The sequence below is a fragment of the Lynx rufus genome, unplaced genomic scaffold (assembly GCF_022079265.1).
Source record: "Lynx rufus isolate CCGP_SWC_20201006 ecotype Redwood Valley unplaced genomic scaffold, mLynRuf1.p SCAF_2, whole genome shotgun sequence".
Lineage (NCBI taxonomy): Eukaryota > Metazoa > Chordata > Mammalia > Carnivora > Felidae > Lynx > Lynx rufus.
In genome coordinates this window covers 68,100,811-68,244,989 of record NW_025814834.1, presented here as the reverse complement: position 1 = coordinate 68,244,989, position 144,179 = coordinate 68,100,811, and the positions used below count along the sequence as shown (strand labels likewise).

The 144,179-nt window shown below is 37.8% G+C and overlaps 1 protein-coding gene across 2 annotated transcripts; it reads right to left on the bottom strand.

Annotated features, from left to right (window-relative positions):
- Window positions 1-26,228: 26,228 nt before the first annotated feature.
- Window positions 26,229-142,496, bottom strand: GRB14 (growth factor receptor bound protein 14). 2 transcript variants are annotated; one of them, XM_047085629.1, is made up of 14 exons: window positions 142,306-142,496; window positions 140,892-141,024; window positions 68,800-68,956; window positions 52,390-52,511; window positions 50,397-50,471; window positions 47,381-47,518; window positions 42,088-42,198; window positions 41,801-41,896; window positions 35,212-35,292; window positions 30,406-30,522; window positions 30,242-30,314; window positions 29,994-30,081; window positions 27,711-27,804; window positions 26,229-26,375 (listed from the first exon to the last, which is right to left on the bottom strand). In XM_047085629.1, the coding sequence occupies exons 1-14, from the start codon at window positions 142,494-142,496 to the stop codon at window positions 26,229-26,231; spliced, it is 1,623 nt and encodes a 540-aa protein (XP_046941585.1). The 2 variants fall into 2 exon arrangements, with proteins under 2 accessions (XP_046941585.1, XP_046941586.1); XM_047085630.1 differs by lacking the exons at window positions 140,892-141,024; window positions 142,306-142,496 and adding an exon at window positions 87,700-87,762.
- Between the last annotated feature and the right edge of the window lie 1,683 nt (window positions 142,497-144,179).

Genomic DNA, 144,179 nt, shown 5'->3' with positions numbered 1-144,179 from the left:
ATAACATGTAAGTACCCCGGGACACTGATGCTGGGAATATTGGGGAGTCCTTGTGCTTTGACACTGGAGCTGTAATGGGTTTCCTTGGGAACAACTTCATTCTGTTGAGAAGAGGTCATTCCTTTTTGGCTTGCTTGCTCGCATGTTTGTTTACATAGGTTCTAGTTATATAACTAAAGGTCATATTTTTTTTATTTTTTTAACGTTTATTTATTTTTGAGACAGGGAGAGACACAGCATGAACAGGGGAGGGTCAGAGAGAGGGAACCACAGAATCTGAAACAGGCTCTAGGCTCTGAGCTGTCAGCACAGAGCCCGACGCGGGGCTAGAACTCACGGACCGCGAGATCATGACCTGAGCCAAAGTCGGCCGCTTAACCGACTGAGCCACCCAGGTGACCTCTAAAGGTCATATTTTTAAAGGCAGAAACTTCAGAACTATGACTCCTACCTCCCACTGTAGTGCTAAGCCAGCTCTCCCAAACCTTATTGACAAAGATGCTGCGTGGGCCATATCTCTGCACACGCAGACACACACACAGACCCACTAGGGGTGATGGATGAAGGGAACCAAGAGTTTTGTAGTTTTGTTTTCCTTTTTTCTAGGGCAAAAGTAGAATAATACCTTGAAGGTCATGTAGCAACTCAGTGGCTCAGATCACCACTCTACAATAGCTCCTTCCCTCTGCTTCAGGAAGCTATTTAAAGGACTCAATTCTCTCGATGTCCATCCTTCCTTCAGTTCAGAAAATACCGGTGCATTAAAAAACATATCTATTCTCTGTGCCCTAAATAATATCCTAGGTAGCCTGACTTGATATGTGAACGGAGATATGACAAATGCATTACCAAGAAGGACCCTAAACTGAAGATATCAAAGCCCATACACCTTAAGAAGGGTTACTTCTCTGTATTGAAGGTTAAGCTCTGGAGTTCACAAAATAAATGTGTCACTAGTTGGTAAATTCAGAATACGGTCTGGCTCATTTGTACCCTCAAAGCCCTATTTATGCAACAAATATGCATCTACCACTATGATGGTGATAAATTTAGAAGACACAGCTAATAATTATCATAACAGCTCATCTATTTTGAGCAACTATGTGTTTAACATATTTAATCCTCCTAATGTATCATTATGACAAAGCAACTGTTATTATACCCATTTTACGGATTAGAAAAACTGAGTTCCAGTAGGTAAATAATTTGCCAAGGTCACATTTTGAGTAAGTGACAGACCTACAATTCAAATCCTGGTCTGTCCAATTCCAGGTCTAAACTCTCAATTCTATGTAATGCTATTTAGTGCCACTAAGAATCTCACAGTAGGACACCCAAAACAAAATCTATTAATATTCACCTTGGAAAGTGTTGTTTGTAGTGGTGCTGTGGGTACTCAGAAAAAAAGTAGAAATAGAGTTTTAAGAGTAAATGAAGTGTACCCTGAATCTGTGTTGCCAGTATAATACAGAGATTATAATATCATTCCCTGGAGATACATTGCCTGACTTTTAATCTGCTTCTTGTGTTCTTGTTTCAGTTATTTAAGATTTAAGTGCCTCGGTTTCCCCATCTGTTACATGGGGATGATAATACTACATACTTTATCAGGTCAGTAGGAGGGTTTAATGAGCAAAGTGGTTCCATGTGTTTAGGACAGCGTTGGACAAATAGTAAGCGTGCACCAAATGTTGCTAATTCTTACTTTTCTCAAAGAAAACATAGGAGGTTATCAGTGTGGTTCAGGTGGTGGAAGAGAGAGCATTTTAAGCTGAAGGAACATGTGCAAAGACCTATAATCAACAAAGACCTATAAGCAAAACAGTGTGACAGAGTCAAAGCATTTTGAGGGCTCTGTCGCTTAGAACTTCCATGTGTGCGGGAAGGAGGCATCATCACATGACAGGAGAGGGAGGAATGCGCCATGGCATTAAAATGATATTGCATGTAATATTTGAATGAGAGAAGAACTTGTATTCGGTTGTCTTCGGTAAAATGGAAGAATTTGACGAAATGTAACCCTTTGCAGCCATAATAATTACCAATTCTTACAATACCATTTTGAAGTTCTTGTGGAATTCATTCTTGCTTTTTTTTTTTAAATCTAGCTAGCCACCTGACATTCTTAAAACAGAATCCTTATCAGCTGGTGTAAATTCCTGACTTACGTTTAATGCCATCAAGTCAACTGGTGCCCATATCCCTGTAAATAGACAATCTTGAAATTTTGGTAATTTGTGTATTTTGGTCAAATTTTGGATTAATTTAAACTTCTTACCTAGATAGTATCAATCCTTTCATGGAATCTTTTTTTCTTTTCTTTTTTTTAATAAACAAGTCTATGAAAAAATATATAAATCTTCAGAAAGAATAACATAGAGAAACACTAGGGACACAAAATAGTAACATATGTTAATGCCATACAGTAATATTTATCTAACAAATGTATGCAGCGTGCTTGACATTTCCTATGATATCAATGTTTCTTACTTAGTTATTTTTTTTCACTTATGGTAGCATAAGTGCATTTGAGTAGTAAATATGTTTTGTGCCTAAAACGTCCACATTCCTAAAAACATATACATCTTGCTTTTTAATACCTTCTTGATACATTTTTGGAGATGGCTCCAGAGCCCAATATCCATCTAAAGGTCTGCTATTAGGGAAATCATTTGTTTCCAGTCAGTCCAATAGCTGCATAAATAGGAATTGCCATTGTTCTGTAGATCACAGCATTATGTTATTTATAAAGTGCTGCTGTGGAATAGAGTGTTACCATCCATCAGGATCCAATCAGCAAGGAAGCTGGCAGGGAGAAGTGAGGTGTGTAAGAATGCATTGGCACAGACTATTTAAACTGGCAGATTCTGGAGGTTGGACCTGGCAGTGGTTTTTGAAACTAATTTATTTGTTATTTGCGGGAAAGGGTTACCACTTTGAAACATACTCGAAAAGTTTCCAATTTCAGGATATGGAAGAGTCAAACACTGCAACTAGCATTCTCATGTGATTTCCTCCCAATAACCCCTTCCCCCCATCCACATAACTGATAAGATGTCATTTCATTCCTTGCCATGGTTACATTTTTTTGCTCATTCCCTATTTCTGTTTTTAAAATTGAATCCTCTCCGAATTCTTTTCCATTTTTAAACACCACCTGCTCTTCTTTCTAAAGTACCTCCAAAACAGGTTCACATCTCTTGAGAGTCCCATTACATTTGGAAGTGATATATACGTGCTGTTAGTGGCTCAGCATTAAAGGCTAGGGTAGGTACTAGTTCGTTATTCTCCTATATTAGTATTATGTAGACATAGTCAAAATGCCATGGGCATCTATAAATTCAATGCAATTCTGATCAAAAGCACAGTAGGATTTTTCATACACTTTGGCAAAATGATTTTTAAATTCATATACGGGAATCAAGCTCTAAAGCTAGCTAAACGTGTTTGGGGGAAAAAGCAAAGAACAAAGAGGTCTTGTTCAACTAAAAATAAATATTTTTATATAAAGTCATGGTAATTAATATAATGAGGTCACAGGGTAGAAAAGGGCAAATTGATCAATGGAACTGAATAAGAATCCCAGAATCAGAAGTGTGCATACAGGTGAATTTGTTAAATGGTAAAATATGCATTGAAAACACATCATCAAAAACAAACTATTCCAAAAAATGATATCTGGACATTAGCATCACTTATTAAACAATAATAAAAAAAAAATAAAATCAGACTCTTAACAAAAAAACATACTCAGACATAAATTCCAAGAGAATTAAAACTTACATAGAAAAAAATAGGATATAAAAAATAACATCTTGTGTCCTTAAGATGTTAAACAATCAGGAGTTATAAAAGAATAGATGAATTAGTTTTACCAGATCAAAATTAATACCTTTGTGTACTAAAGACATCATAAACAAAGGATAAAAAGAAACCAAACGCTGGGGGAAGACATTTGAAATACATATCAAAAGGCATGAGAATCCAGAAAATTAACAAAAAGAAAGAAGAAAAAAGAAAAAAAAAACACCTCTCACATGTGATAAAAACACAACCAAATAGTAAAATGAGCTAAAGATGTGAACAAATACCAAAAAAAGAGAACTTGAATTGCCAATTAACACAACCATTTGGAAAAATGTTGACACATACCAGTATTATTAAAATACTATTTCATACAATCAGTGTGGCAAAAACAAAAATTTAGTCTGTAACACTAAGTGTTGGTGAGGATTTAGGTAACCCATTAATTGCTGCTGGGGGTATAGATCAACAGGATCAATTATGAAAGCATTGTGACAGTACCTTGTAATAAAGAAAATGTACAACATTTAAAATCCTGCAGTTCAATTCCTGGGTATATATCTAACAACAACATAAAACACACAAACAAAACCCTCATAAGGGGACACAAATTAAAATATTTTTGCAGCATTATTTGTAATAGTGAAAACTTTGAAACAACCAAAAAAAATAACGTGTAGAGAAATGGATACATTTTGGTATAAACTTTAAAAGCAGTAAAAGTGAAATACACATACACATAGCTAGATAAAATGATATATACCATGATGATAGATAGATCAATAGATAGATTAACATGGATCGATCTCAAAATATAACGTGTAGGTGTTTTTTTTTTTTAAAGAAAGCTATAGAACAATATGTATAGGCTGATAGCATTGTGTAATTTTTTTCAAACACATAAGCTGAAAATAGCATATCTTGTTTATGATTATATATGCAGTAAAAGTATAAAAAATACATGTACAATTTGTGAATGTAATTACCTTTGGGGACAAAAGGGAGGGACTATAATGTTTTATTTATTTAAAAAGTATGAAGCAAATATGACAAAATATTATTCATTAATTCGGGATGGGAGTGTTGTCTGCCATGGAAAAATAAAGCTATAAGGAGGGGTATGTAATATTTCTGCTTCCTACACACTCAAAGAGTTAATGTCATATCTCATTTCACACAAGTTTACCTTCCTGAACTTGAGTTATGGTTATTTTTCACATTAATATTGGAATAAATTTTACTTTAAACAACTTAAAATATCTACATTTAAGAAGCAACTGGGGCGCCTGGGTGGCGCAGTCGGTTAAGCGTCCGACTTCAGCCAGGTCACGATCTCGCGGTCCGTGAGTTCGAGCCCCGCGTCAGGCTCTGGGCTGATGGCTCAGAGCCTGGAGCCTGTTTCCGATTCTGAGTCTCCCTCTCTCTCTGCTCCTCCCCCGTTCATGCTCTGTCTCTCTCTGTCCCAAAAATAAATAAACATTGAAAGAAGCAACTGACTCCTGAGCTTACACAGACATAAACTGGTGGGGAAGATTTAGGTATTTGGAATCACTAGCAGTTTTATTAGAACTGCAGGCAGAAATCAGGAGGGGCTCTCACTTGGAATCCTCCTTCCCCTCCCAGTCAGCCACAGAGCTCTGATATTCCACCAACCGTTATTTCCTCCTGACCATCCTCGTTCTTGTCCTCTCATTGCCTTCTTTTCTACTATCAAGGGGTAGCTATACCTATTAATATTTTAATATACATGGAATTTTTAACACCTTCCTAATCTAACAGGACATCCAGCTAAGATGCAGAAAGTTTTGATAAGAAGAATGGGAATGAGAAATACCCTGTGTCAGAGCATTTACTAATTAATTTGGACTAAGTTTGGATTAGTGGAGAACAACTCCAGAACAACTTCAAAAGTCTCGATAGTTCTTCGCTGAACTATCTGGAAGATGTTACCTTCTCGGTACCATTGTTGGGTCAACAGCAAATAAAGGCACACAAGCTTTTCACCGTCATACCATCTATTGTCCAGGAAAAGTTACAGGGTCCCGGAACCCCAGGGATTTGTTTTTCATTTGCCTGGATGGGGAGAAAATGGAATGTTGGTGACCACTTAGTAAAACCTACCAAGACGTAGGCCACCATTAAGGCTGGGGCCTAAAGAGGACAGTCAGAAAGGACAGTCAATGCAAGGTTGGAAGGAGGGATGAGAGGTACAGAGAAGTAGACTTCCCAATCCCTACCTAAAAGTATCTCTTAATAGATCCAAATAGTTGTTTGACATATAGAAATGGGGGGGGGGTAGTTTTAGCCTAATGCTTTTAATGTAGACGTGAGTGTAATATGTGCAAGATGCCCTGAATCAGAAACACAAGACGGGCTCATTCAGGACTTTTCTGTGTTTAGAGACAATTCAAGCAAGGTCTCTTCTATTTTGCTGATGCCTGCAATTGACAAATAGGTGCTAGGTCTTTAATGATTTAATATGCTTGTGAGAAAACACAATAAGCAAAGAGGAGTAGTTCATTCCCATTCTTTTACTTCTGTGGATTGGATCCAACATAAGAAAATGAAAATTTGTTGATGTTCCAGAAATACTTTGAGCTGATCTTTAAAAATGTTTTAAGGGCATTTTATTATCTTCAATGAAGCTAGAGCTTTGTGCAATTACACCTAAAATTAATCTCATTAGGATGAGTGTCTTTACCAAATTTATTTATTATACTATGGCCTCTCTAATATATTTGATTCTCTTCTGGCCATCATTTAATTGTAATTATCTGTGCTGGCAGTTCTCTAAGTGAAGTTGTATACTAGATATTTTTTTTATGTCCAAGGCAATTTAATGCCAAAATGTATCCATGTTCTGTAACAAGAAATTCTAAACAAATCTTACAGAGCTTGTCTGCTTCTTTTATCTTTTGTAAAAACTATCGGTAGTTGCAAAAAATAACATAATCTTCCTCAAGCATAGTATTTAATTATTGGCTCATAATATTATTAAGTTTCAATGCAGCAACTATAATGAGTTTGTGTTCAATTCTGCATTCAGAATCAAGATCTAGGGATTAAGTAATCTTCTTACATTCGTATTCATAACCAAAATCCAAAAGCACTATCTCCATTTGATAAGATGTAAAACCTCAAGGAAATTGCTATGGTCAGCCAGATCTGTAGTTCTAATTTTGATGGTAGAGATAATATGATAAACTTCTGTATGATTTTTTTTTTCTTTCAGTTCATTTAGACCTACTGCATTTCTTTGCAGGCATGTCTCTGATAGCAAAGCCAGAAGTTGTTTCCCCCCGCCATCTTTCCCTTTTTTTTTTGACAAAGAAAGAAAACAGAGTCAGCGAGTAATCCTTCTCTTAGAACAAGAGCAGCAGAGCCTTTTCAAGAACCTTCATTATTTTATGTAGTAAATGTTCACAGCTCTCAAATTTATTGGCATAGCTGTCAACATGTATATTCAGTTTGATAATAATGTTCCAGCTTAACGAGGCCTCTTGGAATTATTTATTATTAAATTTCATTACTTTCTGCAAATGTTCATGCTGATTAAGCCCACCCTTTCAGGCTCTACCACACTTAGACCAATCATAGTGTGACGAGAGCTAACGTGCTTTCCACAGGACCTGTCTTGTCGAATCTTTAAATATAATTTAATGAAATGTCTGTTGACGTAACTTTGGAAAGTGGAAAAACTCATTTATAAAATCAACCAACCATACCCGAAGAACATTTGCACTCTCTGACATGACAAGAATTCCTTCAACATTTTGGACTGTTTTTGAATGGAAAGAATTGCCAAGTGTGGCATTTGCCAAATATTCTGTCCATTGTACAGAATGCCACAAACGCAGCTCATCTTTCCTGGAGAACATCACTCCCAAGGCTCAGCTCCCCATAAAAAAAAAAGCTTTGAAAAGTGTACAATGACATAGAAATATATTATGATATTATCTTTACGGATGTTGACAGTCAGAATAGATCTTGCCAAACTCTTGATGATTTTGAAAGGTAATAGGTAAATGCCATAGGAATATATCATATATTATCAATACTGCCATAGGAGGAAGTCTAGAGAGTAATTTTATGCACAGAATGGAGGAGGCCTGCACATGAAATATACATGTGTCCACATACACACCCCCACAAACTTATGTGATATATGTAATTTCCAACATGGAATATGAAAATGTTCAATGCAATAAGAATGAGAGGTGTGGCAACAACAGAAAGAGTGTGGACCCATTAAAATCTTCATGGGCAAGCTGTGGGGTAAGAATATTCTATTTTGAAAAGAATGACAGTCCAAATCAGGTTGAACTTGGGGTGCTCCCATAGTACCTTTGACTTCTGTTTCTGCACGAACTACATCTTTATACTTATTCATTACTGATTTGTCCTTCTCACTTTTCATGAGTTCTTTGGGGTCAATGACCTTGCCTTTTTTCAGGTTTCATTTCCTTAGAACCTAGAAGAGTATCTAAAACATCAGAGGTGATCAGTAAATGTTAAGGAGATGAATTAAAAATATAGAAAACAATTATGGCCAAAAAACAACCTTGGAAATTTCCTTACATACAAATTCGTTTAAAATTATTTTTGTATTCCTAAAAATAAAGGCAGTACTGATGAAGATGGAGACAGAAATGTGTTTTCTAAAATCCTGAAAGATTATTTTATCATCTTTCTTTCTGATATGGTTTGGTTGGAAATGTATCCCTTATTCAAATCAGCAAATATTTGAATGTCTACCTTACTAGGTAGCATCAAGATGATAGAAAGTAATATATGAAATACATTCCCTACTCATGAGGACACATCATTTGTTTCAAATGCATGCTAATTTTACAAAGCCCATTTCAACATATCCTCAGAAGTGTAAAATTTTGAGAGAACTGCGTGCTGTGAGAATCGAATATTTTTCTCTTGGAAGAGTTCATGGAAAAGGCGTATTTCAAGTTGCGCTTTGAAGTGCAGCAAGATGGTGAATAAGTGAAGGAGGCCTTGGGCGAAAATAAAAGTCTGCTTCTAGGGGAGTAGATATGAAAAGGAGGCCATGAGAGCCTGCCCCAAACAAACAATGATCAGCAAAAGTAGAACCCAGAAAGGTTTTGGAGACAACAGTTTCCCATTTAAGACAATTTGGAACGTAGGACATTAGGAGATTATGATAAAGAATGAAATAATCAGGAAATGGGCTTCCAGGTGATTCAAACAATAACAGTCATTTATCCTTTCAACCAAACTTTACTGAATGATTTTTATGTTCACATAGAGAAGGGGAAAGAAAAGGATTTTAGAAATAGTATTTTTTTAAATGGCACTTGTTGAGCTATTTTGTGCCAGGCCCAGTGATTTGCATATATTATCTCAAGCTTTATGGTAATTCCTTTCGCAAAAGGAAAGTGAAGTACAGAGAAGTTATCTGTCCCAAAGTCACAGAGCTATTAAGTGAACTTGAATCTTTCTGTGCCAAATACCTATGGTCTTTTCATTCCCGATCCCCTGCCCCTTATAGTCTGACATAAAAGACAGAGAGAGAGAGAGAGAGACAGAGAGAGAGAGAGAGAGAGAGAAATAGGACCATTAAATAGCAAGTGAAAAAGCAAGACACAGAGGCAATTGCAAAATGGAAGAGTTTAATCAAACTCCTGGACAAAACAAGCACGCAAAAGAATGCTGGAGAAACAGGAAACAAACTATTTCACCAACAAACTTACACATCCATACATATGTCTACAAATCCAGAATCTCAATTTCTTAATCATTTAAGCTATTTTGAATCATCTGACAACTGCTATTTTATTCACCTACAATGTTTACCCACAGATATAATTGTGTCATGCTGAGTTTGGGATGATGTTAGAGCACATAACTCAGCGACAATTGGAGTTATGCGAGTAATCTTCAGAAAAATCTCTCCAACAGACGCAGGACTGATAATCGCCCTCAAACAGGTGGTGTCCAGGACCTACCATAAGAAGAACTGATCAATCCCAGAGTTAAATCCAGACTCTTGACATGGTCTTCAGCCTAATGTTTGCATTCACCATGATTTTTCCATCTCTAACTTAAGGTCCAAAATCTCTTCTTCAGTTTCCTGTCTTTTATGATAATGCACCAAAATTAAACAATAAACATGAATGTTCTATGGGAATCTGACTCCATAGTCTCCAAAAAGTAAGTAACTAGATTCAATCCTATGGGGCACTGGAAGAGGCTTGGCAGGTACTTTCTGCCGAGGAACATAGTACTTTCGCATCAGTGGTGTGTGTTCACACTGCCAGTCCTTTAATCAACCCGTGGAACATATTCGACGCAATGCCTGGGCAACGCCTGGCCTTAGAAAGCATGGCGGCAGGAGCATCTGCTGAAAGAGCCATGTTGAAAAAGATCTTAGGCCTCTGAATCAGATGCTCTATGATTTGAAAGCAAGTTCCAGTACTTTATTTCTCCTCCTTCTCTTCTGTGACATCAGACTAGCAGAAGTTCCCATCTGGGTTTTTTTCAATGATTTCAATGAGGTAAACCATGAAAGAGCTTATGATTGTACCTGATACTTAGCAGAGCCCCTGCAAATAATAGTTATTCCTGATAGTGTTTGATTTGCCTTGTAACATAGCTAAGAAAGCAGAAGCATGAAGAGTTTAAATGTCTTTTCTGCTATCATACAGTGAAAAGACCTGGACTGACTCCAAATTTGTGTTCATAGCTGAGAAGAATCTCTGATCTGGAGAAAAATGCATTTTAAAAACATGAATTTAGGGGTCAGAGTTGCTAGGGCAATTTCATAATTTTATAATTAACTAAAAATAGCTTTATTATATGCCAGGGGATCTCAACAGCAGTCCCAATTTGATCCGGACATCTACGCTTCACTGCTTATACTTCACAACAAACCTTCAAATTGGAAAATTCACTGAAGTAATTAAGATTTTTAATTGGAAGAAAAAGTATACAATTTGCAAAATGTATATAATTAGCCCTCAGACCACTTACTGATCCAACACATAATTTCCCAAACAATTGCACAATTCTATACATAGTCTTTGCTAAAAATGGAACCATATTATTAAAACAAAACAGTCAGAATTAACTTATAGGGTAAATGTGTCCTGCTCGAATTATATTCCTACTTCTTGGCATTTAACCCAATTCCCTTTAATGTTTCACTTCTTTCTTTAATGCTTTCAAGCTTGTTTTTTTATTAATTATACAAATCATTAGTATTAAAAGACAATATAATGGTTTCAAGAAGTAGCTTCACAGACTATCTGCATATTTAATCAACTGCCTCTAAATTTTTAATCATTTGAGTCCAGGTTCTTGTCTTGAAGCTTAACTTGGTAACAAACCTACCAACTGGTAGAACTAATTGGTACAGAATCAGTCAATAATTTATAAGGAAAGGAAAAAAAAATATTGGATGTTACGAAGGTATAAGACCACCAGCAGCAGTTATTTCTAAGAGGGGACAGCAAAAGAGCTCTTGGTTCCACAAATTCATGGTGCACTGGTGACATCCACTGGCTGTCCTTTGACATTGTCCAGATTCTTTGGATTTTTAGTCTAAGACTGGGGGTGAAAATCTGTGGGTTTTACATACTTATGCCTTTCTTTAGGGTTCACATTATTTGGATTAATATGTCCGTTACATTTAGGACATCATGGGTTTTATTTTTAAAAGCTTGAAATTCAATAATCCATGAGAATCACTCTGTATATTTTGAGTTAGAGGACACTGATGAAGCTCCTTACCTCTGTGAGTTTGAAAGAAGACAAACTAAAACATAGTGACAGGAGAAAATATCTTCACCTATTATATGATCGGTAAATATCAATATTGTCATTTTATACTGAAAAGAATTTGGTAAATTGCTTTGCTGTAATTTTGAAAGCAGTGAAACATTTGACAAAGATGAGCACTAGGGAGGAATGGTCAAGTGCAGTAACATAGAGGCTCTGAACGGGTAATAAGCATGAGAATCTGGATTGCTTATTACAGATGTAGATTTCTGGACTCCACTGCAGAACTGCATCAGAATCTTTGAGAAGTTTCTAATGCAGTTTGTTCAAAACTGCACTTTGAAGAACACTGCACTAAGAGAGAGACTGTCTTATTCCTAATGCTCCAATTCCATACAGCACGCAGATCATGTACTATTTTGGTCATCCTATCGGGGGCAACACGGAAAAGAAGTTCAACTTTGTCAGTGGAACAAATTCTTTTTTTTAATTATTTTTATTTTATAGAGAAAGAGAGAGCACGAGCAGAGTAGAGGGACAGAGGAAAAGAGAGAGAACCTTAAGCAGGCTCCACAAACAGTAGGGAGCCCAGCGCCGGGGCTTGACCCCACAACCCTGGGATCATGAACTGAGCCCAAATCAAGAGTCAGACACTCAACCAATCACCGAGGCACCCCTGAAACAAATTCTGTAAATATTTATTTTTGTATTGTTACTTTCTAAAATGTGATCATCAAACCATTAAAAAATTATTATTTTTTGATTTCTTCAAATTGTCAGGCAGGGCATATAAGACAGAAATCACTTATGATTATATACAAATAAAAGTCAGATGCCCAGAAAAAATGAGGTTAAATGGGTGGAGGATAACTAGTGTGAAACACTCAAAGGCAATGCATAATTTATCCTCACTATACATATCAATGTGTTAGCAGTACTATATTAGTGGTGGTAAAATTATAGGTGATTTTTCTCTTTTTTTCCCCTACTGTCGTCTGATTTTCCTTTAATGAAGATGTGTTATTTGTGATATTTCTTTTAAGTTTAGGTAAACATCCCTTACATGTTCTGGGGAAATTATGGTTGTGCAGGAAGGAGTCAGGGGCGAATTCAGCAGTCCTATGATATTTAATCCATCGTCCTCATCACCATTATTTTCATCATCGTCCCCCTAAGTCCCATGACTAAACCTTCAATCAATCAGAAGCTCTGAGGATGATTTTAAGAATTGAATTAGTGCACAAAGAGTTTGGCTATTTACTTGGAAGCTATGATTTAATAACTTTAAGTTAATAATTGTGACTTGGGGTAAAGAACAGTTTTGAGAAAGACCAAGAAGTTAAGAGATGTAAGGGCAAGAAAGGCGAAGGCTAAGCTGTTTTCTATGAAAACCCAGGAAAAGGTATTAGAGACACGGGGTTATAAAATGGTACGAGCAGGAGAGACAGCATCTCGTACTTAGCATCTAGTGCTAGCAGGAGAGACCGCATCTAGTACTTAGTTAAAAGGAAGAAAACTATTATTTTCCATTTGGGGAAGAGACTGAGAATTAACCAGGGAGCTTGCAATTCTGGGTAAGTTATTTCTTTTTACTGTAGTAAAATGTCACAATGTTACAATGCATAGCAACACCGAAAAAAGGAATGTCCTTTCAGAAAACATGCTCAACAACCTGCAGGCTCCCAAGGCCCTGGGTAGGATTCCTGTGTGTTTGGGATAATGTTGCTGTAAGAGGACTGAGAAGTTTCATGCTAAAGCTGCTTTGGAATCTTTACTAGTCCTTCAGGATAAAAGCTGAAAGTTAGCCTAGACTTGGAAGATACAAATAGGTCTCTTTTTAAAAAAAATTTTTAACGTTTATTTATTTTTGAGTGACAGAGAGAGAGAGAGGATGAGCAGAGGAAGGCCAGGGAATGGGAGACACAGAATCGGAAGCAGGCTCCAGGCTCTGAGCTGTCAGCACAGAGCCCGACGCAGGCTTTGAACCCACGAAATGTAAGATCATGACCTGAGCTGAAGTCAGACACTTGACCGACTGAGCCATCCAGGCACCCCCAAACAGGTCTCTTTTAATGAAAATTCTCTAGTTCTTTGAGTTACAAAGACCAGAGCCTACGGAGAGAGCCCAAATGCAGATTTCTCTTCTTTCCTTCAGAAATTGGCAGGCAGGCATCCCACATATTTTGACAGAAGAGTAACATGCTCAGATTGAAACACTGGATGGACATAACACCCAATTATCACACGTGTACCTTACTCTATAGACAAAAATGCCAGTTCACATTTAAGCAAACTGAAAAAAATAGTATAAAATGACATGCCTTTTTGACTCTAAAATTAAAAGAGATTTATCTTTCTTATTATAAAAAGTATACCCATGCATAAAAAAATTATAAAGAAAAAAAATAAAGCCAAATGTAAAGTCACCCCAAAATCTCACCAATGTTATATTGTAGGCAGAGCAGGGTCAACTACTTGCACTATCATTTTGTGAACTTCCTTCCAGCATGTGCACGTGCACGCACACACACACACACACTTTTTTTTCTCAAAAATTGTGGAGGTTTTTTTTCCATATCAGTGAATATAGATAAATGATCATTCATTGTGATCATTATGACCAATCCCTTAGGTATTTCTTGTTTCTAGATTTTCACAATTATAAATGATGCTGCAATAAACAATTACTCTTGCCCACCTTCCAAACCATTGTCTACATACCCTTAGAATAAAACCCAAATCCTTCTCCTTGGTTTCAAAGGGCCTGGATGGTCTAAACGGTACCTGTCTCTCTATCTCCCCCGTTACACACCATATTCAATCATTGTGCTCCTCAGCATGTTGTATTATATTTTGCTTTGGGCTTTCACACATATTCTTTTCACTGCTTGGAAAGCTCTTCTCCACAGGATTTTTACATGGTTACTTTTTAAACTGTTTGTCTCTTCTCAAGTGATACTTCCCTACAGAGATCTTCTCTACCTATCTTATTAAACGTACAGTACCCATCCTCTTGTTCTTGTTAGTAGCTCCTTCCAAGTATCTTGAAAACATTTTTAAAATTTGCTTTCCTGTTTTTGTCTGTATTCTCAAAGAGAAGAGACACTCGACAAGATCAGTGGTTGTGTCTTTCATGTACATCAATTCATAATCAAGCATATAGTAGACACTAACAAAGTATGTATCACATGAATGAATAAGTGAACAAATGGATTGATGAGTACATGTTGATGCTCTACTTGACAAATTTTCTCCTTAGAGTAAGTTTCTAGAAATAGAATTTCCAGATAAAGGGGAATGAACATTTTCTATTTTTTTATAAATATTGCAAAATATTATTCATCTATAAAAAGAGAAGGATATTTGTGACCACATGCGTGAACCTTGAGGACATTATGCTAAACAAAATAAGTCAGACAGAGAAAGACAAATACTGTATGATCTCACTTCTATGTGAAATCTAAAACACACACACACACACACACACACACACACACACACACAAACTGAACTCCTAGATACAGAGAACAGATTGATGATTGCCAGAGGTGGGGGGTGAGGGATGGGTGAAATGGGTAAAGGTGATCAAAAAGGTACAAACTTTCAGTTATAAAATATATGTAAGTCCTGAGAATGTAATGTACAGCATGGTGACTATAGTAATGAGTAGATCTTAAAAGTTCACATTACAAGAAAAAAATTGTAACTATGTGTGATGATGAATGTTAACTAAGGTAATCGTGATTATCATTTCACAAAATATAAATATAGCAAACCATGATGTTGTACACACGTAAAACTAATAAAATGCTCTATGTCAATTATTTCTCAATTTTTAAATCACAAAAATATATATATATCGCCTAACTCTTCTACCAAAGTATGGAGTCCTCGAAATTCCCACCAGTAACACGATAGGAATGTTTAACTTCCCCCACATCCTTGACAACACTCGATACCAATCTGTTAGGAAAAGAAATAACCGATTAAAATTTAAATTTTAGTTGCTGAATGCTAATGAGACTGAACATCTTTTTATATGTTTACTGGCTGTCTATTTTTCGTAACGACCACTTGACCATTCAATAAGAGAAGCAAAATTATTATTTTTTTATTCCAATATCCACATCCTTCACTTCTTAACTATATTAATCTCTAACACTGTGAAATTTATTTTTCTAAATGTTGTATTTTTCCTGTCTTTTTATATTTAATTTTTCATGACATTTTATATAATTTTCAAAATTTTATTTTTATTATTTTTTAAGTTTTTATTTAAATTCTAGTTAGTTAACATATAATGTAATATTTGTTGCAGGAGTAGAATTTAGTGATTCATCACTTACATATACCACCCAGAGCTCATCACAACAAGTGCCCCCCTTAATACACATCACCATTTAGCCCATCCCTTCCTTACCTCCCTAATAACATTCATATCATAGGAGTCCCAGAAGAAGAAGGGAGGGGAAAAGGGGAAAAAGTCTTATTTGAGCAAATTACAACTGAAAACTTCCCTAATCTGGGGAAGAAAACAGACATCCAAATCCCGGAGGCACACAGAACTCCCATCAAAATCAACAAAAGCAGATCAACACCAAGACATATCACAGTAAAAATTGCAAAATACAGAGATAAGGAAAGAATCCTGAAAGCAGCAAAGGAGAAGAAATCCCTAACCTACAAAGGAAAACAAGGTTAGCAGCAGCCCAGAAACTTGGCAGGCCAGAGGGAGAGGCAGGAAACATCGAATGTGCCCAATGGGAAAAATCTGCAGCCAAGAACCTTTAGCCAGCAAGTCTGTCGTTCAGAATAGAAGAGATAAAGACTTTCCCAGTAAACAAAAACTAAAGGAGTCCGTGACCACTAAACCAGCCCTGCCAGAAATATTAAAGGGGACTCATTGAGTGGAAAAGAAAGAGCGACAGCAACAAAGGCTAAAAAAGGAACTAGAAAAAATCTCCAGAAACACCAACTTTACAGGTAATACAATGGCACTAAATTCTTATCTATCAATAACAACTCTGAATGTAGATGGACTAAATGCTCCAGTCAAAAGACATAGGGTACCAGGATGCCTATTTGTTAACTGCCATTTCATTTCTTTGTTTTTTGTCCCATTGGAATGTATGTCTTACTTACTGATATATGACAATGGTATCGATATTTTATCCAAATTTTCTTTTGTTACCATGCCCTACATAGAGTGGTATCCTTTTCTTTTATATAGGTTTTCATTTTGTATGTGTCAGTGCCTTTTTTTTATTTCTGGCTTTAATATCATGATTAAATACAACCATGACTTTACAAAAATATTCCCCCATAATTTTTCTGATTTTTTATGATTTCATATTTTATGTTTAAAGGTTTTTGAACTATCTGAAATTTATTATGGCATAAAGAGAGCAGTAAGGAGCCATGAGATGCTAGTTGTCCCATTAAACCTAAAAAAGCAACTGTTCCCTCATTGATATCTGTTTCCATGCACATTCTTGATTCTTTTTTTGGTTTCTTATCAAAGAGATACAAATTTGCTCAATGATACTTGAGTGCAACAAACCTCATCTTCATAGAAATTCAAGGCATGGTTCTAGGCAATGAGGATTGTGGCTTGATCTGGTGGTTAGTGCCATTTGATCCTCTAGCTAAAAATGTTGCTGTGAAATGGATCTTCTGACATCAGAAAAAAGGCCCCTTGGCGCTCTGAGAAGTCTATTCCCAACTACAGGTTCTGCCACAAAAGCCGTCATCTCTGCTGTCAGAGGTAAAATGCTTCAGTCTAGTGTCCTAGGCATCCTCCACTCACCCACCCGTCAGTGGAGCTGTAAAAGGAACACACATTTCTGCTCCTCAAGGAAAACCCCAAACAATCATCTCCTTCCTAATTTAAGCTAACCTATATTTCTCTCTCCTTTGGTTAGGCCATTTCTACTTCTTGCAACATAGAAATTCCTTTTCTCCTCTTGGATAACCTATTTTTACTACCCTTCAATAGTCAAGATGTTAGCACCTTTTTTTTTTTTTTCCAGATGTGTAGGATACAATGTATAAGAGTAGCTTAGATGTTTACACTTACAAGGTTGGTCTCTGCTTCCTGAACTAATAATAGGAAAATTAGTAGCTTTCTTCTTCTCTGGTGAGGCTTCAGCAAAGACAACAAAAATAAGTGGGATTAACTAAATTATATAATGATCACATCGGTCTATTTAAAAATTATTCAATCACTGTTACTTTATGGTTTAATATCTGTTGTAGTAACTAACACCTCACCATTTTCTAAGTGTTCCTGGCTATTTCTTGTATGCTTATTCTTCCAGAGTTAAAGTAGATAGATGATAGATAGATAGATAGATAGATACAGATAGATACATATAGATATAGATAGATATAGATATGTAGATATATATCTATATCTATCTATATCTGTATATTTTTTTCAAAGGTCTGGAATCATTTTCTCATGATGTGTTACAGGAACTCAGGATCGTGATCTCATATTCAATTCCTCCTCATCATTGTACTGAGTTCATTCAACAAGTCTCTACTGAGCACTTAATATCAGCCTTAGACACTTTGCTAAATTCTGAGGCTACAACCAAGAGGAACATAGTCCTTCCTTGCCAGGAACTTACACTTAATAGGAAAAAAAAAATCAATGAATAATTCAACAGAGAGTGATGAGTGTTAAGATGGAAAAGTTGAAGGACTATATTGTTGGATAATTTAATCTAATCCATAGTCAAGAAAATTGTCCTGAAGAAAGTAATATTGTCACAGGAGCTCTAAAAGGGCAAAACAGTTACTTGAATTGGAGAGAATGGTAAAAGAATGTGTTTAACATAAAGGGAATGGTACGTGCAAAAACCTGAAGTTAAAGAGAACATTTCAGAATAGAGTCTATTTCAGGGAACAGACTGTCTGGAAAATAGAATGCAAGGGAGAGTGGCTAAAGATTATGCTAGAAATACAAAGGTGAAAATATGAGAGCCTCATAGTTATGTTAGGATTCTTTATCCAAGGGCAATAAGAAGCGATTGAAGCTTTTAAGTAGAAGAGTGCCAAGACCAGTATTTTTGAGAGATGACTGACAGTAGAGTGCAGAATGAACTTGGGGAGGGAGAGTAGGTGTGGAGAAAAATCAGAGGAAGAAACACGATTCAAGAGTCTGCTCTGGTAGTCTAGGAAAGAAAGTGGTCTAGATTTGTGTAATGGCAATGGAAGTGGAGAGAAATACACTTGGTGTTCTTTGGATGTGGAAGGTGACAGTTTCTCAATATCTTCTAGGTTATTGTTTGGGAAACTGAATGATGGCACCATGTTTACTGAGCTGTGAGGCTCTGGTAGGGACCAGGTCTTGGGGGAAGATAAAGAGATCCATGGAAATGTGGAGTTTGATGTAACTATGAGATGTGTAAAGGGAGATGTTGAAAGGGTAGCTGTGTAGCAGGATTCTTGCACAGAGAGTCATGACACTGAGGCTTTTCTTTCCAGGAAGCATCTTTATTCGTGCCAGCACCGCTCGGGTGGGTTCATACCTGAACAACTGGGTTTCTGAATGCCACGTGGTGTAGTTTTTAAATATGTTTCTCCTTCCTTGTCTTCCATATATGGCGACACACAAATACGTGGTCTGATTAAGTGGTCTCATGTTACAAGGTCATGAGGGATGTTGTCACGTACACGTATAGCCAGGTTGCCTTGAGGTTGTTTTTTTTTTTCCCTTTCCTTAAGGGAAGGGACCCTACCACAGCTGAATATATGGATCTAAAGTTCAGAAAGAAGGCACAGGTTTTAAAGCCACTTAGTATGTGAAGTCATGACATTAAAGGAAAGAGTCTTCAGGGACAGGGTAAAATAAGAAGGGAGGGGGTTAAGCCTAGGATCTAGCTAAGCATAGCAAAATTTAAGGGATGAGCAAAAAGGAAAATGAGTTGTAAAGAAGACCAAAAAGAGGTACCCAGAAGGATAGGAAGAATATAAGAATTCTGTGGACATGGAAACCAAAAGAAGGGAGTGATTCAAGGAGAGAGTGATAGCACCAATGTTGGTGAAAGAACACGTAAGAACGGCCTGAAAAGTTCCCCTTTCAGTGGTCCTGCAGTTTCAGCGAGGTAGAGAGAGGTCAGTGATTTTGAATAATAGCAAGTGAAGAAATGGTGATGTGCAAGAAGGTATGTTATAAAAGACAAGGCCAGGGAGTGAGTTAGGGTTCATACTAAAGCAACCAAGGGGTGACTTAAGAAAAGATTATAAAAAGTTCAAACTATCTGTTAGCTGAGGGTAGCCTGCCTTTTCATTTTTCTATAACAAACTACCTCCCCTCAAAAGGCCACCAATGCCCAACTCAAAGTTTCTGACATTCGGTCCTATAGTTTGAATTTCCTGTTTCTGCCCCAATTTTAGTGGTGGTCCACCTTTATAAGCCACCTAAAACTTGATGTGGAGTGTAGTCATTTCTCTGGACTTTCTACAACACTCTTCCAAGTCTATTGTATGTATGGAGACTTCACACCAGGTTTGGGAAGACGGAAGTTGTTAAATTGTAGATCCACAGAGCAAGCATCCTGGAAAATACGTACTCCGTATCCATGTTCTTAAGTTCTTTTTGCCACCTGGCCTCTGGACTTCCTCAGTGACCATTTTCCTCTTCAGCTTCCAGCCTCCCACTGTCCGTTAGGTCCCTGGATTCATTCTCTTACCACCTCCTGTCTTGGCTTTCATGCCCAAATTCTTAATTTCCTGAGCAAAATGAAGTTCTTGGCATTTAACTGTTTCCTTCAGCATCAAAGCTTCAGACCTACCTTCCTATAAAAGAAGAAGACAAATCCTTCTCTAAGAATTTTGATGACATCTGTTAAAATTATAACTTTTTCACCATCGTAATTGTCACCGTCTTCCTACTCTCCTCGGCCCTGAACCTACTAAGCATGTTTTGACTCCTCTCTTTACTTCTTCCCCATCCTTTTCATCCCATCACTGACATCGTTGATGATTCCTCCTCCATAAAATAATTTTTTTTCATGACCATGACTCTCGAGTAGGCTTTATGATTATTGCCAAGATCATTGCAAAGGGTCATCATTCTTTGGTACCCTGCCCCATCTTAGTCATCTTAAACACAGCTGCTCCTGTAATCCAGACATCATCAGGGCACTTCTATCCTCTAATTATTCATTTATCTAACAAACGTTTCTGGGAATTTCCAATACACAAGGCAAAGTAAAAGGATGAATGGAGCCCATTCCTGATTTCAACCAGGTAAAAATTTAATAGGGTGATACGTTGAGGTACCTGACTATACCTTTCTATAACTAAAATGTAAACCACTTTGCTGGGCACTGAAGCTCTCCTTAATGCTGTAACAGTTTGTCTTTCTAGTCCTATTTGCCATGACTTCCCTCTCGGTCACAATACTGTGTATACTTCAGTTACAACGAAGCTATCATTTGCTGAAAAACTTTTAAATTCAGGGGACCCTGGCTGGCTCAGTTGGTAGAACATGTGACCTTTGATCTTGGGTTTGTAAATTTGAGCCCCACTTTGGGTGTAGAGATTACAGAACAATAAAATCTTAACAAAAGACAAAAAGGAAAACTCTTAAATTCAATCTCATGCTGCCTGGCACGGCCATTCCCTCTTTGATGGCACCACACACTCCTTTCTCCAAGGTTTTGTAAATGTTAACTCCTGCAGCCTCAGGACCCATCTTACTCCTCCCATCTTCCGGCAAGTATAATCAATGTTTCTCTCCCAGTGTATTAACTGTATAATACTTACCCAGCCTGGCTTCCAGGATAGATGTTTGTCTATCTATACCCTACTCAGTTTTGCATCTCAAAAGTGTCTTTCACATAATAGGCACTCTGTACATACTGAAGTGAACTTGACAAGCACACGAGGTAAGAACACCGTTTTCAGCCTTTAATCAGATTGCTAACATGACAAGAGCTTCTGAGGGTAGCAGAATCCATGCGTGTACAAATAGGGACACATCCATTCGGTGAAACTTTATTAATCTCTCAAGGATGCACCAATGACCTAGGAATCTTTTCATCTTCCTCCACTCAGCTGTGCATTAGCCCATTTCCTGTGCTGTCCAGGCAGGACCTCTAAAGCAAGTTCTCCATCTTCTATACTTCCCACCCTACCAATCACTTTCATTTGAGAGAAGAGAGATGGAATATCACTTTATATTGTTAATCAGCCAAGTGGAAGAAAGCATGGGAATCTGTGAGTTCTGGTGCAGGCAGGGACAGCCCACAGAGTCCCTGTGGATGGACTGGTTACCCACACCCCCAATGTACTGTAACCATGGCTAGTTCCATTAACAAAGTCTCACATGAAGGACTAAAACCAGCGCAGAGGCACAATGTATAATATATGCATAATGTGCCTTCTTGGCAGGAAGGACAATCAAGTGGTAGCATAGCAAAGGCACTCAGTGGTGGAAAGAACAATACTCCAGGGAGGTAGAATACCTAAAAGTACAATCACTAATGTAATAAAAAATATATATCAATATCTTAGATAGAATTGGATAGCTATGCACTTTACATGAATGATTTTATTTAACCGCCCCAACAATTTAAGAAGTGGTGACAATAAGGGGCGCCTGGGCGGCTCAGTCAGTTGAACGTCTGACTTCAGCTCACGTCATGATCTCACCAGTTGACAAGTTCAAGCCCGGCGTTGGGCTCTGTGCTGACTGACGGCTCAGAGTCTGGAGCCTGCTTCAGATTCTATGTCTCCGTCTCTGCCCCTCCCCTGCTCATGCTCTCTGCCTCAAAAAATAAATAAACATTTAAAATTTTTTTTAAAAAAGTGGTGATTGGGGCGCCTGAGTGGCTCAGTTGGTTGAGCATCTGACTTCGGCTCAGGTCATGATCTCACAGCTCATGAGTTTGAGCCTCGCGTGGGGCTCTGTGCTGACAGCTCAGAGCCTGGAGCCTGCTTCCGATTCTGTGTCTCCCTCTCTCTCAGCCCCTAACCCACTCGCATTCTGTCTCTGTCTCTTTCAAAAATAAATAAACATTAAAAAATGTCTTTAAAAAGTGGTGATAATGATGATGGTGATCCCTTCTCTAGAAATGAAACTGATTTGACCAAGGCTACATAGCTACTATGAAAGGGGCTGGAATTCAAATCCAAAAAGTATGACTTCATGGCTATAATCTTAACTCTAGTTTCTAATGCCTTGTGTATTATGGGGGATTGAATTAAGAAGTGGTGATTGTTTGGGAGGAACTGAGTGGCTCAGTCAGTTAAGCATCTGACTCCTGGTTTCAGCTCAGGTCATGATCCCATGTTTGGTGGGATCTAGTCCTATGTCCAGCTCTGTGCTGACAGCACGTAGCCTGTTTGGGATTCTCTCTCTCTCTCTCTCTCTCTCTCCCCTTCTCTCTCTGCCCCTTCCTCGCTTGCTCTCTCAAAATAAACTTAAAAAAAAAAGAAGTGGTGAATTTTTTATAATTATAAAGGAAATTGACTTGGAAAGGGCTAGCCACCTGATACTCCAACTGCAGAAGCAAATACTGATGCTGGTTAGAAATTCTCTTGGATGCCCTTTCTCAAGGTGGGGGATCTCTGCCATGAACTTTGGGGTGAGTATAGTAATGTGCTTAGCCAAGAGTCTTGCTTTTCTCTGGTTCACATCTACAATTTGTGGCCTGTGGTATATGTGATTAAAGACAACACAAACAGTGTCTGGGTTCCAAGCATGCCTAATGTCACAGACAGCAAAAATCTGGGAGCAGGTCAGGCAGGAGTTGATCCATCCCACAAGAGGCAGAGGCAGGTATGACAGTTTGGCTGAATGTTCAATCAAAGTTACAACAACCCTGCATCTCAAGCAAATTATTCTATGCCTCCCCGGCGGGGGGGAGGGGGGGGTGCTGGGTAACACCGACTGAGAATCACCCACTATGTTCTCTAGAGAATACGAGACAGAAAACTGGAGACCTTCCATGAGCAGAAGTCAACAAAGCCAGAAGACACAGCAGGCCATACTACAGCACCGTTTCCAACTGGGGTACGTATAAAACTGTAGCTATGTTTCTATAATTAGTTTGCTTTGAAATTCTGTTTTATTTTATGCATGAAAAGACATTCTGGGAAGGGGGTCCATACGTTTCATCAGGCTGCTAGACAGATCCAAGGCATAGGAAATCTTAATAATGCTGGGCAACAGAGAGGACAGCTTTGTAAATAGAGGAGCCAGTTTGAACCACCAAGTTGTAACCATTACCAAGGACAAACTTTCCTTTTCAGAGAAGCCATAATCCAGGGAATAGTCTAATGTCATTATCATAATACAACTACCATGTAGAGTTGGCATTGTTGGTGATCAAAAGCCAGTGACCCCACAGGGACACTGATTAACTGATGTTGACCACCGTAATAAAGTTAACACAAAAATCTCCATCTAATATACTCAATCAGTCAGGGATTACACCATTATACAGGTGAAGCGAGTAGCTTTTCTGGGAAAGACTCCTAATAATTTTTATCTTGTTTCACTGGGTTTCCTGAATGCTTCACAATGATTACTTAGTTCTTCCATAAAAGAAAATAAAAACAACACAGTCTGCAGAGTTTCTTTCTAGGAGAGTAAAGCATACTCATTCCAACATATGAAAAGAAAAAAGAAGAAAATAGAGCTGATTTGTCCCAATCCTTATCCGAAATGGTGTAAGATAATAAAACTTGGCTGAATCAAATGAAAAATAATCCAAAGATAATTCACATTTCTCGTGGAAATCCATTTTAATACTGTACTAACTCTGAATGTGTCTGATATTTTTGGATTTAATTTCGTATTAGATTTACACACATGTACACACAAACATACACATTTAAAACCCTATTTATCAGAAGGAATCACGAAAGATAATGTCTACCTTTCCTCAGTAATTTTTCTGGACTCATGCTTTAAGATCAAAGTAAGCAATTACATACAACATCTGGGCTCCACAATAAATTTAGATTATGAATGAAGTCAGAGACACAAATAACAAAGACAAGCATAGATTGGTCAATTTCTGAGAGTCTAGTCTTTAAAATAGGACATTCTCTGAGACTGTAAATTTTAACTGGGTGCAAAATGAGAAAATGCATTTCAATTCAAAACACAAACTATTTTTATAAATTGGAAATAAGTCAGAAATACACAGGACTCTTCTGAAAGGTTGAAAGGGCCAGGGTGTTGACCTCTCACTCTTCCACGTAGAGATCCTGTGTGTCTTCTAAGCCCCGTGGACACCACCAGATGGCTATTTTATAACATCAGATTCATGTTCTAAGTTTCAGTGCTTTAAGAATTAGGTTTGCCTGGGCTGAAAGTAAACTGAGTATTTTCTATATTCCAGCATTTTTTTCAGTAATAATTGGCTTATTACCATTTCATAAATGTCTTCAGATGCTTTGTTGCCAAAAATATATAGCCTATATTTAAAACCAAAGTATGCATTTTTGAAATGTTTTAAAACAATCATCCTAACTTTCTTACAGTGTTGTTATAGGATCAGAGGAGATGGCACATTTTGAATGATTTTAACTTGGTGTTTTTCTTTTCTTTTCTTTTCATGAACAATGAATAGCCATCCACAAAAAGTGGGAAGAAAAGAATCACAGAATCCCAACAAAAACTTCCCAGATGGCCTCAGAGAGGCGATAAGGGAGGTAAGTGTTTCAAGTTTCCAAAGTCTTTGGTTTCCATAATGATGTTGCCAACTGAAAAGAGAGTAGACAGAGAATAGGACGAATTTGCCTATTAGGATCTTTATAGATTTTGAATCTTTGATCTCACCAGATTTGATGACAGGCCACAAAAGCATGTGCTAATTATATAAATCCTTTCCATATCCTGATCATTTTCTTTAAAAAGATAGCTCCAGTTAGTATTTAAGTGAATGAAATAAAACACAATCAATAATGTGCCACTAATAGGTACAATACCAGTGTTAAGTATTATAGGATAGTTAATGATTTAAAAACCTAATAAAAGTCATCCTGAAAAACCAACATACTTCAAAATAATTTTAAGCCGATACTTGAAAATATGATTTGATTTTAAGGTTACAATAAACTCAGAAAATATATAATTCAAAATACTTTTTAGTTTTATCAACAAGTTGTGGGTAGTTTCTTTCAATTGATAGCTCAAGATTTTATCATTCTTCTGAAGTTACAAAAAAAAGTAGTGTAATTGAAATTCAGTCTGCAAATAATTCATTCTGAACCCTCTCAGTTTTTTCATACTTTGTGTTTAAGAATTCAAATGCTACTCTAATAAATGAGGACAGAAAGATGTTTAAAATATGCATATTTGACGAAAATACTATAGTTATATAAAATCACACAAGAACACACCAAATCATTTTTTCTGAGGTTTAATTTTAACTAATGAATTTTAGATGATAAATGTAATGTCAATTCAAATCTTTGCTTATCTGCAATGCACAGCTATTTTTTGTAACTTGTAGGTGAAATAGATTCTTTTCACCATGGCAATGTTTTCTCCCTTATTTATGGTCTTTCCTTGCCTTTTCTTTCTTTTTCTTTCTTTCTTTCTTTCTTTCTTTCTTTCTTTCTTTCTTTCTTTCTTTCTCTTTTATTTTTATTTTTTTGTGTCGTGAGTCCTTTTTCTTCAACAGTTTAACAAGTCACTTCTGGTTTGGCTAAAGAGCAATCCTAGCACAATAATGTTTCAACTTGCAAGGAAGAACGCCCTTATTGAGTTGATAGAACTCCACCAGCTGGATTAGGTCTGTAAATCTCGTGTGGCCATCATCCAGAGTGTGGAACAATTCACCATCGTCTTCCACCTACAGGAGGGAAAACAGCAGACTGGTAAGATGGGCAAAATACCCTCAAGGGCAATCATATTCTATTGCACACTGTGTCTTTTTATACTAAAATGGAAAAGTGGATGAAACTAAAGGTTAATGAAAAGAATGTTATGATGCGCTGACTTTCTGTTTGTAACTTCACTTGTATTTAAAAGAAATGTCATCTGATCCTAGGATCCAGAGCGTGGCTGCTCTGCTTTCTACACCTCAAGTTCTCCTAACGTTCTATAGTTAGAATAGTACGACTATTGTGAATCAACAGTGAGAAGTCTGCACTATTCGGTGCAAAAGTAAACACAAGATTTTAATGCTCTCATCGACAGAAATTAATTTCCATACCTGAGTGTTGTCTACCTAACAGCTTCATCTATTATCTAGAAGCAAATATTCATATAATTTCTACCAGTAAATTGATTCTGAAGCAATCAAACATTATGTGAATGGAATGACAGCTGCTTCTTCTCTTCCTCCTCCTCCTCCTCGTCCTCCTCCTCTGGCAGTGACGTTAAACATTAAATTAAAGAGGTCTTGTGACATTAAACAATTCATACTCACCCAAGGACAGTGAAGTTGGGAAGATACTTCATATGGAATTTGGATAATTCCAAAAAGAGGCCATTCAAAAGGAAATACTAGCAACTTAGCAATCTTAGGTAAAACGTTCCTGAAAGTAGACTGAATCTCTACTCCACACTACCTGTTTCCAACATATAGATCGCATGCATATACACATGCACGCGAGCACACACACACACACACACACACACACACACACACACGGCATCAACAGAAGCAACAAAAATCCCAAAGTGAAGTGTGCTACTCAGAAGCAGAATTACAGAAAAATTTTAAATGTGCTCAGAATAGTTTAAATGTTCTCCAGTTCTGCAGCACCTGTGTACCTATCCATAATGATTAAAAGCAAAACTACAAAAACAAAACAACAACAATAACAAAAAAAAGCCATGTTTGAGATAAGAAAGCAGAAAGGGTTTAAAAATAATGGTTTTTAAAGAACCACTGGTACAATTCAGAAAGAATCTCTAGTGGCCTTTTAACAATAGGTGGCATGGGGTCCATGCAATATTGGTAAATCATATTTCATGGAAAAAGGGAAATTTAATTTTTACAATTCCTGTATTTCTTATATTAATTCAGGCTCATAAAACCATTTCTGCCAAACTTAAGTCTAGTCAAAGCACAAGCTCCCTGGTTATATTTAATAAAAGATCCAAAGAAAACCAAAGTTTCCAAAAGCTTATGCATTAAGGTCATCTCTAATATACAAATGTGAAATCACAAATTACTTACTGGTATAATTTGAAAATGCTTTATTTTCTGTCCATGACTCATTGACAGTACGAAAGTTTTGGGGTTACTCTGACTATCCCGTACCAAGAAAACTCTAAGGAGAGAGAAGGAATTTCAATATGTTTCTACTTTACTCATGTATTTCATAAAAACAGAGCATGCAACAAACCTAGAAAATATATTTATAAATGTAGCCAGAGTTTTCCTTTACTGTGTATTCAATGATGGGATTATCCAACATGGTAAACAATCTTGTATAACATAATCTTGTACTATAAAACTGTCATCAGTGCTAATGTAATTCTAATAGGATAAATACACAGGGCATTTGTCAGATTGCTTGCTCACAATAAGCAATATAATGCTACGTTGGCATCAAAAGTTAGTACTACGTTCTTTTTCCATTGGAGGAACTGGGTATTCACACAACACCTTTGTGTAGAGAATGGGGCATTAGCATATTATTACTTTAACTTCTGGGTTATGTTAGTCCCTGAAAAGAGAAAATTATTTAGAAGGAAATCATTTTGAACCCCTCTCCAACATGGATCCCCCTTTTTCTTTTGATTCTGGTTCCTACTGTTACATACACAACAGAAAGTGAGAAATGCATATATTCTAGAAAATCAATCCTGAAATCATTTATTAAATGTTGAGCAAAATGTTTTGAGTAAAAGAAACACCCAAACAATGTATACTTCAATCATCAAGAATGCAGCAGAAAAGCCTCTATAATGTCGAGCTAGAAAAAACAAGGCATGGCCTAATGGCCTAAGAGCAAATGCTGCTAGGCGTGGATTCTTATTTACTGGTGATACTGTGCAAAACCAGCTTTGCGTTAATTGTTGGCAAACAGATTGTGCAAACAATCCCCACTGGTGACTCCAATACTAATCTCCCTGTGCCTGGGCAAAGAGGCAGCCAAATTTGAGCCATCACAGATGTCTGATGAGATTATCCATTCCATTTGTACTGTGTGAGATTCCGACATTACATCACTGGGAGATGGGACAAAAGGGAGTTTCACTGGTAAATCAAGCTGTGATTCTTTCTCCATTCCCGAGCAGATCACCGCTACCATCTAGTGGACTGCCTGGCATCATCACATCTTTCCAAAGGATGTACCCCACCCCCCATGTTTCATTAAAAATTTAAAAAATAAAATAAAATAAAGATAGTATCATTCTTTATGCATTTATTTCATAAAATTTATAAAGAACTAGGCTCCGAAAGTAGGGAAATTATAATCCTTCAAAACAGTTTAATGATTCTTTGTGAATTATTTCTTTTCTTGGTCTCATCGGATTGTAATTCTGCTGATTGCTCAAATTTATATCTAAAACGACTGTGCTCCACATAGAGAAGTATATTAAAATCTTCTCTTATTTAGAGTCTAGTGAAATGCTGACTTGCTATTAATAATCTTCCATGTGAAGATGCATTTTTATCCAAATGTCAGTATTAAATCACCTTGAAATCTTGTCATCATCTTAAGCCAACCCTTGAAGATAAAAGGCCCCATCAAGCACTTGTTTAAATTGATGCTGGTTTCATTTCTAGTCCAAACCTCAATACAACCCCCTTGATTTGTACTGCATTTGAAAAGAGAATTTTGCCAGCATTACAGGAAGTATTTGAAATACTCAGCGATCGGAGAAAAAGAAAATGCTTCAGAGTGTAAATATTTCATAATACAATTTACATTTCTCCTGTATCTTCCATGGTACCCCACCCAAAAATGACATGAGAAACACTTAAGAGAAACCCTCTTCTCATAGGTTTACACTACTTTAAGCTGTTAGAACTTGGAGAAAATAGGAATGTACATGGAGAGAAAAAAAATAAAACAAGCAGTCAAAATATACACAAAAGAGTTCATATACTCTGCGTCAAACTTAAAAACATATATAACATGTAAGATAATGTCATGACACAAATCATACTTTGGAATCCTATTACATGTTCAAATCAAAACGTTGACCCCTAAGAACAAGTTCAGTTTTAACTGAGATACTGCTGTTGGCACAAAATGGGTAATATTAGTGATCATTAGTTAACTGGCAGAGCATCCTATTCACTTATCTGTTTGTTGATGCACAGATATAAGCACGCATGACATAATAGGTTTTGTATAGATAACTGCTCAGATACAACGGTAACCACGCCTACAGAACAGAATCACTTCTGTTTTATGATATGCTGAAGTCAAAATTATGTGTATTAACTAAGTAATTACCGATTATAAGAGGGATCACAGTCACTACCATTCTAAATCAAACCTACCCATCCACAAGTCCTTGCTGAATAATCAATCGCTGTGCTTCATCTCTAGAAATTTTGTGGTGAAACCACGGCTGCGACCGGTGGATGGCTGAAGAAATACAATGGGTGGGGGGGGGGGATACAGAGCTGTGTTTGAAATCCTCACAATTTAATTACATACACTTTCCACCACAGCCACTCAGTCCCCTCACCCATGTGCACGTCCACCCAGCCATTCATTCAGTCCCAGTGAACAGGCACAGACATACCCATGTTTGTGGCAGAGCTCTGGGAAGAGGCAGTAGGGCTACCATGAGTGGCCAGGCGTAAGCATCCTTTTTTCTGCACAAGGAAAGGGAAAACAGATTTCAACTTTTCGGGTAAGACAAACTCGAATCATAAATACTTTTTAAGAATGTGAAGTAATTTGTACCCTCCAAGCGAGTCCTTCTTCAACAGCGACTGAAAGGGCTTCCGTGGGATTTTCTATAACTCTGCTTTTCTGGCCTGAGAAGTCCATTGCTACTAGAGAATTCTCTGATATACTTCTCTGGGAAAAAAACACATTTTTTTTTAACATTAAGTTATCTTTGAAAGTTATCTTTCAGTGCTTTGCTGGCAATATGTTTCCACTCTAGAATGTGAATCCAAAGGTGGCTGGCAAGAAATTAAAAAGTTAAAAGTACATATTTAATATAAAATGGTGCTGTGAAGTATTTTGGTTAAATAAATTACATAGTTATTTGTTAAGATCACTGAATTAAATGTTGAGTAAAGAGATTAAAAGCTTTCAAAGTTAGCATGACTTTCTCTTAAAAGAACCTTCTCTCTTCCCATTCTCTGGCAAATTCTCTGGTAAAACCCTGTTTCTGGATATTTTCTTGAGAACACCAATTTAGAAAGGAGTAACTCTTCCTGTGGCTAAAAGACCCACCACTTCAGAACTAATCTCTGTTATGATTGGAGATTCGTCATTATCATTTAAATGTCAACCCTATCTGCTGATGAAGCAGCTGTTTTATAAGATTCACAGTGGACAAAGGTATCTGAGAAAGAAATAGTACTCATTTTATAATGGAACAAAATACAATACGTATCTTAAAAGTGTATCACATCGAGGTTCATCTTACTTAGAAAATAAAATTTAGTGGAATAATGACTCCAGTAATTCCATATTAAAATGTTTATGATTTAATATATGAACATTTTCCATCTCGTGAGGATGAACACGGAAAAATGAGACCTGCAAAAATCAGTCTGACTAAAGAAGAACTGACGTACAAGGAAGACATCTCCAAACAAACATAATTTAAATGAACAATGAAGTCTTCCTCTGGCCATTGCTTTTTGTTTTCATATTCTCTGAAGGTGAAAATAAACTATCCCAAACCTGGACTTTAGTTTTACTCTTTGTTTGGTGAGGGCTCTACTCTGCAACCAGGTTTTAAACAAGTGTGCCATCCCAAGTCGGTCGTCCTAACACGAGACAATGATCAAGAGTCTCCGTCAGTTTGCTAAGAATTCAAACTCTCCCAAAGGGGAAAAAACATTCAAGAACAGCATGGACAATGTTTAACACTGACTCCCCCTCGTTAACAGAGGAGCGAGACAAAAAATGGAGTTCTAATAGTAAAGGAAGAGCCGGTGTGCCTCTGGAGACTCGTGGCGTAAGGCCTTTTTCTAACTCCGCACATGCATCCGGCCCTTCCTAGCTTCATCTAAAAGACAGTAGTCAAATGTATGCTTGCAAGAAAACCTGGTCCACACAAAACAATGGGGGGCTCACTTATCACCGCATCATACATCTCACTTCATTAGCATTTGCTATTTCCTCTTCCAACCCTGCTGTAGTGGTCCACAATCTTATTATGGTTCATCTTTATTTCTAGAGATCCGGCATGCAATCTTTCATTTGTTCCAGGAGCCTTTGTAACTGACAGCTGCTCTTTCCAGACAGATGCCGTCTCTGTAATCTCTATCTGCTGTCACACCTTACTTTGCCCTTCTCACCCCGTGATCTTCTGTGCCGGGCTGTAGACCAGTCGGATACACTTCTGCTTTGCTGACATTAATGAAAAGCCTCCACCTGCCCAAACCACAGAGTAACTAATCTCAATCATAATGATAGCTTCATCCTTACAATATCTCTACTTCATGTGCCAAGATGGGCTCTGTAATCACAAGGTCCTGATAACATAAAAATACTGTTAGGAAAGAAAAATAAACATAACCAGTTGTTCCTGTTCTTGTGTTTTTTTTTTTTTCCTACAATACAATAGGATGAAATGTAAAACAAGATCCCATGTTCCATAATTACTTGACATTAGTAGGGAGTCTACAATACAAATAAATATTTTCATTTGCTACAATGACTACACTAGGGAAAACACAGGAATATAGCAAATGTGTTCTACTGAATAGCAGGTGGTGGATGAAAAATTAATAGTTTACCTTTGGTGGACAAAGAAATAGAAGTGAAGCAGATTCTGACTTGAACTCAAAAGGTCATTTTCAGCTCAATTTCTTTCACGTAAGAAAGCAATGTTGATAACATTCAGAATCAGTGTATTTCTCAAATATTTGTCCCTTTTTTCTAGCTCTTTCTTCTGGTGCAATAAACAGGGAAAGCCCTGAAAAAGGGTCCATGATTTTAATGACATACCTCTTTTTGCAAGAAAGAAGAGGCCTGGGTACACCCTGGATTATGCAGGCCACACTTTGAGATCGGATCCAGTCACTCCTAGTCAGCCTGAGACAGAAAATGTTTTTCAGGGAGTTTACGTAGGTGGCAACTAGTAGCCACACTCTCTGTCACCCCATTTGGAAGATGTTGATAAACCTGCAGCAGAGTCCTTAGCAAGAGAGCACAGAATTCCCTGATACCATTCTCTCCTCTGCTTCATACAGACTCATAGGGCATCAGAGATGCAACCAATTCCTGAAATTATGCAATTGCCCCCCTTATTTTATACTGCAGGACACGAGTGACTCAAACAAGGTCACAAAGGCAGCTCAATGTAAATGCAGTGACAGATAGGCTCTTTCCAGGGTCATTTATGTACCACAGGGTGGAAGATAGAGGGAAGAAACTCATCACTTTTCAATGTCTAGCTCAGGGTCAAGAGTAAGGACTAATAAGGACTTGAGTAGACCAGTTTTCCCCATCTCATCTCTCCAATCAGGGCCATACTAACAGATCCTCCTTTAAATGAATCTTTGTGCTGAAAAGAACCAAATATATTTGGCTGCCTGAAATATCTGCTGATGATGCTCATTTCAAAGGCTGATAGGGGTGGCTATTATGTGCTATATACAGCTATGATGTTCATTATGGTAGGAGAAATTTTTTTCTTACTTCCCTTCTCAAAACGTATCCCTGGAGAAGTTAAGAATAGTGTTCCTTTAACAATATAATTCAAGTATACTCGGTTTTCTGTGTTGCTCACTGAAGATAGTGCCTGGATGAAAACCAACAGAGGCAGGTGAGGGGCACTGACAGTCATTATAGAGGTCACTGATTCTTCCATGATAACCTAGAAAGGTGGGATTCTGTATAGACATCAAAGTAAACACAAATACCTCCCCAAACATCTCAGTTTCCTTTATGTAAGTTAAGAAGAACGGAGGTATAATTCTCAAGTGCTATTCTCTCTGATCTTGATAACTGCCATACAGGACAGATAGGTCCTCGCTACACAGGCCTCCTACAAAATCCCTGTCTCCAGCCAGATTCACTCAAGAAGTGTCTTTTCCTACACACTGTGTTGAAGAAGCAAAGTTATACTAACCAAGCTGTCGTGTAAATATGGATCAGCAACAGGTCCACTTTCAATGGACAGAGGCAAGAGTAATACCATGCTTATGATGCTAATGACCACGATGAGACTGGAAAATGCTTTGTTTATGATAATTTTTCCCTATGATTAACAGACACTAAGCAACTGCCTCCAAATGCATGGCTGCTATTAATGTGCTCATCCTAAAAACTTTAGATACTAAAAGAAATTTAGAAGGACTTAGAAAAGGAGTAAGATCATAAAATCCATTATTCTTTCTATGTATGTGGATTGAAAGATGAAGCTAAGCTGACAAACTATAAAAATACTCACCTAAAGCAACTGCTGTTATAAAAATTCATTACAGTCTTTGGTTTCTTATTTTAGGGCTTAAAAGTGATCTGATACGAAGATGAAAAGTTACTCTTCCATAACGAAAAGCAACGTAACCACAGATAGGAGTTTTTTTCCATATTAGTCTATCAGACTTAGTAATCAACATTATTTCATGCCTCATTCCTAGAATTGAGCATTTCATCTGCTACATTACATGTGGGGAAATGTGCCTTCCTTGATCTCACAGTTATGAGGAGCAGATTTTTAACCTATGTGGAAATGCAGTATGTTAGCTGATTTGTAACACAGGCACATACACCCGAATTCCTAATATACTCAATATTAAGAAGCAAGAGCAAAAATAGTAGAACGTAAACTTTTAAGTTCAGAAATAAATTTCGTGTGTTAAGGCACAGTAAATTAAAATTCGGTTCTAAAGAAGGGAAAAGATGTGTCTGTGTGTATCTGCAAGTAAATATTCAAGTTGCATTTAGCATAAATCTGAGAAGTAGTGTTAGACTTTATGTAATGCAAGACCTACATTTTGGTTAGCAGTTTTTGGGTTTCCTGAAGAGCAGTTTGCTTTTCAAGGACGTAGACCTTAAAAATTTTGTTGTTAGAAAGCAAGAATGGCAAAAGAGCTCACCTGTGTGTACTTTAGCATTTAAAATTCCAAACTACTGGCAGCCTTATACTAGGCTGTGACAATTCCAGAATTAATATTAAAATAAATAAATAAACCCACAATGAAAATCAATAATTAAAGAAACATCTACAGTCTCAAGGAAAATATTCTATAAATCATATCAAAATGTAATCCTCCAATGTTGTAATGACACAGAATGACTCACATAACTCTTTCAATTTTCTTTAACATATAACATTATCTATTTTAATTGAATACTTTGTGATACTGGACTGCTGGGATTTGATCGCATAGGCTGCAATCATGTGAAATCCAAAAATAAATAATTCAATATAACATTATGTTAGATGGTGTCGTTACTTTACTTAACCAAAAGGACTTACGGTGTAAGTGTAGTGCAATGTACATCTATAATGCAATATAATTGCAAGTGAACAGAATGTAAATATAAAATATATAGATTAATAAATATGGTCCTTACCATGGGTGATATACTCTGAGAACTGCAGCCACTTCTACCTTGATATGGATGCATGTAATTCTGGTACAGCTGCATGCCATACTGCAGAACAAATAAATAAAAATGCATTCCCATCACTTTTACTACATGGGCAAAATTCAATACTTTAATTATAAATCATCAATATAAAAAATAAAAATTATAAGCTTTCCTTACAACAAATAGTAAAGCAATAACTTTGAAAGGTAAGCTTCTAGTGCCCTACAATGATACATTAAAAAGACAAGTGTTTTTTACTTGAACCCACACTTAAAGTCTAGTTCAGCAGTATAAAAATCTGAAACGGACATTCTTACTCATTATTCTTAGCACCCTAGTGCCAAAAGCATTGGAGGAGTATATCACCTAATGATAAGAAAGCTCACTTGGGAAGGATGCCACTTTATGAAACAAGGACTCTGAAAACCTTACAGGCATCGTAAGCAAAACAGGGTAAAATTCACCATAACTCTTCAATGACTGATTGACAAATTATATCATCTCTCTGGCAAATCCATAAACTTGGCTCTGTGTTAAAGATTCTTGACACTGTAGCATCCTCTAGTAACAAAACTCTTATCACATTGTTTCATTTCTGGCTCTAAATTCAGGGAAATCAAAATGGTGGGGAATCAGGCTGATCTCACACAAACGGTCACAAAATACAATGTAAGTGGCAGAACCACAGCATCTTTATTTTCAGGAGGTAGCACTGTAAGACTCGGCTGCCAGGCTACACGATTAGATTAGAAAGTGGGTCTGGGCTGTAAGTAGAATACTAGTTTAAGAAACATTAAGAATGCTAGCTGCCATGACTCCTGGGTGGCTCAGTTGGTTAAGCACACAACTCTTGATTTTAGCCTGGGTCATGATCTCTGGGTTCGTGGGTGCAAGCCCCGCACTGGGCTCTGAGCTGACAGTGTGGAGCCTGCTTGGGATTCTCTGCCTCCCTCTCTCTCTGCCCCTCCCTCGCTTGCACGCTCTCTATCAAAAATAAATAAACTTAAAAAAAAAGAATTCTAACTCCCATGGGGTGCCTGGATGGCTCAGTAAGTCAAGCAGCTGACTCTTGACCTCGGGGTTCTGAGTTCAAGCCCATGTTGGGCTCTGCACTGAGTGTAAAGCCTAGTTAAGAAAAAAAAAAAGTATGCCAACTGCTAGAACCAAATTCATCTTGGAGGGTTCACCATCTGAAGCTAGAAGGTACTCCCCTAAGATTTACGCCACTTTCTTTAAAACAAAACAAAACAAAACAAAACAAAACAAAACAAAACAAAACAAAGCAAAACTACAATGGCACAGAGAGGCCTTTTCTTTTCTTTTCTCTGGCTACCCTCGACAATTCTCTCCATTTCACAGATTTGCGATGAACTTGAAAATAGGTCCTATATAAAAGATTGAGGAGACACCATGGAATCCAATCTCACCCTTAGGATGAATTCCATTTAAACATTCCAACAGAACTGTTTCTCTACTAAAGACTATTTCCGTAACAGCAATTCCAGCAAACTGGATATATTTGGTAATTAGGCAGAAATCAGAGGGCGGCTTGGAGAGTCTCTGTTTCCAAGATTTTGCTTTTAACATGAATACAAACCCACATTCATTTAAAATTCTCTATGATTATTTCTTTATCCAATTATTTCCCAACTTACAAAAATTATTTTTTAATTTACAGTTTGATTGACATTAATGGAACCTAATGAAATTTACTTTAAATCAACTCTAAACCTACCATAACTGTAAAAAGAAGACAGAGGAGCCTAATTCCTAGTCAACTTCATTTTGGAGAATATACAATAACTTCTAACCAATATTTTCACAAGGTACACACATGCTGCTTGGTAAAAGCTTGGTAAAAGCCAGCTATCTACTAATAAGACTGTTTCCTTCAAAGATGTATTATCCCTGGTACCTGTAGTGTTAGATAGTTGCTTCTGTGCTATTGGTCTTTAGTAGGCATTTAACTCTGGCCGAGGGATAGGGCATGAGTCACCTTAACATGTCCCTGTCCTACAAAGGGGCAGATAAGGGACCAAAATATGTTAGAAGCTGACAGAGTTCTAGTTGAAGGGAAGGGAAGAATATAACATGTAACTAGGACACTGTACATGAGCAATTCTCAGATTTTCTATGTATCTATATTTAACTGGAACTTATCCAAAGAGAATAGGAGGATCTTCCTCTGACAACACATTAACAGTTTACATGTGTATATGAAAAAAAAGAAAGGAAAATAAAATTAGGAGGCCAAATTCTTGGAGGAGGCAGTATCTAGTAAGTAGCATGTAAGGAAAATCAGGGGCCCTTTCAGTCCGATCAGCACACAGACTCATGTCTCCCTGCGTTTCCAACGAAGTCCAATGATAATCTGGAAATACAACAGACAACCAAAGGAGAAAAATCAAAAGACACCTTTAACACCAAGTGAGTCCAGGTGCACCAGCCAGGGGGATAAAACAGGTACCCACTGACGACAAGCTGCCAGGGGAAACCAACTGACTCCCCTGTTAGAGCATTTCAAATATGTGTTCTGGCAAGCCCTGCCTTCCTGTATCTGGATATGTTAAAACAGATCTGTTTAACAGATCTGTAAAACAGATCATATCACTTCCCATTTGAAACTGTTAGGTGGTTTATCATTGCCTCCAGGATAAAGGTTCTCAGTGATGCCTGCCTCCCTCTCTGCCTCATCTGGAAAAGCTTTACCACAATTGAACACACACACACACACACACACACACACACACACACACACACACACGGGATACATATATAGTAGGCAGAATAATGGCCCCGATAGATGTCCACATTGTAATTCCTGGAGCCTGTGATTAGGTCAGGTTACCTGGCAAGAAAGAATTAATGCTGCAGATAAAATTAAGGGTGCCAATCAGCTGATGCTGAAATTAGGTGAGTATCTTGGATTATCCAGGTGGATCCAATATAATCATAAGGGCCCTTATAAGTGGAAGGGGAGGCACAAAAGAGAACTGAGTCATAGCATGAAAAAGTCTTGGCTCAATATTGCTGGTTTTAATGGTAGAGAAAGGGACCATGAGCCAAGGAATCTTGGCGGCCTCTAAAGTCGGGAAAGAGCACGAGAAATGGATTCTCTCTCAGTCTCTGGAAGAGAATGTAGGCTCTCAGATACCTTGTGTTTAGGACAATTAGACCCATTTCAGGCTTCCTGAATGACAGCGGTGTAGGATAATAAATGTGTGTTGTTTTAAGCCACTAAAGTGGTCATTTGTTATAGCACCCATAGAAACTAATACAATGGAGCATCTTTAAAGTGGACATTTGTGCCTTGAAAGATGGTTTAAAAAGAAATCAAATGAGAAGAAAAAGTGAAAAGGAGGCAATCTTCCAGAAGCTAAGCACTCTGTATATGGAAGGATCAAAAAAAGCTTTTAATATATTTTATCAATTCTTAGACACACATTTCTTTTCAAATTTTAACATTCATAAATTTGCCTTAACTTAACTATGGCATCTTATATTCACTGTGGACCAAGTGACTTGCCATTGCCTGAAATGTTTGGTGAGATCAAAAAATCATTTGCATCAAACCTTGCAAGGGGGATGCCACTGGCTAGAAAGACAACCCCAGGGACCATGGCAGAGCACCTATCTGAGAAGTTACTCCTCCCTGAAGCTCCTGAGGGCACAGAGCTAGAGAGTTTGTATGAAATATGGGTGTCCATGCTCTGAGAAAAAATGACTCAGGAAAACCAGACTTAGAATTTGAAGTTTTATAGATAGCTCACACAATTTATTTCAGGTAGATAGATAGATAGATGTGTATGTGTACACAAAATTGATAAAGGATGAAAATCTGCATCTATGAGTCTAAATAAATACAAAATAACTAAATGAAAATAAAAATCATAAGTGATATGAAAGCATATCATAATTTTACTGGCAGAATTCTACTTATGCAAAAAAAAAAAAAAAGGTGTATCCTAGTAAAATCAGTTGCATGTTAGAAAGACTGCTTTAAGGAAGTGGGTAAAAAAAAAAAAAAAAAAGGAAGTGGGCTTACCATCTGCTCCTGACTTGGGTGTTTGACCTTGAGATCAAATTAGAAGGGAGGAAGCCTTGACTAACAAGGTTGGAAAGCATCTCCTCTACCAGCCTACCCTGATTTCCAGAGTTCTAAGGGAAGGAAAGAGAAAACCAGAGACCTCAAGGTACTTTCTCTACTGGGACTGTGATGAGTTAAAGGATTCCAAAGAATGCCAGCCTCTTCATCTATAAAAGGAGAAGACTGGATGAGGTTACTGGTTCTTAATCAGGCATACATCTGGAATTCACTCACTAAATTGGGATCCCCAAGGACGGGGCTGGGCCCATAGGACTTGAGAGTGCTTCTCAGATGATTCCAATGCATATCCCAAGTTTACTAATTACTACTTCTTTGTCTGGTTTGCAACACTCTTTAAAGTTCTTTTCTTTTTTACATTTTATGACAATGAGAACATAGAAGCAATTACTTACCATGAGGGTTTCAAAGAATCAAGACTCCTAAGCTTTGTTGAAACCAAAATCATGATAGTCATTTAACGGTTGACTATTGAAAAACAAGTCTCTTGTAATAAAGTAACTACAGCAGCTATCTGCCATAACAGCAAAAGGAAGCAAATTTCATAGTTAATCCAAAAGCTTCCTTTAAGCCATTTAAATGATGTTTCTTCCAATACCACTTCACATCCACTAGGATAATTATTTTTTTTAAAGGAAAATAACAAGTGTTAATGAGGATATGAAGAAATTGGAATTTTCATATAGCGCAGGTGGTAAACGTTAGTCACTTTGGAAAACATTTTGGCAATTCTTCAAAAGGTTAAACAGAATTACCATATAACCAGCAATTCCACTTCCCGGTATATACCCTCAAAACTGAAAACAGGTATCCAAACAAATACATAAATACACATGTTCATAAGAGTACTATACACGATAATCAAAAGATGCAAACACCCAAGTATCCATTAATGTATAAATGAATAAACTGTCTTAACATATATCTATACATCTGTAACACACACACACACACACACACACACACACACACACACACACTGGAATATTATTCAGCCATAAAAAGGGAATCAATTATGGACATGCTAGAAGGTGGATGAACTACAAAACAATATGCTAAATAAAAGAAGTCAGACACAAAAGATCAGATATTATATGATTCCATTTATATGAAATGTCCAAATAGGTAAATCCTATAGAGACAGACACAGGCATGGATGGTTGCCAGGGGCTGGGAGTCACTGCTTTATGGTTATGGAGTTTCCTTTTGAGGTGATAAAAAATTTTTGGAGCTAGACAGAGGTGGTGGTTGCACAACATTCTGAATGAACGAGATGCCATTGTATTGTTCATGTTGTTGATGTGTACACAGTTAGTAATATGTTCATAATGTTAGCATAGTTAATTAAAATAGTTAATTCAGTTACTTTTATGTTATGTGAATTTCACCTCAATTACATAAAAGAATAAAAAACATATACAATTTTATTTAAAAAGATAAAAGATAAAATTTAAAAAAGAATAAAAAGGGGCGCCTGGGTGGCGCAGTCGGTTAAGCGTCCAACTTCAGCCAGGTCACGATCTCGCGGTCCGTGAGTTCGAGCCCCGTGTCAGGCTCTGGGCTGATGGCTCGGAGCCTGGAGCCTGTTTCCGATTCTGTGTCTCCCTCTCTCTCTGCCCCTCCCCCATTCATGCTCTGTCTCTCTCTGTCCCAAAAATAAATAAAAACCGTTGAAAAAAAAAATTAAAAAAAAAATAAATAAAAAAGAATAAAAAATAAAACTGTTTTCCAAAACTTGTAAGACAGCTAATAATTCTGATTCTGATTATTTTGCCCTTCTTCAAAAGGAAATGGTTGATAATTTTTATAATTATGAAGTTGTGTTAAATTTACTACCATACAAGTTTTGAAATTAAATATGTTTTCTATACATTCTAGAAGAAATCACTCTATGTCTCTCTTCCCCACATAACCTTTAGAACATTCTTACTCCTTTCAAAATGCTCACTAACAAACTATGCTTATTTAGGTTACAATTTCTACTTAGCACAAAGTGGATGTTTTCATAGTATACCTACAGTAAAATTTGCATAATAATTTGAAGTAAACTATAAAACAATTTATACAACACTTAAATTAAATGTAAAACCATCACACTAAACATACTTCAGTGGGCACATTTTAAAATATATGTCACATTGGATTGTTGGCAATATGTTGAAAATGCATACTGAGTCATGTATAGAAGTTTTAATCGGTTACACTAGCTATCTATGTAATACTCTTTAAAAAATAAAATTCAGAGCATTTGTAAAAATGGAATACTTACTCCACACACAAAAGATAAATGCATTAGGCGATTCCACTCTACTCTGCAAATGTTTATCTTTTACATAAAAAAAATAAAATACATACATTTGGGTACATGGACTCATAGTGAGTCTTCACATTTTGAAATACAGATGTTTTCACACTTTCATGGCACTCCCAGCATTTAATAGGAATTCACGCCTGCGACGAGATTACCTTAAGCAATCTAATCGCGGTCACCCAGCACGTCCTACTCTGCTCTTCTTCTGCACAGAGCATTTTCAGGTCTCGGGGCCCTCCCGCTTTGTTAGGCTAGAAGGCCACAGCACATTGTTTATCGTTAATGCATATCTTGAAGGTAACACCTGTTGAAATAAAAGCCACTAAAATTCTCCTATATATAAGAGAAAGCTGTCTCTTTTTAAAACAAATTAAAAGAAACTCAAGCTTACCTAAAAGGCTGAGGCTTGCTTTATTCATCTATCAAAATATTAAGCCTGTACCTTAAAGCAGAATCCATAGTTAGTCGGTGCTCCGTGTTTTTTTTTGCCGGCCAGTGACACATAAATATCACTATTGCCAAATTCGCTGAAAAACTGCAAATGCCGTGGTTCCTTTAAAAAAATATATACGTGAGTGTTGAAGTGAACACATATTTTGGCACACTCTCTTTGTGTTTCTATCATGTTGCATAATTTATACCTTGGCAAAAAATATTCCAAGTAATGTCACAGAAACAAAAGGGAAGAAAAATTAAGTTACTATATCCATAAAAGAACCAGAAGCTTGATACAATATTATTTGAGAAGTGGCCACTTGTTTGTAAGTTTAACTTCCAGTATACAGCAAAACATTTACCTTCCTATTTAAAGTTTTCTCTTTAGAGCCAAAGCATAAGAGACTCTTAAAAACTGAGAGCAAGCTGAGGGCTGATGGGGGTGGGAGGGAGAGGAGAGTAGGTGATGGGTACTGAAGAGGGCATCTTTTGGGATGAGCACTGGATGTTGTATGGAAACCAATTTGACAATAAATTTCATATATTAAAAAAATAATAATAAAGTTTTCTCTTTAACTACCATTTCAGGAATCTCAGGGAAAGAGGCAGCAAAGGATGGCTTTTGGAAATGTTTTCCTTGTCCAGGTTTCAAATAATGGTAGTTGAACAAAGGCAAGAAGCTTGGTTTGAGCTTCCACGGCAGTCAGAGAAGGAAGAGAAAGAGACAATGATTCTTGCTTTGTTTAGAAACCATCACCCCTCCTGTTTGCGTACTGCCCAGCACATCACAGTAAACAATGAAATAGGTGGCCTGACTACTTTTATGAAAAGAAGGAAGCCTGTACAGATGAGTTCAGGGAAATTACCTGGCAGTGGAATGTGTCTGATGTTCAAGGCAAAGTGGAAGGAATCATGAACAGCTATTTCTTCTCTGGGAAATCCATGAGATTTAAAGCTGGTCATGGGAAATCACTGGGTCATATTATTCTGTGACAGGTTAATAACTTGAAGAAGTGCTTAATTCTGGGGTTGAATGCATAATCTAAGCTGACCAAAATGCATTTGTTCTTTAAAATCTTGCTACTAGTAGTGTGGTCCCAGACGAGCAGCATCAGCATCACCCGGGAGCTTATTAAAAATGTAAAATGTGTGGCCCCACCACAGACCTACTGAATCACAATCTGCATTTTAACAAGGCCTCAGGTTATTCACATGCACTGAAATTTGAGAGGCAATGCTCAAAACAAAGCAAAACAGAGAAGACAGAAAACCCAGAACATTCAGCAATTTGAGCAACCCATTCAGATCCAAATCCAAAATACTTCTAGTCATTTACCAGCAGGCTGTTGCATCCCTGATGATTGGTAGAGCGAGAGTGTCTGTGTATGCCACTGTTCCTCTGTGTGTCACCGTTAGGCATTTTGATCTAATGAATGACTACAGTTCCCAACTCCATGGGAGAATAAGGCAGAAAAGAAAACTGTTGAAAGAGACCCAGCCTCGCGCCCTTGGAACAAGGGGAGAGGAAGGAGAGAGATACTCTTACTGTCATGGCTTTTAAAACTATTTTTTGATAGAAACAAATGCTAGTAAAAATGTCTGATTTCTACGAAGAAAAGATAAAACCATCCCCCATCCACTGGTGCTGTAGAAGTCAACGTAGCTGAGTCATCTGGATGTAAGAAAAGGGCAGCTTGAGAAACCCTCGAAGGCTACAGAGGCATGATGGGTTTCATTTCTTGACAGATTTTTGCTCCATTACTGCAGACATATCAAGGTTTACAAATTGAGACCACAAGCCTGGGTTGGCCTGGTTAGCAAAGGCCACACGTGCATGTGTATACAAGGGGAGAGGTGAAGAGGGGCATACTTAGAGGTTTCCCTAAATAAAAGTCACAGGTACATCTCCGAGGCTTGTAGCGGTGCTGAACTAACTCCCACGCAGCCCAGATCTTCAGAAATTACAATAAATCAAGACCTTCTCACAGAAAAAGGATAGGAAATTGTATCTTTGCCAGGTAGAAATGTCGTTAGACATTAGATAACCTGCATAATTTATATTAAGGTCATAATCCTTGAGGTTACCTAATACCTTGAATTTCTTTTTTTGAGGGGAAATTTAAAATCATTTTCATGTATGGAACATGAGCTCATTAGACACAGGCCAGAGAGAAGAATATTATGTACTGATATACAGCAAAGTCAGACACTATGTTGAAAAGAGCTACAATATGGACTGAGAACAGATGTTTGATGCTTGTGATTTTGCCTGGCCAAGGGAAAGACCATCACAAGAAAAAAGGCATGGGTCCAGTAGAAGGAATCAGAGCTGTCTTTTATATAACGGTTGGGCAGGGAAAGGAGGGGAAGGCTAAAGTAAAAATATAATGGGCAGTTGATTTTAATGAGAAACCTGTTGAAGAAGTGAGAATTTAGAAATTAAAGAAACATTATCATATCTTCCAGTGAAGGTTCACTGGAAAAAGTATGATCAACATGATTACTGGATTTAGAAGCCACTTTTCTCTGATGTTAAAAGTAAAAAAATAAATAAATAAAAAAATAGGGGCACCTAGGTGGCTCAGTCGGTGTTCGACCCTGGCTCAGATCATGGTCTCACAGTTCATGGTTTCGAGCCCTGTGTCAGGCTCTGTGCTAACAGTGTGGAGCCTGCTTGGGATTCTCTCTCTCCCTCTGCCCCCGCCCCCCCATTCATGCTTTCTGCCTCTCTCAAATTAAATGAATAAAGTTAAAAAAAAAAAAAGATAACCAAGCATGTATTTGTTTAAAAAACATCTTCATATATAACTTCACACTTACAAACAAAGGATAAAAAAGCAACCCCACTAAAATTTAGACCAAAGAAAATCCTAAACCTTAATTACAGAAACAGGTAATTATTTATCCTGACATTATTTATGATAGAAAAATTTGAAAATTAGTTAAAATGTTCAAGAAAAATTAGTTTAATGCGTATGTATGACAGGATGCTAGGAGTCGAATGACATACACTTAAAAATAAAATACGTTTGTAAGAGAATGTATTACTAACTATTACTAAGTTAGTTGAGCCCCATTCCATCACTTAAACTTCAACGAAATACACACTCATATGCATGTACTCTTGCAAACAGCAACAAAGGAAAACCATATCTGAGGGAAAGCTCGCGAAAGTATGAAAGAATCAAGTATTACTCCTTGTGTCTCCGTATCTCCTGTTAGGACCACCACTGGTATATCTGGTCTCCCCATTAACTGTATTCTGGGCATTTCCATTTGAATGCTTCACCCTCAACACAATATATCTAGAGCTCAGATCATGATCTTACTTCTAAGATAATGTGATAGCAAACCTCCTATTCCTGTTTATTAAATCCTTGAGTGTTTCTTTATTTCCTTTTTTAAGAATGTTTAAAATGCTCCCTCTCCTTTCACATCAACAAGGTCAACAAGATCTAGCCACTTGCCATTGAATCTTGTATCCATCCCTTTCGCCACCCACACCCCCCTACCCCCACCCCAGCTCATCATAGGCCTAGGTTAGATCCCATCAGCTCCACTCTGCATTGCTGAGTGACTATCTAATTAGCATCTGTGTGTGCCTCTAGATAATCTCTCTTTCCCTGTGTCCCCCTCCACTCTCTGCTTCCTTAGCCCCCTCCCCTTCATTCTTTTTTTCTCTCTCTCTCCCTCTCTCTGATTAAGCTCCCTATGGCCGTAGTAATCTTACAACTTGATTATCTCACTCTCCTGCTCAAAAATTTTCACTGGCTTCCTATAGTGAGTTGAATGAGAGTCATCCCCCTCCCCCACAAAAGATATGCCTGTGCCCCCATCCCAAGAAACTGGGAATATAACCTGATTTAGAAAAAGGGTCTTTACAGATGTAATTAAGTTAAGGATCTCAAGATGAGACAACCTCAGATTATCTGGGTGGGCCCTAAATGCAGTGACAAGTGTCCTTATAAGACATGGAGAAAGAAGAGAAGGCCACGTGAGGAGAGAGTGAGGCCTCCACAAGCAAACGTGTGCCTGCAGCCACAAGTAGCCAAGACAGAAAATCCTACAGAAATTTAAAGAATCACATAATGAGAGAGAGAAATAAATAATAAATGAACATTTCCAGGATAAAAGGAAAATAGAAATTTGCAGACTGAATGCATATGGTGAGAATCAAGTAAGATACATCAGAATACATGCGAATGCACCTAGAAATATGGTCGGGGAAGTTACTGAACACCAATGATTATCACAATATTTGAAAAACAGCCAGAAAAAAAATGACAGATTACCAACAAAGAATCAACAATGTTGTTTGACAACAACAGATGCATGAGAACAGAATTAAAATAGTCGCCCATGAAAACTCTCAAAAGTAGTTTTACATGAAAGATAATCAATGCATCGCATAAAATGTCAGCACTCATAAAACAAGGCATAGTCAACACTGACTAGACTACACAGAAATACAGACAATGCAGCGGTGAGCACTGTGAAATTACATGTATGAGTGATGGTGCCTGTAGGAGCACACAAGTAGGTCTATGTGACTGCACAGGTATACACACACACGCACACAAAGGAACACATATATCCACCCTGATGGTAATGTACCTTCCTTTAGGAATCGACAATCTAGCTAAGGAGACAAAACCAACACAGACAAAGGAATTCAAGAGCAATTACAGAGTCAGCTGGGTGTTACTAACTGCATCAACAACAGAAGTTCAGAAGTGGGCAAGGTCAGCAGCATAACCTGTGGTGAAAAGAAAAGATGTGCACTACATTGGACCTCAAAATCTGCAACCAAGGATAAGGAAAAAGGGGGTGAATTTGGAGTAGAGAAGAAATGAGCACAGTATGTGGTACTGAAATAAGAGCATCTAGATTTCCATCACGGGGCCTATGTTGAAACTAGTGTGAAACAAAGCTGAATAGTCAGTTCTTAAATGGATTATGGCAGGGGTACCAGGGTGGCTGGGTCCGTGAAGTCTCTGACTCTTGATCTCAGCTCCAGTAATCATCTCACAGTTCGTGAGATCAAGACCTACGTCAGGCTCCACGCTGACAGCACGGAGCCTGCTCGGGATTCCCTCCCAGTCTCTCTCTGCCCCCTCCCCTGCTCATGTTGGGAGTCTCTCTCAGTAAGTAAGTAAATAAATAAATAAACATTTTTAAAGGATAGATAAATTGTAGCAAATATTTGGAATCTATAATTACCAACTCTTGATATAAGCAGTAAAAAAAGTAAAACCCACTTTAACTTACAATTCATAACATATCATTGACATTTCAATTACCTTTGATGTCCCTTTCGTAGAAAAATATAAACCAGATCTTCTTAGAAGGAAGTAAATCTTTTTCCAGGACTTCTTTCCCTGTTCTTTTGCATGTAAGAAGCCATGGATTTCAGGATATGTGCTTGAACTCAGAAACATCTGGAAGAAAGTTAGACATTCTCATAGTATTTTTGAATCAATGATAGTGTAGCCTTATAGTAATCTTGTTAAGATTTCAAATATAACCATGTAAAATCTAACAGGGTCAATGCCACTTATACAAGCCATTACAGAAATGGCAATATAAATACAACGGAAAATAAATCAGTCTTTTGACAACCCAAGGCAAGTTCCAAATAAAAATACGTGCACAAAATATACATTCTAAGTGGCCAGTACTTAGCCAAACACCAAACTGGTAAGTTATTTAAGTGTCCATCTTGAAAAGCTAGATTTTGTCTAAGAGTTAAGTCCTGATACGTTTCTATGCTTTTCTATGCTCCTCCCTGAGAACATATCAGCTTCATCATAGTCAAAATAAAGACTCCAATCTTGACTTCAGTTATTCAGTTGTTAAGAAAGTTGGGCTGAGTTCACCTCCCTGATGAGATAAAGCAAACAGTCTTTTCTTTGTCCACCAAGGTTCTCGATTGTGGATGGCTACGGCAGGTGTTTTCCAAAGAGAGCTGCAGCACCATCTCCCAGCCCACATGCTCTTCTGCAAAGTGATCTTGCCACTGACACATGAAGAGCTGGAGTCTGTTTCTCTACCTCCTTGAATCTGGGCACAGCTTCTGACTGCTTTGACCAATGGAATACAGCAGAAGTGATAGTCAGCTAGTTCCAGTTCTGGTCCTTAACTAGTCCTTCACTAGTTAACTCTTGGAAGCTAGCTGTCACATAAGAAATGTGACTACCCCGAGATGGCTCTGCTGTGTGAGACCCAATACAACTAGGAAAGCTCTTGAGGATGAGAACCCATGTGGACAGAGAAAGAGAGAGAGGAGAGAGAGAGAGAGAGAGAGAGAGAGAGAGAGAGAGAGAGGCAGGCAGGCCAAGAAGTACCAGGGACACACAGTGAACAGCTATCTTAGAAGGGGATCCTCAAACCTCCAGAGAGCCCATGTGCCTCAGAGATGACCCACCCAGCTAAACGCTTTCCATATTCCTGACCCGCAAAATTGTTGGCAAAATGTGAGTGGGCACTTAAGCCATTAAGGTTTGGAACAGTTTGTTACACAGTAATAATGAACTGAGACAGTAGGCATGTGCTGGTTGGGAAAGCAAGAATGAAAAGGAAGAGCTCTGTATGAGTGGCTGTGCTCTGCATCCTTAATAAGACAGTGGAAATGCATTAGCATCTCATTAAAAGAAGAAAACAGAAATCCCTATGAATAAACAAATGCAAAATGGAAAAACTGAAAGAGAAATTACTAGCTAAAATGATGTGACATATTTTAAAAGGCTACTCTGGGAAATGCTGAGAATAGATATGTATGTTTTTAAGTAAATTATTAAATTTTTTAATTTAATGAGCCACAGTTATTAATTAATTGACATGCAAAACAGGCAAGTAGGTTTTTTAGTTTGAGTGCTTTCCAAGTTATTAAACCAAACCAATTAAATTTTAAAAAGGGAGTCACAGAGGTCATACTAGAAAAAGAAGAAACGTTTTAAAAGTGGAAACATTGCCTCTGTGGAGAGAAAAGGTCAGAGGCATATGCAGGACTATCTGATTCCAAAGCTATGATTTTTCTTGTTTTTATAATTTCACATTAAAGTAATATAACTATATTATAGGAGAATTGGGGAAAGGAGGTGGAATAAAAACTCCAGCCCGCCACCCTGTATCCTAAGCCAGTAGTGAAGCACTGAGAGGGCCTGAGAGCGGCGGGGGTTGGGGGGGGGGTGGTCCTCAGGCATAGCTGCTGGGCCGCTGCCACTCATCCTAATATCCTGATGGGGTGTCTGTGAAACCCAGTAGCATATAAGAAGCTTTCAGGAAAATCTCTTGAGACTAATCACATTTCTAAAATATTGTGAAGAGTGAAAATGAAATATAGCCTATTAAAAGCCCATAGAAAACAGATCTGTACCACCCATTACAGTTACCAGTATATTTAAATACCAATATACTTAAAGTAGTATCTATTATGGAAATATTAAAAGTTGTCTTCTTTAATGGTCAGAAAATATTGAGTGGGTCTGAGGATGCCTGAAGGCTTAGATCAAACAGTAACCATTATAAAAACATTGCTCAACATTAACCTGTTAACAATGGCAGAGCTTGTGATGTGAAATCTACTAATCTATGAAAAATAAAATAACTGAAATCATTCTTTTATTGTAATGAAAATATCTTTTAAAAATGATCTTGTAAAGCCACTTCCAGTTTGGCAGAAACGAGCCCAACAGATACAAAACTAAGGAGACTCTTAATTAAATAACTAGCATTCTTAATTCAGCTAAAACATTTCAGAATCCTGCTCAGGTATCCAACATGGTTATGACACGTCAGCATATGATATGTATATACATACATATATATATATATATATATATATATATGTATATATATATATATTCTATATCTGTTTTTCTCCTTTCACTTAATTGCTGAATATTTTACCACAAATGGATTGAGAGCACTTACTATAAAAGTTAATACTAAATATCTGTCAGTAAAATGCCTACACTGTACTGAGGATTTTGATTTTTCAAAAAGACTAACATAATCTTTAAACACATCATAGAGCAAATTACTCTGCAAGTTTCCTTTCATGATACACATTCCTTTCACAATTGGCCAAAACTGGGAAGAACAATGGGGTTAGGAGGCTTTCCTGATTTAGGGAATTCTTTATTCAGGTTTTGTTCTTTCCTTTCCTATTCTTTCTTTTCTTTTTAGTTTCACCTCCAGCAAAAATTAATCAGTCAAGGTATACCATTACAAAATCTGGGCATGTATAAATATGGACCTTAAAGTTCCCCTTTATCATGCTGTTACTTAACATACTTCAATGGGAATATATTTTACCTGCAAAATCTGTGTGGGGGATATTTCACCATTGGTTTCAGTTGCAAAAGACACCATATGCTCTGGAAAAAAATACTGACAAAAAGATAGAGGTTACATTATCTCAAAAGCCATGCTAGAAAAGATTCAGTATGACCAATATAGTAAGCTAGAGCAAAAGTTCTCTAAGTCACTGTGTTGAAAATTCACCTGAAGTGTTTTGTTTTGTTTTGTTTTGTTTCTTTTTTAATGCCAGTGCCTGGACTCTACTTTCATGTATCTTAAGGGGAAGGTGTGGGTAGGGCCCAAAGATTAGCAAACACCCTCAGATAATGCAGATGCAGAGATCCACATACGTCAAGTTACCAAACACTGCTTTCACGATGGCAGCGTGCTTGCTCCCCTATCTCTTCCCTGAGTCCTACAGCCATTCTGGCTGGCAGGTGCTAGAGGATTCTCAACTCCATTTCACAAACTCAAGGCTCATAGAAGTAGACGGTATAACCCAGGTCACAGCCACATGTAGAGGAGCCAGGACTTACAATAGGGCCAGAGGCTAAAAGTCCAGTCCTTTCAACCTACTCTTTGTCCAACCTTGTTTAATCATAAAATTCACCTAGGACAGTTGTTTAAAACTGGAATTCCCAGGCTTCATTCCTGGGGTGTCTGATTCAGTAGGTCTGGGTAGGTCTTGGGTCCTATGCTTTCAATAAGCACTCTCTCCACCCCCAGGTAATTTTTATAATCAGACAAGTTTGGGAAAATATAGACCTCTATACTTCCTGGAAGGACAGGCCTTTACAACAGTTCTATTAACATTTGGTCTAATACTGTGTTCAATATTAGTTACGGCATTCCTGGCCTCTACCCGCTAACAGCCCTCCTGTCCCTCCACCCCAGTAGTGACAGGCAACAATGTCTCCAGACATTGTCAAAACACCCCCAGTTGAGAACCACTGCTCTAGGTCTACAAAATGAGTGTACAGACCTGTTTAAATAATAATAATAATAACAACAACCATAATGATATATAACCCAAAACAAGCACTAAACCATATGCCTTTAACGATACTTTTAAATTCTTGCTTTTAACAAAGATTCACAAGAAAACAGTTTCCCTTCAAATTCTAATTCTATTTAATTTTTATTAGTACTCTTTTATTTTCTTTGTCAAAGATCACTCCATTATGTTTTTATTAATAGGTTCAAATAAAAGAGAACATAAGAGGTCTTTCAGGGTTTGAAAATATTCTATTATAGTATGTATCATATATTTTTCATAAAGGATCATTTCAATTCAATTCAATTATCCAAAACTTAGTGTAAAAATACGCTATAGCTGCAGAGACAAAAACAATTTAAAATAATGAGCCCAGGGGCTCTTTTGACTTCTGCAGATACCTAGTCTTCACTAGGAATGTGACACACATTTATTTTCTTTTAAAGAGCACTATAATGAAAGAAGTATTTATTGGATAATGCTCTGGTCTTTAGCTCATTTCTACTTAGCTCGGTAATTATTGCACTGAAAAAATATTTTGGAACAGCAAGATTCATGTCAATAATTTTTGGCTGAGCTATAGCACTCCAAACAATCATCAATCTGTTTTTACTTTAGAAATTTTCTTATTTAAATTTCCTACATTCTTTGAAAAGTGTTAAACTATAATATTTTGGAGCTGCTTGAGGATATCTAATAACTGATTTCCCAAATTAAATGTATACTTGTTTTCTTAAAAAGCAAGAAGAAGAAGAAATAGCTCCCCCAAACTACCTATCTGAACTTCTATGATCATACTGACTAATCATTGATAAAGTAAGAAAAAACATAATTATGATTTTAAAGGAACAGAATTCTGACCTACAATTTACCAAATAGGAAATTACATTTTATTCGTAGTTACCAAATAGGAAATTATACTTTATTCATAGTGATTCTTTTCTTCACAAAAAATAAAATAAAATTTAACAAATCCATTTATTTTCTCTAACTACTAATGGGGATTTCACTTACCATTGGGTTTTTAAAGAATTCATATTTGGCATAATTTTTTCTAAAGTATAGTTTATTTTCTTCTTCCATTCCCCAGTTAGATAGCACTTCCATCACCAGCTCGTGGTCTTCTATTGTTCTTTCTGTAAGGAATGTTTCAGTGAGTATGTCAACAGATAGATGCATGGATGGACAGATGAATGAATAGATAGACAGACAAATAGGCAGGTAGAAAGAAATGTGTGTGGACACATGTATCCATACAAATATATAAAATATATTATGTAGCTTTACTAAATACAGCAAATTTCAACTCAATTCTAGGATAGCCAGGTTGATAATATTTTCGGCAACTTTGAATTAGTAATGTTGATTTTTATACCAAAGCAGACTGTAACCTGAGGAGAAAAAATGACAGAATATCACAATGCACTTTTTGGTAATTCTCAATTCCTTTTATTGCCATGTAAATTATAATTAAGTTTGATAACAAATCTGCATTAAGAATTTAGGAGGTATTCTTTTTCTCCAGCTCATCGTGATGCCAAAATTAAAATATTTGCCTCAAGGTTGAACAATTCACCCTATTAAGAGACGAAAAATTTTGACAGGTTCAAAAATGCATTTGAGACACATAATCTGGATAGTTAAGAAAAATTAAAATAAATGCTTTAAAAGGAAAAAATTTAATGCAAGCACATACAATTTCACGAAACCTAATTTCTAGGGGCAATTTATGCTTTCAAAACTAATGTTTAGGCAACTATATTTTGTATTAACAATGAAGATAATTAGGTAGGGTGGGAAGGCACTTAGGAGGAAAGGTACTTAAATGAAATAGGCAGCGACAACTTTAAAGAGGTGAACATAACATACACAACTCGTATTTTAATAAGAAACCTGGTGTCTATAGCAGTGCTATTCAAAGAGCCCCAAACTGAAAACTACCCAATGCCTATCAGCCTGAGAATGAACGAATGAATAACTTGTGTAAATTTACACAGTGAAATACATACTACAACACACAACTGTATGGGTGAATTTCACAAACATGATATTAAATGAAAGAAGTCAGACACAAAGAATAGTACATAGTACATGACTACACTTACATGAAATTCGATACAGGCGAAATAAATCTGTGGTGTTAGAAATCAAGATAATAGGGATAGTGGGTGAGGGAGCAGGAGCATGACGGGAACCACTGGGTATGGGAAATACTATTTCTTGTTCTGGGTGTTGGATATCCAAGTTTATGTAACATTTGAGAGTTCATTGAGTTGTCCACATATGGCTTATTCACTTTTCTTAAGGTATGTCATACCTCAATAACAGAAATAAAGAAACAACAATAAAGAAAAGTTACTGTGAAATTACTAATGTAAAACAGGAAGTGAAGAACAGCCAACTAAGGAATACAGAAACCCTCTGCTTTTTTTAGGTGCTTCTAGGACCTTTTTGGAAAGTATCGTGTCTCAGACATTCAACACTCAGTAGTGATCTGTGACCTACAACACCTGAACCCTTGAAAGTAAAGTCATACTTAAATGGAAGCTTATTCATCTGAAAGGAAATTCTCGTAAGAGCTCAATGAATATGGATGACTTCAAGTTAAGTGTGCATCAACACTCTGGGTTCTGTTCCTAACTCCAATGGCTCTTTTTCTGTCTCATTGACAAGCTTCCATGGTTCCTCCCTCCTAAGATGTCATCTTTGGCTCAAATTTTTTCTTTCCCTTTCTTAAACTAATTCACTCTCTTCTCTTCAGCCATCCCATCTGTCAAGTTCCTTGAGATGGAATCTCTGGCCACAGTTGCTTTCAGTTGTGCTCTAGTTCTAGCTGCTAGACTTTCCACCACCTCATACATAGTTTGTCTAAATCCAGAGTCAGTATAGTGATTCACCCAAAATATTAATTCCAGCAATGCCAATTCTGAGTATATAGCCAAAAGAAGCAAAAGCAGGGTGAGAACAGATATTTTTACACTAATGTTCACAGTAGCATCCTTCACAAGAGGTGGAAACACTCTACTGCCCACCAACAGATGAATGGATAAACACGTACTACAAACATACAATGGGATACTTAGCCTTAAAAAGGAATGACACATGCTACAACAGGGATGGACCTAAAAGATATTATATGTAAAATAAGAATACACAAGAACAGATACTGCATGATTCCATTTATAGAATGGTACAAATAGACAAATTCATAAAGATGGGAAGTAGAATGGTGGTGGCCAGGGACTAGGGAGCAAGGAGTTATTGTTTAATGGATTTGGAGTTTCACCATGAGAAGATAAAAATGTTCTGGAGAGGGACAGTGGCGATGGTTGCACAACAATATGAATGTACATAATGCCAATGAACTATGCTCTTAAAAATGGTAACTTTTATGTTATGTACATTTTATCAAAATAAAAAAATAAACTTGAAAACAAAGTCTTCTCCTTTTTTCTCTTTCAAACTGCTTTTTCCTAAATTCTCCTATCTCCATTGCGTCTTTATATCCACTCCCATGACCTCCACTTTTGCTATCCCCAGATACCAGAGATATTTCCCTCCAAGTGTCTCTCACACAACCAACAACCCCTCACTCATTCTCATGATAACAATCCCAATTTAGATCCTCACCTTTTCTTAACTAATCTCCAAACCTCTAGTTTCTTATTTTTGTAATCCAACCTGGACACTAATACTACAGCAAGCTTCATAAAACATATGTGTCAACGTGACCCTTGCTCAAAAAGCTTATCTACTTCCTACTTTCTATGGGATAAACCCATGGAGTCTAGCAGTTATACCATTCATTCATCCATCCATTTGGCAAATATTTCTTGAAGGCCTACCACGTGTCAGACATTCATCCTGGGGCTTGGAATTTTGTAGTGAATAAAACAGTCAAAACTCCCTGCCTCATGGAGTTTTCATTCTAATGAGAAGATACAGACTATAAATAAAATGCAACTCTTAAAAGGCAGGAATAAATACTACAAAGAAAAATAGAGCAGGGCATAGGAAAAGAGGAGGTCATAGGGGAAAGGAATTCATTTCAAGAGCTTGCCGGATAGATCTCGTTGAGAAGGTAATATTTGAACAAAGACCCAAAGGAGAAGGGGGCATGAGCCAAGCAGACACCTACAGGAAGAACAAGAACAAAGCCTTTGAGGCAAGAGCAACGTTCCATGTTTGAAGTATAGCAAGGAGGTTAATGCGGCTGAAGCTGAGTGAGCAAAGGGGCAAGTACTAGGAGAAGAGGTTAGAGAAGCAATGGTGATGAGCTAGAAGGAGGCCTAGGAAAGACCCTGCAGTTCATAGTGAAGCTCTGGCCTTTCCTTGGAGTTTGAGAAGAAGTCACTTTGAATAGAGAAATAATACGAACTGACTTATATTTTCATTGGATTGCATCGGCTGTGGAGGAGAGCTGATTTTAAAAGCTTCAAGGTGGGGACATCTAGGTGGCTCAGTCGGTTGAGCCGCCTGACTCTTGATTTTGGCTCAGGTCATGTCTCACAGTTGTGAGACTGAGCCCCACATAGGGCTCTGTGCTGACAGCACAGTGTATGGATCCTGCTTAGGATTCTCTCTCTCTCTCTCTCTCTCTCTCTCTCTCTCTCTCTCTCTCTGCCCTTCCCCCACTCACATGTGTGCTCTCTCTCACTCTCTCAAAATAAATAAAAAACTTTAAAAAAAGACTTAAGGGTGGAAGCAGGAAGCACATTTAGTAGAATATTACAATTAATGAGGGGAGAGATGATACGGCTTGGATTAGAGTGGCAGCGGTGGAGATGTACAAAGCAGGCAGAATCTGGACATATTCTGAAGATAGAGCCAACAGGATTGGCTGACAAATCGGATAGGAAATGGAAAAGAGAGGGTAGTTAGGGGAGACACCAAGGTCCTCCACTGAAGCTCTTGGAAGGACTGTGTTGTTATCAATGAGTCTGAAAAACTATTAAGTGGGTTGGGAGAGTCAGCAGTCACTGAGATATCCCATGGGAAGTCACATCCCTAACAATCTCTCTATCCTTAATTTGGTCTCCTTCTCACACAAACCAGCTGATATTTTCAAGCTTATGAAACCCAGGTTCACATTAAAAATACTATTTGCTAAGCATGAGATCCGTATTTTTTGCAACTGCACAGGAAGAAAATTTCAATGTAGTCAGCAAAATGTTTGCTTGTTTGTTTTACCAACCTGTGTTTCTTTGTACCCATTGCCTCTCTCTACCACTGAAGAAACATCATATGTTCTGACCTCAAGCTACACTATACAGAGAGGAAAAAAAAAGAAAGAAATGCATTTCCTCTACTTTTGAACTTCACAACAGACCTTACCAATCTTTGACAAATATAAGTGCTTGGGGAGAATCATGTCTAGCCAATCCTTGATTGCTTCATACAAGGATCCACCTTCTATCTTCTGGGAAAGGAGCTGTAGTTAAGGTGTTGGTGAAGAAAATGACGGAGTAGAGACTGCGCTAGATAATAACAAGTGGATGGTATAGGTCCCAAGTGACCCTGTATCCTGTCCCCTTCCAGAATGAGAATGCTTTCAGGGTGATGAGTCGATGGTGATAAAACACCAGATAAGTTTAACGGTGGTATGTGGCTCAAACCAGAGGGTAGCCTTAGGAGACATCTCGTTTCCAATAGAAGCCCTACATCCAGCATGGTGGAGAAGCCATAACTGAGGGCAACATCAGGGCAGATGAGTCCATGGCATCCCACTCTGAAGAAAGAGCATGGCAGTAGCACCACATCTCCAGCAGGTACAGGGAAGAGCTAAGACAAGAGTTCAGATTTAGGGGGCTGTATGGTTCAGTCAATACGCTTGACAGGAACAGAACATGAACAGCTGGACAAGAGTTAGGCAAACACCTGTCCTGGGACTTAATGCCTCAGCAGAAGGTTGCAGAAGTGAAAGCAGGTCTGAATTTTCAACTGAGAATATTTTAATCCCGTATGTAACTCATTTACAGAACCTGAATTTATTATTAACCCCAACAAGACTGAGAACAATCCACACAAAAAAATAAATACACAGAAGATTAAACTGTCTGCTGTGAAGAAGGCAGGAGGCTGAAAGTAAAAAAATTATTCAAATTATTGAAATAAAGGAAGTTACATTTTTTGTAAGTCTCCATCTGAGACCTTTCTCCTTGCCATATTTAATTCTTTTAATATTTTCAGTTCAGTACGCTGAACAATGGCTCCAAAGACATCTGGAACCTATAAATGTTGCCTTATATGGCAAAGTCTTTGCAGATGTCATTAACTTAAAAAGACTGAGAGGAAGAGATTATCCTGAATTATTGAGGTAGGCTCTAAATCCAGTCACAAGGATCTTTATGAGACAGCGACAGAAAGAGATATGACCCAAACAGAAGAGGAAAGGGCAATGTGACCACAGGGGCAGACTCAAGTGACACAGCCACAAGCCAAGAACAATGGCAACCACCAGAAGATGGACGAAGCAAGGAACGGATTCCCTCTAAAGCCCCAGAAAGAGCCTGGCCCTGCCATCATCTTGATTTCAGCCCAGTGACATCAATTTTGGACTTCTCACCTCCAGAACTGTTACAGATTACATTTCTGTTGTTTGAAGCCACCAGGTCTGTGGTAAAGTAATATCACAGCTTCATGAGAGTTATATTTCCATTTTTCAGAACAGTGAACATCTCAGGATTTGAAGAGCAGCCAGGTGTCTGATCCCAAGTCAATGCTTTTCCTCTGCAAGTATTGCCTCTGCCTTCACTACAGCTCCCACTTGAGGGGCACCCCCTGCAGCCTCTGCTGGGCCTATTTACATCCTGTTCATTCTTTCCATATCAACTAATATCCTCTCTCATGTTCCTGCACCTCTCATGTTTCAGCTGCCTCAAATTCTTTTATTTTGAAATGTGTTCAATAAATATTTGCTAATTAAGTCAATAAAAAACTGCATTTTGAGTGTAAGGAGAAGGAAAATAATGGGCAATATTTCAAATCACATCAATCTTAACCTCACATGAAAGTAACATAAATCACTTGAATTTGGACTGCCCCAAAAGAAGAAATAAAACAAAAAAGGCAGAAAAGCCAAGCTGTATGTGAACAGCTATGACAAGTACGTAACGAAAAGCACTATCAAGTACTATTTGTGACCACCAACCAAGCAGTAGTCTACATGTAAACAAAGCCCAGAGTAACAATGTAGAAAGGAACAACAGAGTACAGTATTTGCAGAAAATTTCATGGAACCATAATACCAAACGCGTAAGTAATGCATTACTAGCATCAGGAAAACATTCTGGTAATCTTAAGAAGAAAAATTTCTTCAAATAAAGCTAGACTAACTAGAGTATGTGAGATAGGGCAAGACATACTTTGCATTCCTTCAAAGAGGATTTCTGGGTACTCTACTGAAAATTCAGAAAACACATAAGAAAGCAGACAAAGCCCAGAGGATCAGATGCAGCTATAGGTTCTCACCTCACACACTCCCCTGGTAATGGAGATAAAACTTGCCTAGTACACAACCTGGCTTTTCAAAATCGTATTATATTAATAAGCATTTTCAATTTATATATTTGTATCCAAATTTGGATGCGCTGTCATATACCATCCTACAACCAAACCTCATTACGTTAAAGGATTAATGTTACAATAATCCAAATAACCCTAAAAGGCATAATTATCAGTTAATCACATCTTGCAGAAAATTCATGGTTTCTTTTTTTCAAGGCAGACACCTAACTAAATACAAATCTTAACAGGGAGGAGCTCAACATGAAGATACAAGATGCCTAGATGGATAACTTTGAAAGGAAAACAAAAAAGCTCATAAGGGGGGGGGGTGAAAAGTTGCGGAAGACCGGCTTTGCTTTGCTTAGGTTAGGCCTGGGACATCATTACCAAGACCTGAGAACAGAGAAAACAAAACAAGTACTGGTCCAGAGGGCTTCTAACTAACTTTCCATTGACGCTTCCTCTTTAGCGCCATTCTAAAACCAAGTGGATTTTAACCAGAGGAATGATCCCACTGAATAACTTACAATGCACGTCTTAAATATCAAAAAGAAACAAATTAATTCCGCAACTAGAAGCTCTTTGCTGCAATACTTGAGAACAATTATATTAAGAACTGTCACCCAGAATGAATCCAGAGACTTTTTGGGTTGTCTTGTGATAAATGACCCAGGTAACATTCTCATAAATTCATCATGACTCTTTTAAAGACCTTATTTTTAAAACTTCATAAATTCACCTAAAATACCATATTAAAATATACTATTAAATCTTTATGGATACAAGTCTGCTTAGAAAACTTTTTAAAGTATTTTTCAGTCACTGGAAAGTGAATGACAGGGACTACATACCATTTCTGTGTAGGTAGAAAAATAGAAGAGAAGCCCTCTTAAATAGCTTCAAAACAGCATCCAAAAAAGAGAAAAAAGGGGGAAAAGTCTCCAAACACTAAAGAAAAGCTTTCTTGAAACTAAAACAAAAGCTTCATATCACTTTAAGTTTCATTTCTGTTTCTGATAGATCTGTGAAGTGTCACAGAAATACAATGAAACATTACCAAATAATAAGTACAGAAAATTCTGTTTCTATTTAATTTCAGAAACTTTTTCTTTAAAAACAAAAAGGAAGAAGAGAGGAAAGAAGTTTCTTCTGAAACTGTTGATTTCACTTCAAAGTCTTTTAAAAAAAACCTCAATCCTCCCAGAATGGAAAGTGTTCACCTGTGACCTTCTGCCTGGATTTCTTCGCTGAATCTACTGAAAGTACAGCGTGGGGCTCAAATAGAAACCTGATTCCCTACTCTTCTCATCACTTGATAAGAAAAGAAACAAAAGTGGCTTTTACCTCTAATTCGCCCAGAAAACAATTCTTTGTATACCTTTGTTACAGGAAACTCCAGGAGACAAATGATCCTTGTACTTCTCTGGGCTAGGTAGAAACTACATACATTTTGTCAATCTTATTTTCAGATAAAAATGAACAGCCTCTGACCAAGCAAAACAAAAACTGGAGAAGCAAAGAATTAAATAAGGCTCGATTCTGAAAGGTTCCTTAACCTAAGAAAACTACTTAATACCAGAGAGATCCCCTGGAAAAATTGCTACCACCATATTCAGCTCCCCAAGTACAATTATTAGGAAAATTATGACACTTAGTTTGATGGCTATAAAAGCCCTGAAGATTATTGTTCAACAAATTGAAGTAGTCTTCATATTAACTCAGACTCACCGATCACAACTTGTATTCATAGAAATCTTACTTTTCTGCAAAGCATTTGCATATACATTACCTCAAGCTGACTGGTAAACAACCGAAGAGTTTAGAAACTGCTTCCATAAATTCTAAGTTACGAAATACATCCTTTACAGACTTACAATAAATTTCCATCTGAGCATTGCATCTGATTTCTTTGGCTTCTTTTCCAAGTCTTTTCCTTCTATGTATGTTGTAATCCATCCTTTGAACTGCTTGATATAAGTACCTTATAGTTTAGTATGTTTTAGTTCAGAAACCATTTATTTGTCTTAAACCCTGGTTTACAAAGATGTATTCAGAGATTCATCTCTCATGGAACTACTGTCTAGTTTTCATAATATGACCACTATTAAGATATTTGCAGAAGGGGCGCCTGGGTGGCTCAACCAGTTAAGCGTCCGACTTTGGCTCAGGTCATGATCTCGTGGTCCGTGGGTTCAAGCCCCGTGTTGTACTCCATGCTGACAGCTCAGAGCCTGGAGCCTGCTTCAGATTCCATGTCTCACTCTCTCTCTACCCTTCTCCCACCCACACTCTGTCTCTCTTGCTCTCAAAAATAAATAAACATTTAAAAAAATTAAAAAAAAAAAGATAGTTGCAGAAAATGTTACAGCAGCTCAGAAGACGGGTAGTTGGCCCAACTTGGAGCTTCAGGAGGATGTCTTAAATCTTTTAAAATTTCTTAAGTTTTTAAAACTGTGTTTCTTTTTTTTTTTTTTTTTGATTCTAAAATAATACATTTCCACTATAGTAAATTTGAAAAGCATGGGCAGCTGACAATCACAATCCATTTTTAAGCTTACCAATCAGGAATTAGCACTTAACATTTCAGTATAATCCCTTCTTGTTTTTTCCCTGGGTCCATATGAATGTATGTATATGAAATTTAGGAGACACTGTGTGTGTGTGTGTGTGTGTGTGTGTGTGTGTGTATATATATATATATATATATATACACACATCCAGTCAGTCATCATTATGATTTTATATCTGCCCATATCAGTTTTCAAAGGGAGGACTCCAAAAACATGATCAAAAGCTGCATAACTTACATACTACGGATGTACTTTATTACATCCCTTGATTGCTATAACATTTTTCTAATTCATTGATATTGTAAATAACCCTGCTTGAACAGCCCTATACCTATTTCTTGGCCAAATTTGCTTGTTTTCCACACCCCAGTCCAGCATGTACTTGTGGGAACATCCCCTCCTGGGACACAATCCATCACGATCACTCCCAGTGTTTCTGGCACCACTCTGTTATTTTCAGGATTTGCAATTTCCTAAAGGATGTATAAGAAACAGTGGTGCCAGTAAGTACCCTAATTGTCTCAAGAACAGCAAGTATCCTAATTGGAACACAGAAGAGACAGACCTGTCTCCCTACCTGCTCTCAGAGGGAAGGGGCAACTCTACTTGATAAGGCTGAGCATGGGATGCCTCCTAATGCTTTTCTTTCTCTCTCTCAAACCATGGCACTACGTTAGCTGGCTGTCAGCTTGGACAACTGAGGGTTTTCATCTTGCTTTGTTTTCATAATATTTTTAGGAAATGGCTACCAGTTATACCTTACTATCATTTTTAACTAAAATTCCAAGTAAGCCTTGGAAGAGGCATAGCCAGGTAAAGACGGGTGAGAAAGAACTTGCTGAGAATCCTAACAGCACAAGCAAGGAAACCAAGGAGTGGAAACTGTAGTGTATGCGGGCGACTACAGGAACTTCTTTAATGTATAAACGTACAGGAAGAAGAGGGGGAGACACAAGGCTGGAGACAGGAGAGGTAGTCAGGTCATAGGTGTTACAAGCCCTGCAAAGGACCTTGGGCCCTAATGCATGAAGAATCAGGGCTGAATTCACAAGGATAACCTTGGTACGACCACAGGCAAAGGGACCTGTTATAAGGCTAATATAATACCTGAGGAGAGAGATGATAAGACCTGAATGCAGGCTAGGAGAACAGCGAGAAGGAAAAATCAGCTGGACCAGGAGGCAGATTTAGTTATAACTCTTCGCTGGTTCATCTTTTCTTTTCTTTTCTTTTCTTTTCTTTTCTTTTCTTTTCTTTTCTTTTCTTTTCTTTTTTTGATGTTTATTTTTGAGAGAGAGAGCACAAACAGGGGAGTTGCAGAGAGAGGGAGGGAAAAGAGGATCTAAAGGTTCAGCGCAGACAGCCTCGAGCTGGATGCAGGGCTTGAACTCACGAACTGGCAGCAAGCTGGATGCGGGGCTCAAACTCATGAACTGCGAGATCATGACCTGAGCCAAAGTCAAATGCTCAACTGACTGAGCCACTCAGGCACCCCACTGGTTCATATTCTCTGCCTCCAGTCTTGGCGTGCCACCAGGACACCACGCCTCCTCAGAGCTCAGGTCAGTTTCAGCAGAGAAGGAAGCCTAGCGCCACATATCCTAAAAGCTTCACAATTATTGGTACTGGTGATAAGAGTGGTCACAATTCTGATGGCTGGTAGGTTACAAACAACGCTGAAAGTACAACCACATTTCAGCTCCAGACAACAGGAACAACACTTGTGCTTCTTTGGTAAAAAAGAAAAAAAAAAAAAAAAAGTAAAGGAACAGCTTCAAAGCAGGCGGCTGTGAAGCTCCTTTTTACCACTGTTGTGCACTGTTTCTGTCTTAAAGAGATCACGTGGGGACAGCTGCACACATAAAAATGGTTTCATTAAAAGCCTCCAGTCATTCATTTTGCTTATTAAAGCCACTCCACAATGATATTCACAATGGAACTCTCAGCTGTCCCCAGCAATGACACTAAAATACAATTAATTCTTCTTCCCGAGGAGTCCATAGGTATGCGCTTGAGGTATTGTGTTAATTGCCACTGCTTCATACCGTGGCTTCAATTAGGAATCAAAATGGGAGCAAGACAAACATGGATCCCATTAAGTTCCAGAGGACTTAAAACTGAAGTTTCTGCCCCCGCCCCACTCCCCCCTCAGTCCACTTAACACTGATTGTAAAAGCAAAGGGCTCCATCTGGGGAACCACAGTGACATCCAGTGGCTATGAAGTAAAACACACCAGTTACAAAACGTCAACACAGGAGAGAAGGGCAAACATTTGTAGATGTACTGATGTTTTAAATTCAATGTCTATAAAACTGTGTGCAACTAGAACCTCATCATAAGATGATCCAAAATCAGGAAAATCAGAGATTCATAACAAAATGAGGATGTTTAGCTGCCTTCAATGATTTACTCTGCCTATTAAAATTCTCAGCAACATACATTAATAATTATTGCCAGAGGATATGAACTATTGATAGTGTACCCAAAGTTCCAAAAGTCATGTTACCGTTTATGCTGTATACAAATTCAAGGAGAAGTCATTTCCAACATGATCCTCTTGCTCGGCCAGAAGAAATAACTGGCTGTGCTATAAAGTGAACAGGATAGATCGGTTTGCTCCCAATAACTTCAATACCACTTGGTAAGAAACATTTACCGAAAAATGTTCTGGAGGGTTCAAAATTTTAACTTGTACTCACATCACACATGAAAGAGACACAGAGTGAGACAGAGACAAATCAACCACAGAATCCCTGGACCGGTTGTCTACTGGGATGAGGAGAGACAAACTCATTTCAGTGGAAAACGCAAAGACTTTAAGAATGTAAAAGGACCTAGACTTGAGCAACATTTGACTCTGGGCAAGGTATCTCATCACTGAATCTTTGTATTCCTATATGTAAATGGAGCTTTAAAAAAAAACATATCTTGCAGGGTCACCATGAGGCTAAGTAATATGAACATCTATCAAGATTAATATTAAACCTCTCACTCTGTGCCTTGCACATATAAGATGCACATTAATAACAGCTATCACACACATGCATTTATATTAAAAAATACTAAAAAGATGGACATTTCCTTTGCCACAGAAAATGCCACTCTGAAAACAGACTTTAGATTCCATATACATACTATACTTTGAATATCAAGTGCTCCTCCTTCTGACTTTAGTAATCTGTGGTGTGCTTTACTGGATCAGAAGCAACAACAATAGCACATTTATTTTAACAACATAAAATGTCTCTGAAACTTTCCTAAGCTTATCTTGGTCATTAACGTGAACTAAAGTACAGAAAACCCTTAACTCTCATCTATCCTACAAGTTACAACATTCTTGCCCATAATGCATCAGGGTCTCACCAATACTACACCTCATACGTGGGTAGACAATACCGTGAAGATGGTACAGTGGGGCATGAGCAACCAGCAGAAATTACATATGCGCCAGGATCAATCCAGAAAGCCACAGTTAATTTGATGTAGAAGCAAAATAAAGTGGCTTAGCCTCCAGAAGGTTGAATTCTGGCCTTCTTACCAGTATACAGCTGACCCTTGAACCATGTGGACGACAGGGGTGCAGATCTCCCCTTGTAGTAAAAAATCTGTATGAAACTTGACTACCCCAAAACTTAATTACTAATAGCCTACTGCTGACTGGAAGACTTATTGGTAATATAAACAGTCCATGAATACTTTGAGGTTATATGTATTATATACTGTACTCTTACAATAAACTAGAGAAAAACGTTATCAAGAAAATTTATAAGGAAGAGAAAATAAATTTACAGTACTGGACCGTACTTATTAGAAAAAATCCACATATAAGTAGATTCGTGGACTTCAAATCCACATTATTCAAGGGTCAACTGTACTTTCAAAACTAAATCAGGATCATATTTGCTCTCTGACTCCAAGACCTCCAGTCACTTTTTCTGTCACTCAATGGAAAAGTCAAGCCCCTCCGTGGCCTAAGAGACCCTACCTGTGCTGGCTCTGTGGCTGCCCTACTGAAGTCCACTCCCTCACTCCCCACCTTATTCCAGAAGTGCTGGCCTCTGGCTGCTGCCTGAGCACAGTGCCACAAATATTCTCCTCCACATGATGTTATCAGGGACATCTTCCCTGATCCCTTTTTTTAAAGTGCGTCTCCTGGGGCACCTGGGTGCCTCATTCCGTTAATGACTCTTGATTTCAGCTCAGGTCATGATCTCACGGTTTGCGGGTTCGAGCCCTGCATCGGATTCTGTACTGACAGTGTGGAGCCTGCTTAGGACTCTCTGTCTCCCTCTCTTTTTGCCCCTCTCCTGCTACTGCACGCTTTCTCTCTCTCTTTCAAAGTAATAAAAATAAGAAACAAAATGCATCGCCCACTCACCCCCAGCATGCTCTTTCCTTCTTCCTGCCTTCCTTTTCTCCCAGTATAGGCTTTTCAAAAGTTCCAGCTTTTCAAAAGTTCGCATTACAACACTTTGCTTTTACAAAAGACCTACATTAGTACCTGTTTTTGCCAACCTGCAGAAATCCAAAGAGGATTTTCACTTTTACATAAAAAGGTGAAAAATGAAAATACCAATCAGCGTTTGCTTTGCAGCGAGCCCTTATAGAGGCAGCGTGCACCCTGGAGAGCAGCAACATGGCCCCGCCAAGCTCCTTCCAGGGAACTGCACTCAGCATCTCAGCATCAAGCCACCATAGCTTTGAACTTAGTCTGTGAGCATCTGGGCTTTATCTTGATTTATTCTGTGCATCTGTTGGCAAGATGCACCCTGAGACACCAGAAAATACTAAGAGAGATTATTTGTGGGGTCTGGGAATGCTCAAATATTGTTCCATATAAATTAATGGTAAATGCTTCTTTGCTTTATACAGTTTCAGCTTATGAAAGTTTTCAGTAAGAGCACTCTGCTTTTGGATATCAGGAGAAACCCATACTTATCATCATTTAAGGGGTTACAAATTTTAGTCATTTGCCTCTTATCTTTCTCTTCCCTCGAAAATGCAAACTCACAAGGGCAGTGGGTTTTTTCTTTTGTTTGTTCTTTTTTTTTTTTTTTTTTTTTTTTTTTTGTCTATCATGTTCATACTGTACCCCCACGATCTAAGGCTGGGTATAAAATAGTCAATAAATATCTGCTAAATTGTTTGAGGAAGGCAACAGGAAAAGGCAGGGAGAGTTCCTAGTTTTCGTGGAATCTGTAAAGTGAAATGAAAAAAAAAGAAAAAGAAAAAGAAGAGGTATTTTTAAGCGCACACACACATACACCCCCCCCCACACACAAAAAGTCTACAAAAGTAAATGCACAGTATAATTACAGATTATGTTAAAATAGAGAAATTAGACAATAAATAAGTGAAGAAAACAGATATTCGTTAGCTACCATCTAATGTTTCAGTGTATCCTTACAGAAATAAAGCAGCTAATAAATAAATACAGATATGGAAGATGGTAAATCTAATATGCATCAGTATTTGGAGAGCATCATGCCTGCAGCTTTTCTACTATTTAAAGATATAATCTGAGTGAAAACCAAAAGGAGGAAAAAGAACACAAGAAGGCTGTGGAACCCCATTTCTTTCCCATAATCTTTGGCCTGATGCATGGTTGACAAAGCCATGAGACAATATTCTCACATCTTTGATTTTATTTCAGCATTTCCAGAAAATAGAGTAATGGAGAAACATATTTCTATTTGATGCCTAAAATCTTAAACTTAGTATGCAACTCAAATTAATTCTCAGCGTTCCACTTGAAGCCTCAACATTAAAAGACCTGTGCGTTTTATTCCTTAATATCACTTGCTGTGGTTTCAGTGATTTACAGAGTAGATTTTTATTATTGAGTTTCAAGCTATTTGTTAGGGATAAACTGCCGTGACTATAACCAAAAAAAAAAAAAAAAGTTTTTTAAGTTGCTCCCAAAGAAAAAATTAATAGTATAGAATACTGTAATTTCATATGCTAATTAAGAGCATATGTAAACAAGATAAGTTTAGAATATGGCAGATGTCTATTGAGAGTCAACATCATACTTTAAGGAGATTAATGGTCATGAATAGAAGTTAAATTAGTCACAAATATCAACACAGAAAATATATGTTGAACTTTTTCTGCCCTGGGAAGGCAATGACAGCAAGTTGCCCTGGCCCATATAGCATACCTTCAGAATTCAGGTTTTCTGTGAATTTTACCTAATATGGCCAAAAAAAAAAAAAAAAAAAAAGAATTTTGCAGATGTGATTAAGGGACCTTAAAACGAAGAGATTATCCTGGATTATCCAGGTAAACTCTAAATGGTACCATTTTTATAAGACAGAGGCGGAGGGTGATTTGACACAGACAGAGAAGGAAAATCCAGTGTGACCACGAAAGTAGGGACTGAAGTGACATGGCCATAGCCGAGGAATGCCAGCTGCCACCAGAAGCTGGAAGAGTGCGGGAACAGCTGGTCTTCTACAGCCTCCAAGAGAAGTGCATCCCTGCCGATGCCTTAAGTTCAACCCGACGATACTGATTTTAGACTTCTGGCCTCCAGAGCCACAAGAATAAAGTTTGGTTGTTGTAAGTCACTAGGTGTATAGCAATGTGTTAGAGCAGCCGCAGGAAACAAATATGGAATTCAAAGAATCGGATGGCATGAACATAACAAACCCCTTTCTTTTTCACTACTTATTAGGGGAACATGTTCTTTAACACTAATACCTGTAAAAATAAGAAAATGTGAAATAAAATTGTTGCCAAATTCTGTCTCACTCCAACAGAAGAATGAATATTCTTTTAACTTGTTTTAAAAAATGGAGGAGAAAGCCTTCTACATTTTACAACACAGAGCTGCATTTCCAATTTACAAAATATTTTTGAAGATTACTCTTTATGTTTATGACTTTAAAATGTAAAAGAGTTACTTAGTTCTTCTAGAAAAATTTAGGGTTTACACATCCATAAAGAGAAGCACCAGTGTAGAAATTTCCCGTGTCTTCACTACAACCAGTTCAAAAAGTAGTTCAGATAACAGCTTATTTTATTAACTTCTCAAAAAATGTTCACTGTGCTACCAACGATTATTATGGCATTTATCTTTCTATCAACTTGGACTCTGTGTTTTGGCTCCCAAATTTCCCTAAATCATTATTTAAACAAAGAAGTGTGCTAAATGTGTAATATTTCTACCCTTACTTTCATTTTGTGCTACATTCTTTGTGTCCCAACCAACAACACCAAAAATAAAGAAAAAGACTATTCATAATTCTCTTCTATTTTTCTACGTCTGAAGAAACTCTTTGCCATATGATTGAAGCTATAAGGAACAGAAAAGCAAGGATATGGACTACGGTTCTGTATCCTTACCTAGACCTATGTGAGGCAGATGCTCAAAAAGGGTCCAGCTGTGGTCATCAATGTAATGATTCTTCAGGATCAACAGCTGGCAAACATCTCGGGCAGTTATGTCACTGGGTACCTCTACAGCCCTGCTGGTTTCATCTTCACTGTATACTTTAATTACCTGTGTAGGTAGAAATAAGAAAATGAGCTAAAATAGTCTATTAAAAAATATCACTCTAATAAGTCGTCAAACTTATTGGCTGAGCTAATTACAAAGTCCTTATATGGATTCTTGTACATTTAATTTTCTAAAACACTGAAAAAATGTTGCCTATCCAAAACTTGTTCATAACATGTCAAATCACTATGTCTGACAACTTCTACTCTCTTCTCTTCAGTGTCTAAAGTAGAGGATGTTCAGTGACCATTTGCTGTCATTTCTCTACCACTCTGGTCTACTAAAAAGCTATATATCCCTTAACAATACTTAAAATTTTCCATTCCATATTTAAATCCTGTAATCCAAGTAACATGGGCTATTCATTCCCAGATATATACAGGTAGTAAAAGCAGTAAGTAAATCAGCCTTTATGGAAAGATGTCTCTATTTTCAGGTTCTTGAAACTTGGGCAAAGACTGGCTAGATGTGTACCAAATCATTTTTTCCCCCTTGCAATTAGTTGTATCCATGGGATTGAGTTTTAGTCAATGGAATGTAAGCACATTCAATGTTGCACTTTCAGGCCTCATCCATAAAAATCTCCCACATATTGTCCCCCATTGTTAGGCCACCCTCCCACTGAATGGAAATGACTACAAGGACCTAGACGGAAGAAAAGCCATAGGACAAAAAGAGCCTTTATCCCACCATGACCACACGAAAGGTGTCCAACTAAGAACGCCCATATGGAACTTTGACATGAGCAAGAAATAAACTTTTATTGTGTTCACTTACTGTGAATTTGTATTTATATATCACAGCAGCTAATGTTACTCTAAATTATACAGAATTAGAGAGAATTTCATATACAACACTCCCCTTAACATTTCCCAAGTTGTGCTCTGTGTTAGAATTTCCATTATTAACTATGGTATGGTTGTATACTAATTAAATTAATTATAAGAAGATAAACACCTATGATAATGATATAATAAGATCAACATTTACACACACAAGTGGGAAATGGTATGAAAATTCACTATAAGAAATACATTTGTTACAAAAATAGACATTTCAACATTTTTAGTAATTCAAACAAATGCAAATAAAAATGATTTATCAATTTTGTCCTACCAATTTTTTTTAATGTTTATTTATTTATTTTGAGAGAGAGCACATGTGCACAAGCAGGGGAGGGGCAGAGAGAGGAAAGAGAGAATCCCAAGCAGGATCTGCCCTGTCAACGCACAGCCTGATGCAGGGTTTGGTCTCACGAACTGTGAGATTATGACCTGAGCCAAAATCAAGAGTTTCATGCATAACCGACTGAGCCACTCAGGTGCCCTTGTCCTACCATTTTTTTTTTAATTGCACTTTATAACAGTGTGATGAAATACTTGCTCTCTTACAGTGATAGGAGTGATATAATTGGTAAAACTATTTTGTACACCTATTGGAAAGTATTCAAAAGCATTAAAAGGTCCATTCCATTGACTCAGTAATTTCCCTTATGTAAACCATCTCAGTAAATCTGTCCTAAATGTGGAAAATGGCTTTAAGCATAGACATACCCAGCAAAGCGTTACATATAATTCTATTAATCTAAATATTCAACTATAAAAGAACGGTAAATGACAGTACTTTCATAGAATGGAATATTATATAATGTCTCACCATGTTATTCAAGGAAATGATATAGGAACTTTAAAAAATTCTTAGGTAAACGAAAATCATGACACTGAAGTATACTTTATGCATAGTACAGTGCAAATTTCCTTGGTAGACTGGCTACCAGGTACCTACCTGTCTTCTCTAACAATATTCTGGTTGCCTTTTAGAGCACACTCCCTCCCTCACCATCGGTCCTTGTGACCCCTGCAGCTCTCCTTCCAGCTCAGCCATGGAGACCTAGAGCTGCAGGGACAGGCTTACCAGAGCCAGCTGTTAAACACTCAGGAGCTGCAAGTCAGGCATCCAGCTTGAAATCAGCGGTGGTAGCAGCATGTATACAAAAACATGTCTTACCATACCGGTTCATACCACTGCCTCAGATCCGGATAGATAGTATCCAGACTGATCTACCAGCACCCAGAATCCCTCTGGCAACAGTTATTACTTCAGAGAAGGGCGTATGACCTCATCAGAGCCAGTCAGAGCCAATCTGGATATCTGTTCACATAACCGTAGAGTGGACCCTCTTTTCTATTGGGCAGACATAGGATGAAGCTGTTATTGTTCACAAAGAGAAAGGGTATGGGAAAATGAGGCCCACGTGGAGTAAGCCACGCTAAGAGATGAAAATAATCTTGAGAATATCTCAGAGCCCCTGGAACAAGTGAATTTGATTTCTTTGTGTTTTTATATGTGCCGTGTCTACTGGTAACACCTACCTACTTTTCTCCCTTGCTCTAGCCATGGACCCCCTCCAGGTCAATCTCCATACTGCTGGCAGAAGTAACTTGCTTATTGCCAATCCAATCAGGTCGTTCTGCTACTAAGATTCTTCAGTGGCTCCTTGTTGTCCCAACTCAAGCAGCTCATCATATTTACTAAGACCCCTTACAAGGTGCACATCCTTTGCTAAGTGTTTTAATATAAGGCTGTCTGTCACAGACAGAGACTGTTGTTCATTTCAGAGAGCTTAAAGTCTAGTAGGGAAAGCAGTATTAAAAAAATAATAATTACCAACTAGAGCATAAAAGTATGGCATATTACTAATCACAAAATGGGGCTTAGGTTAGGGTGAGAGACCTGGAAGGTATCTGTGAAAAAGTGATAATGTAAGCCAAGACTTGAAGAGTGGGCTAGAGCCAGGCCAAGAGAAGGTGAGAGCATTTCAGCTAAGGGAACAGAAGTCCCTTGGGTAAGAAGGAATTTGGCAAGTTCTAAAGACTGAGAGGAGTCAGGGATGGCAGGAGCAGCAAAGAGGAAGGAAACTGAGGTGGTGGGTAGGATGGTGGTAATAGGGATGTATGGTCCTAAGTTCAGAATTGACTTAAGAACCATCGAGCTTTTAAGTCAGAAACAAACCCATGGACACGGATACGCCTGGCGAGGGAGAAAAGGAAAAACAAAAGAAAAAGAGAATCTAGGACTGAACCCTGAGAAGTACCAATACTAATGGTGACTTAGAGGCAAGAAAGTCTGAAAGATAACATGAGGTAGAAAGGGACCCAGGAAAGTGGGAACACATGGAATAAAGCCCAAACTCTAGGATGCACACAACATGTACATTCTCCAGGAAACCAGCCTATATAACAGGTCATTCTACGATCCTAGCCAAATAGGTCAGGTACTTGTAAGCTGTTCTTTTTTAGTTGCATGTGAGGTACCCTCTAACTGGGATCAACACTCCAACCACCAACAACGTACCTTATTTGGCAAATTCCTACTTACTGTTTGGCCCCAGTTTCCATGGCACTTCCTCCAGAACGTCTTCCCTGACTGCCCAAGCCTTTGTAATTTATATTATTCTTTTACATACTCTTATTTTATAATTTTCTATTTGCAGGCCCTTCTCCTCAATTGTACTAATAAATTTCTTCAAGGAAAATCTGTTTATTTACCATTTGACATCATATTTCAGGTACCTGGCCCAAGGCAGCGTATGTATGGCTTAATAAAGATCTTCGGAACAAATGAACTTTGTACCCCTGAAGAGCCAAAGCGTTTTGACATAGTAAGTACTCAATACCTATTTATAAACTTTAATTTAAAAATATTTTGTCACAAAGTGTATGATTATTAAATCGTAATGCTCAGTAAGTTCAAATTCTTCTCAATGATCCACAGATATACATGTTTTCTTACAAACAGTCCTAGGTAAGAATTGACTCAATATCGCTGTTTGTGGGCAGTTCTGAGTTTCGCAGTCATTGAGGTTGCTACATAAGGTCATATGAGAAAGGTCGTGAAAATACATCGCCAAGATCAGATGCAACTGTTTGACCTTTCACATCAATTCACTCGCTTTCTGGTTAACACATGTGGTTCACAAAGATCCCAAGATCTGCCTGTAATCTCCGTGTTTCCCCTGACTGCAAGCAGGGAGGCTAGTGTTCTTAAGGGCGTGTCCTGAGGACCTGTATCTGTGACAGACAACCGGTGGGATTCTAAGGGATGCTGTCCACTGCACCTCCACGTGCTCTGGCTGACGCTGACTGGGTCAGGCCCTGCTGCATGCTCCTGACAAAGACGACCACTCTTGAGAGGAAAAGAGGATCCAACCCTGTGACTGCTCCTTCATGTGCCACGATGATGAGCCACTGTCTCAGTTCCCTCAGAGGCCAGCTGGCAAATCTCACGTCAGGAGATGGGGGGCAAATGGGAATGACATGGAGGTCGCTGGGAAGGCTTCCCGACTACCCATGTTTTCTTACAGAAAACTCCCATCACCTGGGCTAACAGAAGTATGCCTCTTATTTTTCATGCTCTATTTTTTCTTATCTACTATATTTTTATATTAAAGGAAATAAATTAAAAAAAAAAACACAACTAGAAACATTCTGAAGCCTAAGCCAAATTCAAGTAGTGGGCAAGAACTGAACAAGAGGCAAAGGAAAAGGCATCTAACCAATTAGGAAATGCCATTATTTTCTTCAGACTATATTACTGCAAATTTGAAAGAAACAGGTTGCCAAGAATGAAGACACATAAATTTAGAAGGGCTAGGCCAACTCAAATTTTTAGAATAGGTGCATGTACTCATTTTAAAATAAATAACACCCACTGGAAGAAAAGCTTGGTACTTTTGTTCGAGTTCCATTTTAAATTTGTATTTTTTACCTCTTATTTAATTGACATTTATCCAAAGTACATATTTACCTAAGAATGATAAAATTATATTTTAATTGATATTCCACAGGAATAAATTCCTGTCATCTCTCAAATCTACTCAATAATTGTGAAAAATTCTTTATACCACAAAGGGGTGTCTTGGTTAAAAGTCTCACTTTATGAGTATTTATTTCTCCTTAAAATATACGAAAAAGGAAATGCTAATCTAATAAGCCTTAACTCTCTACTGGAGTTGAATATGCCTCTTGCCAAAAGTATTACTACACAAAACTGCCCTATGTAAGAAAAAAAGTCAAATCATCTGAAAACATACATGACTAGTATGGATTAAAATTAAGTTAAAAACTTTTGTGATTAGGTAAAAACAAGTAGCAGGGCTGTTCTTAAGAATTATTAGAGCAACATAATGGCATCCTGTTTCCTCTACACACTGAGTGGTAACAAAGAAATTTTAAAATCATATAATTACGCTACTTAATAAAGGGATATTATAATTTCAAGTTCCGTGATCTAAATTCCCAGCTTGCTTTATAAAGTGAAAAACGGGGAGAAAAATATTATTCATACTAATTGATCATTTGAAATTATATAGCAGCAGGAAGAAATCCTGCCTGACACTAAAAAAGTATAAGAACTTTCTTTGTTGCATCAATGACCAGATAGATACTTGACTAGCAAGAGAGACATGCACTGATAAGGCCGGTCTATAACATCCTAGCAGCATAAACAGAGCGAGTGCCCAAGGACAGCCAACACGGTACACACAGGCTGTGTTTAGGAAGCCCTGCCCGGTCACTGTAATCCTGACAGTCAGAGCAACCTTGGCCTTTGGAGTGGTTTACAGTTTGAAAAACTTCTCTGGGAGCATATGGCAACTAGTGAAATAGTACCACATAGGAAAAGTAGCCCCCGCAGGGGATATGCTGAAATGTGGCTGAAGCAGATCTCTGTTTTGGCTGACATCCTCCTTATCAAGACAGTTCATACACTTTATACTTCAACTCCCCTGACTGCCCTCCATAAAAGTAAGTGGAGGCAAAAGATTAAAAAATTAACATAACCCATTTTCAAAGCGGTAGACACAACAACATTCAAATATACAGGGATGGCAAGAAATGGTTAACTTTTTAGAAGAAAGCTTGAGGCCCCTAAAGCCTCAAGACTAAAAGATATAAAATATTTAAAAATCAAACAACGGCCATTTCTGAAAAAATAAAGGGATCAAATTTGAAAGTCAATCCGATATGTATCACCTTGCCTCCAAAGCACACATGGTAATCATCTGCTACAATCACTGGAAATTCTGATTCTCAGAGCAGATTATTCATAAAGCCTTAGGAAAGCTCTAGGCAAGGCCCCAACGGGCAGCCGTTCTGCTCCTCCCTGCAGACCCCAGGAATGTGACGGTATGGTATAGATAGTCCTTTCTCAGCCCGGATTCATCCTGGAATATCTGAGACAAACTCAGGACTGCCATCTGGTCATGCGGCAATGTTACAGAGCAGAAGGGAGCACCGGTGAGGAATTAATACAGGGTAGCTTTCCCCCATGTATCCTTGTTTTTTTTTTCAGAGGAGGGGGATGGAAGGTGGGATAATCACTCAGCAGATAAAAAATAAGCATGGATTATGCATAAATACATGACCAAGAATCCACAGAATGAAGTGAGAAAAATTTTTAAATAAAGAAAGAAAATAAGAAGAAAGAGCAAAAGAGGAAGAAAAAAAAAAGATCATTGGGGCATGGTTATCTCTTGTGCCAAAGTTTTTATTTTGGGAAAATTTAAATTTAACTTTTAAATTAACTACATTTAAATACTACATTTAATATTTAATTAGACACTGACTCTTATTAATTACTATTTAATTTACAATAACTTAAACATCACATTTAAATACTAAGACCTTACCATGAAGAAAGTATATAACTTCTAAAAACAAACATTAATTTATCCATTGTATCCACTAATTATCTATTTTGTTTACATATGGTTAATAGAAAGTAAGAAACAAGGCCCTTAGAGGTGTGACCTCAACTAGGTCCCAAGGAAAGTTTTATTTTCTATAGCTCGTTAAAAGTTTATCATCCAAGTGCAATAGGATTATAAAGCTATCTTTTAATGTTTCCATTTTTTACTCTATTATTTTTAACAGATAGGCAATGTACCTAAATCATGAGAAATATTTTTATATCAAGGTCAGAGTGGCCCTGGATTTTTACATTCTTCTACATAAAGGAATGCAGTGTCCTAAGATAAGAGAAGACAGTCTCAGATATTTTGAATTAAGTAACTCACTGTGTTCCCTTGAAGGAAATGGAAAATAATATATTCATTATTACTTATTCCAAATCTCTAGCAAAATGGCATACTTTAAAAAACAAAAACTGTTCAAAAGGCCCTAACAGCTCAAGGAAAGCTACTGCTTCTTTATGGCCACTCTGTTTTATTTTTCTAATTGTCAAATATTTATTAAGAGCAAAAGAGTACATGGTTTAGAGAAGTCAGGTAGTAGGATGTCTTCCATTCTCTCCATTAAAAAAGATATTCAATAACACATTTTACTTGAGCATGAGCAGCACAGGTTCAATTAGTTATAAGATATTAACTCAAAATACGTATTGCCACCAATATCAGAATTACAGAAACTGACTGGCACAAACTTGTCTATTCCATACCCTTGTGGCTCCTTTCAGATCTACGCCCTATAATCCTTTCCTTCTTCTCTAACTCCAAACATATTATTTTGTTTTTCTCAATTTCTTGAAACAGCCATGCTCCTTCCCGACACGGGGCCTTTGCATATGCTACTAGAGCTGCTTTTGTACACTATCTCCCCACCTTCTACTTTCCATCCCTCACATGAGCCATTATTTCTGCGGGGAAGTTTCAATGACCCTCTCAGTTTAGGTCCAGGCCCTTCATGCCATGTATGCATGTGCACAACCACATGATTACTATCCATCAACCTCCGCTGCTCAGAATGCTGCATGACAGCAGGGATGATGTCACTGTTTTCTTCCCCTTGTGTCTCTAGCAATTAGAACAGTACCTGGCACACAGCTGATAATCAAAACTATTCTTATAGTGAAAAATGAAGCCATCATGCATAGCCCTGCAGGAGACAACATTAGGCATTCCAAAACAGTAGCTTTGAAACCTCATAGGGTTTGAAAACCTCCAGGGAAGAAAAAATACCCGGAGACCAAAGAGAAAACACAAGCAAAGCTTTCATGAAATCTGTGAACTGAATAAAGGTGGAGAAGGTGACTTCTCTGGCCCATTTCAATTCTGGTATTCTATGAGAATTCAAAAAAAAAAAAAAAAAGGTCAGAGGACCTCTGGGCAGGACAAATATTAAATTTTAGGAGTAAAGACACCAAGGACTGAAGAAGCAAAAAACACGCATGCAACAAGAGACAGACCGCTTTGCCAAGAGCAGAGGCACGAAGTTATGAGGAGCGGGTGAGGAAGCTCAAGTGTCAGGAGGCATGTTCGAGAAGGCTCTTCACCCAGCACTGCGGACCACAGGTTTCCATCGGTGCAAACCAGCAGGGAGCCCACCACGGAAGGGAGCAGTTTTCAGATCCACAAATGACAGAATGCCTTTTCCCAATGGTTGGAAATACAGAATTAAGTTTTAAATGAAAGTTCACAAGAACATGTGTACAAATTGGTAAGAGAATAATGGCAAACAACCACATGGTCACCTAACCGTTTAGGAACCAGTTCAGCGACGAGTAACAGAACATCTACCCTACGAGGGTTTATTAACCAAACTGAGGCAGACGGTTCCGAGTTCCGTGAGGCAGATCCTTCCCTGAGTCCACAGTCCTCTAGGTCACAAGCTGGATCACCCCCACACCATCTCTGTAAAAACTCTGAACTTGTCTACATTTGTATGCGATTTCATCTCAGTGGGGAAATCACAGGGCCTGAGTGGATAAACACATAAACGAATTCAGAGTTAAAGGACCTGTGTTGCTGGGGTGCCTGTGTGGCTCAGTCAGTTACGTGTGCCAACTCTTGATTTTGGCTCAGGTCACGATCTCACGGTTCCTGAGATCAAGATCTGAGTCAGGCTGTGCACTGACAGCATGGAGCCTGCTTGGGATTCTCTCTCTCCTCCTCTGTCTGCCCCTCACCTGCTTGTGCACACACACTCTCTCATTCTCAAAATAAATAAACTTTTTTAAAAAATGGCCTGTGTTACTGGAGATACATGTAGAACTTCCAGAAGTTCTGGATATAAATTCAAAATATACGGATGGAGATGTATGATGTATGAATTTGTTTCCCATCCAGCATCAAGCCAAAGGGGCCCGGCGTGGAAATGCCCCAACGTTGACATTGCAGGGGACTGAGCACTGGCACACCTGACAGATTAGAATAGTAACACTGTCACATCATGGCCTGGCCAGTCTCCCATCCAGGAGAAGAGACCCAGTGTGCAGGCCAAGGGGCACGCAGAAAGTCTCCCTGATACCCCTCTACCCTCTCTGAGACTCCAACTCTGTTCTTGACCCTTTTTGCCCTTCTTCTCAGGCCAAGATCTCTACAGGCTGCTCCTTCTCTTCTCCCTCATGGGTAGCCAGAAAGACTCAAGTGGGGGTTCAGTTTTGTGATTAAAAAACTGGAAGCCCTTTCAGTGTGCTCTGTTATGTGGCAGGGGGAAAAGGCAAAAGAAACAGCTCCAATTTCATTATAAAAGAAGGCAAACACTAAAAATAAAGTCTAAAGATGTCCTAAACCACGCACACACACATCTACATATGCATATATGCGTGTTATTTTAGGACCTAAATCCAATATGAATAAAGAGGGTCAAATCCCAAATCCCACACTAATGTTTCCAGTGACTTCATCAAAAGAGTGTTCTCTGAAGCCTCAGTGTTTTTAAAACTCATGTAATTCTTGTGAAGATGCCAGTGCTGACTAATTCGTCTTTGAAGTAAAAGAAAAACCTTCACAAGTGCTAATGCTTATTCATATTTAAAGCAGAAAACCACTGGTCATGCTTATGTTGGACACAATGTTATTCCCGTATCTCGTTTCAGGGTTTAAGCAATCATTTATTCCCAGAATACCCATAAGACATGTCTAGGCAAAAAAGTGAAAAAACAGTTTCACACAGTGAGAAGGACAAGTTGGGGAGGGGTGGAAAAAGTGTTAAGAAAAGGGAGGGGGAAACATGAAGAGTAGAAAGAAAATGTTTATTAGTGCCCAGAACACTGGACTTTTTATTGCAATTCTTGGGTTGTCTGGCATCAGTTGAAGCACTTTCAGGAACTGCCTTATTTTACTAATTTTTAAAAGCACATCTCCTCACATTTAACTTGTCTGAAACTTGGATGTAACTTACCATCAGTGGTCTGTCATAGTTTCATTGGAAACATAGAACATAATGATGCTTCTTGTAACTTAAGGTGTCACAGGATCAATGAAATGTGCTATGCTGTCTTTCTGGGACATTTGGGAGATATTATTGTATAAACTTATAATAGCACACAAAATATCACTTTCTAGACTTAACACTCCCATGCTGTGTCAGCACTAGGAGCAAGTGATTTATAACCATTTTTGTAATTTTACCTTTCCTTCAATTTGCTAAATATTTATTTTATATCAGTGTAAAACATGTATAAAGCACATTTGTGTACAAGAAATACAGCCAGTGCTGCTTGAATCATAAAATATGAAAGGTCAAGAGGACTCTTGGACAACATCCACTGACGTCCTCTCATTTTACAAACAAAGAAGCCGAGACTGAAGAAGGTCTGACTTGCTTGGGATGCTAGCTGTTCCCCGGCACAGCCAGCCAGAGTCCCTTCTCTGGGCTCCGACCTGCCTCGGTTCTTGCCACTCTGCTCCTCCAACTTCCATGTGGCTGTAAGCCGCTGCTTCTACACGCCATCTCAGATGAAGTGCTAGATAACTAAAAACCACAATATAAAAATGCACGTATGTGCCAAAGCACCTTGCTTTTGGAATATCAAGACAGGTTGTTCCTTGTTTCACTTTTCTCCATATTAACTTGCCGGAAATCTGCATGTCCTGCAACAGCCAGCAGAGGGAGTCTTTACTTCTCAGCGTGTACAAATAGAGAAAATAACGATGTTTTGAAAATTACAACTTTAACGTTCTTAACCCTGTGCAGGTACTATCATAATTACAAGCTTTTAAAATGTTTAAAGCTATTTTTAAATATTCTTAACAATTGGAATTTTTCAGATCAATCATGTACATCCTAACTTCAATAAGGATTTTTTGGAATATATGTATACACACACACACACACACTGTATATCAAGTCACCTCAGCAAGAATCCTTCCTGGAACTCAAGCTGGAGTTAGTCTGGTACTTAGAATGGTAATTTCAAAACATTTCTTTGAATCTTGATAGAACTACCCAAACTAATTTATCTTCTGAAACTATAAAATCCCTGAAATTTTCACTAATATAACTGAATGTATACGTCTAACCGTACGTGGCCGACTAGGAAGCGTTTATAATCACTTTCTAACAATGGTGTTTTTGCCAAAGACGATTTTTGAATTCCTCTTCTTTAGGAACAGTCTGAAGAGCAACTGTTTTTGATATCTTACAGGGGTAGAAAATCTTGACCCTACCCTCTCAGAGGGTTTAATATCTGAAATTACCAAAAGCCTTGCTTCTTTCTTCTGCCAAAAAGAGATTCTTATTTTCTAGACTTGGCTTCCGGTGCTGGGGAATAGTCAGGAGAGCCAGCCCTGAGACTGCCCCCAGGCAAGGGTCTGAGACTATTAATGAGCCTATTTTTAATCTGCCTTCCTTGCCAAATGTGGACCAGGCACTGTGGTTCACAGAACAATGTGGGTCATGGCCCTCATTCATATGGAGGTTCAGTCCAGGTGTTCATGGTGATGGTGGACTTTGCAGTCCGCTCTGTGATCAGATCCTCAACCACCAGGTTACGAGTTAGATTCCTCATACTAAAAATTGGCAAACTGCTGGCAAACTGATAGGGCTCAATTAATATAAGTGATTTTTACTGTAAATTTTTGAAAGCAAATAAGGCATTCAGTAAGTCTCAGAGGCTTCTCCAGTACTATTGAGCGCTGAGGAACTCTGACATAGGGTTTAGTCGCTACACCGTTAGGGCAAGATTGAGTACACAACCAGATAAAATGACAAGAGGAAGAAGAGAGATAGGCAGAAAGGTGAGACTGGTCCAACCAAAGGACTGCAAGAGAGGGCAGAGAGCTCTTAGTGGCAGATGGAAAAGGCCCCGCCGCAAGTGAGCCCACGCGGCTGGGAGAGGTGGCCTCCTGCATGCACGGAGCTGGCCCGGAACTCAGTCCTGCCTGGTCACGGACCAGACGTGTGCTGTGGGCAGCACTTAACTCCTCCAAGCCTCACACTCCTCGTCCCAAACTGGAATTGTCCACTAATCCTGTAGGGTTCTTATGAGGACTAAAGAGAATGTGTAATCAGTGCTGGACACGTTAGAGCTGCTTTCATTTTATGGGTATGTGTTGAGGGCAGTGAGTACACAGAGTTGCCCACAGCAGCAAGCTGGAGCTGGATAAAGGTAATGACGATGCAGGGTGGACTCTGAGTGGCTTTTCACAAGGTATAAAACCAGGGGAAAAGGAAGTGAATGCAACAGGGTCGTGAATGTAGAGAAGGAAATGCCAATAACAGGTGAGTATTCAAACAGTCCAATTCTATTTTTTCAAACATCGTGTTTATTCAACTAACAGTAATTATATACCAATGTTGTACCTGCCCCATGTTGGGCACTTGAGTCCAGTGATGATCAAAAGTGACACTGCCTCTGCCATCATGTAGCTAACATTCCAGCAACATCACTTTTATCTACTGAGACAAATGTCTCTATATTAGGCACAATTTTACCGCTTTCAAATACATAACCCAGAAGTTCCTGCCTAATATTCCCCAGGACAGTGAAAAGAGAAATAATCGAACCTATCTAATTATATTTAAATCTATGGTCCCAGCTTAAAAGTAAAAATTGTCAGCATATAATAGTTGGATTATTATTTTTTTAATTCAGTTACAGCCCACCTAAAGTTACAGTAAAAGAGCTGAGGGAACCAGCATGTGAAACACACATTGCCTTCCTCTCCCTGGCTGTAATATATCAAGGACAACTACTTTTTGTTTGATTCATTTACTACAAGGATAACTACCTTAATAGGACAGGGCACAAAACAATTTATGCTCATTGTAATAGCGAGATTTTAAACTGTTTATGAAACTAGTAAAACATGCCATTTCACAGATGGGGGTGGGGAAGAAACTCACATTTTTTCGAGCTTCTACTACGTGTCAAGTATTTCTAAATATTTATCCAACTGCTCTGTGAGGAAACATCCTCATCCCCAGGACAGAGAAAATGATCCTCAGAAAAGTTTCAAGGAAGGCACCCAAAGTCGCACCACTGGTCAGTGACAGAGCTGAGCTCGAACTCAGAGCTGCCTGGCTCTAAAACACACCAACATTCTCTACTGTAGCTCACTTCCTAAAAACTCACTTCTCAGAAAAGGAAACATTTTGTGAAAACACAAAATCCATTTGTCTCTGTGTTACCCTTCCTAGGTGGATATGCAACAAAGGTACCCTGTATACAACAAAAAGGGCAGAAGAAAGGATGAGGTTTAGCAAGAATGAGAACTCCGTGTAGACAGAAATAATACTGTACTGGTTACCACTTCACAACCTTACCTTCCAACCAAGGAAGCCAGCCGTCTGTGGGTCTCCATTACCCTCCCCTGCTCAGGAAATCTACTCTCTCCCCCACTTACTATACCTTCTACTACCCCCATACAAGTAACAGAATACATTTGTTCAAAAAGCATAACCATAGAGACAGGCGCCTGGCTGGCTCAGTCAGTGGAGCATGAGACTCTTGATCTCGGGGTTGTAAGTTTGAGCCCCATGTAGGGTGTAGGGATTATTAAAAATAAAATCTTTAAAACAAACAAACAAAAAAGCAAAGCCATATTTTGTACCTGAAAACACAATAAGAAAAATCCAAGGGAGAAATATTTATTGAATGTCTAATATGTTGGAGGCACTTGTGGTGGGGATGGCTAGCTGCCCACCAAGAATCACTGTTCCCCTCTCCCTTCCTGAAGAGTCCTGATTCTAACGAGAAGAACAGTGTGTGGAGCTCAAGGCCTCCACTTCTTGGCTCCCCCTGTATCCAGGACTGACCACATGACAGAATCTTGGCCAGTAAGATGAAGCAGAAGCTCCTGGTTACCTCAGGGTGGCAGTTAACATCTGACAGAGGAGGCCAGCACGCCCTTGGTGCTTCCCATTCTGTATGCCAGGAATGTGAGCAGGATGACTGGAGATTTGCATTCCTCTTTCCATAAAAGGAAAAGAGACCCACACTAAGGAAGATACAACAGAAAGCAAGAAGAAGTTTGGTTGCCTGAGGACATTGTGGGGCTGCTACATTAGTTTTAGACTGAGTCTTCTGGTAAAGTGAAAGAAAAATAAATCTCCTCCCCGTTTAATGCACTGTCATTTCAGTTTTCTGGGTATGTGAAATAGAAATTCAGCTCATAACTGACAAAGCACTTTATTTAAGGAGTCTCTTAAATTTTTAAAATCTAGTGGTAAGACAAAAATAAAAACAACAACAACAAATTTTGAAAACCAGATAGTACAAGACCTATACATTAACACACACACACACACACACACACACACACACACACACACACACGGTAACACAGAGAACACTAAAAGTCAACTCTAAATAGCCAGAAAGCAGAAGATACATAACTGTGGATGGCTAATGAGACTTCAGTATCATAAAAGATGATACTAAAATTGATGTCACATGGCAGTACATACTGGATTGGGAAGTAAGCAACAAAGGCATGTCCACTGATCCTGAATCAAGACACCACCAAGATAGATGTGCTGAGAAAGTCTTAAAAGCTTGAGCTGGGACACAGACAACAAACAGCCTTTGGGAAAGCAAACAGAATCCTGGAGTTGTCTATAGGCCACGGAGCACAAAACTGGGGGCAGAAGTACAGAAGGACAAACATCAAACACTGTTTGGAGCACAAGGAAGAAAGCCATGTACTGAGTGGAGGCTTCACAGGAAGCTGGGGAAGAAGCCACGGGGCACACAAGCCCTGAAGCTCAGTGAATGCTACACACATTTGGACTGATTCTGTATATATTTAAAAGTTTCTGGGCAAAATAGTGATATGATAATCTGTATTCTTTCACTTTTTACAAAACTATTTTTAGAAAGTCATAGCAATGATTCTAACTGTATGAGGAAGGAAATGAATATAACATAAACTATTCTCTTGTATAGACAGAGAATTGAATCTTTGGATAAATGGCGCTGCTCCATATTATACTCATGAATTTCAGATTTTCAAAAGGATTTGAATCTTAAGGAAAATATATTCAAGAAATTATCCCTTCTTTCTCTGAGACTTCAGAAGATGCTTTAGGATCTTGTGTGCTTACGAACATCTCATAATTGTGGTATGGATAAATAATGGAGAAATGCTTGTAAACATAATTCACAAAACTCTATAAATCTGATAGAGGCTTAGAACATGCCTACCCATAAAATCAGAAAATGGACATCTGGCCTTCTGATCTTGAAGGCTCTCTATAAAAAGAATAGGAATTTTATATTACACTTAATATATATTTTACAATGCTTGAGTCTTTTGTTAATTCTCTAGGACCTTAAAATAGTTTCTTGATGTACTGTACCAATCTAGAGCTCTGGGTATAAATGCTCATTCTCTCTCTCTCTCTATCTCTCTCTCTCTCTCTCTCTCTCTCTCTCAGACACACACACACACACACACACACACACACACACACACTCTTTGCTGCTGACAATTGCTTTCTGAATAAAATGTTTTCTACACTAGAACATATGGGAGTTGGTGGAGGTGCAGAGGGAGATGAAAGGATTTGCCTAAGCTAATTCCAGACTAGAAGTTGAATGGCAATTATACACCCCATAAGGCAATTTCATTAACATATTAATTTCAGGAGGTAACACATATCTAGGAGAAACACACTGAAGTCACAAGACCTAGATTCTATTTCTAGCTTTGCCATTGACCTTCTGAGTGACCTTGCATAAGTCACTCAACACCCAAGAGACTCAGACTTCTCTCATCAGAAAAAAAAAAAAAAAAAGATATAACCTAGTAGTTCCCTGAGAAAAATGCTATGAGGTAAAATATTCATTCAGAGCATTTGGTGAGGATGTAACCATTTCTGAGAGATATGATGAACCCTTCTTCACTAGAACCTTGGTGAACCAGAATCAAGGAAATAAGACCCTAATAGAATTGGAGGACACAAAAAATATCTTTCCTAAAATTCACTTGATAGAGAATCTACCAAAAATCCCTGTCCCTCAAAGATCAAAGTGTATTTGATCTTCTACAAAAAAAAAAAAAAAAAAAAAAAAAAAAAAAAGACCCATACTGTGTTACAGGCCATGTTTAAAGTTCAAGTTCCCAGCCACTCTCAGGAGAATCTTAAGGCCATTTAGATCACATACACAGACTGATAACAAAATTATCCCCTAGTGCTATTAAGCATTTTCAGAAATGCCCTCAGCCTTTCAAATGATTAGGATTCCAACTGGCAAATTATTTTTCAAGAGCCACTCATGCAGGATGAGCAAACTTTATGGCAAACTTACGCAAAAGGCACTTGCTGCCTTGTTAGGAAAACAAGAAGCTGCCCCCAAAACACTCTGAGAAATGCTGGTACCAATTTGTAAGATCACCTTAAATTTTGGTGCATATGGAAAATGACAAGTTAATTACAAGTATGGAATAATTTTCAATCTTGGAGAAAAAAAAGTCATGGTGCAACCAGAGCAGATGGATGTTTTCTAGTTATAAAAATGCCCAATTCCTAAAGTAAGAGATGTTAAGATTTTCGGGATAGTCTTCTAGATAAGGGGCCTTCTAGGGGTTAAAATGCCAGGACAAAGAAATAGTGTAAGTACCTTCAGCAAATGGTGATGTCCTAAATTACGTGGAAATTTAATATGTGTACTCGCTGGAAAGGAATAACATGGACTTGGGCACAATTACTTATGTAATTATTATAATAAAAACCTGACAAGCAGCTTATTATAAGAGACCAAGAGAAATCACAATGATGTGACCATCGGCAGCTCAGACTTAACACCAATTATAATCACAGCTTTCCAGAATATTCTTGTTCTGCTATTTACCAGTCAGTACTGGATTTTCTAGCCGAGTTTTATTCATACGAAGTGCCCTGGATTAAGTGCTCAAAGTCCTTGAAAATGACAGCATCTTTTTCTAATGTTTTAATACTCTAAAAAAAAAATAAATGGTTTAAATATTTTAACTATGAAAATACAAAATATATTATTTGATTCACAGAATTACAGACACAGGTAAGACTGCAGAAAGCTTTTAATGAAAATCCCTCAGCTATTATGTTACAGGTGAAGAAGAAATGACCGCGAGCTTAAGTGACTTGCCCAAGGTCACGCAGCTAGTAAACAGACAGCTCAGGTAGTATGCTTCCTACCACACCAGCATGTCATCCAAAAGAACATGATGGAAGCTTCTTGGTATATCAATTGGATCAAGAACTCAGACATAAGAACACACATTTGATACATATTAGTATACTCACATTCCAGTGAGTCAGGGAATCTATATATACAGTCACTATTAATGCTAAGTCTAAATCAAAATAAAGATTCAAGCTCAAAGCAAAGTATTTTCAATTAAATTTGCTCAAGATGAGAGAAAAAGACATGAAGAAAGATAAAGAACAAATGTTGGCAAAATCACCATATACAATTCCAATGCCAAATAAAATGTCCCTAGTGAATAAATGGGTTGACTGTGTAAGAAAATAAACTGAAAACCTAAAAATTAAAAACAATAAAAAAGATACTTTTCTTTTTTTTAAAAAAACACCTTAATTGTTACATTTGTCATATTTAAACAAATTAAACCATGACCTTTGACTTACGGAATACACTAATAGCTAACTAACAGTTAACTATTAAAAGTCAGGTACGGAAATAAACATTAGTTTCTAGCGTCACCAAAACCATTCAGAAAGCATATCACCAAAAATGTGGGTTGGTGCTTTTGTTTTCTATACTGGAGATTTGATTCTTTAAGGATTTAAATGCATTGTTCTTATTTGGTGTATTCACCAGAAAAGTTTAGTATTATAAATACTACATCGCATGTTATACTTATCATTACCTTATAAAATACGATGCTGCAAGTAAGACACGGAAATAAACTTTACAAAAAAACAAAAGATACAATATTTTCATACACAGGATTGATTGCATTAATAATTAACAGAAACCTCTTTCACAAGGGAATATAATGGAAAGTTTTTCTTAAGCAAATAGGCAGCAACTCAATAGAAATTGGTAGAAACCAGAGGCTAATAAACCGGTACCATATGGTTAAACAGTAAAACAATTATATAGTCCATTCAACAATGAAGATGGATGTATTATGAATTATAGGGAAACAAAGAAACTGCTTCTCAGTACACAAATATAAAACATAATAGCTAGCAGATTTTCTACTGAACTAAAGGCAAAGAGGCCTGAAGTTACAGAAGGAAAAAAAAAAAAAGCAAAAGCTTCAAATACTCTCTAAATCACAATGCCCTGAAATCGAGACCAAACTGCTTTTCCATGGAGTTTTTTTTTGTTTTTTGTTGTTGTTGTTTTTTTTTACCACAGAGACATTCTGGCACAGCATTTTCCCCCTTTTGTCTAATTTCAATAATATACCCTTTAATTACCTCTAGCCTCAATGAATGACAATCTCTCTCAGGATATGTAACTAAAGTTTCCAACATATTAATAAACACACGGTAGCAGAAAGAAAGAAAAACAGCAAAACGAAAAAAAAAAAGGCAAAAGAAGTCACATACCCTTTTCTGTAGGACTATTGGCGTTATTGCAGGCAGAGTGACTCTTCTCGCACTCAGACTCATGCCTGCTCTTCGTAGAATGATCCCCTCTTGTAGATCATGGACGAAATGAAAGAAATCTTTTACAGTTACTACTTGGGAATCTCAGGGCTCAGTGCAAAGAAACTAGGAAAGTAATAAATGTCACTCTGCTTATGTGATTCCAATCTACCCAAAGCCAATTAAGGATGGCCGTGGGACAGGACAAGGCAGCAACCAATCAAAGCCGGGAAAACTCCGCCTTTGTCCTTGGAAACACATTCTGATACTTTTGTTTATGATATTTAAAGAACCAGATTAACAGGCATCTAGTTCACTTAACTTTTTTTCCAAAACAGTGCAATTTAATGCCATCTTTGTTGACTAAGCAGTTATGTCTTTAGTTTACTAAAACATTTCAACATATGGCAGATAAGAAACTGTTTACATTGGTCTATTTAAAGAACTTAAATATGCAGATGAACTTAATTTACTTGTGCAACTCATAAATTTGATAAATGGGTCGATTGCTACATATTATATAAGGCACAAAAAATCCTGAGGTTAGAATTGGTCCCAAAGTATTAATTTACGTGTTATATAAAAGGTTATTAATATTCATTGATGCATTTCATTTCTTTAACAGCTAAAATTTTTGTATTATGGGCTTTTCAACTATCCTTGAGGTTACACACTTAAGTATTTCTGTTAAATATTACCGTAACAATCAACCTAGAAATAATGTTAAATTTAAAAAGGGCATTAAACCACAATATATGAATTGTAAATGCTTATCAGTTTTTAAAAAGCACAGACCTGTGTAACCTAGCATATTTCATTCAATTAAAAGTATTTAAGCAATAACCATTGCTCAATGCAAATTCAAAATTTTAACAGGCATTTGCCTTTTTTCTTAAAATAATTGAAAAGTAGAACATCTGGGGGGATTGGAGGAGCGTCAAAGTGAAATCATTGGTGGCTAACAAGAACGTTTTCAATGAAGTCTAAATGAAGATTAAAAGAAACACTCAAAATGATAAAAAGTATCACAGTATTGAAACTAATCAGAGCTACTGTAATTATAAGATCCCTGCTGTACTGATGACTTAACAAGCATCTACTTTGTGTTCTTCAACTGTGACACATGGAATAACCCACTGTATTCGGTACAAGGGAAACTCCTTGTAATTGCTAGATTACAAGGTGGCTGTTGTATAGTAACAAGGCAAAATGGAAGATTCTAGGCATCTCAGACACAAACTTTCCATTTCATTATCTGGACTGCTACTAAGCAGGGTTCACTTTACTGCTTTATTTTGGGTGTGTTTTATATGCACAGTGATCTCCTGTTCCTAAAAAGAAAAAAAGACACTACAAACTCTAGGGTTCCCTACTTTGAATTTCAAAACCTACATAGATCCCTCACAATGGTAGCTAGGGAGGGAAATCCACTTAATATAAAAAGTCACAGGTGGATCTAATTTGGGGCATTCATTTGATCCTTATCCAATTAGGTTTATCGTGGCCTTTTAAAATAAAAAAATATCATTAAAAATCTAGTAATACTAGGATGGGAGTTACCATTTGTAAAGTGAAAGATTCTGGTTTAACCTTGAGTCACTTTTTTGGCAGGCCAGCAATAACAGAGCCCACAGTAACTACGTAATGTCAAGATTATTATCTATAGTATTTGGCTTTTTCTTTCTCCTTTTCTCAATTTAGTCTTTGAATATTACAAAGATGTGTTATCTCTGGTCTCAAAAAAGGAGTTCCACCATCATCAAAGCAGTTCATGTCCCTAAATAATGAGGCAAAGTACCCACTATATGTTAGGCAGCGTGTTAGGTGGTAGGACCATATTGTTGAATAAGACACGGTCACTATCTCAAAGTGCAATAGAGATCATACATTTTTAAATTAAAAAAAAAAATCATACCCAGTACTGGGTTAGGTGAGTCTAATGGTGATGAGATGTCAAGTATCAAGGATGCGCCAAGGTAGAAGAAACTATATACATCATAGGTGAGATTACCACTTCAAGGAAGAAATGACATTTTCTTTGAAAAGTGATTGGGAGAAAAGAATACGTAGAACTTGATAGCTGATAGGGATACAAAGTGAGGTTCTCAAAGCAGAGTCTGCATTTTGAGGTCTAGGTGAGTGGGAAGTCAAAGATGCTGTTTCACTTGACACTATAGAGCTTTTTAAACACTAAAAAAATCCTTCAAGTCAAAATGATGCCCAGGATCTATATTTATTGCAGTGCAATATACCTGCCCTATAAGGGCTTAAAAAAACCCTTGACAGACAACTCGTGTGATAGGTCATCTCTTTGGAACACTTGAAAATTGAAGTTTAAAAAATTCCAGTGAAAACCATGAAGAGCAAAGTGTGGCATTTTGTGACTCTATGTTGCCAGAAAGGTCATTGTCTTTGAAAAATGAAACTTACATACACTTTTTCCTCGTCAATAGGCAAAAAGACTAATGAGATGACATTCACACTTAAGACAGGCAGAGTCTCCTTTTTCAGTGATCCTTTCCAAGTGTTCATATTGACTGTGTTTTATCTTACTTCTTACTTATTATAGACACTGACTCAAAATTTAACTTTAGCCTATGCCTTTTTTACCATTATTATAAATGACTTTCACACTCACTAACCTTGTCACCTGACCCTTAGTTTTTTTCAGCTTCTGCAAAATGAGGATAAAAACCCATGGCCAACAATTTTAGAACTGCTGTGAGGGTCAAGAAAACCAAGCTTGTGTGGGCCTGGAAGAGACCGAGGCAGCTGCTGAAAATGCTTTGCTGTCACAGAGAAAGGGGCCTAAGATGCCCCTTTTCCTTAGACTGTGGCTCAGGGTCCTTATTTCCAAAACTGAAATTTGATAAAACAGGATTTTGAGCTTAATACAGCAGGATCCACAATGAAATATATAGGACAGCACTGCACATTACTTTGGTTCTTGCTCAGTATTTTGATAGCAATAGAGTACATTTTGCCCCTCAAAAGATGCATATCAAGGTTTCAATTGTGGATTAAGAATACCAAAAAATAACTATTATTATGATTATTAATACAACATATGTGAGCACCTAATATGAACCAGGCACTGAGCTAGTTTTCATTGAATCCTTATAACAACTCTATGAGGTGGGCACTAGCTAGTCAATAGATGAGGAAACAAAGGCCAGAAGAACAGATAGCTAAGAAATGGTTTCAGATATAAGTACATATTGCAAAAGAACCCGCCCAGGTTCACAAAGTGCGTAAGTCAATGAGCCACGGTGAAACCCAGATCTGGCCTTCTCCAGGACACCCCACTATTCCACGCTACAATATTCTTTCCCACATTGTACTATATAATTTGATATAATATTAGCATAAAATATCACCATACAGTCTTTGTTTCTGATGTACCTAAGCATGTGTTATCTTTACTAAGTCAATAAATATGTGTGAAGGGCCTTACTAGGTGTAAAATACTATGCTATTTGCTGTGGGGAATTCAAAGTTGATAGCTCCTGATTCCTGCTTACCAAAGGAGCTGACCCATGACAACATGTAAACCATCAGTCAGAGTAGTGTACAAGGTAGGATCGGAGCAGAAGAGGATTCTATACAGGTACCAGCCAACCTCTAGGTTCCCAGCCTTTCCAACTTCTCCCACTCAACATAAACAAAGCTTCCTGTAGCTCCCAAAAGCACATTCTGTATGTCTACCTCTTTGTTCCTAACGTTTGCTCACTAAACCCCACCAATCTTTCAAGGCCCATGACGAGACATACCTCTTCAGAAAGTGTCACTGATCCTGTTCTTGCGAACATCTCTCTCTCTCTTTTTTTTTTCCCCACTAGTTTACCTTAGAATTGACCGGTGGAGAAGAAGGGAGACACAATACACGCACATAAGTTACCTATTAAGAATTAGGAACTTTACATATGTTATTTTATTTTATTGTGACAACCTGGTAAAGCAAGTATTATTTAATCCTGTTTTACAGATTCCAACCATATCCATCTTTTCCATCCTCTCTCTTTACCTTTTGTCATACACTAATTGAGTCAAGCTACTATTTCTTATGTGTGTGCACTTTCTATCATTTAGAATGTGGGCTCCTGGGAGGTAAGAACAGGTCTAATTTACCATCATGTTGACTTACCCAGTGGTTTTATACCAAAAAAATCAAATGCTATAAGCCAGAAGAATGGCTCTTGATTAGTAAGTGCTACAAATACTTCTTTGGCCAAGAAATCAACCAATCACCTGCTTTACACAAAACATAACTTGCTCTGCCCCTTCGTCTTCCCCCTCTACATTGTGCTATCGTGCCTCCCATTCTGGGGCAGCTCATTGCCTCTCCAGGTTCATCATCTCCCACAAAATCTCAGATCAATACTCACCCCTCCAAGAAGTCATTCCCCCATCTAAATTATACTACTCCTTATTTTGTACGTTTAAAAAAACTTTTTTTAGTCTTTATTTCTGAGAGAGAGAGAGAGAGACGTTTATTCATTTTTGACACAGAGAGGGACAGAGAGACAGAGCATGAGTGGGGGAGGGGCAAAGAGAGAGAGAGAGACACAGAATCCGAAGCAAGCTCCAGGCTCTGAGCTGTCAGCACAGAGCCCAATGCCGGGGCTCAAACTCACGAACCACGAGATCATGACCTGAGCCAAAGTGGGATGCTTAACCAACTGAGCTACCCAGGCACCCCTGCACATTTTTAAAAATTAAACTTTTCTATTGCTCATGTCTTACTCTGCACAGACTAATCCATTGTTTTAATAGCTAATAAATCCTTCCATAGGCCGTGGTTTTCTGCCTAATGAAAATGCAGTCCTTAAGGGTGGGGCCCAGTCTCTTATTTCTTCTGCTGCTCCCAGAATACCTAGCAGAGTGCGTTCTGTACACAGTAGGCATTATGTTCAGTCACAATCAATGTGGAAAGACTAGTCGCTCCGGTTACATAGTGGACAAGCCTCCTTTCTCGTCTTAACAATTGCTAGCCTTATGATTTATTCTGAACAAAAGCACACAGTCTTCCTCACAGGAACATTTGGATATTCTTTTGCTACCTGACATAGCTCTACTAGTGGTCAGTAACGTAAACACTACATTTAACTGCTGTCCTAAGAACACCAATTTCAGATAAATCTTAAAATGTTTTATGATAGCAATTAATGGTCTAGATATTTAGACATAAACTCAGTACCTCAAGTTCTACCAGCTTATCTTACTCTACTAAAGGGCTTTGCTTCCCTGTGTATGTGACATGGCATCGGGCTTCTCACTTGATGAGGCTGATCTGATCTACCTCTATCCTATTTCTCCCTCTACTCTGACAGCTATTTCCTTCTATCAGGAATGGCTAGGATTTCTCACTGATTTAAAATCTGATAGAAAATTTCTTCTTTAAAAGAAATTACTGGATGAGTTATAAGCCCTAGTGATTATAAATATTACCAAACCAAGTTTCATTCAAAGCATTTTAAAAGTGCGTGGGTATTCTATAACTGACATAGTTTCTAGGAGCACTATGCCTGCCTACTAAGGGACTACGGTCTACAGGAGGGCAGATGGACACTTAAAAATAATTTCAATAAAGTGTTAAGTTCTGTAAATGACTATAAATAAAGTGGTGGAACTATAAAAGTAAAAGAGCTTAACTTCACCATGAGACAGCAGACATGTTAACACTGAGAAAAAGATTCCAGAATGAAGGTAATTCCAGGTAAACAAAACATACACAAAGATGAATCTGGAGAAACATGGAGGGAAGAGCCAGATAAGAATGGTCATTCTATGTCACGTGGAAGAATCTGACTCTCATCCGCAAAGGTAGCAATATTTGTTAAGATGTGAATTTACCTCAGAGTAGAAGATGAAGTGTGCTATTTCTGAGAATCCTAACTAGAAGTTAGGAAAACAGTGAGATGGACCTAAGTGAGTTCAAGAGAGAAATGGAAATTACCAAATTAGAAAGGAGTCAAGATTTCAAAGATGACAAGGAGGTAAAAACAGCAGGATCAAGTGGCCAAATACATACAAAAGTCATTAATTGTTTCTTATATATGAGCTTACAATATAAGTTTTAATTAACAAAAGTATAGGCTATAAAAAAGATAAACATCCTGTCTATGCCCTTCGTATTTCATATATTTTAAGGTTTTCTGAAGAAAAATAGTCTTTGAAATTTTGGAGAGATAAGATCAAGAAAGAGCTGAAACAGAAAACCAGCACCTACCTCTCTTCATGCTCCCAAAACCTTAAATTGACAAGAAGAAGGAAGAGGAACAAGAAAAAAAGAAGTATTTCCTTGGTAAGAAAAAAGAAATCCTATTTTTTTAAACGATTCTGGGATATAAGAAAGGTACTACGGCCGTGCATTAAAAGAATTTCTAGAAGCAGGGTGCCTGGGTGGCTCAGTCAGGTAAGCATCCGACTTCAGCTCAGGTCATGATCTTGCAGTTTGTGAGTTCGAGCCCCGCGTCGGGCTCTGTGCTGACAGCTCAGAGCCTGGAGCCTGCTTCAGATTCTGTGTCTCCCTCTCTCTCTCTCTCTCTCTCTCTCTGTCTCTCAAAAATAAATATAATTTAAAAAAATTAAAAGAAAAAGAATTTCTAGAAGCTAGAAGGTCACTGGGATGAGAGTGATAAGAACACATGCAATTACAGCAGGAATTTATGTATCAGAGAAATAATGGTGAAGAAATTAAGTTTAGAGTGTATATATATATTTTTTTTTAAATAGAAGTTTATTATAAATACTACGTAAATACTGAAGAGTAAAGGAATGAAGAATCTGAGGCAACCAAAACATCCCCAAAAAGAAAAAAAAAAAGGAAACATCTAAATGAGTAATTCCACATTAATAAACAGACAACCAAGGATTACTAAACATTTGAAGAAAATAGACAACAGGGAAAAATATAAAAATATGAACAAAAAAATAAACCCCTTCCCAAAATATCAGCAATAATTGAGAAGAAAATTAGAATTTTAAGTCTAATCGGACTCCTTAGATCAGGTGAAGATTCAAGGTGCTACAGCACTGATAAAACAGAATGCTGTGTTAACAGGAGAGATCAAAGAACCACAGACCATTCCTAGATATCGTAAATAGTATGGAAATACAGTAACATATTAATATAATAAAACTAAAAACTATTAAGTGGCATGGAAGATAAAGTTGAGAGAGAGTCTCCTATAATGTAAAGGTCAAAGAAAAGAGGAAAAAGGAAAAAACAAAACAAAACATCGAGGAACAACCCAGAAAGATAAACACAAATAAAATATGAGTCACAGAAAGAGTAAAAAAAAAAGTGTAAGAAATAAGAAAAAGGCAGAAGTTCCCCGAGCTAATGAAAGTTATAAACAATTAAACTAAAAAGACCCACAGAAGGCTAAGTAATTTCAATGAAAAAGGAGTCACGTTAGATAAATAGTGGGAAATGGGACAATTCCAAAGAGAAAAGATAAAATTCCTAATGCTTCCTGAGAGAAGAATTCATATTTACCTGCAGCTGTGAATATCAGACTGGTATCAGAACATAATCCTATTTCTCATCAATATCCTCCATGAACATAAGCACAAAAATCCTCAAAAAAAAAAATAAAAACCAGGGGCACCTATAATCAGTCAAGTGTGTGACTCCTGATCTTGGGGTTGTGAGTTCGAGCCCCATGGTGTGTGCAGAGATAACTTAAAAAACAAATAAAGACTTTTTTTTTAAAGGCAGAGAAAAATAATAAACACCAAAGGAAGTCAGAAATCCATCTCTGCAGGGAACATCATACCTCTGTAGCAGTGGAAATGATGATATTAAGAAAATTTCAGGGGCACCTGCGTGGCTCAGTCAGTTAAGCATCTGACTCTTGGTTTCAGCTCAGGTCATGATCTCCCAGTTCGTGAGTTTGAGTCTCATATTGGGCTCTGTGCTAACAGTGCAGAGCCTGCTTGGGATTTTCTCCCTCCCTCTCTCTCTGCCCCTCCCCCACTTGTGCATGTTCCCTCTCTCGCGCGCTCTCTCTCTCTCTCGCTCTCTCAAATTAAATAAACTTTAAAAAAATTATACTTTCCCATTTCCATTAACATAGAAGAATTAAAGACTGAAAAAAAAATCAAACACAGAAATGAAAAAGGTTCTTAGTTTAGTACTTGGACCTTGACTTTCCTTCTCATAAACATGTTCCAAGAACCACCCATTCCTTGAAGATGAACAATATAATGGAACCACTGCTGAATCCATACAAGCATCCTAATAATGGAGAGAAAGGAGAAAAGGTACAGGAAAAACAAATGGCAGAAGACTGCTTGCAAGAAAAGTTCTGCCAAATTTCAGATAAAACTTGAGAGCATAAATTTAAACCAAGAGTAAAAAGGAATGAAGCAAAATCATGTATGTTCACCCACAAACCAGAAAATTAAAAGCAGCAGGGAATAAACACCACAACAATAAGAGGAGATGAAACATTGGCTGGCAGAGCTCAAGAGATTTAACTGCTATGTACTGAAATCTACAGTGAGATCAGAGGTAAGGTAAACAGATGACAGATACAAGAACAGCCAAAGAGAGAAGAGAAACTGTTTTAAATTTAAGAAGCATTAGAAACAGAGATCTGAAGACAAGTTAAGGAGATCTCCACACCTATAACTAGAATCTCCAAAGAAGAAAATCAAAATCATCGAAAGGAATACATTCATGAAGATAAAATATAAGAAATGTTTTTTTAATAAAACACCTATTGAAAGGGCGCACTTCCCCCAAGAAACACCTTTTAACAGTAAACAGTAAGATACCTTACCAAAGTTACTGGACTTCAAATGTAAAGAATCCTTGGACATCAAGACAAAAAAAGCTCTAGTAGCTGTAAGGGGGGGATCCACCAGGTGAGTACTTATCCACAACAGTCAACAACACGCTTAGGTGGACCCCACTGCCTCTGGTCACAGCACTGGATAGAGTAATGCCTGTGAAATCCTTGAGCAGAGAAATATAAATGAGATTTTAAAATCTAGCCAAACTCATTCACTATAAAGGCAACAGCGAATGTTCAAAAGTTTTGAACATATGCAAACACATAAAATCGTGTTCCCATGGGATTTTGTTGAGGAATTTACTAGAAGATAAACTGTAGTTATCCAAGAGATGGCTGGAAAAATCAGAGTAAAAGGACTATAATAAATACCAAAACTACTTATGGGACTAAATCACTATGTCATTATGTTGCTATAATAAAATACAAGCAGTATAAGCCTTAACAATGCAGAAACCATAAAACAAACAAAAAAAAAAGATGAAAGTCGAAGGAGGAAAAACATGGAATGTTACTCAGATCAAAAGATATTATTTAAAACTGATAAACCACAAAAGAATTTAAGTAAATTATTTTATAATGCTAAAATCAGCTGGTAGAAAAGGGAAGAGGAAGAGGAAAAATATTATTATCGCTCCTTACAGAGGATTAATAAATAAATCCTTAAATAAATAAGAGGATTAAGGTTTTTTATGTTGTTGCAGTCATGACAACAGAAACATAAACCTTTCTAATTAAAAGAACACAATGCTAAAAAGGCAGAACACATTGTGAATTCTTTTCCAAAAGCTGTAAGTTTTAAAATATAAAATAAAATAAAATAACAGTATTCATACTAAACTTTTATGTTATCTCAGTATTTAATACAGCCAAACTTACTCACTGAAAGGAAAAAAAAAACACTTTGCATTTGAATTATTAAGCAGATTCCACTCTATTCTGTGGGAGAAAGATAGGTATAACTAACTGAGTTTGAAAACAAAAGAATGGGTGGAGAGAAAGGGGAAAAAAGGAAAGAAGAAGGGGTGGAGAAAGAACACAGAGAGGCAGATAGGGAGGGAAGGAAAGAAAGAACACAGTGGTCGATATCATGCAAGACTGAACCCAGGACAGCACTAAAAAAGCAATGAAGATGACTTCATAATGCTGAATGATGTGAATCACAATAAAATATGTTGATTATATCTAACTGTCATATAATACACACATGTAAAGCATACAGTAAAGGAACTATAAGGAAAATCAGATAGAAACATTATTAACCAACCCTCTCAAACCATGAAGAACAAGCAGATTTTTTTTTTTTTTTTAAGTAGGCTCCATGCCCAACGTGGGGCTTGAACAGTCTCATGCTCTACCGACTGAGCCAGCCAGGTGCCCCAAAGAACAAGCAGATTAAAAAGTAGCTATAAATATAAAAAATAGAAATAGGCTAATATAATTAATAATATAGATTTGACTGTCGCATATTGAATTCTCAGATTAAATCAGAGATTGTAACTTCTCTTTAAGAAAGTGATTTTAAAAATAAAAATTTGGTCACATTTTAGGTCACAGATAAAACCCCCCAAAATTTCTGATCACAATACAGCAACATGAAAATTACTACTAAATCTGGGATTAGGGAGCATCTAAAAATTTTAAGACTCTTCACATAACTAAGAAAAAACAGAAGTGGCAGAATATCTGTATAGTAGTAATAAGGAATACAATGGAAACACTATAAATCACATCTTATACTGCTAAAACGGTTCCCATATTGTAATTCACAGCCTTAAACAACATTTCTATTAATAAACAAGAATGAAAACAAATTCATTAGCATCCAAAAATTAGAATATATCATTAAATTAAACCTGAGCAAAGCAGAAGGAATAAACTAATAAAGACAAAGGGAGAAAGTAAACTGGTAGAACTAATAAACAAGATCTGTTCTTTGGGGACAAAAATAAAATAGATAGTTAGGGAAACAAATCTAGGAGATAAAATAAAGTACCAACATATAAAAGAAGAAATAATACCAGAGAAATAAAGAATTAAAAGAATATTGAGAAACTACTTTTTCCATTTTATGAAATGATTAATTCTCTAGGGCAGTATAATCTACATATATTGAATCCAAAAAAACCAGACAATTTGAAGACATCGGTTACCATAGAAGAAAGCTGTCAAAGAGCCACCATCCCAAAGGGTGGGCCAGTCCCAGACAGTTTTTTTTTCACAGATAAATTCCATGTAACCTTTAACAAAGAGATAATTTCCTATGCTAGTCAAACTGTTTCAGAGTAAAGAAAATGTGCAATTATAACCAAGGAAGTTAGAAGAACAAGATCAGTGAGGAGTGTCTTTTCATACCTCATATACCCGATATAATATAAAGCTGCAGTCATCCATTTCTTAAAAAGGCACTGACACATCCATGTGTATATGCAACAGCTGGTATTGAAAATCAATGGAGAAAGGGTAAGACATTCAAAAAAGATTGTGCGCATTTGAGTAAACTAAGGGTACAGGTTTCTTTACCTAACCTGATATACTAAAATGGACTCCAAAATTAGAACACTAAGAGAAATTTCTAAAAATTAACTAATTCATAAACATGATGGAAGAAATAACCAAAAAAATGGTTTAATAATCTTGTGGTGGGAAAAGCCTTACTAAGTAAGACCTACAAGTCCTAAAAAAGGTTAACACATTTAACTCACAAATATTTGTAATGTTTATGGCATGAAAGACATACATAAAACTCAAGTGCAAGGCATAGACTGAGGGTATGTATGTGCAACATACTTGAGAGGACAAATATCCAGAATACACAAAGAGTTCCTAAAAATTAACTGAAAAACAAACCCTCAAATGAACTATGGGCAGAAATGGACACACAATTTAAACACACATAAACATATTAGACCACTGAATATAAAAACTTGAAAAGATATTTCTACTAATAAGAGATATGTGTGTTAAAATAAGGCATTTTCAGTACTGGACAAAAATTTAAGATGGATAATGTCAAATAATACTGACACCAGTGTTAGGAAAAGAGTGGTACTCTGAAACACTAATGAAAGAATAAATGACAACAAACTTTTAAGGAAGGAAAGTTGACAGCATCTATAAAAATCCTAAGAAGCCACAACCTTTGATATAAGTACTCTTTTTCTTGTTCTCTACCAACAAAGTAGCCTAAATATTCATAAAGGGATGTTTATAAATATATAAATGAAGGATGTTCACTCATCACTGTTTAGTAGAAAAAAATAGAAACAATTTATATATTGAAAATGGTAACATATTAATGAAATACATTGCATTGAGACTATGGAATTCTAGATAGCAACTGATAGTAGTAAGGTATGGATTAACAAAAAAGATTTTAAAATCATACTGTTGAATTTTTTAAATTACACAACAATAATTTAGTATGACCCTATTTGTGTAAAAACAAAGAAAATACCTAAAGTTTTATATACACCCACTAAGTATAAGAACGTAGAAAAAAAACTTAGAAGAATCCATGCCAAATTTTTAACAATGTGATCTCAAGGGAGGAAACTGAAATTAAGGAGAGATAGGATCATGAGTGGTTATTTTTAATGCATTTATTTTTATAATTTTATAATTATTTACTATTCCTGCAAAATTAAAACACAAAAAGCTATAAGGGGCGCCTGGATGGCTCAGTCGGTTGAGCGTCTGACTTTGGCTCAGGTCATGATCTCACAGTTCGTGGGTTCGAGCCCCGCATCAGGATCTGTGCTGACAGCTCAGAGCCTGTAGCCTGCTTGGGATTCTGTGTCTCCCTCTCTCTCTGCCCCTCCCCCGCTCATGCTCTGTCTTTCTCTGTCAAAAATAAATAAACATTAAAAAAAAAAAAAGCTATAAGATTCCTCAAGTTAAAGATCAAGTATTTAATAAAAGTAGAGTGCCATGAGCTCTGAACTGCTCAGATACTGCCAATGGCTCCTTAAGAATCTTTACGGTATTCTTTACTTTGGCAAGAATTTCTGGTATTGACATTTAATACATTCTATGGATATAATACCCATTTCTTTAAAATACATTTATTTAAGGGGTGCCCGGCTGGCTCCGTCAGAAGAACATTCGACTCTTGACCTCAGTGTCATGAGTTTGAGCCCCACTTTGGGTGGAGAGATTATTTAAATAAATATTTAAAATTTTTAAAAAATAGGGATGCCTGGGTGGCTCAGTCAGTTAAGCGGCAAACTTTGGCTCAGGTCTTGATCTCACAGCTCATGAGTTCGAGCCCAGCTTCAGGCTCTCTGCTGTCAGTGCAAAGCCTGCTTCAGATCCTCTGTCACCCCCTCTCTCTGACCCTCCCCAGCTCATGCTTGACCTCTCTCAAAAGTAAACATTAAAAAATTTTTTATTTAAAAAAATTAAAAATAAATTAAAAATAAAATAAATAAAATAAAACATATCGTATTTAAGAAATACAGGGGCGCCTGGGTGGCGCAGTCGGTTAAGCGTCCGACTTCACCTAGGTCACGATCTCGCGGTCCGGGAGTTCGAGCCCCGCGTCAGGCTCTGGGCTGATGGCTCAGAGCCTGGAGCCTGTTTCCGATTCTGTGTCTCCCTCTCTCTGCCGCTCCCCCGTTCATGCTCTGTCTCTCTCTGTCCCAAAAATAAATAAACGTTGGAAAAAAAAAATTAAAAAAAAAAAGAAATACATATTATTTATACAATCAGCAAATATTAAAATTGTCTATGAGATCATCTTGTATAACTTAGTTCCCAGGAATCCTTTCTAAACTCCTCTGGTAAAATGATCATTCAGCACAGCGTGAAAACCTCCAACTACAGAAAGATAATAACCACTGTGTGTTGAAATCTTTGTATCCCTGTACCCACTGGGTTCCCAGCAGGTTATTAGCTATTAGCTAAATGAAGGAGTGCTCTAGTTTTTTGGGTGGTACTTCCTTCTGGTACAGATCTTCAGGTACAGATCTCCTGTCTCTGTTTCTGCCTTGGAGCAAGTGAAACAAACTTGATTTTAAAGAGCAAACAGTGAACATCAGCCACAAAATATATTTCCACTACAGACACAGAACTACCAAAACTTGCACCTTCTAGCTACCTTCTAGCTTTCTCATTAAATTAGAAACTGGTCCCTTCTACCTTCTAAAGACTATCTCTTTGTCTCCTGTGACAGGCTGAATAATGCTCCTCACAGCCGAAACAGTCCATAATCTAATCCCTGGAAGCTGTGTATGTTATCTTACATGGTAAAAAGCATTTTGCAGAGGTGATTAAATTAACAAACGATAAGGGAAGATTATCCTGAATTATCCAGGTGGCCCCAAGGTATTCACCAGGGTCCTTATAAGAGGGAGGCAGGAGGGTCAGGACTAGGGAAGGCTATGCGTCAGCAGAAGCAGAGAGAAAGTGAATCAGATGTAAAAGCAGAAGCAGGGGTCAGAATGATGCAGGATCAAGAGCCCAGGAATGCAGGTGGCCTCTAGATGCTAGAAAAGGCCAGGAAATGGGGTCTCCAAAAAGAAAAAGGCCCTGCTGACACCCTGGCTTCATATTTCTGAAATTGTGTGCTGTTTGAAGCTACTAAATTTGTTGTAATTTGTTACAGCAAAGTAGGAAACTAATACATCCCTCTTTCCCTGCCAGCTTCTTAGGAGCCTTACTTGATACTCTCTTCTCTCTTTTAGTATTTAAGCTTTTCTCACCCAAATTCCCCTCATTGGCTTTTAAACATATTGAAGCTCTCAGATTTAAAGACATAGGATGCTAAGGTTTCCCTCCAGCTAAAGCAGCTACCTTTTCTTTCTTTTACCAACAAAGTTCTCCAAATCTAATCTAAGGCCTCTACTCTGAAGGTCCTAACCCACCCTGTCACCAATGATCTCCTTGAAGCTAAGGAAAACGGACTTTTTTCATCCTCCATTCTATTTACCCTTCAGTAACATGTGGACAGTCTTGGCAAGCTTCTCCCTGCTGTCTCTCCTTCGGCCAGCTTATTCGAACCAAAACCTTCAATTACCACATTATAGGAAGATACTCACTAACTTCCATCTCTTGCTCAGATATCTCTGTGAAGCAGTATACCCATATACTTAATTGGCTGTGTAATATCCCCATTTGAATGACTCAAATGCACCTTGAACTCAGAAAATCCAAATCAAACTCATGATGTCACTGTCTACCACCCAAAGCTGATCCTCTTCTAGTATTTCCAGCTCAGTCAATGACATCACCATCAGCCATCTAGGTTCATAAGTCAGGAATTTGGTAGCAATTCTGACATGCCCCACTATTCACGTCCTATATCCATTTTTTTCACCAAGTCCTGCTAATTTTACTTCCTAAGTATCTTCAAAATCAATCTATTTATTTTTATCTCTGATAACACACTCTAGGAATGAAGTGGAAGCTTCTGATCTCCATGACCACATACCTCTCCTTCCAAATGGTCACTGGAATAGTTAATGGGAGAACAGAATTCTGAGTGCTTATAAAAAGATTCTCCTTCCTTAACAATTTCACCATGATTATCTGTCCGAGCCCCTCAAAATTAATATCTTTATGCCCTTTTCCCTGTTCATGTCAGTCACTCAAACCAGAACTCCTAGGTCATCCATTCTTGGGCCCCATATTCTGTACTTAGGATATGTACATCACCTCCTCTCATCTCATCACCCACATTTCCCCAATTACTAAAATCCTTTACCATTCCTCTGGATCTCACAGTTAATCAGGAACAAAATCCCATAAAATCCAACCACGTCTCTCAATTTCTCCTTCTTCTAACTGCAACTGATTATCAGTGAAGATCACTGTTCCATACTTCCCAATGGCCCTGTTTCCATAAGTTCTTCTTGTTCCTCATTGCTCTTTTTTAGACACATCTCCCTTCCTCTTTTCTAAATTTGCCTAGCTTTAAATCTTTTATCATTAAACTATACCACCCACTACTCCTCCTTATAGCAGTTATCTTTGGCCATCTGAGCTACTCTCACTAATGTATTGAGGTTATTCATCTGATCAGAGAATAGAGTGAATATTCTCAGGGAGAATGTGACTTCATCTAGAACTTGTTCAATTTTTCATACACAATGTCCAACATTTGATAAGAAGCCCACTGGCATCCAAAGTGACAGGGACAGGGTGGAACAGGAGGGAAACAGACCATGAAAAAGATCTAGACATTGAAGTGACAAGATATGGACTTCAAAATAATTGCAACTAATGTTTTTAAGAAAATAGAAGACAAAAAATGGAGAATATATAAGAGAACACAAATCTGCAAAACTGAATGAAATAAATATTGTGAAAAATTCTAAACATTTGTTTTAAAACACGGATATTTAAAAAATATTATTGAAAAGGACAATAATGGAATTAAAAACTCAAAATGGCCTTAAGAGCAGGTTGGATATAGCCAAAAAGATCAGTGAACTAGAATATCTCAGTAAAAATACTGACTGATACAGGAAGAGCAAAGTAGGAGGAAAAAAAGAGCTTTAGGTATGTATGAGGCAAGGGAAAAAAGCTCATAATGGCTTCTAACAAAGAACTAGAAAAACAATATTTAAAGAACTTTCTTTACATGGTCAAAATACTCCAAAACTGGAGGGCATGGGTGGCTCAGTCAGTTAAGCATCTTGACTTCAGCTCAGGTCATGATCTCTCAGTTCATGAGTTCAAGTTCCATGTCAGGCTCTGTGCTGACAGCTCAGAGCCTGGAGCCTCCTTCAGATTCTGTGTCTCCCTCTCTCTCTGCTCCTCCCCCGCTTGTGCACGCATGCGCTCTCTCTCTCGCTCTCTCTCTCAAAAATAAAAATAAACATTAAAAAAAACAAAGAAAGCACTCCAAAACTGAGGAAAGCCATTAAGTCAGAGAATTAAGAAGCACTATGCATGTTAAGCAAATATTTAAAAATAATAATTATGCTCAGCTAAAGACAAGGAAAAATCTTAGAAGCAGCCTGAAGTGGGGAAATAACTTCAAAAATCCAATAATGAGACTGACAGCTTATTTCTTAACAAAAATAATAGAAGTCAGAAGACAATGAAAAGACATCTATGAAATGTTAATAGAATAATGCCAACCTAGAATTTTAAACACAGCAAAAATATCCTTCCAAATAAGGACATTTCTAGGCAAAAGAAATTGGAGATAATTTGTTACTGGAAGAATGGCACTAAAACAAATATTAAAGGGAATTCTTCAGGCAAAGGGAAATTGATTTCAGATGTTTTTTAATTGCAGAATGCAAGGAGCGCCTGAGCGGCTCACTTAGTTAAGTGTCTGACTTCAGCTCAGGTCATGATCTCTCAATCCATGAGTTCAAGTCCCATGTCAGGCTCTGTGCTGACAGCTCAGAGCCTGGAGCCTCCTTCAGATTCTGTGTCTCCCTCTCTCTCTGCTCCTTCCCCACTCATGCTCTGTCCCTCTCTGTCTCTCCAAAATAAATAAATGTTAAAAATTTTTTTTTAAATAATTGCAGAATTCAAGGAAGAACAATGGAAAAGTAAACATATTGGTAATTTAAAATGAATTCTGAATGAACATATCAATAAATTTAAAACACGTGCAGAATTAAAATATATGACAACATTAGCACAAAGGGTGCAAGGACAATATAGAGTTATGTGATCTGGGGCACCTGGCTGGCTCAGTCGAAAGGGCATGCAACTCATGATGTCAGTGTCATGAGCTCAAGTCCCAGTGTTAGGTGTGGAGATTACTTAAAAAAATAAAACTTAAAAAAAAAAAATAGAGCTAAGTGGTCCAAGTAGCGGTGCCAGTACCACTTTTGTAAACCAAGGATACATGTTATAAAGTCAAGGGCAGTCACGAAAGGACCTGCAAAATAGTATAAAACTACAAAATAATAGAGTGAAATGTGAAATTGTTAAATAATGCAAAAACACTGATTAGTCCAAAAGAAGGCAGAAAAGGAAAACTAAAAAACATAAAATAGGCGGGAAAAATGGTGAAAGGGTATACAATAACCATTTGAAGCAGTAAAACATTGTACTCATTTTTACATTAAAATTGAGATAATTTCTTCATCTAGTTTTCTAATTAGAAAAACAGTCTAGGTAAGTTGAATGAAGTAGAATTTTTCTTAGTTGAGAGTGTCTCCTTTACTAGTGCTGAAAATCATACTCCTTTTGTCTTCCTATAAATCTAACACAATTAGTTAATCTCCTTTGCACTTAGGCATCAAATCTAATTCTGTGTTAACATCCGGAGTTTAGAATGGATTACACTGGATTCAATTTATAAACTACAAAAGGTTTAACCCAATTTCAATTTCCATCATATTTTCATTATAAATAGCAAATTTTTATTTGGCCCAATAATACAAGAGTTTTATTCTACCTTTCTGATTGTGACAGAGATTCTCTGCAACGTGATAAAATAACATTTAGGAGACTGGCACTAATACTAATGTTGTGATGTCAGATTTAAAGTTAATCCTTAATTTCTTAGGGAATTTGTATCTACTCAAAAGCTTTGTTTAAAGAGTGAAACCACAGGGAGCTTCCCTCCTCTTGCTAGATCTGATGCTGCCTGATTCATGAGTTATTTAATAAAGCCAATTTGATCTTCAATCAATTAATCAATAATGAAAGGTGAAACCACAGAGTACTACATCTCTGGGTTATATTGAGATAACCTGTATTTGAACCCTCTTAATGATGGTATGACGTCAAGTAAGGTACTTAACTTCCCATGCTCAGTCTCCTTCTAGTGATAGTACACGGAAATATATGCATTACACATATTAGCTGCTAGTATCGTTGTATGTTGTTGTTAGCATTATGTTGGAAGACTTAAGTTTTTGTCCGCCGTCCTCTTTGTCCCTCGTCCTCTACCACTCTCAGAGCATCTATCCTTACCTGCAAAAGACATTTTTACAAAGTGGGCATTAAGTCTTTTTTTCACTTATAAGGGGGAAAAAACATCAATGCAAACTTGAAAACACTCATTTCCTGAAAGAAACTAAAATATTTGTCCACTTGTCAAAGAAGTAAATCCTTTTTACTAGGAGTAAATCCCTACAATTTAAAACTCTTTTTCAGGAGACTTAAGTATTGTTCTCTTAAGTATCATCATTATCGCAAAAATACGCAGGAATACATTGACTTGCCACAATTCAATGTCACCCTGATGACTGAAGACACAAAAATAAAGCTTCTTCTTCCAAATATAAATCACACCACAAACTGCCATATAATGTCTTGCCCATTCCTCTTCTTCATATCCATCAAGAAATTTCTAGTGCCTTTATAAAAGCTACACCTTTCTTACAGGGAAAGTCACTTCAAGACCAAGATATTTCATGATCTTCAATTTCATGACTGGAAAAGAAGCAAAAGAAGGAATGAATGCATTTAAAAAAAATTTTTAATGTTTATTTATTTTTGAAAGACAGAGAGAGACAGAGCACAAGCAGGGGTGGGGCAGAGAGAGAGGGGACACAGAATCCTAAGCAGGCTCCAGGCTCTGAGCTGTCAGCACAGATCCTGATGCGGGGCTCAACTCATGAACCGCGAGATCATGACCTGAGCCGAAGTCAGATGCTCAACAGACTGAGCCACCCAGGCACCCTAGGAATGAATGCATTTTACAAGAGACCCTTAACTCTAAGATTTATTACCATGGATCCCAAGTAACAAGTCAGTTTATTTTCAAACTATTTCTGTAGGCAAAACAGGTTAGATGGTATAAGAAATTTCATTAAAACGTGTAAAGTTTTCAGTCACAGCTGTATTATATTTGATTTTCATTTTTCTTCATTTAAACTCTTAAATGTATAGGACTAAAAGCTAAGTATTTCTCAAATATCTGACAGTATTCCTGTGTCATTAGCAAAGTGCTTATAGCTATTCATGAAAATCAAAAAGCAGTCGCAGAGACAACATAAAAGCTTCTAATCCAAATAGTCAACAAAGCACAATGTTGGTCCCTAGTCAGCTCCACTAAAATAAACAAAACGCTCCAAATTTACTTTGCTCCATGTAAAACGTTACAACGTAACACGACTGCAACGCATCCATTCACTTACTCATTCAACCCTATTTACTGGGCACAAATTACAAATGAAGCACTGTTAGACCTTAGCAGATCACACAGGAGTGTGACATAGTTCCTACCTAAAATCACTTCAATGCAGTATGTTAGATGCTATAAGAGATGCACAAGTCACGTGCTTTAGGCCACACAGAGAAGAACATGAGGTACAGAAACTGGAGGGAGCTTTGTCAAGGAAGAGGCTGTAGGCCTGGACCTTAAAAGAGGACTTCCCTGGAATAAACGGGTGGCAGGGAGAATTCACACTCAATAGGACAGCATGGGATAGATCTGGGAAACAGAGTGATATATTTTGATTAAACTAAAGGAATATGTACAGAATAGGAGGATGTAAGATTGGAAAGTTTCCCTGGAGCCAATCTTTTGGACAACTTGAATATTAAGTGTTAAAAGTCTGATGTTAATTTCATAGGCAATAGAATCCAATGAAGATTTTTAAGGCGTGTGACATGACCAAAGCTGTTCTTCTGGGAAGACTAATCTGTCAGCCATTCATCAGACGAACTCATATGGAAATACCATAGGTCCCCTATATTCTTTTATAGACTTTTACCTTCTAACAGACTCTTGGTGTCGCCTTCCATTTAACATTCTAGCTCCATTTCCATATGTACTTTGACTCTTCTCTTTGTGCTGACCTCTGTATTTGCCATATAACACAGGCTACAGTATTCAAAGAAACCTTCAGAAATTAGCCAGTGCTACCTTGAGGAAGACCAGAGTCATGTCCAATAACCTTCATGCTAAAAACAGCCCAGACATCACTTAAGAGCCAGAAGTCTATATTTAGATTCAAATGCCTCGATCAAAATGATAAGCTTAGAGGAGCAAGCCATCTGAAGGAGAAAGAATAATTACCATATTGGGTACAGGCCTCCTGGGGATTATGATTTCCACTTTATAATAATGCAATTGATGATCAAAGATGTTAGAGGTTAACTCACTCAAAACCACAAGGCTGACATAATGCTTGGCAAAATTTGGACCCAGAAGGGGAAAACAGAAGAGAGAAAATAATGAAACACATAATGTTCTCTTAGCTCAATAAAAGACTGTAGGCTTGGGATTAAATGAGCCTACCGAGTATAGAGCAAAACAGTGTTTTCTGAAGATAATTTTAACATATTTTAATGAAATATCATAATCCCAACAATAAGAGAGAAACTGCAAAGCTTCCAGAGAGAAGATTAAGAAACCAATAAACAAATCAAAGCAAACAATCTTACTTACAAATAAACAGGAATCAGATTGGCAACAAGCTTTTTATCTTAAAAACGTGTTGCTGAATGACAGTGGATTAATGCCCTCCAAGTTCTGAGAGCAAAATTATTTTGAACCTAGAAAGTTATAACTAGCCAAATTATTAACATTGAGGGTTAAGAGAAGACATCCTCAATAATGGAGTCCCTTTCTCCCGTAATTATAGATAAACACCCTTTTTGTTCATTATCTCAGGTGCACTACTCTGTTCAAGACAGTTTTTACCCATAAAAAAGGGGGGGGGCTTAGTGTTTAAAAAAGTTAGTTTACTGGAACACTGTATTCCCCGAACATGCTACTCCAATATTTTTATAGATGAGATATTTTTAATACTGGAACTGACATAATAATGTAATATTGTTTATATTACCAACTCTCATGTCACAAACTAACAAAAAACTTTACTGACAATAAAAAAAAAAAAAAAAGGAAGGGGAACCTCTGGGTGGCTCAGTTGGTTAAACATCCAACTCCTGGTTTCAGCTCTGGTCACAACTTCACCGTTCATAGGTTCGAGCCCAGCTTGGACAGTCAATGAATTGAAACTCCAATAAATACTTTGAGGCAAAGATCTTTACTCATTTTTATTTTCCCTAGTTCGAAGTCTGCTAACCTTACAAATCAGAAACTGACAATTGGAATTATCTTCCAAAGCAAATTTTCATTCTAGATATCAGAACCATTATGAAGAATACTGCCCCTGACATGAACGTTTTCTCACAGAAGTAAAAATACTGCATCAGCTAGGGAGTGATGTGGGATCACTGCAGACAACATCGGAAGGAAGTGAGCACTCGACGGGTCTTTTCAAATACGGTGTCACGGCTACTTCTGCTATTAACCTCCAGTTCCAAAGACAGTCCCCAGCATTTGTTTACAACTTCACCCCTACTCATTCCGATCCTTCCACATTAGAACCTCAGTGGCAATCAAAATATTTCTTAAGCCAAATGAGATGGTCAACTTTCTCATCAATTGTTCACACAGAAATAAATCTGTTTCCGGTCTTCACATATTCTCTAAAGGTAAGATTTAAACCTAGAGCCACTTTTAAAAAATATTATGCCACAAGGAGAACTGCTTTTATTATTTAAATGATCCACTTAACGGTTTTATAAAGATAAGAAAACTACTGACAATGCCCAGACAAGGGTGGGCAGGAAATGCAGAAATGTTGCCAACGTACCTCATCTTAACAGCAGCATCCTTATGTGCTCTCATTAGACTCTCCTGAGCAGATTGAGTAGAACTACTGAATTAAATAAAGGCCAAAGAATTTTTCTACTCAAATCAACAGACCATCTGGTCTGCTATGCTGTTTCTGCCAGTGGTCACAGCAGAAACTTTGAGAAAGCAAATGTGGACATCATTACAGAGTTGTATGTAGGCGGAAAGAGAAAAGCATTCTTCACTGTGATTGTGGGAGAATATGCATTTTGTGACTGCAAGTTCAAATATTTATGAGGAGTGACTATGTGATAATGATACTGATTTAGCAAATATACCAGAATATATAGACACAGCAAATGGGTGAGAGCCTTCAAAAGTGACAGTCTCAGAAGTTATTCAGGTAAACCTCACCATGTGGAGCTTCATTCCAAATTGTTTAAAATAAACCTCTTTTTTTTTTTTTAATTTCCAGCCACCTTTATCCATTGGACAGTTTATTAACAGACAAGAGACCATGATTTTCTGGCCTAAATGGGAGGAGTTGCAAGCTATTTTAAGGAACATGGTTCTAAAAGTCAAAGCAGGAGTTTTGAAAATTCAGCTTGCTGCAGGGAAAGCTATTTTGAGAAAAAGACGGTTTGCTTAAACTTCTCATTAGACACCTTTATTAAAATTCCCAACTCAGATAAATCATTCCAAAAATTTCTTTTGGAGAGCATCCATTTAAAGGCACATATTAGCGGCATGACAAAATTGATGAGGCAGAAGTGTGTGTGGAATGAACACAGCACAGTATATAGAAATCTTTCCTGGAATCAATGCATACACTTACAGACATTTTACAGGAGCTGGAATAGAAGACTGTACTCAAATGCTATTCATAACGATTTGTGGTTATTGTTGCTTTTGCTTTCACAATACTACCCTAGTAGGACGTATTTAGTTCAAATTATCGCTATAACGATACCTTGCCCTTGGAAAAAATACTATCCTAGTTAAAATACTCTATTTGCAGTTCTGCAGAAAATGTGACAGAAAAAAGTTTTCAGACATCCTATATCCTTATTCTAACAATGTTCCTGTCCACAACCAATTTTTATATTCTTCCTAGGAAATACCAAAATGTTCGGGTCCAGCAAGAAACTCAGAGCCTCATGAACTTCATATATTTGCTAGTGTGGGTGCTAGCATTGGCTTTAACAACTTTCTCAAAATCAGATAGTCACAAGGACGAAGATCAGTCACCAATGGGAATGCTTAAAAGATGGTTATCGATTTCCAAGAACAAGCTAGTTGTTCCAAAACTACCCAGCAGTAACACTACCACTAGAATCAATGTTGCCTCCCAGTAAACTGAATGAGACCCCACTCTTCCAGATGTATCAATTCTGGAATAAAATAAATGAACTGCATGACCTTAAACCACGCCAAATGAAGCTAAATCCAATAGTTTGGGCGGGGGGGAGGGGAATGGAACTATTATTGCATTAACTATTATTGGATTATAATCTAGTGTAAATTGACATTTAATTTATGCTCTACATCCAGCACATGGCACCTTGACACTAGATGAATCCTATAAGACTAAACATGTGTCTTTTACAGCAGTTTCATGTGAACACACATACTTGGTTATGAAACTCCTTTGATTATGCTTTGTAGAAGTAATTTTGCTTTCTAAAAGTTCCGCAATTTCACAATCACATTCTTCACTATGTGAAAAGAAAGTATTAACTCCATTATTTGCTATTGAAAGTGCTCTAAAAACACAACTACACTGGTTCTATTCTAATCCACATTTGCAAAATGGCCTCTTGATTTATTCTGTGAACAGCTACATCATATATGTAATAAAATGGCAATGCTTGGCTGTAATCCTCTATCAATTATGTAGTTTGTTAACCTAGTAAAATTATTTGGCCTAATGAATTTCTATCAGCGCTAAGAAATTGCTTTCAGCTCTAATATTAGGCTGATTAGAGATAATACACAGAAATGTCTGTGTATTTAATTGAGAGTTCCTCTCAAACTCAGCAGTTAATGAGATAAATTGGCACTTAAAAATACTCTTCCACATCCGTCTTCTGTGCAGAATACAGACTTTCTAAGACCGGGGATGGAAGAAAAGTGCACAGGGAAATTACACTAGCATTGGCATCTCACTGAGGTGACTTCCACTTCAGGAAGTAAGGGGTTTTGACTAAGGTATTGCACTGAAAGTATCTACAGAGCAACAACAGTCTTGGAATGTTTCAAGACTTAAGTAAAAAAATAAGTAAAATAATTTCCCCTTCCCATCAACCCTGACATCAATAATAACCACAAGGGAGCCTTGGGCCCAGGCTGGTATCTTAACAGTACTAATATTCCTCAATAAAAGAAGGAATGAGAAAAGACTATCCTGCCCAGGTCCAACTGGGTCCTATACCACCCACCCTGTCATTTTGCTAATTTTCGGAGCATTAGGATATATGAAGGCCTAGTGTCCTCCAGTCCTCTGGGCTATTGGTCTGAAGGCCAGAGGTTCCCAAAGGCCTCAGGTCAGTTTAATTCCCTGTCATTCCTCACTAATCCTCAGAAACTACTTCCTGATCCCACTGCTTTCTCCAAAGCAGTATCCATTATTCTGGGCAACTGAGCAGACATGCTTGATAAGCTTGGCCCAGAGCCTCTGTTTCATAGGCTACCGATCTCAGTGAGGCCTTTGGGACCCAATGCTGAACAAGCCAGCTCTGACTTGGAGGTCCTGCCTCTTGGACACTGCCAACCTGGAATCCAAGCAGGTGGCTGGCACCAGCCCCTAGACACACTGTGTTCATGCAGCCCTCATCTTCACAGTCTGGCATTTGTGTGCATAGCAACCTGCTAATGATCTGAGAAATTAAAGGAAGAGTGGCACCTGCATTCAGGGACTCTGTGGAAAGATCAGAAAACATGAGTTCTATTCTCGCCTCTATTCCACTTGATAAATGATTATGGCCAAGTACTGGCAAGTAATTTAATTCACTTCGGTCTCAGTCTCTCTCTATATTTTTTGACGTTTATTTATTTTTGAGCAACGGAGAGACAGAGTGTGAGCGGGGCAGAGGCAGAGAAAGAGGGAGACACAGAATCTGAGGGAGGCTCCAGGCTCTGAGCTGTCAGCACCAAGCCCGATGCAGGGCTCGAGCTCATGGACCTCCAGATCATGACCTGAGCCGAAGTCAGACGCTTAACCAACTGAGCGACCCAGGCAGCCCTCAGTCTCTACATTTGTAAAACAAGAAAACAAATCATTAATAGGGACCCTCTACTGCTAAAAGCTTATGATTTTAGATCAATCAATACACAGTATTTGATCAAAAATTTTTAAATTATGTTTAGATGCATTAAAAAGTTAGAAAAAGATGAGGTACCCAAGATGTCAGCAAGAGCTATTTCTAAGCAATGGGATTGTGCTTTTAGTTTTTGGTCAGTGGTTTTAACTCTATCTTTGGTACATAGTTTCTAGTTTTCCATAATATTCAATAGTTTGTTTAAATGTAAACACTTATTTAGAATTTAAAATATAAAATAAAATTGTATTATTTTCCAACTAAAAATTGATATGTATGATCAGTCAGGTAGGATTCTTCTAAATCACTAAACTTTTTTGTATTGTTTTATGCTGTTTTAGCAAAGTTTTCTCATTTATATATACACAAAGCCTTTTGGAACTATTTATTGGCATGTAAATTAACTGAATTTGAAACAGAAAAGTCTTTGAGTAAATGTTTTTGTAGAACATAGTTATAGATGCTTGGAAAATGATTTCCTTGAAGGCAGCATCCTCATTTTGAATCACCGAATGCATATCCATTGCTGAATATACAGGAATAAACCAAAAGTCATAGAAACCTTTTAATAGTCTCAAGACTATCAAAAATTTCAAGATGTGTACAGATATGTAAACTCTTTTAGAAGTGGCAAAATTTTCTGATGCAAACTTTACTATTCACTACAGATATTTTGGGAGGTGTATGGTAAGACTAACTCTCTTCTCTTTGCTTACTTTGCAAGTGCTTTGTATGTAGTTGAGCACTATACTCTATGAACTGTTTCTTCTATATGTGGAAATATTCCTTGGTTTATGAAAGTCAGCTTAAATACCCACCTCTATTTTTCTTATTTCCTTTTAGCACTGTGCTGTCTCTCTCTCACTGCATATCAACTCTGCCTCCATACTCCTCCTTGATCTGTTACTCTCCAATCTTTTGTATTTCCTGGTGATAAGCCTTGAGTTTCATAAAAATGTCTTTGCAACTGTGTAAGAACCAATCCTAAATCATAAATTAATACAAATCCCTTTATGTTATATAGTTTGTACCTTTAATGTACTTTCATGTAAAGATATCCAGAGAAACAGTTAAGCCAAAAACCAAAGTAAATAGAGTAAGTGTGTATGTGTATATACATATATATAACTATACAACTATATATAATGATTAATATTTACATAAATGAGTACAGAGGAATGTACAAAAAACATTGATAAAAGTGGATCTCTGTAGGGACTGGGGGAGACATCATGAGCCAATGAATCCAAGGATGGGGGCAAGATTTCTCAATGAGTAATGTTAACATAATGTGCAGTATATGTTATACTGAATAAATGAAAGAACAAATGTGTTTTCAATGTACTTAAAGTTTCAAGACTGTAGAACAATGCATTATCTCCTACTTGGCAAGCCTTCCCAAACAAGAACAATGAACACAAACACTATGGCCATTGACAAAGAGACTAGGAAGCAAATCTAATCGTGAACTTTAATATATGAAAACATAAAATGTCTGAAAAAGTGGCAGATGACTTAGGAGTATGGAAGGAGGTCAAACCTGAGGGCAAAAGCAAAGATAAGCAATCAAAAATGTCCTGCAAACTCTGAAATATTCAGCATTAGAAATATAAGCCATGTACATAGGATATATTATTATTAGATATTTAAAAAAAAAAAAAAAAAGGTCATGGCCTACAAGTCTGTATAAAGGGTCTTTACACTCCCAAGTCCTCCCTCCAAGAGATGGAGTGGGAAGAGACAGTAGGCAGGGGCAACATTGTCAGAGAACAGATCATAGAAGACCTTGTAAGCAATAGAAAAGAGCTCAGGCTCTATTTTATAGGCAGTAGACAGTCATTCAAGAATTAACGTAGAAGAGTGTCAAGTCCAGATTTAGGATTTTAGAAAGAGTGCTCTAGTATCAACAAAAAGAAAAAAAGGATATGATCTTGGAGACCAGTTGATGGCATTTAGAGACTACTGAAATAGTGCAGAATAAGATCAGGAGTCTAGGAGCACTTGGGTGGCTTAGTCAGTTAACCGTCTAAGTCTTGATTTCTGCTCAGGTCATGATCTCACAGTTCATGGGATTGAGCCCTGAGTTGGGCTCCGTGCTGGCAGTGCAGAGCTGCTTGGTATTCTCTCTCTTTCTCTCTCTTTCTCTTCCCCCCCCCTCAAAATAAATTATTTTTGGGGCGCCTGGGTGGCTCAGTCGGTTGAGCATCCGACTTTGGCTCAGGTCATGATCTCACAGTCTGTGAGTTCAAGCCCCGCATCGGGCTCTGTGCTGATGGCTCAGAGCCTGGAGCCTGCTTCCGATTCTGTGTCTCCTTCTCTCTCTGCCCCTTCCCTGCTCATGCTCTGTCTCTCTCTGTCTCAAAAATAAATAAAAACATTAAAAAAAAACTATTTTTTTAAAAAAAATCATGAGTCTAATTAGAATAAGCTTAGTAGAAAATATAAACAAAGGCTGCATTCTCTGTTTGATACACCCACATAATAAACTTCCAACCTGGAGTACACAGTAGGTACTCCACTCCATGCACAATTGCAGATAAATTTTTGCAAACATGAGTGATTAAGCTGTGATAGAAAGACACAGCAACACTTTTAATAAAATCTATAACATTAATAAGTCAAGTTTTAGGAAAACAAATTGAGTTACACTTCATCTTTTGAAATACTGAATTTCCAATGAATTTGTACCCCAACAAAAGTCTGAAGAAGCCTGCACCTTATCATAAAGAACATAATTAACACCTCTCAAATGATTAAAATGTCAGCTTTCTTTAAGGGAAAAAAAAAAGACTAAGAATTAATGAAGATCCTTCATAAAAAGTTTCCTCATGTATTAAGCTAAGTTTCTCTTAAAATTACCATTAGGGATTCTCTCAGTGCTGTGTTTTCCTTCTTGATTATTTAAGGAATTATTTAAAGTACATTTAGTCTAAGAAGATAAAAATAGCAAATAGTTTAGAATGGCTAGAGCAAAAAACTGATAAATACACAAAGATAACATTTGGTGGAATAATATGTTCTTCAAGTTGGGACTTTTTGGCATCTCCCTTTTACACTTCAAGTCAGGTTCAAGGAAACATAAAATACAAAAATTATCTTGAACTTTTCAACACAATTTTTGTCTTATCCTGAGGAAAGGTGGAACTGTCACAGTGCAAATTATTCTGCTTGAGTAAAGAACTAGGGTTCACTTGTCATCAAAAACACAGCTGAAAAAAAAAATGTTTCCTAGCTCTCGTCTTTAATCCTTCAAATAAACTACAAACCTTGATTTACTTAATCTTACTCTAAGGAATAGAAGTAATGTCAGATAGTCCCCTTATTATTAGTGAATTAACTACACCACGTTAATGGCTTTACATAGCTCCACTGTTTGATGGTATTGAAACAAAAGAGCCAAACAGAACATCAGTGAAAGTAAAAAATACTGGTGAAAGAGAAAAACAAAGGCAAAATTTGACTTTAACTTTTTTTTTTTTTCAACGTTTATTCATTTTTGGGACAGAGAGAGACAGAGCATGAACGGGGGAGGGGCAGAGAGAGAGGGAGGCACAGAATCGGAAACAGGCTCCAGGCTCTGAGCCATCAGCCCAGAGCCTGACGCGGGGCTCGAACTCACGGACCGCCAGATCGTGACCTGGCTGAAGTCGGACGCTTAACCGACTGCGCCACCCAGGCGCCCCCAAAATTTGACTTTAAAATATCATATATACTGGGGCACCTGGGTGGCTCAGTCAGTTAAGCATCGACTTCGGCTCAGGTCATGATCTCACGGTTCAGTTCGTGAGTTTGAGCCCCACGTCGGGCTCTGTGCTGGCAGCTCAGAGCCTGGAACCTGCTTCGGATTCTGTGTCTCCCTCTCTCTCTCTGCCCCTATCCCGCTCATGCTCTGTCTCTCTGTCTCTCAAATAAATAAAACATTTAAAATATCATATATACTTTCATTAAACACACGGGCTAGAAATGTGGATAACATGCATACACCCACAGGATTTAAAATAATCTTCATCAGTGCTTTTCACCCTCTTCCATAGCACAGGTATATATAATCATAGAGAGAGATAATAACTATGATTGTGATCTTTAATTTTTATTCATTTACACAATAAATATTGCTAAGAATATCAAAATTATGTGAAAAGGGATTGTAGAGAAAAATTAGCTATAGTCCCTCTTACCAAGGGCTTATAATCTAGGAGAAATACCCATAACTTGTCTTAATTATATAAGCTGTAAAGGTGTTACTTACTTTCCCTAAATCTAAAAATAAACTAAAGGATTTAATTTAACTATACTAACAATTCTCAAGGCATAAAAGAAATTAGGTTGACTTTTAAGAGAAATAAGACAATGGGTGGAGAGGAAGGATGCAAGGGTGGATGAGTAGATGGATGGAAGAAAGAAAGGACAGAAGGAGGAAAGAAGGAAGGAAAGAAGGGGAAAAGAGAAGGAGGAAGGGAGAGAGAGAGGGACGGGTAAGAGGAGGGTGGGGAGAGAGGGGAAAGAGGTAAAGGAAAATGACAAGAGAAGAGAAAGCAAAAGAACAGAAAATTAAAGAAAATAGGAAAGTATAAAAAAATAGAGAGACTTTATTCTGTTGTCTATTGAGTTGAAGAATTGACACCTTGAAAGGAGGAAGTTACTGGAAAGGATGGAAATGAAATCAAGTACATACCAGTCTCTAGGGTACTTGGAAGAAAGAGGGGAGGGAAATCACATAAGCGTACCTGAATTAAAAAATTTAACCAGCATCCTGAACCATGTTCCCTTTCTACTCCTCATCACCAAGTATAGCACACTCTCCAACTGCAAGCAGTCCCCATCACATTCTCTCCTTTATTGTTAGTCATAAGAAGACATCTGCCACGAGCCGGTGCTAAGAGTAAGGTAAAGTGCTCACTCCCACTGCTCATAAAGAGTAGACCCGGTTCCTCTGCCAAAGACAAATAAAGGGGGAGACTGGACTGAGATTCACAGATAGCAAGCTGGAATTTGCAAACACTGTCACACAGAAAAATGATAAATAAGGTGATTATTTAAAAATTAGGCACATGATATATCAAAGTGAATTTTTTAAATCATTGCTTCTATGGAAAAATACATTCAGAAGAATAAAACTGGACCACTTTCTTGCACCATACACAAAAATAAATTTAAATGGATAAAATACCTAAATGTAAGACAGGAAACCACCAAAATCCTACAGGAGAAAACATGTAGCAACCTCTCTGACCTTGGCCACAGCAACTTCTTGCTAGCATGTCTCCAGAGGCAAGGGAAACAAATGCAAAAATGCACCCCATCAAGATAAAAAAAAAACTTCTGTACTGCAAAGGAAACAATCAACCAAACCAAAAAGCAGCTGACAGAATGGGAAAAGATATTTGCAAATGACATATCAAATAAAGGGTTAGTATACAAAATCTCTAAAGAACTTACCAAACTCAACACCAAAAATAATAATAATAATAATAATCCAGTAAAGAAATGGGCAGAAGACACAAATAGACTCTTTTCCAAAGAAGACACCCAGATGGCTCAACATCACTCATGGAAAGATGCTCAACATCACTCATCATCAGGGAGATACAAATTAAAACCACACTGAGATACCACTTCTCACCTGTCAGAATGGCTAACATGAACAACTCAGGCAACAACAGATGTTGGTAAGGATGCAGAGAAAGTGAAACCCTCTTACACTGTTGGTGGGAATGCAAATTGGTGTAGCCACTCTGGAAAACAGTATTGAGGTTCCTCAAAAAGTTAAAAATAGAAGTACCCTAGTACCCAGCAGTTGCACTACTAGGTATTTATCCAAAGGATACAAAAATTCTGATTAGAAGGGGCACACGCACCCCAATGTTTATAGCAGTACTATCGACAATAGCCAAAGTATGGAAAGAGCCCAAATGTCCATCGACTGATGAATGGATAAAGAAGATGTGGTGTGTATATATATATACACACACACATATATATATATACACACACACACACACACACATATACATATATATATGTATGTATATATATATATGTATACACATACATATATATATATACACATACACATGGATATATATACACACACATACAATGGAATACTACTCAGCGATGAAAAAAGAATGAAATCTTGCCATTTGCAACAACATGGATGGAACCGGAGGGTATTATGCTAAGCAAAACAAGTGAGTCAGAGAAAAACAAATATCATATGATTTCACTCATATGTGGGATTTAAGAAACAAAACAAACATAGGGGAAGGGAAGGAAAAATAAAACAAGGTAAAAACAAAGGAGGCAAACCATAAAAGACTCTTAAATATAGAGAAAAAACTAAAGGTTGCTGGAGTGGAGGTGGGTGGGAGGATGGGTTAAATGGGTGCTAGGCATTAAGGAGGGCACTTTTCAGGATGAATACTGGGTGTTATATGTAAGTGATGAATCACTAAATTCTACTCTTGAAACCAATACTACACTATATGTTAACTGACTTGAATCTACAAAAAAAACCCCAAAAAACAAAACAAAAAACAAAACAAAACAAAACAAAAAAAACCACTCTACCATGACCCTAAAAAACAAAAAAACAAAAAAAAATGCATTCAAAGTTTCCAAAATTACCAATGAATTTTTGAAATACAAAATGCATAAATATTGAAATTTCCTATATAGGAAATGAGCATTCATTATTTGTGTGCATGCTTATTTTTCTAGTATTATTTACTATATTTGAATATTAAGTAAAACAGACATTTATACTAGAATGTAACTTTTTATCATAGAAGTTAAGTAGTAAAGAATAATTAGACTGAGTATTTCTGAAATGAATACTGTTTTGGGATCCTTTTAGAGGTTGTAAATCCTCTGTCATGGTAGCATTCTGTAGATGACCTCAGGGCTGTCTCTATAGGTCTTTACTGACCAGTTCGGAAGTGTAAAATTAATGATCTTATAGAGTCCTCCAGAGGCAAGAGCAACAAAGACAGATTAGAGGACTGTGACCATAACTGTCTGGATGACCTTGAAGTGAAAATGTCACCTCATCTCTCTGGAATGCAGTTTTTCCCTACCAAGGGGAATGGTTAAATAAGATATCCTCCAAGGTTCCTTCCAGTTGCCACCATCTGTTCTCTCCGTTGCTCTGCCTTGTTCTGGCTATCCTATGGCTGCATAACACATTGCCCCAAACACAGTGACTTTAAACAATAGCCCTTTGTTATAGCTCATGCTTTTGTGAATCAGGAAGGCAGGGCTTAGCTAAGTAATTCTTCAGTTCTACACTGTGTCAAAGTATTCAGCTGGGGCTAGTCTGGAGGATCCAAGGTTACCTCACTCTCATGTGTAGCATCTTAGCAAGGATGGTTGTATAGATGGGCTTAGTTGAGACTACTGATCAGAGAGGCTACACATAGCTTCTCCAGCATGGTGGTCCCAATAAAGTCATACAAGGCTCATATAAGAAAGATCAGGTTTCCCAAAGAGAGTATTCTAAGAAACAGGTAATGGAAGCTGCCAGTCTCTTAAAACCTTGGACCAGAAACTGTCACAGTGTCACCTCCATTATATTATAAGTCAAATACTCAGACCCCTCCAAGATTCTAGAGGATGAGACAAGAATGTGAAGTGTAGCAAAGAATCTATAGCCATCTTTAATCCATCATAGTCTGTATCTACGAGTTGACACCAGCGGTGACACTCATTACTCTGTCCAAAGTTTCACAGTAGAAACTGAAGATAAAAAAAAAAGAATAGTCTCTGCCTGCAAAAAAGATTACAATTTGACAAAAATAACGGCGAAGAAGACATTCCATTTCTGTTTAACATAATTCGAGTTGATTTATTCTATTGTTGCTAATAGAGCATTAATTGGTAAAAGAATGTATGGGAAAATGCCATATAAAACAGAATATCAAATTATAAACAAAAGTATCTATATATGCACTAAGTCTAGAAGGAAAGAGAAAAAGAATTTTAGGATATGGGACTCATTTCCAATTTTTAATCATATAATATGGACAGAATGACATATATCTTCCATTCTTAGGCAAAATATTACAGAATTCTATTCAACAAACAATCTGTAGGAGACATCTGTCAATTCTAGTTTTATAATCAACTAACCCTTCGGCATATCAGACTCTTAATTCCTACAACTAAAAATAAAAACCCAACCTATAAAAGATGGTAGCTAGAGCCACTGTTCAAATCATAATGTGAAAATGTGAAAAGAAACCAGAATTGTTTAAATACATAATTAAAATATTTTTCTTCATGTAATTAACTTATAAAAACTACCAATCACATGGCCCCTTCTAAAACAGATCATTTGTTTCAACAAATGATACTTCTCTAATAGTCTAAATGAAATAAATTTACGATGCAGAATAGAAAATGTGCAGAACAGAAAAATTCATATTAAAACAATCGGTCACAGGTTCTTTGGGTCATCTAAAGCATGCCCCCTCTGCTGTCTGTATTTAGAACTAACTACAGACAAGAATCTATTTCAACAGCGCCCCCGAGTGTGGTCGACTTGAACAACCACTTTTACAGTCATGGAGCCCTGACAATTCCCATTGCCATAGAGGTTCTTTATTAAACAACAAACACATCTTTTCTAAAACATTTTTAAAAATTTTTTTGTATAGTCGACATACAATGTTACATTAGTTTCAGGTGTATAATACAGTGATTCAACATCTCTATCCATTCTGCTATGCATGCTACACCCCTTCCCTCTGGCAATCATCGATTTGTTCCATGTTTATAGGTCTGATTCTGCTTTTTGTTTGTTTATTCATTTATTTTGTGGGTTTTTTAAGATTCTACTTTTGAGTAAAATCATATGGTATTTGTCTTTCTCAATCTGACTTATTTCACTTAGCATAATACCCTCTAGGTCCATCCATGTTGTCATAAATGGCAAGATCACATTTTCTTTTTATGGCTGCGTAATATTCTACTATATATGATATATACACCACATCTTCTGTGTCTATTCATCTATTGATGGACATTTAGGTTACTTCCGAATCTTGGCTATTGTAAATAATGCTGCAACAGACTTAAGGGTGCTTGTATCTTTTCAAAATAGAAATCCTCTATTTTTAAAGGTAATACGAGTTAAAATTCAAGCAAAAACTAAATCTAAACCCAATCCAGATCGACAGAAATAGACTCCCCAGGGGTGAGGCCCAGGAATCTGTACTTATATCAAATCATCTAGGTATGTGTCATTCCTGCTGAGGTTTGAGAATTGCCACCCTAAAGCATTTTATATAAAAAAACTTTTCTAAGGTTAAAGGGTAATCATATTGCTAAGTGAAGGATTGCTAACTTCTTTTTATTAAAAGGAATTTAATTCAATCTCAAAATATCTGAATCATTTTTTAATCTGTTCTTCAAACACCAGTAATCTGTGCACCAGTGTTTACAGCCCTGCATTTATTGTAATGATGGGCGTCTGACTTGCTGATGGTGACATATCTGGCAGGACAGTTTCACTTCCAAATCTCCGCAGGTGACCTGGCTTCTGTCCAAGGGGAAAAAAAGGTTGAGAAAATACTTTCCTCTCCACTTCATCTACTTTGTCCAATTGTTCACTAGGCCACAAGGCAGGTTTTTTACTAACCTAAATCTCAATTAAATCCCAGGCAAGTGTCTGTCAATGAAAATTAATTTAACACCCCAGAGTACAGCTAAGCTCTTTCAGCCAGAATATATCCTGATTTTCAAATGATCCAATTTCTCTGGTAGTTTCTAAAAATCATTCAAAATCCTACAAATTAAAAAATAATAATAGGGATTTCTGACATTTCCTGAAACAATAATAAAAAGGATTTTTGGTATTTCCTGAAAGCAATACACCAATACCACAAGAAAAACGCTGGAGGTAAAGGAAGATCAGAATATATTATGATTGAGACTCATGTGCAGTTTAAAACTTTTTTTTAAATTTTTTTATTGCTTATTATTTTTGAGAGAGAGAGAGACAGAAAGCAAGCAGGGAAGGGGCAGAGAGAGAGGGAGACAGAATCGGAAGCAGGCTCCAGGCTCTGAGCACCCAGGACAGAGCCTGACGTGGGGCTCAAACCCACAGACTGTGAGATCATGACCTGGGCTGTAGTCAGCCGCCCAACCGACTGAGCCACCCAGGCGCCCCTCAAGTGCAGTTTAAAACACTCTTTATTACTGTCACAACTCATGTTTCACTGTATAAAAATCTGTGGTACACAAAGGGGGTATTTTATATATACAGTTTTTACATAGAATTCTACCTATCAATTTTGTGTTAGGTACTCAGGGCTAGAACTGAAATCTGAAAATTTGGGCTCAAGGGGCACCTGAGTCGCTCAGTCGGTTGAGCACTGGACTTCGGCTCAGGTCATGATCTCATGGTTCATGGGTTCGAGCCCTGCATCGGGCTCTGTGCTATATCTCAGAGCCTGGAGCCTGCTTGAGATTCTGTGTCTCCCTCTCTCTCTGTTCCTCCCCTACTTGTGCTGTTTCTCTGTGTTTCTCTAAAATAAGTAAATAAATGTTTAAAAAAAATTTTTGAAACTGTGGGTTCAAGTCCTGTCTCTGTCATGCACCACAGTACGATTTAACTCTTGATCTCTGACCCTTTCTCTTTCCATCTTTAGAACTAAATAAAACTCACTCATATACTTACAGCAGCCATTTATAAAAGGATAAAAATTATAACATGTTTGAACGTACCTTGCGAACTGTATCATCACTGAAATAAAGGAAGTTTATATGCACCCTTAGAAACCAGTATAAGAGGGGCGCCTGGGTGGCGCAGTCGGTTAAGCGTCCGACTTCAGCCAGGTCACGATCTCGCGGTCCGTGAGTTCGAGCCCCGCGTCGGGCTCTGGGCTGATGGCTCGGAGCCTGGAGCCTGTTTCCGATTCTGTGTCTCCCTCTCTCTCTGCCCCTACCCCGTTCGTGCTCTGTCTCTCTCTGTCCCAAAATAAAAAACGTTGAAAAAAAAAAAAAAATGTCTGAAAAAAAAAAAAAAAAAGAAACCAGTATAAGAGAAAAGAAGTTGGACTGCCTTACAACTGCATGGACTTCCACAATCCAGGATACAGTCTTCACAGTTTTGATGAATTGTTTTTCTCAAAGAAGGAAAAAGCATTCCTATATTTAAAGTTTGTGTGATTACCACAATTTTATATACCTGGAAATAAGCTAATCAAGTCCGAGCTAATGCTGAGTGAAAGGAACCTTTGGAACGACGTAGAATTAGTTAGGTTCCATCAAGCACGTTGGTGACGCCATATAAGAGTTAGGTCTCAGCAATGCCTACCTCTAGAACTGTACCCTTTAATATTATTCATAGTATGGGCCTGGTCTATTAAAAAACATTCTTTTTTGGTTTGTTTGTTTTCGAATGTTTTTTAAAGTTAAAAAAAAAAGAAAGAAGGAAGGAAGGAAGGAAGGAAGGAAGGAAGGAAAAAAGGGTTTCCAGGATTCTGTATATCTCACCATCATAGGGCAGTCTGAGTTTAGATCCTGCCTCTGTCACTTCCCAGCTATGTAATTTTGATCAAATATTATCATATTTCTTAAACCTAAATGTCCTCCACTTTAAGGTGGATATGATGATAGTGTCTACCTCACTGATATATTGGGAAAAGGGGATGTTATAAAACTTACTATCTTCTTAGCACAGCACCTGGTACATAGCAAGAGCTGAATAAATATTACTGATAATACTAATAATCACTAAGTTCTTACTACTTAAGTAAGCCTCCATACTGATAGGGCAAAGGAATTTCTAGAACTGAAGATATCTTGGTGTCTAAAGAATAACTGAGAAATGCCTCGTGATGCCCTGACAGACCAGATGGAGTAAGGCCGGAATGATAACATAAATTATACAGTTGAGGGGCGCCTGAGTGGCTCAGTCAGTTATGCATCCAACTTCGGCTCAGGTCATGATCTCACAGCTTGTGAGTTTGAGCCCCGTGTCAGGCTCTGTACCAACAGCTCAGAGCCTGGAGCCTGCTTCAGAATCTGTGTCTCCCTCTCTCTCTCTGCCCCTACCCTGCTCATGCTCTGTCTCTCTCTGTCTCTCAATAATAAACATTAAAAAAAAACTTTTTTTTTAATTATACAGTTGACCCTTGAATGATGCAGGCATTAAGGACACCAACCCTCCACACAGTCAAAAATCCATGTGCAACTTTTGACTCTCCTAAAACTTAACTACTGCTAGCCTACTGTTAACCAGAAGATTTATCTGTAACATAAACAGTTGATGAACACATATTTTATAGATGTATTATGTGCTATGAAGCTCACAATAAAGTAAGTTAGAGAAAAGAAAATGTTTTTAAGAAAATCATACGTAAAAGAAAATACATTTGGGGCGCCTGGGTGGCTCAGTCGGTTAAGCGTCCGACTTCAGCTCAGGTCACGATCTCGCGGTCCGTGAGTTCGAGCCCTGCATCGGGCTCTGGGCTGATGACTCAGAGCCTGGAGCCTGCTTCCGATTCTGTGTCTCCCTCTCTCTCTGTCCCTCCCCCATTCATGCTCTGTCTCTCTCTGTCTCAAAAATAAATAAATGTTAAAAAAAAAATTTTTTTTTAAAAAAGAAAATACATTTGTAGTATTGTATTATATTTATCAAAAAAAAAAAAAAAAAAAAGCCTGGGTGGCTCAGTCAGTTAAGCATCTGTCTTCAGCTCAGGTCATTCATGATCTCACAGTTTGTGAGTTTGAGCCCCATGTCGGGCTCTGTGTTGACAGCTCAGGGCCTGGAGCCTGCTTCAGATTCTGTGTCTCCCTCTCTCTCTGCCTCTCCCCTGCTCGTGCTCTGTCTCTCTCTCTCTCAAAAATAAAAATAAACATTAAAAAAAAAAAATCCTTGGGTAAGTTGGACCCACACGGTTCAAACCCATGTTGTTCAAGAGTAGACTGTATATATACCAAACACAAAGACTAGTACAAAGAAGACACTCAATAAATATTGGTTGAATGGTTTAGCAACATGTTAAGAAAACTCAAAGTATTGACTAATCCACTAGTATCCTTGAGGGCAGGTTAACGTGGCAAGTTTCATTGTTCATTCTCGAATGAAGATATTAATGTCATCTATTCCGATGTGATATGAAGCAAAGCTGAGAGGGACAATTACTGTAATAAAAGAACACAATTCGATAATATCTTGACATGTTGGGATAATGGATCAAAATTAAGAATTAAATAGGGAAAGGTAAAATCCTACAAAAAATAAAACAATTAAATTTTATTCTAACAAATTATATACAACTTTGGTTTACCTGTAGTTCATAAGAGGGCATTTGTATAGGGATTTTACTGATCACCAGCAAAATAAACTTATCATCATTAAAAATGCTCAAGGAGACTATATGAATGATCATCTATCAGATATTTTAGAAATGAATCCTACTTTGGGTAAAAGTGCCATCCGAACCATCTATTCATTCAAGTATTTACAGTGGACCTATGATGTGGCAGGCGCGATGCTGAGGTCTGGAAATGCGCTGATGTCCAAGGCAGACTTGGCTCTTGCTGCCACTAGAGAAGCTTCCTGGAGAGCAGAACACTGATAAGTAAACAGACTGATAATGCAACAGAACTGACCTGGGAGATTTTCTCAAAGCAGGGCACCTAACACAGAATAAAGTCAAGAGTTGTTTTTCCAAGAGGACTTTGTAACCAATCAGATGAGGAGAGGAATAGTGAGGGGACTAAGAACTAAGATTTTTGACTTCTAGTATGAGTAGACTATGCCACTCCCAATGAAGGAAGACACAGAAGGAACATGTTGAAGAGGAAAAGTATTAATTCAGTTTGGAATATGCAAAGTTTGAGATGTCGATAGACTGTATAACTTAAGATATCCAGCAGACAGTCCAGGATAAATAGTCTGGATTTATATGTATATATTGCAGTTGAGGCCATGGGAGGAGATGAGATTACCCAAGCAATAAAATGAAACTAAGAAGAAAACAAAAAGTTCTAGGTTAAAACCTGAAGGAAACCAACACTGAGATCCTACGACAGAGGCCTATAAAAGGTAGAAGTCAAGAAAATTTACAAGAAGTGAAGAGTAGTTAAAAATGCCCCAAACTGCTGGGATATCAAAAAAAGCACTAACGAAGGTCTTCAGAATAGGGTGGTCTTCAGAGACTTCAGTGAGAGCCACTTCCTGCCAAGCTGCCGGAAAGTACAATAGAAAACACACTCAAATGTTTAACAACCCAATCTCCTCAATATTCATGGTACAGGTACCAATGAAATCAGAGAAGCTTTAGGGAGAAAGCAGTTTGGTTAGAGAAGTGCTGGGAAGGAAAAGACAGTTGATAACCAAACCTCCTGAGGATTACAAAAAGTCACTTCCCACAACAACTGAAAACAACATTAGTGTTTTTCAAATTTTTCCACCAGAACCACTGAAGGTGCAAAAGAAAGCAACTTACACAGCCCTTGCCATCTCTGGGTAGGCAATGACGCTGAGGTATTAACTTTGTTCTTAAAAATTCACATAAATTGTGCATTCTGCTCATAAAAACAGGAGGGTTGATTTTAATATAAGAATATTTCCCCCTATTTTCAATTAAAATGATCGTTCCAAAAAGGTGTTCCATGTTTATCATGCAACTTCCCATATGGCCCTCCCACAGTCCTCACACACCCCATATGCATACACGCATCATATACTCCCACTTTGAGAAATATGGAGGAGGTGCTTCATTCCACAAGAGTGACATCCTATGGAAATCTCTGCAGAAAGCATCTGCCAGAGACCAAGTCCCATGAACTGCTACAAGACCTGTAAACACTTCTTCCTTTCATTTTTCTTAAAAATACCCTCTTCAACCTTCAAAGTATGTTTCAGACATCCTGGAATTTGATGGCTACAACAATGTTGAAGGGACTTGAATAATACATCCTCTTCATCTTCCTTAACCAATGAGTCATTTATCAAGTACCCTGTACATGGAGGTTGACCCAATGCCTTCAAATATTTAGTCACTTTTCTCTAAACCTTTCCCATATATTTCCCAAGGTGCAGACATGGTTTTGTAAAGAGGCCCTTATGCTTTTGGGACAAAGACAGGTTCAGCCTAAATGAGGTCATTAAAACAAAACATCAAGTTCCCAGTGCCCTGAGATTCCAAGCCAATGACCTACAGAGTGTTCCAGCTGATCTTAATTTCCCTGGCACAGCACAGTAAGAGTACTGTAATATAATGCAAAATGTCTCTAAAGAGAAACTAGATACTGGCTCAAGTCTTGCCAATACACAGTTAAATAATACCAAAGTGCTCCTTTCATCTGAATACTGGGCTTCACACACATATGTCACCCTTCCCAAGAATGAAAGTAATCTTCCACTATGAATGTGGGTTGATTGAAAAGCTTTTACTGGACTCAGCCCCATAAAGTATACGTGCTTTTTAACTGGCGCACATGGGCTGGTTGAGACTGAAAACGCTCACAAGGGGACCAAACAGACAAAGAACAGAACTTATTCTGAGCACGGGTAATCCAAATTTAGAATGTGCTAAGAGTGGTAAATCAATACTCAAACGTTTATCCTGATTCAGACCTTGTTAACATCTAACAATATCGGACCCCTCCCAGTTACAAAAGTTCACTTTTCTAAGTTTCCTTGCAAATTCTTTATCCATTATATTAAAGTATTAATACGTTCCCAAATATTCCCTCATTCCTTCACTTAATAATAACCACCTCTTCTGTGTCTTCCCCATTCATTAATTCATGAATTTATTCTTTGACCCAGCAAAATTTATTGAAGGCCTATTAAGTGCCAGGCATTGTTCTATCTGCTGGAGACGGAATACATAAAATGAAGTCTCTTACAGGGACTTGTTCTAGTGGGAAAAGACAGAGAATAAACACATATATGTGTGAACATATAAAATGCCAGATGCTAAGTTCCAGAGAGAAAAAGTAACTTGGGTAAGGAAGAAAAGACAGTGCAGATGTGGTAGAAAGCAATGTCAATCTTTGAATTTCATCTGAGCTAAAAATTCATTCTTTTTTAATGTTTATTTTATTTTTGAGAGACAGAGTGTGAGCGGGGGAGGGGCAGAGAGAGAGGGACACAGAATCTGAAACAGGCTCCACGTTCTTAGGTGTCAGCACAGAGCCTGACACGGGACTCAAACCCATGAACAGTGAGATCATGACCTGAGCCAAAGTCAGATGCTCAACCAACTGAGCCACCCTGGGGCCCCTAAAATTCATTTTTAATGATACATCATCCAATAAATCAATTAGGACTTTTATAATGTAACTGAAAACAATGAATTGAAAACTATCAGACTTGAAAAAGATTCATTATTAATCAGATTCATTCCCTTTCTCAATTTCTAAATAGTTTATCAATCAATGAGATTTCCCAAGATTAATGATATGTTACTTTCTCACTTAAATTGTTAAAACTAATATACTCAGAAAAATTTGGGGGGAAAGTGCTAATTTTATTACACCTTGGCCAATCAAACATAACAGTGAGGCTTTTGCATGACTTCTTTCCAGTTTTTTAAATAAAAATGCCATTATCTTATAATGTGCTTTAAATACATTTTCATCAAAAGTTTAGGGCTGTAAATTTAGTTTATTCAATTTAAGGAAAATGTCAACCATATAATTGGAAAAGATAGTCGTCACTCTCAAATCAGTCAGCCAAATCAGACTTATATTCTATCAGATAAAATCCAACTTTTTTTTTCAACTCAAATAAAGGTATCAATATGCATTCTGAGAAAAAAAATATTAAAAAAACACTGAAAATTAATTGTAGATTATATCTTATAAAAGAAATAGCTGAATACAGTCAAAATTAAAATTTAGAACTAAGAGCTCTAAGTGTATGATAAAGTGCTAAGAACATGGAATTCTCTGGTAATTGTGTTAAGTGTACATTCTACCTTTTTAGCTTTGGGATGTAATTAAATAAAAACAGGTATAAAATTAGCAATAGCTCCATTAATTGTAATATTCATCATGATAAATATTTCTTATGATTTTAATGAAAACAAATGATGTATATACACTAAAAAATTAGTCTAACAGCCAGTATATTTGTTATTAAAAGAAAGTGGAAAATATTCAAGTATTTTATGATAGAGGCACCTGTGTGGCTCAGTTGGGTGAGGGACCAACTCTTGGTTTTGGTTCGTGATCTCTCACCATGTGTGGGATCAAGCGCAAAGCCTGCTTGGGATTCTCTCTCTCTCTCTCTCTCTCTCTCTCTCAAAATAAATAAACTTTTTAAAAAAATCCTTGAAAATAAAAAAGTGAAAATTGTTATCAGTCCCATCACACAATCATATATATATCTGAATTCAGAACATTTCACCACTACCCCAATTCCTCATTTCCCACCATGTCTCTCCTTAACAGAAATTGATTTAAGACACAAAAAGACAGGAGCTCTTTCTGATTTGTGGTGCTTTGATTAATCATTAAAGGAAGCTTTCCCTATGTGTGATGCCCTGGAGGTTTACATGCCCCAGGATAATACACCAGGTGAAAATGTTATTATGAACACAGGTGGGTTCTCAGAAAGGTAAGTTTTAAGAAGTACATATGGAAGATGAGGATCCAGTAACTAATTCTCTTAACTCTATGAGTTTGCACATCCCTTGGTAAATTTTATACATTCAAGGGGTACATGTCTCTGCATTTCTACATCATGAGCACTGGCCCAAGTCATCCACCAGTGATATAAATGTTAATAATTAAAACATCTGCTAATACCTACTACCCCTTGTTCTGACAGACTCATATTATAAGCCAAATTGGTATTTCCACTTAATTTTTTCTAACGTGGGCATTTTTAACACACAGTAAGCTGGAAGAAAGTATACTGCAATCCACCAAATACTTTTTACTTACAATCTCATTAAATAAGAATAATGTACCAAATCAGAAATATATCCATAAATTTTGTTACATATGACCAAAATTTCCTATGTGTAACTATTAATAGAATTAGAAAATTTTTAAAATTTGATGAAGAGGAGGAAGATAATCGATCACCACTACAATAAATACGTCAAATACAATTTGTTAAAATTTATTTGAACTATTTGTCTTTAATAATCCATTTACTCATTGTTCTTTTAATGAAAGAACCCAAGAACTAGGAATGTAAGATATTCCATCTGGAAGGAAAAACAATAAATAATTAGACCAAATAGATAAATGCAACAATTCATATTATGTTAAGTAAAGCCAATGAAATGCACTGGAAAATGTGGTGGCGTGGTGGGGGAAAATAAAATAAAAAAACAGTGTGAAGGAACACTTTAGATAGTCCAGTCAAAAAGGCCTCCTTGATAAGTCATTTTATATTGAGACCTACCTAAAGAATAAAGAGGAGTCAGCTATGTAAAGAGCCAGGAAGAGAGGTTCCAAGCAGATAAAAACAGTAAGGCCAAAGACTCTGAGGTAGAATAAAAGATGCCATATTCCCAAACAGGTAGGAAGGCCCCTGTGCCGTGGCCGCAATATAATCAACAAAATGTAGAATGCAGATGAGATTTAAGAGGTAGACAGAAGTCAAATCATGTAGAATCCTGTAGGCCAAGGTACAAAATTGAATTTCATGCTAATCTATCACAAAGTTTTCAATCAGGCAGTGACATGATGTGATCTACATTTTTTTGAGAGAGAGTGAGAGAGAGAGAAAGAGAGCGTGCAGAGGAGGGGGCAGAAGGGGTGGGGGAGTAGGAGAGGGAGAGAGAGACCTAAGCAAACTCCATACTCAGCGTGGAGCCTGACACGGGACTCAATTCTACAACCCTGGCATCATGACCTGAACCAAAATCAAGAGTCAGACGTTAACCAACTGAGCCACCCAGGTGCCCCAGTGTGATCCACATTTCTAAGAGATCACTTCTAACAAACGTATGAAGAATGTACCCAGATAGACTAAAATAGAAGCACAAAGGCCATTTATGAGCCTCCAGTATGTGAGAAGACAGTGGCTGAAGCTGGGATGGCAACAGTGAAGATGGAAAGAAGTTCATGGATTCAAGTATATTTTGGGAAATATGTAGCAGTACTTGACATAAGACCAGAAAGAGGTCTCCTTGATTTTGGCTTGAGCAACCAAATGGATTACTTGAGGGAGGAGCAAGAGGAACCTGGAGAAGGACTTAAAGGTTATGACCACCTCAACCCTTCAAGCCAAGCAGAACCAGGTACATTGGACCTATGCCACCCTCAAATGTTTCGCATCTCATTTCATATCCTTATTTCTAAGTTTCAATATAACTTCACCACCTAACTTGGAGCCTCTCAGATATGGCCCCTTCTGACTCTGTTTCTACTATTTGGAGCTTGACTTTGACGTGCAATTTCCAGTTTAGCTAGCCCCTCCTGCCCCTATCATTTCTATAAAGGTGGCTCCTGTGCTCCTTGTCCCATGACACCCAATGTGCTCTATATCACAGGAGGTGTGGTGACCATGTGGGAAGATCTGAACAAAGGCTGACGGGAAACTTCTGGGGCCAGTGGGACCAAAGGAACCTCCTAAGACTCCTGTATCTACTACAAGGAGTCATCCTGTACTTTAAGAGCCACCAGAATCATTTGCTCTAGGAATAGAATAAAAGGGTAGCACTCACAAAGCCCAGAAAGTATGGGCAAGAGGCTTATATCACATCACTGAGCAGCAGCAGGATATTATTAAAAACTAGGTTTGCAGGTTTCTGGTCCAATATTTTTAATCATGTCATACTGTCTCCTATCTTTCCACAGAAACAATATTAAAAATGGCACCCAGGATGCTGTAAATGTACCATACTTTGGAACTATTATGGGTTAAAAATTGTTACTGACTCCCTAAAAACCTCACCACCACATGTAACATTACATCTACAGACAAATATATGTGAATAAACAGCCCACTTATAAATGAGCTTTTGGAATAGGTACATGCATTGGTAAACTAGTTAAGAATATTAAGCCTCCCAGGGCACCTGCCTGCTCAGTTGGTAGAGCATGCAACTCATGATCTTGGGGTTTAAGTTTGAGCCCCACATTGGGTGTAGCGATTACTTCAAAATAAAATCTTTAAAAAAAAAGAATACTAATATTCCTATTTATGTTTATTTTCTCTGTGGCTTTGAAAAAATGCTAAATGAGTGGAGCCAAAGGGAAGGAAAAGAAGTAAAAGATGCTCTCCCTATATCAGTTCTCCTACTTCTCTCCTAAATTGATTCTGAAAGGCTCCCTTGCCTTGGTAAAGACTTGTGGCCATTTCCAGGTTCTCCACTGAGCTATCCCTTAAACGGAGTGCCAAAAGGACAATGCCCAAGTCTGCCTATCCCTGCTCAAATACACATCAGTGTATTCTTACACAATGGAATTTCTCACTTTTCTATATAAGCTGACATGTTTAAAAGCAACATCCACAAGACTGCAGAAAGCTTTTTTATATTAATTAAGATCCACATTTATATTGAACCATGAATGGCTCCAATTTTCCTTCTGTTGACAGAACATAATATATACCCCTAGGGAAAAATAAACCAGAAGCTGAGCTTTCAGAGAAGTGAAAAATAAGACCCATATTGCAGATAAAGGTTGGATTGCAAATGTACCCTGCAATTTCACCAAAAATTAGAGGCAACCTTCAAACTGGAAATAAAACCTTGACAAGCAGATCTGCTAGGAGATTTAAGTTTTAAAATAGGAAGAGACAGCTGTCTTCTGTTATAAATGAAAGTAACTAGCATGAAGTAGGGAGAATCCTGTGTCGGTAGCTCCTGTCATCAGAGGCTAAAATGCAAGCACAAGACAATGGCCAAGCAAGATAAGCATAACTCAAGGGTGGCATGAACTGAAACCACGGTCAAGTAAATATGCTTCAACTGAATTAAGTGAACTGAAGGAAAGAAGCAGACACTGTAAATTGTCTAGGTCAGTTAGCCAAATGAACTGGTAAATCACCATATATCATAAGGATATAGTAAGAATTTGATTTTGTGTCCACTGTTTTTTTGTTTGAGGTCTTGTTTTCCCTGGGGCACTAGCTGTCCACTGTTTTTCTCCCACCTTCATATGCCATACCCATTGAAGCTGGACTTCTTGCCCACAAAACTGTTCCCACAAACTGCTGAGCAGTGGTCCACGTTCTTGTGTCCCTTTGGCCACAGCTGACTGAATAAAGAGCTGGGCACACTGGGCTAACAACTTTCTCCAGATGTAGACTCCAGTCACTTACCAAGTGCTAAACCACAAATGGGAGGAAAGATTTATTCCAAAGAGATGGCCATTTGGGGCCATGTGCACTGATGTGCCATCAAGACAAGCAAGATTGCAGAGAAATGTGAGAGGAAATGGACATAGAAGAAGCAGAGGTTATGTGCTGTATTTGTGGAAGAACAGAAGAGAGAGAATGGAGAAAGTGTCTGCCTTGATTTTTGCTGACTTTCTACTCCCCGATTCTGATCTCTCATGAGATCAGTGAACTTTTGGCCTGCAGATACTATAACATAACCTTTCAGGCTAGTTCATGTGAGGCTGTTTCCTCCAAACAATCAATACCTGGATAAAATAACAACTAAAGTCCATTTGTAATATTCCTACTTTTTCTCAACTAAATGAAATTGTCCACAATTTTGAAAGGTCAGATTGCCCGACAGTCTAAAAGTGACAGGGAATAAGAATACCCGTGATTTTCCAAATATATGTCAAAGAGAAGAAAAAAAAAGTCAAATCCTTATGTCCTTCACCAGGACATTATTATTCAGTGGGTTTTATAAAAGGCCTGAGTATCAACATTTTTAACAAGCATCCCTGCTGATTCTGAGGAAGGTGGTCCAGTGACTACCCTTTGAGAAGCACTGCTCTAAAGCCTGCTTCAGATTTGCTACAAAGATCTGTGTACTTTCAAATTCCTCCCAAGAAAAATGATATTCATCAAGTGCCAACATTCAGAAGTAGCAAATTGCTGTTGGAAAGACATATTTGCTTGAAACCCTAATAGGAGCAAGTATTGTTTCTATTATTTTTTTCTGCATATAGAAGATATTTGCATTTCATTTCACATTAAATGGGATTTTGTAAAATGGCCTGGGGGTACCTAAATACGACTTATGATGCTGTTTCCATCTGAAAATGAATTTAAATTTCCAAAGAGCTAATTTAAGGACTTTTGAAATATAACCAGTTTATAATTTGGAGATTTCATGTGTCATTCCAACTGAGACAATTAGATTATGAATGGTTTTAAATGATACCAAGGAATTATTGTTATTTTTGTTAGCGAATAATGGCATTTTGATTATATAGAAAATGTACTTTTCAGAGATGCATACAAAACTAGGTGGGGATTCAATGAGAGGATGTTCCGGATTTATAACAAAGACGATAAAAAATTCAAAAAGAAATAGATGAAGTAAATGAAGCAAAATCTTTATAATTACTGAACGTGGAAAATGGGAATATGAGAGTATAACTTATTGTTCTCTACTTCCATGAATATTGGAGAAATGAGTATAGAAGAGTGTGGTTAATACAGCAGCCACACCAAGATTCCTACAGAACTATGCAAATTGGGTTAATTACTCGCATCACAAAGGAGTGACATCAGAGACCCTATAATTTGGGGAGAGATGAACTTGTCTTTTGATAGTCCCTGATATGAGAGAGAAAAAAGAAATCAAAGGCAGAACACATGGAAAAGTAATTTCTTAATTATTTGAAAGATATTTTTTGTTTTTCTCAGATGTACAAAAAGGCTTAACTCAATACAGAATAGATCAGAAACAGTTTGGTAAGGTGCAAAAACATTCACAACCAATATTCTTTTTGATCTCCCTTTATTTCAACTGTGGGATCATGGGCAAATCATTTCTGGTTTTTGCACTTTTTAAAAAATCATAAAATGTGGATATCAGACCACTTCTTGGCACTCTTCTGTGGACTGTAAACTACATACAAAAGCTGGTTATTAGTAATACCAATAAATCCTAGTTGGTGATAAGCCAATTATTTGATCATATCAAGTAAGACAGAGAAGAAAGCTAGAGGATAAAAACACAAAGAAATAGTTATAGTTGAAGAAGGAAAAAACAAAAATCTAGGTCCTTAAATGAGTATTAACCAATGGTACCATCACCCCTGCTCTGGTATTATGAGCGATTATAACCAACAACACTGGCATGTTTATTCCTTGTGCTACTCTTATGGTCCTCGACTTCTGCGGAAATTGTGCCTTCCTAAAAAAAGACCCTTTAAGGCCTCAAGAAATGCAATTGTTGGTCGTTGCTGTGTACTGTGAGCCACACAGCATTTCTTAGCCTCAATTTACTAATCTGTCCACTAGATGATCTCAAAGTTCTCTTCCAGCTCAAACATTCCATAACACAGTTTTTCATAGGTGTCTTTTTATCTTTAAAATCTTCAGATACTTTATGTTGAATAAGTTATACTACAAAGTCCTGGGAAGCAATTAACCAGGCCTGCTACACAAGCTGAGTTTGAGCAGAAAAATTACCTGACAGTAGACAAACCCAAGACAAGAACTAATTTTTCTGTAAGGGCTAATGATCTCTTATTATTTCCCTTTCTACAAACAGTAAGTGCTAAGGGATGATTTCCTGGTAAATTTCAATCAGAAATAGAAGAGGGCGCCTGGGTGGCTCAGTCAGTTAAGCCTCTGACACTTGATTTAGGCCAAGGTCATGATCTCACGGTTCAGGGGATCCAGCTCCACGTCAGGCTCTGTACTGACAGCACGGAACTTGTTTGGGATTCTCACTCCCTCTCTCTCTGCCCCTCCCCCACTCATGTACACATGTGTGTGCGTGCATGCTCTCTCTCTCTCAAAATAAATAAATACACAGGGGCGCCTGGGTGGCTCAGTCGGTTGAGCGTCTGACTTCGGCTCAGGTCATGATCTCATAGCTCATGAGTTCAAGTCCCGCATCGGGCTCTGTGCTGACAGCTCAGAGCCTGGAGCCTGATTCAGATTCTGTGTCTGCCTCTCTCTCTCTGCCTCTCCCCCGCTCATGCTCACTCTCTCTCTCTCCCAAAAATAAATAAATGTTTAAAAAAATTAATAAATAAATAAGTATACATTAAAAAAAGAAATAGAAGAAAAAGAGAAATTTAAACCATAAGTTAAGTCACTTTTAATATAAAGTTTAAATTACAAGTAATTTTTCTGGACTATGTATATAAAGGAATCTGCTTTATTGATAAACACAAGGAAATATGCCCAGGCAATATATCTGAACAGCATTATAAAAAGAAGCAGAGAGAATAAAGAATCCATATTCTATCTCATTCCAGCTCTTATTTTACAATAAAAATACCGAAAGCCTACAGTATTGTATACTTTGAGACATTTTATTATCAAACACAGATAAAGCATATCCTATTTGGGCTTCAATACACTTTATCACTTATGCATTAGGTAGGTGTCTCAAATTGTTAAAAAAAAAAGTATATATATATATAGATATATATATATATATATACACACACACACATATATATATGTGTATATATATAGTGTGTAAAATGATTTTTGACTCTGGTTTTGAAAGACCACATGAAATTTAACATTTCTAGTCTAGATTCTTTCAAACTTTCTGGTCAATTATTCGTAAGTAACAAGCGCAATCCTTCACTTTTTCTACAGGGAGAAAAGAATTGCTAAAATGACTGGCAAGGGTAAGCCAAACAAATGAAAGAGAAAATATTAAGAGAAGAGACCCAGGGCTCCTGCAATGTGTCAACCGTAAATAACAGTCAATGGAAACCTACCACATCCAGTCATTTACATCATCTCAAGTGAAGGTCAGAGATAATCGGGCCAGAAATACCATCTAGTAAAAGGGTAATCTGTGTCACAAAGATATTGAGCTTGGGGAATTACTGACATAGAGTCATCTGTTCCCAAAGCAACACTCAGTCCAAAGAACTGAGCATATACAAAGGAATAAAAACAAAGGATCCGTTCTAAATGCAAAGCGTAGGTGGAAAACATAAAAGAATGTAAAAAGAAACCTTCCTCTTCCCCAACTTTGGGACATCCTTCTCTTCAGAGAGATCCCAACCCTTGAGCAAAGGAAGAGATCAGCATGCTGGGCCCTTCTCAGGTGGGAACACCTCTCTGGGACTGGTCTCCAGGAGTCGGGCCAGAACGCTCTGTTCATGAAACAGCACAGCTGTCTGTGTGGGTGCAGTGCTCTCTCAGAAGGTCACTGTGGAAACAGGACACAAGGCCAGAGCAGGAAACCAGCCGGAGTCAATAGTAACATAGCACCCTTTTCCCATTTTGCGATTTGCTAAACCTGATCCAAAAAAATGTTGTCATTCACCAAGACAAGATGTCTTACCCTACAATGATAACTGCATACACTTAGGGCACACCCTGACCTGACCCTAACACCTGTACCCATGCTCTCTTTTTTTTCTCCCTCTATTAATATATTTTCTCTTTATTCAAAACAAACCTTGCCCCATCGACATCTCTCAGACACAGGCATTCTCCCAGCATTAATTCTCAAAATTAAAGTGAGAGTAAGCCCAGACCTCTCCCTCTCTATTCCCCTTCTTCTGTTCAACTCCAAAGTCATAACCCAACCTCAAATCCAAGCCCCATCATGGTAAACACCCTTTGCATGACATTTTTGCTTAGCTCAGTCCCCCAGGGCCTAGATTGGTGCAAGAAACACAGAGGGCCCTCTATTAATAGGGAAATAACCTATCAAATTCCCTAGCTAACTATTATGTCACCATCGGGCGTTTCCTTTTCCCATTCTGGATCCCACAGGCAATCCAGAATCAATTTTTCCACCATCATGACACACGGTCAAATCTATCACCCATCTTCCCATCTTATATCCTGACCTGAAAGCCAAGCTCTTAAAAGGCCCAGATATTTCCGGGGGGGGGGGGCTGTTTTTCTCTTGGGCTCTGACTTTAAAACTCATCCTGATAATAAAGCTCTCGAGAATCTCCTCCTTGTTCATCTTCTCATCCAAAGTCACAGTCCCGCCCACTTAAGGACTTGCCTCCCCCATCAAAGTCTCTAATTGAGAACATACCTCTGCTCCGGGAATATTTACTCCCACTTTCTCCAGTCCTTTTCCAAAAAGCACATGCACCAATTAAACTTCAAACCGCCCCCATCAAAAAAAAATTATATATATATATATATATATATATATATATATATATATATATATGCCTTGTTATACCAGACTTCCATCAAAACCCAACAGTCCATGGAATGCTTCCCTACTGTCTCTATTATCGCTTTATGTTATCAAGAACTCATCTATTTCCTAGGGTATTTCCTTCACTCCTAAAACTGTAAACATACATTACTGAACCCATCACAGGAAGTAAAAGTCAGAAAAAAAGGTAAGAGAACAATAGATGCAGGGAAATGGTCAACTGTCTTTTCTCCACTTACTATCCGTCTCCTCACTGCAAACATCTGACTGTTTAAATTTATTGCCTCTATCCCCACAAGAACAAGGTACATTTTGCCTAGTGAAGCCTCTCTTTGTTTTGCTAATTCAAAATTGGGAGGGAGTATATTAAGAAGAAACAGGATTATTCTAGGAAGCATTGATTTTTTTTTTTTTCCAAATGTATAGTCATTAAGGATCTCTCTCCATAGTTGTTTGGTCCTGGAAATCTAATTTGCCTAAGTCAGTCTCAAACTAGAAACTGAAAAGGAAAGCAAAATCATATAAAATAAAGTCCATCTTCTGGGGCACCTGGGTGGTTCAATCGGTTAAGCGACTGACTAAGGTCCAGTGTCGTTCTTGGGTTCGAGCCCTGCGTAGGGCTCTGTGCTGACAGCTCAGAGCCTAGAGCCTGCTTTGGATTCTGCATCTCCTTCTCTCTCTGCCCCTCCCCTGCTCGTGCTCTGTGTGTGTCTCTCTCTCTCAAAAATAAACAAACATTAAAATAAATAAGTAAATAAAAAAAAAAGTCCATCTTCTAATTATCACTAAGAAGTCATCATCTGCCTTCTGCACCCAGAAGCCTCCAAACTGAGGAATTCACCGGTTCACTGAGGAGTCCACACATTCACTATCCCACTCTCCTTTAGTAAGTGAGGTTGCTTGGGTTGCAAATTGGAAGATTATGGAAGGTATTAAAGAAACCAATCTGTTTCTTACCCCAATACCATTGCCTTCCTCCAATTTATGACTAAAAATTGATAATCTATTACCATATATAACTCTCCCCAGCTACCCTGTAAATAATAACAGCTCCCAGACTCTGTACTTTATATATATATTCTCTCATTTAACCCATCCTAAAAGCTCAGTAGGTAACTTTTAACATGCCCATTATATAGCTGTGAAAACTAAGGCCTTAAAGGAAAATGATGCCAAAAACTTTGTCAGCCAATAGTCATTTAAAATAGACCATACTAATCCTTTGTTAATATTACAAATTACTGAATACCTTAAAAACTGTATGGATTTAGAGCTCCTAAGATTTTTGAATTAAAAATTTTTAAATGCATACCTGTTTTTTCCTTGAATTTGCTTTGGGAAACAGGCCTGCTGACAACACAGATGTAAATGGAGAACAGCATAGCTCAGGAAAAGGGTTTGGAATAGATGGCATTTCCAGAACATCAAGATCTTTCTTTTTTCTCCTACACCAAGAGAACATAGGATGTAATTTACATAAAGCGGAATGAATGTAAAATTTAATTGCTGACAGGATTAAGAAGTTAAGGCCAACATGTACCACTCTGTGATAACACTAATATTATATAAAATGTACAGCAAAGATCTGTGATGTACTTTCTGTGGGTCAAAATAAAATATGTTAATTGATATAAATGAATTTTCTATAGTATTCCTATCGGTTTTTTTTTTTTTTGGCCTTAAAAAAAAAATTGCCAGGCATAGAAAGCCTATTTCCAGCACTTTTCATAATTTTCCTGAGGCTGAAATACTATATAATTATTGATGCAAAAACCATCCTGAGAAGTTAGACATTTTTATGCATCCATTAAATTGACCAACTCTACAAACATTTAGTGAATTCATCCCTATGCTATTTCACTAATCACTTTTGGAAGTTATGGTTTATTAATTATAGCTGTGGTTCATCTCACTTCAAATTTCATTCACAATGTTGCCCACACACAGTCTGTTGATTTTTCAAGTGCTTATAGATACTAAACCGCAAGGCAGTGTTTTTGAAGAGGTAAGTGAATAGAACTTGCTAGTATAAATGTACTCTAGTCCACTGCGGAGTAATTTTAACTTCAGTGAAGTTGAAGCACTTTGAAAATCTGGGGGGAGAAGTACCATTTAAATGTATGAATATAAAGGACTACAGATTTTTGTATTGTTGCAGTCTTTTTCTTTCCTGAAGTATGTGCAAAACTGTGAACTCTAAAGGCACTTAGTGCTGAATGCTATGGAGATTGGGAAACCTTTTAAAGCCTCTATTCTTTCCTGCTGAACAGCAAGACTGCTCAAATGTCAATCCGTGCTTTGCCTCTCCAGGGTCGCTGTAAGATTCTATGTGGGAGGTGAATTCATTTATGCTCCGATTTTTTAAACATATAAAATAAAAAGGATTAGGGGTTTGTTTGTTTGTTTGTTTGTTTTGTTTTGTTTTCAGTGCAGGGCCACGAAGAAAGGAAGTGGGGTGGCCAGCCTGGCCTCCTAGTTCACACCGATGGGCAGAGGTGAGAGAGACCAGGAGCTCTCAATGAAACGGTGATGCTATTTATAAGGCGCTGGGAGATCGCAATGTCCTGCCGAGCCGGTAGAAGCCAGCTTAAAGGGAATTGTCTTCAGAGACTTTCACAAACTTGGCCCAGCTCTGGGCACATGGCTCACCCCCTAGGACCGCCTCCTCAGCCCCTCGCCGGCTGCCAACCCAGGACACTCCCCCGCGCCCTCGGAGGGCTGCCTACCTGTCTGCAGCACAGCCGCGGGTCCCGTCCGGAGGGGGCAGGAGCGCCCGCGCTTGCAACCAGGGGGCAGGCGCCAGGTCGCGGGCGTCGCCCCTCCCCTGGGCAGCGCCGCACACCTGGGCGGTCAGCGGCGAGTCCCGGGCAGCCGCCCTACCCGCGGCGCTCTGCCCATCTTGCAGGGAAGTGGTCATTGTCGTCGGCCGGGGGTCTCGGGTGTCACGGGAGACCCGGCGCTGGGGGAGAGGGAGGCCGGGCGGCGGGAGGCGAGGCGGCTGCTTGGCAGCCCAAGCGCGCTGCAGGTGCGGTGGCCTCGCCGCCTGCGCTCCGGGCCCGGGCGGCTCAGACGCGCGGCCGAGCAGTCGGCGAGGCGGCGGGGGAGGGGAGGGGGCGGAGGAGGAGGGTGGGGAGAGGGGAGGAGCGGCCGATGGGTGGGGGCCGCAGGCGGCGGGGCGAGGCGCGGAGGGGGCGGGGAGGGCGCCGGGCGCCGGGCGGGCCCCGCACCCGGTCCGGGACGCTCCGGGGCGCTGGCGGAGGTCCCGCGGCCCGCACTCGGCCCTCGGCTGCCCGCGCGCGAGGCCCGGCCGCCACCTCCCCAGGTGGGCGCCCGAGCGCGAGGCTGAGCCCAGGGTCAGGGCGGGCCCGCGCCGCTGGAGGCGGGGACCCATGTGAGCCGGCGCTCCCGCGGGGCTTGCCCGGCGGAGCGCAGGCGGGACCGGGGTCTGGGAGGCGCTGACCCCCAGACCCTTCCTTTCTTCCTGCTCTGAGATCACCTAAGCTGTAGCTGGGCCGCCATGACAGGCCCCACCGTGCCAGGAGGCCAGGGGCCATGGGGCTAGGTTTGCCCCAGTCCTTCCCCCACGTGCCTGTCTTCCACTCCTGCAGCCCTAGACGGGGCGGGGGGAGAGGGGTGGCTGAGGGAGCAGAGAGTACAGTCGGCGCAGCAAAGGAAACTACTGAGGTGTTTGAGAATTCTTAGTAAGGCATGGATAATCTTGAGGGTGTCTTGGGAATTAGAAAAAATATTAATTTTCTTTTAATAAGAGCAGCCCTCGGTTTCTGAGTCTCCCCTCGGCCTTGTCCTAGTCCACCTTCGCGACAGCTTCACGAATTCGATGTTTACCCCATTTTACAGGTAAGGAAAGTGGGGCTCAATAGCTTGTGCAACATAACGCTAAAAATCGGTGCAGTTAAGCTTCCAACTCAGAAGATCCCTTCTCAAAAACCCAGACTATGCGAAATGGTACAGTAGTGCCCCCTTCTGTGATTTAGCTTTCCTTCCTTTCAGTTACCTGTGGCCAACCTCCCTCTAGAATAGATGACCATCCTTTTGTGATAGAGTCAGAAAGTAGCTTCCTCTCAACGCTCATTCACCTCGCTTCATCTCGTCAGGTAGGCATTTTAACATCTCACATCGTCACAGGAAGAAGGGTGAATACAGTACAATAAGATATTTTGAGAGAGGCTGCATTTACATAACCTTTATTATAGTATATTGTTATAATCGTTCTATTTTATTATTAGTTATGATTGCTATTCTCTTACTGTGCCTAATTTATAAATTAAAATTTGTCATCAGTATGTATGTGTAGGAAAAAACATAGCATATACAGTGTATAATATATGCATATAATATGTATTATATAACATACATATATGTATATAATGTATAATACATATATTTATATTATAAATATAATACATTATATTACATACCTAATTAGTATAGGTGATTCATGGTGGTATTACCCATGGTTTCAGGTATCCACTGGAAGTCTTGAAACATTTCTGACATTAAGGGTGGACTATTGTAATTACATTAGGCTCACCCTCTGAAATTCAGCAATCCTATTCTGAAATTCTGGGTGCTGCTCTAT

Excerpts from the sequence above, each read along its gene's own strand:
- GRB14 (XM_047085629.1), bottom strand. The coding sequence starts at position 142,496 with ATGACCACTTCCCTGCAAGATGGGCAGAGCGCCGCGGGTAGGGCGGCT. Across the intron at positions 68,957-140,891 it reads CAAATTCAAGGAAAAAACAG|GTAATTAAAGTATACAGTGA; the intron begins GTATGCATTTAA and ends CTACCTACACAG. Across the intron at positions 30,523-35,211 it reads CTCAGAGTATATCACCCATG|AGAAGTATATCAGAGAATTC; the intron begins GTAAGGACCATA and ends TTTTTTTCCCAG.